Here is a 144,179-nt window from a genome sequence, read left to right on the forward strand (position 1 = left end):
CTAGGGGAATTGAAGAAGACCGTTGGAACCGGTTTGAGTTGGACGTGGTCAGACGTGATTGTGCTGTCTGTGAATAAAGTACTCAGGAGGAATTCAACAATTGTATATCATCTTGTCAGTTGAGGGACACTTCCATTTGGTGATGAGCGATGGAGCAGACACCTCAAAACGACTCTAGGGTGAGAACGCACAAGTCTGGAGGTTAACGCACGGACGAAGGTGCGGCGTTGGTGTGCATCGGAGGCTCAGCAACTTGTGAATTGATATGGCAAGTTCTGGTATTGTCACCACTATGGAGCCGATTCCGATCCGGGTCGGAAAGCACTCCGACCGAGCCGGATCCGGAGTGTTTTCCGACCGAGCCGGAGTCCTGCAGTCCGACCGAGCGAGTACGATGCGGCCGTATGCTGCCAGACTCGGTTCGGTCGGACTCCCATAGCAGTCAATGGAAGCCGGTCGTACGACGCGTACATGCGCTCCCATTGACTGAATGGGTACGTCTCGCGCAAGGGCGTCCCCTACAGTGGGTACGCGTTGGTACCATCCGCACCATACATGCCTGTGTTGGGGGGACCCTTGGGTCTCCCCATGTGTCCGAGTCGTAGGGCTGCGGGTGAGAGGGGTCCGACGCGGACCCCCAAAGGCAACCACCCGGACCTTTTGCGAGCCGGACACTCCGGCTCGCACAGGCTGTCCGACGCGTGCATCGTACTGGCTCGGTTGTAAATCGCATCCATTGCACGCCACGGTTAGCTTACGACCGAGACGTATGGAGCGGTTCGGACCCGGAAACGACTCGGTCAGTAAATTTCACGTAGCTCGCATCGTACTTGCTCGTTCGTACAGTCGGCCGGATAACACGCTCGTAGTTTTTCCAGCCGGATCGCGTTCGGTGCCCTTCCGACCCGGATCGGAATCGGCCCCTTTACAGACTGTGGGAGTTCACCATATCATGAGGTGCAGTCCTAGTGGAAGTCCAACGTGAGTTTAAGCATTGCGTGATCCCAAAGATCGCAATAAGGAGGTCCAAGCATGCACTCATCACGAGTGGTTAATGAGCATACTGACACATGTACAAAAAGTGATTTTAGTACATGCTCATTCTGAGTGACTAATGAGCTAACTTATGCACTTACAAAATTGAAAGGCAGCTGTCAGCTATAAAGCGCACATAGTTTTAAAGGCTGTATTGCAAATATGAGAGACTACCTGGTAGTATATGTGGAGTGCTGAACCATTGCGAAAGGCACCAGTGTCAGATTACTAGTGACACAGGCAACGGGGTGAATTTCCATTCAACGCTTTCACTGACAGTTTCGCTTCATGTTCATAGGGGCGTGAAAGTATTAGCACTTGCACTTTTGATTCGGTGCGGCATTCAACAGAGGATTTGGCACATGAAGAGGCAGTTCTCTTGATCAGCGCTTGCCAGAAGATAGTGAGTAGTCAGTCGCATCCTATTGATGTACTATAGGAAAAGGTAAAAATGGTTTGGCCGTCAAGATCACCTTAAAAAAAAAACATTTGATATCTGCCAAATTCATTGATACATATATATATCAGTGACTGTAACTAAGCATGCAGAATGTTACTGCACCACCGGTTTTCCTGCCTTCGCTTGATGAACCCATTCTGAAGTTGAACAAATGGAAGAAGTGTAATCAAGGTGAACTAAACTAGGGTGATGCCAGTTGGTGGAAATTATGGCATAAATTGTCTGTGGACAAATGGTTCCTGATGAGAGGAACAAGATTAGTACCCCCTAAAGCTTTACGTCCCTAAATCTTACAGTTGACACATGAGCGTCACATGGGGATAGTGAAGACCAAAGGGAGACTTTGGAAGGATGTTTGGTGAGCAGCACTGGACAATGATGTAGAAGACATGGTTCGGGAGTGTGTTGAGTGAGTGAAATTAGGACCAGTAACATTACTATGGTGTGCAGAGATTTGCCCTCATATCCATGGGAGGAGGTGGCCATGGACATTTTGGGCCCGGTAAGGGGTGAACATGTAAGGCCATATGTGTTAGTACTTATGGATTTGTATTCAAGATGGGTAGAGGTATCACATCTGCAAGATACATCTTCCTTTGCAGTGATAAGAGTTTTGGAAAACATATTCAAGAGAGAGAGTTATACTCATTACTTGCTCATCGATAATGGGGTTCAATTTTGCTCTTGGGAGAAGAAATCTTATTTGAGAGACTGTAGAATATGAAACAGCTTTGTCTCACCCACAAACCAATGGTGTAATTGAAATGGTGATTAAAATGCTGAAAGAGGGGATTCAATTGGCCAGAGCAAATGGCATTGTTTGGAAAGGGGAATTATCTTGGAGGGTAGCAGTATATCGCTTGTCACCTCATTCTACCACAGACAAATCACCCTTTGAGCTGTTTAAAGCCAAAGCTCCTAACACTAAGGTGTGTCCAGGTTGGATGCTATGGGACAACAGTTCTGTGAACAATGGTGTGGGAGAGTGGAGAAGACAATAAATAGGTTTACAAAAAAGAAGAAAGGAGTATTTTGATACATGGAAGAATGAGAAAGAGGAGTTGGTCCGTGTTAGATCTGGGAGTCTCTAGTTGGCAGGGTAGGTACCACTGTCCAAGTAGGGACCCTTGCTTCTAGTCAGGGAAAGGGGGATACACTATTAAGATAACCCCTGCTCACCCTCTAGGTAGCTTGGCCTGAGCAGTCTAGGCTATCAAAGGCAATGTGTAAAGTATTTGTACCAACACTCACAGTAACACAGTGAAAACAGCACAGATTTACTCCACACCAGTTTTAGAAAAATAATGTATCTTTACTAAAAACTTCACAAGACCAAATACTACAGACAAACCAACATATAATTCAAAAAGGTTACTTTAAAGATAGTTCAGAGTTTGCAGAAAGTACTCCAGGATGTAAAAGTCAGTGTCCTGCACAATGCGACTCTCAACGCACAAAATGCGACACTTTCGTGCCCAACAGTACCTGTAGTTGCGATAAGGTTCCCAAAAGCTATAACAAGGAAGCTTACAAAGGCGATGCGATACTCCTGAGATCCTGGGGAGGCTTTGCAGCAGCCCTGCTTCACGCAGCAGAGGTGGATGCGCCGGCTCCGATCTGTAAGGGGAGGATGCGATGACTTTGGCCTTCGTTGCGTAGGTTTCTTAGGGGAAGCTTCACGCACAGGTTCGATGCGACACTCTTCGATGTGGTGCGATGCGTGGCGCAGTGTTGCCTTCCGGCGCCGCAACTCTCGATGCGCCACGGAACGGGACTCTGCGTCGACGCACGCAGCGACTGGAGACTTTCACGCACCGGCAGTGGTGCGGCTCGCAAACTGGTTCTGCGACGACCCTCGCAATGTCAGGAATCTTCACGCTTCGGGACGATGCTCGACGCACTCGGCGATGCGGGGACCCTGCGTGTTGCGATGGTGCCGCGATGAAATTTTCCACGCACTCTCGTTCTTGCGACACGCAATCGGATGATGCGTTGGGTACCAGTTGTTTCTTTTTCACGCTTCTGCTTCCCAGCTCCCAGACACAGCAAAACGACCTCCTGAGGCCCCAAGACTGGGCAAGCACTCCAAGGCAGGTCAGAACTCTCTCAGCAGAGTTCCAGGGGAGCTGGTGGTGAAGTCCTTTTGTTCCTGGGACTTCTTAACAGGGAGCCAGCTCTTCTCAGGCCCTTGGAGATCAGAATCAAAAGAAGGGGACACAGCAAAGTCCTTCCCCTCTCCTTGGCAGCAAAGCAAAACAGCAAGCAGGCAGTCTTCTCCTCTTCAGTCCTTTTCAGCTTTCTCTTTGGCAGAGGTTTCTTCTTAGTTCCAAAGTGATCTAAAGTTTAGGTGTCTGGGGTCCTCTTCTTATACCCCTCCAAGCCTTTGTCTCTCTTTGTTCCAGTGGGGGGATTCCCCTGCTCAAACCGGTTCCTGGGTGTGCTCTGCCCTGGAGCACCTGGTTCCTTTCAGAGTGAGGGGCAGGGTCGTTAGACGCTCAGCAGGAGGTGGAGCCTTCTTTGTGCCAGCAGAGGCAGAGTCCTCAGCCTGGCCAGCAGGGGGTGGAGCCAGCTTTGTGTTGGCAGGGGCAGCCCTATTCAAACCCAGGGACTCAAACCCAGGGACTACTCCTCCCACCCATCTAAAGCAGATCTCCCCATTCACCCTGCTGCTGACTCATCCAGGCTCCTGGAGCCACCTAGCCCATCACATGACACCCTTCAGCCAACCAGCACACAGGCACACAGGAAGGTTAAACAGGAGAATAGCTACTTTCTAAAAAGTGCTATTCTCACACAGTGAATTTAAAAACCATCTTGCTAAAAAGATGTATAATTAAATTCTGAACACAGAGATACCAAACTTGGATTTTCTATCTTGCCCTTATGGGAAGATAGGCATGTAAACAGCCTTCCCCATTCTATCCTATGGGCAAGATAGCCTCTCAGCAGTGAAAAACGAAAATGGCTGTAAATCACTACCAGGGCATGTTACACACCTCAGTACATGCCCTACCTTTCAGATACACTGCACCCAGCCCAGGGGGGTACCTAGGGCCACCATAGGGATGCCTGACATGTACAGAAAGGGAAGGATAAGGCCTGGTCAGTGGGTGCACTGGCCAGGTCGACATGGCAGTCCTGGACTGCACATAGGCACTGCAAGCAGGCCTAAGACATCATTTTAGCGCTACTCCTGTGGGTGGCACAATCAGTGCTGCAGCCCACTAGTAGCATTTGAATCACCAGCCCTGGCACATGCAGTGCACTTTACTAGGGGCTAACTGGTGAAACAAATATACCAATCATGGATAACCAATCAATATCACAATTTATACAGAGAGCATATGCACTTTAGCACTGATCAGCAGTGGTAAAGTGCTCAGAGTCCTATTGCCAACAACCACAGGTCAGAAAAAATAAAGGAGGAAGAAGCAAAAAGTTTGGGGATAACCCTGCAAAAAGGGCCGTTTCCAACAGTCCGAATGGGTGATGTTGTAAAAATAAGAGCACCCAAAGGATGTGCTGAGGGGAATTAAAGTTGCAAGGAAATTGCAGGTTGTTAAGCTTTTCAAAAACTCAGTACAAACTCAGGATGGCAGAATCTGAAATAAAAGTGTATAAAGGGGTATTGCTGCATAATGTTACTGTAGCAGACATAAGAAGAAACAACAGGAACAGAGACAAGACTCAGTCAAAAGGGACAGTTAATTTTTAAACCCTTCTTGGCAATGGTATTCAGGAGAAAGAGTGAATGTGTAACCAAGGAACAATACTATCTGAAAGATTTTGTGGAGAAATAATCTTTTTTTTTAATATTGGCATAGATGTACATGATTCACTGGGTTGAAATGTATATCACTGTTTTTGTTCTTTGTATATTTGTTTTTAGTTTGTTATTTTTTTATATGCATTACAAGAGCCAATGTTAGAAATGGTTTTGTATAATTTTTAACATGTTTTTATTCAGAAGGGAGGTATTTTGAGATATGATTTATTTGTTCAGACAAAATGTATTCTTGCTGTGTGTGTTAGTGTGGGGAGGGAGAAGTGTGGCATAGCAGGCATGGGGGATGACATATAATGTGTCAGAATGCTATGAAGTAATGAGTGCTGGATTCTAGGAGAAATGAAGAAGACTATTTGAATGAGTTTGAGTTGGACATGGCTGGTGTGTCTGTGAATAAAGTACCTAGGAGTAATTCAACAATTGTGTAGTGTCTTCTCTGTTGAGGGACAGCACAGCAGCCTGCCTCTAGAAGATCACCAACCACAAACACACATTTATGGCTGGCTCCTACTGAATCTACAGCTCTGAGAGGAACCTGCTGATACTGTCCTACTTGCGGTGCTGAGATTGAAATATGCACTGAGAGCAGCAACTGCACTGTTAGAACTGGCATATCTTGGCATGGATACCCGTGACTTTTTGCCTCTACCTCCTTTGTTTTAGATGCCTTGGCTACTTTGCCACTGCTGATCAGTGTCAAAGTGCAAGTGTTCCCTATGTTAAGTACAATGGTAATTGGTTGGCCATGATTGGTATGTTTGCCTTACTAGTAAAGTCCCTAGTGATGTGCACTGTATGTGCAAGGGCTAGTAATGCAGAGGCACGAAGAGAAGGGAACTCAGGTCTTCATTGTAGGGCCTGCTCGCAGAGTGCTAAGTTAGCATGTTGTCCTGACAAGTGTAACTACTTGTCAGGCCTTACTTTCCCTTTTACGTACACCGTAGGCACCCCTGTGGTAGGTCCCGGGTAACCCCTGGGCAGGGTGCAGTGTAAGTAAAAGGCAGGACATATACTGAGGTGTGTGTTATGTCCTGACAGTGAAAAACACTCCATTTCATTTTTCACTGGTGAAAGGCCATTCTGCCCATAGGACAGAATGGGGGAGGCTGGGTATTGTGTTTGTTAGCCTAGTTTCTTATAAGTTTAAAATGGAGAGGTGAAGTTTAGTATGTATGAACTCACAGTATCATAACACATGTTTCTATGACAGTGGTTTTGTCAATGTGTTCAGAAGCCACTCTTTTAGAAAGTGGCTGTGTTCTGTGTTCTGTGCTTTAAGCATTTATGTGTGTCTCTTCTGAATGTGGATTGACTGTCTGGATCTGATAGGTGTGAGGAGCTGGGAGAGGTCTTGACCCAGGGAGGGGTTGAGATGGCACTAGGCTGCCCTGCATCTGGAGAGTAGTGGAAGGAGAAGCCCGGGAGGGGAAAAGGCCTGGGCTGGTGCTATAAACCAATTGACCCATCTCCTGATGAGTGATTAAGGATCCAGACCCCCAGTATTGAAGGGAGAAAGGTGACACTGGGAGGGAGACACCCAGAACTGATTTAGGCAGGGGTCAGGGAACCCTGAGCACAACGAACTTCAAAGACATTTAGGAGTATAACTATGAGAGCTGAGGCCCCTGAACGTTGGAATAGAAATGAATTGAGACTGAAAAGGCTTAGACCCATTTCATGGTAAAGAGGAAGCTCTGCTAAGGAAGGAATAACTGAAGAGACTGCTGGGAAGGACCAATCCTTGCTTCGTGATCTGGGGCTGGTATGCAGTTTGCTGTTTCAACCAAGGAAGAGGCTGTTGGGACTGTGCTGTGTGCGCTGGGTCCCCCTGCTTGAAGAAGACTGTGCTTTGTGCTGTGTCTTGTAACCCCAAGGGCCCGAGGTGAGCTGGCTCCCTGTTTGGAAACACAGGAACATAAAAGTTTCCGGAGAAGTTTCAATCAACGCGGTGGGCTCGTGTTGTGGCAGTTTGAGACCCTTGGAAGGTGTGCCCTGTAATCTTGGACACACAGATGGAATAGTGAGTCTCGGACGCGCTGGGTGCGTGTCGTGGCGCTCCGCAGGCATTGGTGAAGAGCACCTGGTTAGCGTGTGCATTGGTGGTGGAGTGGGACTCGGACACGCAGGGTGCGTGTGGTGGTGCACCACAGGCGCTGGTGAGGAGCGCCTGGTTGGCGCGTGCATCGAAGGAGAAGTGAGTCTCGGACGCGCAGGGTGTGTGTTGGGGTGCACCGGAGGTGCTGGTGAGGAGCGCCGGGTCATGCACCAGAGGAGAAGTGAGGCTCGGACACGGTCAGCGTGTCGAAGTGCGGCCACAGGCGTTGGTGAAGAGTGCTTGGATATCGGATCACCGGAGTTGGAGTAAGTCTCAGTGAAGCAGTGTGCATGCTTGGCGCAACCTGGGACTGTAGAGATGATCGGTAGATCATCGTGTGCACCGGAAGAAAGTGAGTCTCTGCAGCGCAGTGTGCGTGTCTTAGTGCCAAATGAGACCGCGGGAAGGAGTGCCTGGTGAACGTGCACTCGGAGTCAACGTAAGGACTCATCAGCGTTGTGTGGGTGGCTTCGTGCCCGAAGAGACCCAGAGGGTGCTGTGGTGAACGTGCTCCCAGAGCAACGCAGTCTTAGGGGCGTGGGGTACGAGTGCCCTGTGGCCGCCTGAGACCTTCCTAACAGTCGTGGCCTGGACCGGCAGCCCCGGAGAAGCTGAGCTGCCAGGTCGAGCCTCTGAGGCCCAGTGAGGAAGTTATACATGGCAGGCCCAGTCCATTGAAGGAGGAGAGGAGAGTGGGGTCACGCCCCCAGGTAAGGTGGAACACTGCCTGGGCGGGGTACAGGCTTGGATGGACACTCTCTTGGCCTCTCAAACCTTCTGGCGACGTGAACCTTTGCTTCGGCTCAGGGTGAAGCCCGTACTGACCAAAGGAGTGGCAGTACTGGGGCCAGAGTGAGAAGCTGTGATTTAGGTCATCGTTGATCCATGTGGGGGCAGCTGTTATGGAAGAGGCTGACTTTTGTAATACACTTTGCCAATATTGCTGCTAACGAACTGCGGAACTGTCTTATAATGCCCAACAGTATGTCAGCATAACGATTGTAGCGCTACGCATAGCATTATTTCTCCCTTGCAAAGTACATGATTGTAGCTACCCATAGCATTATTCCTTAAGTGCAAAGTACATGATTGTAGTGGGGAGCATTGCAGTAGTTCTTCATTGCAAAGTGCATGATTGGGGTGTGACGCATTGCATTATTCCGTCATTGCGCAGTACATGTTGGTAGCTGTACGCATTGCATTATTTCTCCTATTGCAAGGTACCGGGGTGTATCGTTATTCATTGAATTATTTCTCCTTTGCTCAGCACAGGAATGTATCGTTACGCATGCACTATTGTCTGTCCATTAAAACGTGTGTGATTCTAGCATTATGACCAGCATAGCATTTTAAAAGCGGCGGTTGGGATTTGAACCTACCAGTCAGCCGGGACAAATATTACCCTGTATTAGATGTTGATTCTTGCATTGTGTGGTCTGATCATATATGTTTTTATATCAAGTTTATACTCGTTTCATCAAACTTGTGTGGAGTCCGTTTGTGGTGTTACCAGTTGGCTGCTGTGGGCATGGATGCACATACTATACACTCGTGCCTTGGAGATAGGCCTGCCTGCTCGTGCCAAGTTACTAAGGGGGTGAGCAGAGCTATCTCAAACGGTGTGCTTACTTGGCCTAACATTGAGTGTGGAGTCCCGTGTCACGCATTTTGTGACAGTATTGCGGACCTGGGACTCCGGCTTCCAACATGCACCATGCACCCTATGCCCTGTAAGACTCTACACTGGCACTTTGTCCCTACACGGCTGCTGCCACACTGTTTCCTGCAGCCTGATCCCCCAACTCGCTGGTTCTAGCTGTTAGTAAATGCAGGACAACTGAAAATTCCACGGGATCATACGTTCTGTATCAGTAATGTCCCCTTTTAGGCCTGGTCTCAGGAAGCCTTTGCTGCATGAGGCCCTTATGTCATCAATTCTTCAAACAAGCACAATGAGACATACAGAGAGAGTATAGCCATTCTATACATAATCCTTAAAAAGAGCGGTGTATAATACAACCTACCATCCAATAACAAATTATACCATCACTGCAATTTATAAATTCAAAAACGAATTATTCTAATACACAGTTTCTAAAAAAGGGTTCCTGGGAATTTCCTAAGGAAACATGGAGCTGAGTATCACAGAAGTGTGTTGTAACATCCCTGGAGAATGAATTAATCTAATGTTTTAATCAAGAATTGGGTGAGTGGAAACATGTGAAGTAGAAATGTGAAAATTGAAAATATGCTATGGAATTATAAAACCACACATCACGACCGAAGAGTCACTAATGCAAAAATGGTCTTTACCCAAAATGATAACATGAGTTTATTTCTAAGCTGAAAAAGTAAAACACCAGGTCAAAGGTCATCACCAACTGTCTCTTATGGAGCACTGGTTGAGGGGGGTGTGAAACCCTTCTCAAACAGAAAACACAATTACTGTCAGGGTGAAGACACAAGCAAACTGCAAATTGACCTACTGCACACCAATATGAAGAGTTTCAGTACCTCAATGTGAGATATTGGGTTGGTGGTTGAGGGAGGTATGATCCCTTCTCAAACAACAGCCACAATCCTTGCCAGGGTGAACCACAAACAGTCAGTGAATTAACCAGTGCTGGTAGCTTGGCACCAAAGCAGTCATGCTTAATTTAGAGGCAATGTGTAAAGTATTTATGCAGCACATCAAACAAGAATAAAGTGAAATACCACACAAGAAAAATCCCATAGCAGTTTAGAAAAATGGAGTAGAATATAATAAATTAGTTGAGAGGAAAACAACAAAAATCCAAATAGTAAAACCAAAGATATGAAATGTTAAAGATTTTGGTAAAATAGTGTATAAAAGCACAAAGTGCCCACTGTGGTTATCTGGTCGCACTGGCCTGGGACAAAGTCCCAATTGCAGGTCGACTGCAATGTCTCACAGGTCGGATATGGTGACCCAGTTAGGCTCACTGAACAAAGTACCTTAAATCCTGGTTGCATAGCCTTGCGAGATCCCTCGTGCAGGATGCATCACGCATCGGTAGTTCCATTGGGTTGCGTACTTCGATGTGAGATCCTGCATCATGAATACTTTGGGCAGCAGCGATTTTAAGGAACTGCGGGGCTGCGATGCAAGGTCCTACATCCAGAATGCATCATGCAGCAGTGGTTCCAAAGAGCTGTGGGGTCTTGCATCGAGGATGAGTCACATAGCGGCAGTTAGGATGCAGGGCTGCTAGGCGATGCAAGGCACTGGGCTGGTTCTGCTTGGACCACAGTTGGGCTCGCAAAGTACCTTCAGGCTCATTTCCATGGGTCCAGGACTGGGGTGACATCACTTGGAGAGCAAAACTCACAGCAGACAGAGTCCAAAGGGTATATTTACAAGGGAAGTGGTGAAGCGCAGCGTTAGCCTTCTTGACTTAACGCCATGCTCCACCACTTTGGGAACACAGGGCTGCACTGTATTTACAACAATACAGTGCAGCCCTGCGTTTCCCCCCTGCGCTGGTGCTAATATCAGCTGCCTAGCGCCAACCCAGGTACCTTTGCACAATAGTGCAAGGGTGCCTACATTGTGGGGAATGATTGTATATGTGCAGGAATGTGTCTCTTCCAGCACATAAATAATCTTAAATGGTGATTTGTAACTTCTATGCGTGCTACTTTGTGCAGCACACTGAGAAGTTGAAACTCGTCATTTTTAAAATTATTGGTTATGTGCAGGAAGGTGACCCTTCCTGAACATAAACAATCATGCATGGCGTTTTGCTGTTTTATGTGTGCTGCACAATGCAGGACATAAAAATAACAAAAACAAAGAGAAATAAAGCATTTCTCCACATTGCGTCTTGTTAAGACCAGCTTTTCCCTGATTTTAATTTTGGCGCTGATTCATATTCACGCCACTCTTGTAAATATGGGGCAGTGTCCAAATCAATGGATGTTGCTGCAGAACGCCCACTGCAACACTCACTGCCCGCCCCTATCATGCTAAGTATAGTGTGAAAGGGTGCCTTATTTACAAGGCAGCGTTAAACCACATTAAGTGGCTAAACACTGCCTTGTAAATAAGTCAAGCCTGTATCGCCACAGGAACGTCATAAAAAGTATGTTCCTGTGGCGATAGAGGCTTGCAAATATGCCCCTAAGTGCTGGATTCAATGTGGTTGGAGCCTTTTCTATCCCTGAGGCTCTGATCAGGAGGCCAACCAACCAGCCCTTATGGTCACTCTGGGTTCAAGATGCTCGTCCAGTCCTTCTTACTTAGGCAGCAGGGCAGAAAGGCATTTGAGTAGCAGTCCTTCTTGCAGAGCAGCACAGCAGTTCTTCTGAGTCTTCCACAAATCCAGAGGTGTATTGGAGAGTTGAGTCTGAGGGTCCAATATTTCTACCTGGAGTACATTTTGAGGTATGAGAAGGTTCTGGAAGTTACCACCCCCAGCTTGTCTGGGGTCGCAAAAGACTAGTGTCAAACCCTTTGTGAGTGAGCTCAGGAAGAGCTTTTCGATGTGCAAGTGTGGTAGGTGACTGCTCCTCCACTCATCAATTCAAAGATGGCCCATCCTGCGAACACCCATTCCTCCTTTCTCTCATTGTCTGGGAGCAACTGGCAGCTACACCTCATCATGTGACCCAGGATACAGGCTGCAGGCACCAAGGGGCAGATTTATGTTTCCTGGCGCATCCCTGCAAATCAGCAGGGATGCGCCAGGAAAGATGCGTCACGCAAGTTTACCCTTGCGCCACCACAGATGCGCTGCATTTACAATGCAGCGCATCGTGGCGCAAGGATAAACAGATGCATGACGCATCTGATGACGTAAGGGCGGCGCATTCCTGGAGTCGTGTCGCAAGCACGACACAACTCCAGCAATGTTTAGGGGCTGCCCATACCTAACATGCTGCGTCATGCCTTACGCCTGCTTCAAGCAGGCGCAGGGTTTTGACACAGCAACGCCGGAAAAGTGACACTGCGTCACTTTTCCGAGGCTTTTTCCGATGGAACGCCCACCCTGCATACATTAAACCTGACGCAGGTTTAATGTGGAGCAGGGCTTTACACCGTGACGCATCTCCATAGATGCGTCACGATGTAAATAGGGTGCAGGGTTTACTCCGCCGCTGTGTCACAAAAGTGACGCAACAGCAGCGTAAACGTGGCGCAAGTCTAACATAAATCTGCCCCCAAATCATTAGGACAAGAAAATTCCAACTTACTAACAGTCTAAAGTATGCAATAAAGTGATGGATTGAATGCTTGAATTAATCTCAGCCACTGGTAATTATTCAGGTCACAATCCATTGTTATTTTGCACACCATGTCACCTCAGCTGGGACCCAGCTATATGCAAATCAGTCTTGACCCTGCCCCAATCAGTACAGTCCAGCCTGAACTGCAAGCCAGGTCCTCCCTGAAATGGAACAAAAGCAACCCAGCACTGGTTTCTACCTAGTTATAGGCTCATTAACTGGATACAGCTTAGTTCCAGTGACACAGTATGCAAGGGATCCAAGTCTGGGCATGCCTGTCCCATTTAGTATGCAATAAAGCGATGGGTGGAATGCTTGAATTGATCTCAGCCACTGGTAGTTATTTGAAGGCGCATCCCAATCCATAATTATTTTGCTCACCATGTCACCTCAGTTTGGACCAATTCTATATGCAAATCAATCTTAGCCCTGCCACAAGTGACCAATCCAGCCCGAACTGCCAAACCAGGTCTTCCCTGAACCAGAACACAAGTAATCCAGGACCAGTTTCACCCTAGCTATGGGCTCTTCACCCATGTACAGCTTGGTTTCAGTGACACAGTGTAAACAGGACCCATGTCTGGGCATACCCGTCCCACTTAGGGCGACACACTAAAGTATGCAATAAAGTGATGGTAGAAATGCTTGAATTATTCTCAGATGCTGGTAATTACTCGGGCCGCATCCCAATCAATTATTATTTTGCACAGCAAGTCACTTCAGCTTGGACCAGGCTATATACAAATCAAGGGTGAAACTGGTTCTGAGTTGCTTGTGTTACGGTTCAGGGAGGAACTGGCTTTTTCAATTTGGGCTGAACTGTTTCCAATGGAGCAGGCTCATAACTGATTTGCATACAGCTGAGTCCAAACTGATGCACTTACCTGGCAGGGGAGACACCGGTTCACGTGGCTGAGCTCTCCTAGGTACCCAAGGAAGAGGTTCCAGCTGTTTCAGCAGTTGCAGATTTTCTCTTCAGCATGAGATCGGGAGATCCTTCCAGAAGGGATTTTTATGAGGACGAAGGTTACTCGAGTTCACCAAAATGCTGTGAGGTTCTTGGCCAATGAAGACATCAAGATGGATGGATTGATGTTCAGCCGGTTGATTCCTCCAAAGGACTTGGATTCAGACCAGATCAAATTGACTACCTTTGTACCTGTTTGGTTATCCTTAGGCAAAGTCTTTGATGTAATTTTCACCGCATTTGCTTTGTTTGAACAATGCTTCAAGCGCTTTAAAAACAAATGATTCTGCATCTCTGAAATGTTTTGCCATAATCGCCTTAACTCAGCCTCAGAAGAGACGGGTGAATGTCTCCATATTAAATGAATATTCTCAGCGCGCTGACATAATTACCTGGCTAAATCAGTTTTGCATTGTTTAACATGGGGCCATGGTGAAAGACTGCCTACTTAAAAGCCTTAGTCACTTTAAAAAGAGGTCCAGCCACTGAGGACCTAAGGCATATACCATGTGCTATCAGACTAGGAGAAGCCGAAGGCACTGTTTTCTATGTGGATCAGGCAAAAAGATGAAGAGACCCAAAAAGATATAGAAAATGAAATTTGGAGGAGCATTTGGCTAAAGATTGTACTGCGCCTTTCTACACAAAGTGTAGAAATACCGGCCATGAAGCAGAGGACTGTATGGCTGAGAAAATGTGCAATCTTTCTGGCTCAACTGAACTTGAGTTTAAAAAGTGCCCCTCTTCCTATAAAATTAAAGCTGCACAGATGGAGGAACGTTTTCCTCCTACCAAAGTAGAGGGAGGTCAAGGGATTATGTTGAGGTGAAAGAGGAAGAATTAATCAGACTTGGTTTGAAAGAGGAGCGATTTGATTTCCAAAATGGTTTATCGCTGTCTGATAGAAAGGTGGATATTACTCCGGAACAAGAACCTCAGGAAAATAAACTCCCTTTGTGGAGAGAAAGCAAGCAAGTGTTGTGAATGAGGCTGGAGCAAATATGGAATCCAATGAGGCAGCTTCACCAGGTGCTCCTGATCAAACAATCACGGCTCCCAAACCTGATTTGGATTTGGCTGTTCAATCACAGCAAACACTTTCCAAGGCCACTCGGGAGAGTGTTGAAAAACACCAACTATGGTCAGCTGAAAGAAATGAAGTAATCAATGCTGAAGGCACCTCCCTATTTTCCAGCACAGGTGCAGCCAATGAAATATCCAAAATGCAACTTGACCCACATTATGACCTGTGGCTAAAATACACTGATAAGGATGACAGTTTGTGTGCTACTCCAAATATATTTTGTACTTAAGCTAACAAACAGTATAAACAGTTACATCTGATACTGTGAATGCCATTGTTAACCAGAAAAAAGTGTCTACCCTTTTCTCAAAAGACTCTTGTACTGAGATAGACTATGCCTGTAAAGCCCTGGAACAGTGTTCTTTCTCTGACACTGTCTGGAATGGTCATTGAATGGGGCAAGGATGACAATATCATTGAGGAAGAGATTGAGGCAGCCATGAACATTTCAACCTCATTAAAAGGAAGGAGAAAGAGGGTGAACACACTGAAGAAACTGGGTTTTAAGACCGATGACTCTAGAGACTTGTGTGCACAAGATGAAAGAGGTACATTTCAGGAGGGAAAACTCTGTGATAAAGAGGAAGACCAAGTAAAGGAAATAGAAAATTGGACTAGAAGTAATCTTATGACAGTCTGTTTTATTGGAATGTTTCTTGATGCTTCTTTTATGAAGTATTAATGTTAGGTGCTTGGGAAATGATGGTAAATGTTCAGCAGTTTTTTCTTTTTCGAAACAACAAAACTTTGATTTCATTTGTCTACATTAATCTGCTATTCCAGAACTTTCAAGGGTCAGAAGATTGCAGCAAATGTGAAACTGTGGCTCTTCAATCCAGTTAGGTTGCAATTCTGACAGAATGCAGGAATACGCATTTTAATTTGCAGTTCAGACTTTTCCAATTCAAAGGGAGACTGCTATCTGTGGATGGTATATGGTTTGGGCATGAAATTCGCCTCAATAATGTCCATTGCCCTACCTCACTATCATGCAGGGACAATGTTTTGAGCTTACTACCACAACTCATTTTATGCAAAAGGAATATTTTGGGGGAGGTGATTTTAACTGTTTACTGGATGTTAAAGATAGGCATCTTCTTCTACAGTGTACCTTGACAGTAGTTTCAAATCACTGCCGAATATCATTGCTCACTCTCATTAACTTGATGCTTACAAAGTGTTACACCCTAATGATCCAGGATACACTTGGATCCAATTCTACCACAAAGTTCCACATTGATTTTATCTTTGCACGTCCATCAGAAGAGATAGTTTCAGTGACACTCACTTCAGTATTCTTTTCAGACCACAACCTCATTAAAGTTGGGGCGTCCATGGCTGAGATACCTCTTAGAGTTAAAGGACTTTGGAAACTAAATATTAATTGCCTCAAAAACAAGGCCACCTTTGGAAAGTTGAGATATCATTGCCAGATTTGGCAATCCCTAAAAACTATTTTTCCCTCAGTAAGTGAGTGGTAGGAGGACATTAAGATAGGTCATTCTTTATTCATGAGGAAATCAGGGTGGCTAGAAAAAGAAGATGCAGAATTAACTATTAAAGATCCAGCACCAGAATGTGTCTATGCTTTTAGAGTATGGGTTTCATGTACAAGCTGATATAATATTGTGCAAGCAGAGAATATCACCATTGTACAATACTTTTACTAAAGGTTTGATTCTCCGCAGTAGGGGTCAATTCTTTGAGGAAAATGAGACTTGCTCTTGATTCTTCTTTCTGAAAGTGAAAGCTGGTCGGAAAATTACAGATGCCATGTTGGACTCACAGGGTATACAAGCTTACCACTACTGAACGTATCAAAGAATGTGTGCATAGCTTAAATAAAGTGATTTATAGCCGTGAAGAATCAGACATTGTGACTGTGAATTATTTATTGCAACATTTGCAGTTGTTCTTGTCTGAAGAAGACAAGGAAGATCTTGAAAGGGATTTTCTAATTGAAGACACAGAAAGAGCTATAGAAAGCCTTCTCAAGGGGAGAGCACCTGGTTCTGCTTACCTGTAGAATTCTATACTACCTTTCGAAATGCAGTAGGTTCTAATTTACTTGAAATATTTAAGAATTCAATGGGGGAAGGATTGCTCCCAAATTCCTGTAAAGGGATATTCATAAAGTGTATCAATAAAAGTAAGGTGACAGAATTTATTTTAAAAGCTGGCGTCCAATTAGTCTTCCTAATGAAGACTTTAAAAAATCTTGCTAAAACTTTGTTCCTTCAATTGAGGCCTCTTCGTTTCCAAAGTCATCGAATCAGAACAAACATGTGGCGTACTAGGGCACAAAATCTCTGACAATTTATGTTTAATTAGAAATGTGCTATCATATTTGAAAGACCATGGTTAATCTCGGTGTTTACTCAACTTAGACCAGGAAAAGGCATTTGATAGGTTGAACTTCTCTTTTATGTTCAAGGTTTTACAGCAATAAACTTTGGCTCAAAATTCAGATCTTGAATTACTTTATTGTAATCAAATTATTACAGCAAGGTCATGGTCAATGACACATTACCTGACAGTAAGGCACGGGTGATCTTTGTACCCCCTCTTGTTTAGTTTGGCCATCAAACCATTTATTGCTTCTCTGAGGGCTAATAAGCTGATTAAAAAAGGATTCCTGTCCCAGGAGAAATGGGGTGTTCTGTCACAATTCTGCTTATGTGGATGATATATCCATTTTTTGTTCAGACAACATTTAAATTCAGCAGGTTTTGTGGTATTGCATAAGGTTTTACTTTACATCCTTTTCACGAATTAACCTGGCAAAAGGTGAGTGTTTGTATGTTAACTGGAAAGAAGACAAGATAGATTGGGCTTTCAAGTATCAAAGTTCTAGATCTGGTTTTTAGGGAGAGAGGTGGTTTGCAGAGCTGGTCAAAAAGCATGTCTAAGGCCAAGCAAAAGAATGCACTTTGGGTTCTGAGGCCACTCACTATGACCGGTAAAATTCATGATGCAAAGTCAGAATTTCTATCAAGCATTCTGTGTGTTGCTGTGGTTTTTCTCATCCCCCAAAACCTTCTGGTACTAATACAAAGGTGTTTTTTTTTTTTTTTTTTTGAAACCGTTTATTACAAAACTCAAAAAATATACAAAGATGGGCCTACAACCTTCCGGCCGGCCGCTAGCAGACAAAAGGAGCATATGATACACATTGTAGAGCGTGTGTTGCGGCTGAGGAAGATGCACAGGAGTTAGCAGTGTTGATAGCCACACCATCCGGACCTCACTGTACGGTTTCATTTTAAACTGAAAGAACAACCAGAAAAACAAACCCACAAGGCAATCCACAATCAGAAATAGCAGCATGTGCTCCCCTGAGAGGGGGACCCTGCCAGTCCATAGGAGTATCAAGAAGGGGAAGAGATCAGGACTAGGGCTGGGTAAACTCAATGCCTGGAACAAGGAAGATGAATCGGCTAAGGGGATGGGGCAGGCGACGGATCGGGCAATAACGGCGGAGCACAGATTCCCCCGCGGTAGGCGTTCCAGGGGCCCCATACTTTCACCCATGTCCCAGGCTTACCTCTCGCTACATACACCACCTTTTCCCGAAACATGCACCAATCCATATGTTCCTTCCAGGCCGAGACAGTCGGGGACCTCTGGGATCCCCACAGTTGAGCAATATCACGCTTGGCCACCATATATCCCAGAGTCACCCACCACGTCTGTGGCGCCGAGTAGTCGGTAGGCTCCCACACATTCAACAGGCATCTCCTCGCTTCGGGTAGCAGCACCACATGCGTAACCACACGCAGGACCTCATGCACACCACGCCAGAATCGCTCCACCTCCGGGCATTCCCACAATATATGCAGAAAGGTCCCCAAAGCGCCACACCCACGCTTACACAACCCGTCCACAGCATAGCCCATACGCAGGAGCCTTGGCCCCGTCATGTAGACTCTATGGAGTATCTTGAGCTGGACGAAGCGAAGGCGGGCTGGTATGGCCACCTCTTTCGGGGAGGCCACCGCAGAGGTCCAGTCCTCGTCGTCCAGCTCCAGTCCATCGGCAACCCAAGCCTCACGAAGGGCAGTCAGCAATCCCGAGCGGTCATTGATCAGTTTTTTGTAGATCAGTGAGATCGTGCTGTCCGGAACGTGTCCATCCAGCACTCTATCCTCCAGGGGGGAATACTCCGGGATGGATGCAACGTCCGGGAAGACGGAGCCCAGTGCATGACGGATCTGCAAATACCGAAAGTACTCCCTGTCATGCAACTGGAATTCCGCCTGCAGCATCTCGAACATTTTAAATCCTCCCCTCGTCCAGAGATCCCTCACTTTGCTGATGCCTATCATGTCCCACTTCTCGAAGCCCTTCGAGGTCCACAGGGAGCCCAACTGCTCGGACGCGTATAGTGGTGATGCCCGGGTCAGACGGTCCTTCCACCCCATCGCCACATTAGCCGCGTGCCACACTCGCACCATGACACGCGTGGGGCCGGTCAGCCGAGCGTCGGGCGCGCTGGAGTAGAGCGCTCGATTATAGTCCCCACCCGGGAGTAGCATCTTATCCATTTCGAATGCCGGGTTTAAGGCGGGCCCGTACAGGCCGTGGTTAATCGCAGCCAGCTGGGAGGCCCAATAGTACCGTTTTATATCCGGGAGGGCAATCCCTCCGTCATACCATGGGAGCGTCAGCTTCGCCAGGGCGATACGCGGCCTCCCGTCCCAGAACAGGCGGCGCTGCAAACTCTCCACCTCACGGAAGTAGCGCGCTGGGACGAGGTCCATAGTATTCTGCAAAGCGTACAAGAAACGCGGCAGAGACATCATCTTAAACAATGCCGCCCGGCCGAGCGGCGAAAGCGGCAAGCGCCGCCAGCGCGTGACATCTTCCTTCAGGCGCTGGAGGGGGGGAAGCAAGTTCCGATCATACCGGGCCTCCGGGTCCAGAGTAATGAAGACACCCAAGTACCGAAATCCCTGCGGGGCGATCTGGATCGGACAGCCCCGCGGGAGAATAGGAGCCTCCCCAGAGAGAACATACACGCACGATTTAGCCCAGTTGATGACAAGGCCGGAGTTACGACCAAATGAATGCAAAACATCAACCAGTACTATCAGTGATTTACGAGGGGAAGCTAGGTACAAGAAGATGTCATCAGCGTATAGGGATACGCGGTCCTCATACTCGGGGGTCCAACGGAGACCACGGATGGAAGGCTCCCACCGCAGCCACTCCGCCAGGGGCTTCAAGGCAAGCGCAAAAAGGAGCGGCGATAAGGGGCAGCCCTGCCGCGTGCCCCGGCCCAGCTCGAACGGAGCTGATACTCTACCGTTCACCACCACCTGCGCCAATGGGCCCGAATACAGCAATTTGACCCAACTGATGAACCCTGCGCCAAAGCCAAACTTCGCAAGCATCGCCCAGATGTATGGCCATTCAAGCGTGTCAAACGCCATGGTGGCGTCCAAGGACGCCAAAATGGCCGGCTCCCGTATGTACTGAACACGTGCGAGCACCCCATGCAAACGCCGCAAGTTAAGGGCCGTGTTACGATGGGGAATAAAGCCGGACTGATCCTGGTGCACCAGGTCGCCCACCACGCCGACCAGCCGATTGGCCAGGACCTTGGCGAGAATTTTGGGCTCCGCGTTCAGTAGCGAAATGGGCCGATAGGATGTAACCCGGTCCCGAGGTCTCCCCTCCTTGTGGATAACCACGATTGTAGCCAGACGCTGGTCAAGCGGGAGGGAGCCCACCGAGTGAGCCTCCAGGAACATCGATCGGAGATGTGGTGCCAGCGTATCCGGTCGCAACTTGTACAACTCGATGGGGAGACCATTAGGACCCATGGCCTTGCCGGAAGCGACCGAACGTATGGCGAGGGCGATTTCGTCGGGGGTTGGAGCGGCGTCCAACGACAGTCTGTCCTCCTCCGAAAGGGAAGGCAGCGCGATATCCCTGAGCAGGGCACGGGAATCCTCTTCAGAGCAGGAAGACACCGGGGAATACACCCCCACGGAAATAATCCGCGAAGCAGGAGACAATTTCTTCCGGCTCAGTAACACACACACCGTCCGTTTTCTCAATCAGCGGGACTACACGACTCGCTCTCTCCTTTTTGTCCAGCCACGCAATCAATTTACCAGCCTTATCACCCACATCATACAGTCTCCCCTGTTGCTCTCTACTGAGGCCCCTGGCCGCCTCCGTGACGAGGGCCCTATAGTCCGCTTGCTTGAGTTGGAGAACATGTAATGCGGCATCCGTCACCCCACGTTCTAGACTACTCTCCAACTCGGCTATCTCAGCTTCCACCCGGGTCACCTCCTCCATCTCGCACCTCCGGGTGTGGGAAATAAGGAACAGGGCCTCTCCTCGTAATACTGTCTTGAATGCCTCCCACAGTGAGACAGCCGAAGGCACGGACCCCACATTCTCGTCAAAATAGCGCTGGAGGGATTTAATCAATTCAGCGCGAATGGCGGGGTCGCGCAAGTACCAGGGATTGATCGGGACCACCCTACCCTCACCCCTCGGAAAAAGATCCAGGTGTAACAGGAGCGGGGAATGGTCCGAGATACCCCGTGCCAAATGGCGCACCTCCCCCACCCTCCCAACATAGGCCGCCGGGACCAGGACATAATCCAGTCGTGAGAGACTACCATGGGCCCCCGAATGAAAGGTATACTGTAGCTGCGTGGGATGTTTTAAACGCCAGCAATCCACCAATCCCAAAGTGTCCAATAGGCCAGATAGCCACGCTTGGGCCCGGGGGAGGTCCCTAGGGGGGTGACGATCCACAGTCCCAGAAACCACCGCATTGAAATCCCCCCCCACCACCAGAATCCCCCCCGGAAGGCCAAGGAGGAGGCGCCCCAGGTCCGCAAAGGTAGTCGACTGCAGCCCCGGCGGGACGTATACTGACACAAAAACGACCACTTTGCCCTCCATCCTTCCCACCAAGACCGTGTAACGTCCCCTGTCGTCATGGAGCACCTCATCAATCTCCAATGGGAGCGAGTTCTTAACCATTATGCCCACACCCCTTGAGCCAGACGTGAAGCCCGAATGGGCCACTAGGCGATAGCCACGCCGATTCATGGCGCAGAAGGAGTTGCCAATGAGGTGTGTCTCCTGCAGAAAAACTACATCGGGCGAGATTCGCTTCAAGAACTGCAGGACCACACCACGTTTGATCCTGTCCCCCAGTCCATTCACGTTCCAGGACAACAAAGTTAGTTCCCTACCCCCCATCATAGACAGAAGCCACCATTTGTCCCCCCGAGAGCACTATAGAGCTAACACAATGATACCTTTGCCTTGTGGTAAAAACGAACAACACCCCCCCATCCCTGCCCACCCGCCCCAACAAAACTCCCCCCTCCCTGCACCCCTGCATGAGCCCGAACAGCCCCCCCAACGTGCAGTGTGCCTGTCGCCCCATATATATAGTGAAAACTAGCTAAACCCCCTAGAGGAGGAAGGAGAACCCCCAGTAGACCCCACACAACCTCCATAGGATGGGAAATTATACAGACAGACGCTTAATCGAGAGTGGCATCATTTTTGTCCAGAGTGAAGCCCAATATTACCCCCTCAGTCCCGATCCAGTGTGCCGTCTCCCCCCGCCGCCCCCCCCACCCCCTCGATCACGATCCCCAGACAGAGTGTCCAGCCAGTCTCCGGCCGCTTCGGGACGATCAAAAAAGTGTGTGCGACCCTCTACCTCCACTCGCAGCTTGGCTGGAAAGAGCATAGCGTATTTAAGGTTCAGGTCCCGAAGACGGCGCTTGACGCCTAGGAAGCTCAGTCTCTGCTTCTGGACCGCTGGGGTGAAATCAGGGTAAAAGTTCACCTCCATATTGTCAAGCTTAACCGGCCCATGCAGTCTGGATGCTTGCAGGATAGCGTCTCTGTCCCGAAAGTTGAAAATCCGGGCAATGAGAGGTCGCGGAGGGGCTCCGACCTTCGGCCTTCCCCCGGGAACCCTGTGGGCCCGCTCCACCGCGAAGAATTTACTCAGCCCCCGTGGCTGGAGATGGGTAGCGATCAGGTCCTCCACAAATAGGTCCGCCGCCGCTTCCTCCCGTCCCTCGGGCACCCCGATGATGCGGATGTTGTTCCTCCGGGCCCGACTCTCGGAGTCCTCCAGGCACCGATCCATAAGTGCGCTCGCCTGACTAAGCCGGCGCACCTCTGTTTGTAGTGCCGCCACCTCGATAGTAAGGCCCGATGCGGTGTGGGCCAAAGAATCAACTCGGTCGTTGGTCTTGGAAAGATCGGCCCTCACCAGGCCAACATCCACGAGGACCGAGTCGATCTTCTGTGCCAGTGTGTCGAACCGCTGGCCCACCGAGGCCTTCATCTCGGCAATGGCGCCCATGACATCCCGCAGAGTCAGATCCGTGGGCAGGTCCGGGGCGTCAGGAGGGCCCTCAGGGGACTTGTGCGGTCCGCCGGGAGATCCCTTCTGGAGGGTATAGTGGTCCATACTGTTGGCCTGATGGGTGGTGCCACGCCGGGTCGACTTGGTCTTAGCCCGGTCTCCATCTTGTTTCGTGGCCATGGCCACCAGTCCCCCGGTCGCACCAGCCACGTCGTGAAGGGCAGGCAATCAGGGCCACAAGCTCCGGGGGGGGCCACCCCAGATCGGCGGGGTGGGTCACAGCCGGCGGGCAGGCCGAGTCTCCCAGCGAGACCACACCAGCACAAATAGCCACGCGATCCAACCCTGCAGAGACGGAAAGGGGGTGCGAAAGCGAAAGTGCAGGGTACGCGACTCGCCAGGCCCGGCCCGCCGCTGTTGTTCACTTTGTCACTGGATCACCCCTCAGCGCAAATCCGGGGTCTGGCGAGGAGAAGGCCGCAGACTTCAATCGGCGCTCACTCCGGCGTCCGAGGTCCGATTTGACAACGGGAAACGGGTGCCACCTCAGCTCAGGCTCACCAACATATTCCCCTCATCCGAGACAGGATAAATTCAGGATAGTCGTAGGAGGTTGCGGAGGTCCTCGGGAGCCTCGCACCTACGCGGCCATCTTGGTTGCGCGCTAGGCTCCTCCTCTCCAAAGGTGGGTTTTTGAGTTCATTTGGGGAGGGAAGCAAGAACAACTTAGTGTTAAAGGAAACAGAACACATAGCGCTAAATTAAACAAAACATGAACTGCAGCAACCAGCTGCCACTTGTGCGATGTTCCTGTATTCTTGTGGTAGCCATTATTGCTACAAATGACTTCAAATTGCGCGAGTGGGAGTAATCACAGAAGCCTTTCCATGATGTCTCTTGTATAAAGTGCTCAGTAAACTGCCCTCTCTAAAACTGAGAAATAGGTCTGCTGATACTAAAGACTCACAAAACATTGCACACTACTACTACTGCAGTAGTACTATGCCCATTATCAGGGCATGCTCGGTGGGCACCTCTAGGTTACATTTGGTCTGGACCTTGTATTCCCACGGACCAGTCCTAGGCTTCTACAAAGGTCAGAATGATATCCTAAGTCAACAATTGTCCCATGGCACTCATTCAAAATTTGAGACCTCTCAGTTATTTTGAGGAATCTACAACCTAATTTCAAATGTAAACACTCATCACTTAATGTAAATTGAGAACAGGAAACACAGGACTACTTGTAGTTTCTGTCAATACATATTGTAAACAAATTCATATGCAATGATGTGGAAAAATGTGATTATAATGCAGATGATGCAGTGCTCAAATATAAAATATAAATTTACAACTTATTTGCCACAGGACACTGTATAGATCCCTGTAGAGTTTTGCAGAATTTATAATCAATCAGTCAATCAAACTGGACTTCTAAAGCACAGCTAATGACCCATGAGGGTACCCCTACACTGAGTAACCTGATGCTAGAGAGGGTTCATTTGAACAGTCAGATCTTGAGTCCTTTCCTGAATTCCAGCAGAGTGGATGTGGTCTAGAGGGGAAGTGGGAGGTCGTTCCAGGACTTTGCAGCAAGATAGGAGAAAGAGCGTCCTCCACTGTTGCTGTGGCAGATGTGGGGGCTGTGAGCGAGAGAGAGGGAAGCAGAGCGCAGGTGTTTGGAGGGTAGGTGGATGTTCAGGCGGTGGTTGATGTTTGCTGGTACTTGTTTGTGTAGGGCTTTGTAGGTGTGGATCACCATCTTGAACTGACATCTTTTCTGAATGGGGAGCCAGTGGACCTTCTTGAGGTGGGGGGTGATCTGGATCCACTTTGGGACATCTAGGATGAGCCCGGCCACTGAATTTTGTATGCATAATAGTTCTTATTAGGGTGGTGTAAGTTGATCCACAGTCCCTAATATATCACTTCAATACATTAACCAAGAGGAAAGGGTTGTCAACATTACGACAATGTCTAAGAGCTAGGGGCTCTTCAGGACAAAGAAATCCGACTTCTGCACCACAATGGTGTGAGTCCCAGTGTAAGGCAAGTACTCCATTACAATGTGTCAACTACCCACAAATTCAGGTGAAGTGCCCGCGCCATGTGTGTAAATGCCCAATAAAGACAAGTCACCTTTGTTCCTTAATTGTATCCTCTGTGGTTCCTACCATAATTGGTACAGTTGGAGGGTAAAGGGAAGAGGCTCTTGAACCCTCAGCCATATCTGGAAAGAAATGTAATTAGTGCCGTTGGAGCATATAGTGAAGAGGCTCTTTAACCCTCAGTCATATCTGGAAAGAGTTCCATCCGCAAGCGGTTAATACATCTAGTGCCGCCTACGCTGAGTACTACAGGTCAGTATGATGGCAGTGCCAAAGAAAACACCAGGATACCAGCTTGATATGCAGTCAGTCACTCAGGACTGGTGTACATGCCATTTTACCATGTAAAGCACATTGCCTGTCCCACAGATAGCATTTTGATTGCTCAATTAAGGCTGTGTAGGTTTTGCTTACACATTTAGCTGTCTGTCATTGATAGACGAATAGTATGTAATGTAATGTAATGTAAAACGGAATTGAAGAGCGCTCTGTTACTCTGTTTCCTGGTGCTAATAATAAGAACCAAAGGATTAAAAAGCCAAGTGACTAACTGGGGAATAGCTGAGGTTTTTATGCTTTTGGAAGGGGGAACAAATTGTTGATACAATCCCTCACTGCCATGACTGAAAAAGCTCTGCTAGGCAGGAAAGACCAGGGTATCCTAGGGACGACCAGAAGGTGTGTTTCCAAACATTTTAACTTTCTAGCCGATCAGAAGGGGTGACCTCCTTCTCGGATTCCCTCACTACCACCCTAGCAACAGTGCTTCTCATTTCTCCATAGCCCCTCTCTCAACTACATTTCATTTGCTTTAAAGCGCTGATACAAGCTGCCTTTACTATTCCTCTCAGCTATCCATATAAAATACAGATTTGTTCTTTGCAGCAGGCATAATAACTATCTACGCTACTTTATGGTGAGTCAAAATGGACACTGGACAAAACTCTGATCTCTCTCTCCGTAGAAGGAACATTAATCGCAATAGTTGTCATTTTTATTAATGCCTGAAAGATGGAAGCACAAGGAACTCTTCAGCAGATGCTTTTAAATCATACTTTGTTGCTAAAAACAGGGCCCCCCCTTTCCGGTATGCGCCCAGTGCAGCCGCACCAGTCGTACTGCCCTAAAACCAGCCCTTAGTGTATGCATATAGGCCTCTTTAAAATGGCAACAAAAAACATGGCCTTTGATATTTACATTGAAACATAGATGAGTTTGGTTCTACCATAAAATTGGGAAATCTTTTTTCCTGAGTTTCTGACCTTGAACTCCAAGGCATACTGCTCTACGATTTAGTCAATTGAACCTCCTTTTTCAAAGATGACTGGACGTGGTAAAGCAAAACTATTCAGCATGGATGTAATGTGAGGCCAGATTTTGTATGCACCCTCTGTTGTATTGTATTGTATTTCAGCATGTTTAATGTGCATCCATACCTCTTGTTGAGGTCCCAACCTAATTTGCAGGATTCTACTTCTAAGGTGTATGGATTGAAGAAGAGTATTGGCAGGGGTGGTGTCCATTAGTGTGAGTATTACTGTTGTAAATGGTGCCCAGAGAGTGTGCTCCACAATTGATTCTGTTGGGTTTAGGCACATTTTACACATGCGTGGATAGTATACAAATTTGAGGATAGATTTGCAGGCTGCATGTACAAAACAGCAAGGGTTGTTACCTTAAAGGGACTAAGTCTTGATTGTGGGAAAAGGCAGGATTTTGTAGACCTTCTGAGAAGTAAAGGACTGTAGATGGACCTGACTTTCTTTGGCAGTTTATTACTTAATTTGCATGTCTCTACTGAGGAAGAACCATCTCTTATTCTGGCTTTATGGTAAAAAGGACCTTTCAGCAGTGGTGCCATTCCCAATCTGAGGTTTCTGCTTTGGTAGTAAAGTCTAAGTTTCAATTAAAGGAAGGTAGGGCCCAGTCCACTGATCACCCGATGTGCAATGCAAAGAGCACTGATGAATATTCTTCTGGCCAATGGTAACTAGTGTAATGCTTTGAGAGGATGTATAGTGTAGTCGTGTCTGTTGAGGTGAAGTTCTTCCCTAGCTGCTTTCGTCTGGATTATTTGAAAATTGGAAATTGGCTTGCTAGTGAGTACGGTGTAGAGTCTGTTTGCATATCCAGTCTTGAAATCACTAGTTCCAGCAATGCCTGTATCCTAAGTGAGATCCCTAAGTATAGGTAGTTGTGTCATACAATTCTCATCATGAAAAATGAGTCTCTTCTTACTATGTTAATGCCAGATTGGAGGAAGAGGTTTGAGTCATAAACTACATCAAGGTTTTTTACTTCCACAAGTTGCTGCCCTATTTCCAGGGGCCAAAAGTATACTGAGTTATATTTTTGCCAGAATACACATGTGAATATTTCTGTTTTTGAGGAGTTGTGCTTGAGATAGTTATCTAGCATCCGTTGTTCCACATCAAAAGGCACTCACCCAGTCTTGATGTCATGCCTGTGAGAGCTGTTTAGGTTTTTTAGTGACCTGGGTTCGATCTGGTTAGTTTTACAGGTGAGGTTGAAAGAGTGCACCCTTTCAAGATGAGAGGCTATGTAAACACTGAAGAATGGTCATGTGTTAATAAATCCCCTGGGGACACCTATTGAACTGATGTACGGTGATAAACTGTAAGGTGTAACAAGGCAACCTGGGGTCTGTCTTTATCAAATGACTTTATTCAGTTGAGGTTTGTAACCTGCATTCCAGAGTCATAGAGGCTTTGAGCTAGTAGAATATGATCAACTGTGTTGCAGATTGATGACATTCCAGGAGCAGTAGATAAGCAACCCCATTTTTGTTGACTGTGTTTAAGGTCATCCAAAAACGAGATTGGCATTGATTCCTGATCTGAATCCATCTTGTCTATCGGACAGTAGATTATTTTGCTTAAAGGAGGTAGGTATCTGTTCAAAGCTTGCCGTTTCAATAAGCTTGCCAAGAAGGGAGCTTTAGCTATGTGTTGGTAAAGTCCCTGCTTGTTTAGAATGGGGTTTAATATATATGTTGTTTTAAAGTTTCTTGGAAATTCACCAGCTAATAGGTAAGACTTGATGATCATTCTCATTGGTACAGCAGCAGAGGACTCAAGTAGGATTGATTGGAAGATGTTTGGCCCCAACAATCCACTAGAGGACAAATCCATGTTTGTAGCTTGAATTCAGTTAGAGATTTCACTTTGTGTTAGAAGGTTGAATGAGTTCCCTATCCATTGAGGGTTCAGAATAACTCGATTTGGTGTGGGAGACTGCTGCTTGTATGTAGAGTTCAAAGATAGCTGCTTTCTTGATGATAACATTTTGCTGATTTAAGGAAGAATTGAGTACAAGCCAGCTTGACAAAATATGAGGGTCTTCATTTTTTGTGTCAGAACTGTGGTGAGCTGCATGTTTAAGTGTGCATAAAACCATACCTGGTAAGTATGATGTGTGAATTAGGTTAGTGATGTAATAAATCAGGTATGGCATGGAAGGAATTCATTTGAACAGGATTCAACATGTTTGTCGGCATCTTTGATAATTTAGTGTAGAATTTCCTCATGTGCTGCTCATATTTTACTACACTACAAACTGGTAAATTTGAACATTTAGTTTCTTTATTATGATGTAAACATAAATAATAATTTCTCTATTAATCTAAAGTACCCGAACCTACCCACCAATCTTGCAGTGATAGTTCACTATTTCTTAAAGAAAGTGGTGAGAAATCTGCAGTACAAAAAGGAGTTGAGGTAATTATTTTAAAGACCGAACACCGAATAGAATGTTTCTGTGATATTCAGGGTCATTTGCATAATCTCTGTTTCTCTTTTATTAGTTAGTTTATTTCTCTATTCACACATGTCCTGCCCTTTTTTGGTTTGCTAAATGTTCTGGATGTGGATTAATCAACAATATTTGATTAAATATTTCTACAGTTATCTGCTGGTTCAGTGATGGTAGCTAGGAGAGAGATGGAAGCTAAAACCCCCAAGAAAGCATAGGTAACCTTTCAAAATGTCTTTGTAAATTGAGCTCCACTGCTTGTCACCAGCACTGTTGAAGCTCAGGGTATCCAAGCATATTTTTCCTGCAACAGAAGTGCATTTATTAGGTCCAAAGTCAGGGAGACAAAAAAATTATTGAATCGCCGAATACCATTGGTGCTCGAGTAGATCTATGGAGCAATTCAAGGGCACTGTGTGGGCACTGCATGCTAAAGTTCTAGTGTTGGAGACTGAGGAAACTGCAATTTGCAGTCCCTGGGGAACCTGGTGTGTTCTGATTCTCTGTAAACTAATTTCTAACAATTGTACAAACTCATTAATAAAGTAGTTCTGACTATTGGCTGCCAATGTTAATGGTCAGGACTATATAGCGCTTTAGCACAATCTGAATAGGCTTGATACGGATGCTTTGTAACATTAGACACATTTTTCTTTTTGCAATGCAACTCTAGGCACATAAAGGATTTCAGGGGTGATACCCCGAAACCGTTCCCAGAATGCTTGTTTACCAGTCCAGGGAGGACCTGGCATGGCAGTTTTGGCTGGACTGTTCCCATGGGGAGAAGGGTCAATACTGATTTGCAGATGGTTGGGTCCAAACTAGGGTGGAATGGTGAGCAAAAAATCTATGGAATTTAACCCAGATCTGTGATTGGGGGTGAATGTTTGACAATATTCAGCATTCTGTCCATCATCTACGTATTGCCACATAAAGTATTTACCTTTGGTAGAGAAACTCTCCCTTTTCAGGCCAAGACTATAAAGTTTCTCAATCATGGCACTCTGAATGGTTTGGTGAATGTTCTGAGGTGTAATAGCATCTGAAAACTAATGGCAGGAGTAACCAGCTCCTCCTGAGAGGTTTCACCGCATTTTCCATCTTGACTTTCTTGTGATTGTGATAATTATGTGATCATATAATTAAAGACTACACAGAGAATGCAGCCAAATTATTTAAGTAGACTTCACTCAACACACTTACAATATGCTGACTACAGTGACGGAGTTGCACCTGAAGAAAACAAATACATTATGCGGTTTGTTTTTAGTAAAATGAAGGAGATTGGATATTATTATACACCAGCAATTTACATCAAAGATTAGCTGGAGTTGTAAACAGTACTGAAAAGTTCATGATAATTGCAGAAATAAACCACTGCCACCTAGAGACTACATATCCTGGAAGCAGAGCAAGGTGATGAGCCATCTCAAAATAATACACATAACACATCGACGCAGGAGATGCATCCGCGTCAGACGAGTGTTTGCAAGAAATAGACCTACATCCTGCTAAAGACTTATCAAGTCTGAAGGGGAAGCAAATGTAGGACAAGAACATTACTCAAGACCCTGAAGCTTAGCAACTAGGAAATTTTGAGTGCCAAAAACTAGCCTTCTTGAGCATGATGCATCAACAGAATACAGGTTATGTGCCAAAATAGTCCAAGTGGGAGAAAAGCATAAACATCAATCACAGGTATAAGAAGAAGTGTGGGGGAGGCATAATGTATATACTATGGAAATTAATTAATTCACACACCCACACCCTTCCGAGTCCATAGGTGTTTTAGGTGCAAACTGCATAGACTAGGAGGAGAGACTGACAGTACTAGTAGGACAAGTGAGGGTACCGCATCTATCTGTTGGTGTGTTACACCAATTGCAGATTCCAATAAAAAACTGGCTGCGGCCCTGCAGCAGATAAACAGTGCAAAGTAAAAGAGTAAACCCCCTCACAAAATATTTACATCATATGTCAACTATAAATAATTGATTCCCCTAACAAATAAACTAGGATGAAAAAAAACACAACACCTGACCCACCCCTCTTCCTAACCCCAACCAATGTCTAGCAGTAAGTCCAATTGTCCATAAATTAAAAAATCAAAATGTCCATAAAAAAAAACAAGTTTTCCGAAACGCCAAATTCTCACCCAACAAAAAAAAGATTAAAAAGGAGCAAGGGTCAAGACGGAGGTATAGCAACGGGCTTGCCGGACCTTCCTCTCCAGGGTGTTTAACCGCTCCTCAATCCTGGCTTCTAGGCGCGCCATCCAAAGGAGCTTGCAACACTGGAATGTCTTGCATGAATAACAGGGGTGGTCAGCACCATTTGAAATCCGGCTGGCGACAGCCAGACCATAGCGATGTACCACTTGGGGGGCCTGGCTGGGGTAGAGGGCATGTGAGGAGGATGCAGCTGCTGCCTCCTCCTCCTTCTCCGCCAGAACCACCAGTCGCCGATATTCATCCCAGATGGCCTCCAGCGTCCGTTGCCGGGCCTTGGTTGCTAACTCCTGCCTGGTGGGTTGTTTTGGTTGGGAAGGAGTAGCTATATCAAGAAAGAAAAAAAGACAATTGTAACCAATACTCTTAGCAAAACAGTAACTCAAAATTATACACATAAAATTATAGTGTAGTGGCACAGTTGCACTAGCAAGCAAAGTACATACCATTTGTGGTATCCTCTCACTTCCTCAGCCGCTAACATTTGTGTTAGTTTCAGGCATTACTAGGCACTATGGAGTAGACAAGTCTTCTTCTTCTCTCTCTTGTTTAGCTAAAGTAACCTTGTAGGCATTCCAGCTCAGTCAGCTTGGCCCTAGACAGACATACTTGTGTCACAGTCGCAGATGCAGACTCACGTTACTTTACTACTGTCTTCACGTGGGGCAGCTGTACTACACAATTATCTATTTTTCTATTATGGCCATACTTTGTTAAATCAATGGCAACTGCTCAATTTCACCTTCACCCTGACTCCTACAACAAGGCAGATGATATCTGATTACCAATATGAATGATGATATACGGGATGATGTGAGGTGCTACTATTGTTTGATTGTGTAACCATGCAGCCGATAGGCTACCCATGGCTGACACGATCAAAATGACATAGGTAGGGAGCCGGAGTGGGCCTCGGAGTCGGAGGGAGTAAATTGATAATGGGTTGGTATGTGTACATACATACCTAATATATATGTTGTGCTTGCAAACTTCTGTGAGTCAAGAGAGTATTCTAAAATACAACCTGGATTCAAAAACCTTGAAAACAAGCATTGGCATAGCCAATAGGTCTAGCCTTTGGGACCTTATAAGTGTTTAGCCATGCAACAGTTGATGTTGTTGCACCAAGGATATTGTGCTGCATAACTAAATACTTATAAGGTCCCAAAAGCGAGACCTATTGGCTATGCCAATGCTTTTTGTTTGTGCGACTTAAAGTTGTTGCATGGGAGTGCTGTTCAACTGCTCGGAAATATTTCTGCAGTTAGTTTTTGGTTCTGGCGTGCTGCGGCATGGCCATGTATGAAAGATAAAGGGAGAGGCAGAGACTGGCGCTTGAGAGAGAGGCAGTGACGGTCAGTGGAAGAGAGAGAGAGGAAAAGCAGACAAGAGGCAGAGACAGGCACAGTGTGAAAGTCAGAGAAACTGGGGCACAGAGAGAGGCCGAAGCAAGTTGTGGAAAAGCTAGAGATGCAGAGTCAGTGGAAAAGATAGAGACAGACAGCAGAAAAGACAAACAGGTAAAGATAGAAAGAGGCCCTGGAAAACAGAGAGAGGCAGAGACTGAGGCTTGTGGAGAGATGGACCGACCTTTGAAAAAAGCAGCAACAGAAACAATTCCCGTGTTTTTCCACGTGTCCACTTAGGGTGTAAGAACGCCTTCTTCCTGTTTCAATGACATGGCGTCAGACTAGAATGTAAGCAGGCAGGCCTCTTCATGTTGACAAAACACAGGACACTCGCATTGGTGTTCCGCACCGTCCAAAGTAATTGCCCTTCTATGTGCGATGGGGAAAAGCGCCAGACATTTCTAATCTTTCTAAAAAACCAAGGAATGTTCTAGAAATTTGTGCTTTACTTTAATGACGCATTTTAGCAAGACCAAGTTCACAAGGGCCCACTCTACAAAGAGCCATATATTTCATCCTTGCCGGAGTTGTGTGTGCTTAAGTGTTTGCATATGTCCCCTTTGGTGGCACTTTTACAATTCGTTATGCCTGAGAAGGTATGCATAAAACGTGCAGAGAAGCCCCCTCCAGGCCCTCGCCATACTGAAGACATTACAGTGCCATGATGCGTTGTTGCGTGTTTGGCACAAAGTAAACACAAACAGAATTCGCACGTTTGAGGTTCCCGTGCCTCACAATATATATCTGGCTGCCGTCTCACTTCCTTCTAGTGGATCTGCCTCCCAAGTGCGTGTGGTATTAAAAAAATTGCACCGGTGTACAAATGTGACTTGGAAAATATTCTATTACGACAAGGGACACTTGGTTCTTTTTACATGGTTCACACAAACCCAGGCCAGATTTTGTTGCTTTCACATGAAGTTTTGTTCCAGACCTCCTGTAAACATCACTACAAACCCGCTTTCCTGCAGTGGCTGCTTTTTGCAAAAGAGGCCGCTTCATCTGACAGCATTAAACATAAACTGAAATGCTGCCTTTTTCACAGACATCCGGGCCTAAAGTGATTAAGAGTTGCACTGTCGCTTCCAGTTAGAACAATGCCCACAAAAAACCTTAGTACCGACCAGCCTCAAACCCCAAACCACGGGGTACAAGGAGAAAACGAGTAGTCGTGTCCCCTAGGAGGGGAAAACGGCACCTCTAACAATACAAAACAGTATCAAAATATAAGTAATTAGCGTGATACGTATAATGCTGCTATATTTGCAACTGGGTGCTATATGAGCCTCTAACACCTACTACCCAAAGGTGTCACATGCACATCAAATCAATCCTGTACATAAACATAAAAGAGAAATAGAAGCTGTTTGCAGCACAACCACAAATTGAAGTTGAATCCGACCGAATCAGGTTCTGTAATAAGTGAGTATAATCCCTTAATAAGGTATTAGAGATTCTTGGCAGAATGAAAACAATAAAGAAACGTCAATTGGGTATAATTAATCACATGTGATCCATCAATGACGTTTTCTTGTACTTTTATTATGGTCCAAGCACGTTTTAAAACGTTCCCAGCACACGATTAGCCGACACGTGTTTCGTCTGGTCAATAGACTTTTTCAATGCTGGAATAACAGAATAATATAAGAAATAGTAACCCGACCTTAGAAGTGAATTTGTTATATTAAAAAGAGATAATATGAACAGAAATAAGAATATGGAAAGAGTGAGTAGCACAACTCATAATTATTGTGACAATGAAAGAAAACTGTGAATAAACCTGTACCCTTAGGAATATAAGAACATAAGTCTCAATACCCACCAGCTCATGGGAATAATGAAGAGTTAACGGTGGACAATAGTAAGCAGACAGTCCATCACTGCAACACATCAGTATGCGGTAGATTCCATAATCCAAAGTAAGCATAGATATCCGAATAATTGAAGCAAAACTATAGGTGGATCAAAAAATAAAGACAACAACCAGTAAATAAACTGATAATGAAAAATTATAAATTTCTGACTAAAATATGCTCCCCAAGTAATTCGAACATAACAAAGGAATAAAGTATTAAATTCCTAAAAGATGACTTTGTCCAAAATTCCTTATACATAGGTATAATCTAAGCAATAATAAGAAAAAAGCAGGAATAAAAAGAATAGAGTGGTTTCAGAAACAGCTACGATGTATATCTAATAAAGCCACACTTAAAAAGGACAACTATCACATAATCAATGATACCTATTAAATGTTTTAAGACATCTACAATAATATAGAAAATGCCCAAATGCAAGAACCGCTAAAAAACGCTGTCCTTTAATATGTATAGCGAGTCTGCTAGGTGAGAACATACTATATGTAAGCATAGCAGTAGAATCATACAATATACCAAACTAACGTGATAAATACACATTGTTACACTAATAATGATTACTATCCTCGATATGAACTCACCTAGGTAAACACACTATCAACAGCACTGTTCCTTCAGAAATCAATATACGTCGCTCCAAAATCCAATTATGAAAGACCCCGAGTAAGGGCTGAAATGGTGTAAATATAATCATAAGATAAATAGGACAAAGGTCAGAACAAAAACGTTACGCAAATAGAGAAAGTGTGAATCAAGTGTGATCAATACACTCACCTAATATTACGCTCCAAAAGTAATTTATAAGCAGACAACAGAAAATAGCTCCACTTAGAGAACGTAAACTCGGCGAAGCTGTAATACGCTGGTCTTAGTTGAGGTAAATGACAAGGACCAGTGCACGATGCAACTATGATATGTTGCAATCTAAAATGAAAAGTAATATCAATTACAAACTAAAATTATAGCCCAAACAACACCTGTCACTAGCTTTTGCAAAAGGGGCCGCTTCATCTGACAGCATTAAACATAAACTGAAATGCAAACTTTTTCACAGACATCCGGGCCTAAAGTAATTAAGAGTTGCACTGTCGCTTCCAGTTAGAACAATGCCCACGAAAAACCTTAGTACCAACCAGGCTCAAACCCCAAAACATGGGGTGACAGAATCCGGACAACAAATATAAGGTCTGTAAAATAAAATAACAAGCGTGCACAGTAAAAAAAAAGAGTTTGCCGAGAGGCAGCAGGGGGAGGGGAGATAGGAGGGGGACTGTGCCTGTTTCCCTTGCGTTTCCCTTGCGGGAGGGAGCAGGGGCACCATATGTTTGCAAGTTAATTACTAACATATGGTGTCAAAGCTCGCAAAAAATGCCCACGTTGCCATTGAAAGCAATGCAACATGTGCACGTTTTTAGGGCGAAAAGCGAATCGATTACAAAAGGTCTTTTTCCTTTTTCGCATTGCCTAGGCGAGACCTAAAAACCTATCCTTGTTTTCAATTTATCATTGCATTGCTCTTCTAGCATTATTTTTATTTTTTTATTCTAATCTTCACCCTTGGCTTTGCTACTCTGTCACAGTTTATTTTTCTTTTACATTCTCTTCATCCAGTCTCCACCTATGCTATGATTGAAGACCATCCAGGCATCCATCCATTCAAAGTAAATATGGCTATCATTCTTCTTAATCTCCACAAACCTTTCACCATACATTTGTCATTTATTTTAACCACCACCCATGTGTCCTTGCTTGCCTTTGAGTTTGACCATTAAACCCCCAGAGGATTCCTTTCACCCATACAGTTTCACCCACCCAGGCAGGCATCTTTTCTTTCACCTTTCACTCATCCTTCAACCACTCATACATCCAATCAGCCACCTATGCAACCCGGCCCCCTTCCTTCATCCACGCATCCCTCTCTGCCAGTCACATATTGCATGTCACCCGTCCTTCCTCCTTCCATTCTTCTTTCCCTTTTCGTTCAACCCATCCATCAAGGTCGTCTGATTCTTAGTCTTCCTCATAAAACTTTCCCAGCTGAGTTGAAGTCAGATAGAAGAGGCTATTAGTTACTCAACTCCCACCGCTAATGCTATTGCTAATGCTAAGTAAAGGGTATCTTTTTGAACCGTTGTTCACAAAAACTTAGCCTCTCTCAACAGTCCAGTGTACACCCTTGCAGTGAATGTATTGTAAGGAATATAACTTACCACCGCCTGCCACTGCTGCTGGCTCATCCCATTTAGCTGCCGCATCTGCTGCTCCCTCCTTACTGGCGTCGACTTCGCCGCTGGCCTCAGCACTGGTGGCCAGTTCGCCTAGAAAAAACACTGCACATTTTTTAGATTTCATACACGCCTCCCCATATTTATTTGTTTTCACTAGCAAGATTGAAAATACAATACATACATACACCACACACATCACTAGTACAAATCGGGTACTAGAGTAGAAAGTAGACAACCCAAAGGACTGGAATCAGTGGCTAGAGCTATTGGTGAATCTGAGTTTTTAAAAAGAAAAAGAGTGGCCAACTTCGTGGCCAATCGGACATGAGGTCTCTCGAGTCCTCTCTCTTAGTTGGAAAATATAATGGTGCCCTCCTCATACTTCCTTCCAGCCATGGTGCACGGTAATCATTTGTTCACCATCAACTGCTGCTAATAATAGTACTAGGCCTAGACGAGAAAAAAGAAAATACACCACTTTGAGGTGTCCTACATGACCATCATTTTATTTGCTGATTGAGCATGAGACAGAAAGTAAATGAAAGCCTTCTAATCTCAACAAACTTGCATAGAAGACCTTAGTTGGGCATGCAATCTGCACAGCAGAGTAGTAGTACTAGTAGTAGTAAGGACCAATGTGTTCTCTGAGTCTTACAGTAGTACCACCACTAGGCAGTCCGCAAAATTTAAGGAGAGAGGGAAAGCTGACTGAAAATCCAAAATAAAACAAGCTACAGCCAGACTAATAGTACAGAGTCAGAGGCAGTTAGATTTGATATAACAAAAAACCAGACACTAGAAATATAAATAACTAAGTTGGTAGGTAATGCAGGGATAACAAGAATTTAGAAACAGACAGATCGAAGAAGATTTAGTTAAAAATAGAATTAGTAAACAGAAATAATAGTTAGAAAAAATATGGTGCAGTAAACGTTAGGGAACTATATATTAATACTAACAACAGGAGTATTTACTGGGGCCAGCAGAGCCATCTGCAGAGGAGCGATCCTGGGAGGCACCTCCAGCTCCCGCCTCGGCAGACCGCACTTTATTCTTGCCCCTGGATGCTGATCATGTAAGACATCATTAAAGAGACAAACATTGATTGTTGTGATATAAAGATAAAAAAATCACCACAAAAAAGGTTTTTGACAGGAAATGGCAATTGCAATAAAATTGACCTTTCTAATCAGATCGACTAGTAGTAGACTAGTTTCGTGGTCGCGGACTGTCCTGTCTCTTCCACAGTTTCATTCCGATTCCAGAATCCTAAACCTTAGTACCACCTAGCCCACCTATTCCAAAGACTTTGGAATGAATTGCCCTAAAATTATATTTGCTTCTTCTTATCTCCGATCTCATTCGCAATCATAAACCACCTTCGACGGGCCAATTCACTAAGTCTGCATTTATTTTAGTCTTCAAAAATGCATAGATGGACGCATGCATATTGCATACACCAAATTGTTGGTTGGTTGCCGAGTTGCTATGTTATTCACTCACTAACAAACCACAAAAGGTTCTACTAAGGAGTCAGCAGCACGTGGGAGGAGAATGCGTCACACAGACCGCTAAAAAATTGCCAACTAATACTGAGTAACTAATTAACTACCTACCACTATTGTAGTGACAGGATAAAGGAAAGGAGTCTCTCTAGTCTGTATTACCTAACATAAGTTCTCTAACCTCTCTTACATAATCAGCCCAAGCAAGCGCAAAGTTGAAAACAAGTAAGATTAGTAGCGCCGAGAACCTGTCTAGAAAAATAACAATCACAATGTGTATTTTTAAACATAACTTACCTGCATGTAAGCAGCAGAAGCATTCTAGCTATTTGGGAAAAAAATATTATTCACAATACCACAGAACAGAACACACAATAGTAATATAATTAGCTACTCACCAAGCCCCACGACCTCAACAACTAGCAGGTCCAGCAGGTCCTGCACCTGGTCCAGGATGTCGGACCACTGGTGCGTCAGTTGGTTATGTGTGTACCGGACCTCAGAGCAGTGAAACACTGCCCGGCGCACCCTCACCCACCGGCAGTGATGCACATGTATCCCATACCCAGAACCAGGCCTGCCGCCAGGGTTAAGGGTAGGTGGCACTGCACACAAAAAACGAGTGCAGCCACCTCCACCTCAGAAAATAAGGCCCGAGGCTGTACTCCTTCCAGGCGCTGCCTTCCGCTGCTCCTCCTGCTTCCCCAGGAACTGGATGAAGCACTCTTCGTAGTCTTGGCCATGGTTCAGGGTGGCAGAAAAGAAAATGCAGGAGTAAAAAATTAAGTCAGGAGAAAAAGAAGGGAAGTAAAAAAAAAAGCAAGTAATAGAAAAACAGTACAAAAGGCAGTAAAACACACAAAAAGTAGAAAAAAACGCAAAACATACACATTTGGGAAGAGAGGGAAAGATATTAAATAAGAAAGATCAGAAAAAAGTTTTAGGGACAAAGGATTGGAAAGATTTAGGGAGGAAAAACAGGCCACAGAACCATAACCAGACAAGAAAAACAAGATGCTCGTGCCCATGTGCGACCGCCTGGTGAAGTTTGTGCGATAATTCCCCCGAACACGCAATTTGCATTGCCGAACATCAGAAACGTCTCGCGAGCATGCAGAACAAGCAACTCCCCATGCTTGCGGAACTCTGCGCAGCGCTGCAGAGTTTGTTTACCGATTCGCGGAGTTCCGCGTAGCACAACTACACGAACTCCCTCTCGGGGTTAGTCTAAAGACCATAGTTCACCCAGCCCTCGTTTTTTTATTCTGTCCTCTTGGTATTTTTTATAATTACCCTTTAATTTCAGACCATATCAAGCTGACTAGCAAGCCCTCTGCTGCAGATCTCTGCTTATGACAGTATTTAAAAGTGCTCCAGGGCTAGCCAAGGTCTGTCTTGAGTGAATGAATGAATGAATGACGGATACTTCTATAGTGCAGCTACTTGTCAGAGTGTCCTGGCACTATGTTAGGCCTTGAAAAGAGGAACAAGAACTCAGCGAGAAGTCCAGCCTGACTTGAGCAGGTGATGCTGAACTTTGCAGCTAGAAATCTTTTTTGTAGGTTTTTAATATGATTTTATGCTATAAACTGGCATCTGCGCCCATCATCATTTCACATCCTTATGAGAGAGAGGGTATCAATCTGGCTTTAATTACTACAGCCAGTGCTTGGAGATTGTGACCCCCCTAGAGTTTTTGCCAAAGCTAAAAATGAAAAATTTAGGGCTAAATACTTTTCCCTGATAGCTTCCTTTTTTGGATCAAACGAAGCCCTTGAGTTTATCTTGACACCTAGGTAGACGTATGTTGATGTCTTTTCTATTATAGCTCTGTTAAAAAACCATTTGCTTTGATTTAAAATACAGTGATTTAAAGAGATTACTTTCGTTTTCTTAAGATTAATCTCCAAACCATTGTCAACTGCATATATTGCCAAGCAATTAATTGATCTATGCAGACCTACCCTGGAGTTGCGAAGCAGAAGCAGGTCATCTGTGTACAAGATGTTCGACAGCCTGATGCCACCAAGGGACGGGCATGTGATACCAACTCATCCAATGCCGAGATGTATAGATTAAATAGGAGGGGCACAAGTTTGCACCCCTGCTTTAGACCAATCCTCACTTCTCTGGACACATGGGTGCCATCACTGATCTTGACCCAGGTATCAGTATAATGCAACCTAATCACCTTTAGTAGGTTATACAGGATTCCCCATTGCTGGAGCTTTGGCCATAACTTTTCATGTGGAATGCTGTCGAACGCTGTCTTAGAAATCCACAAAACATGGCATGCCAGTGGCCTTTGCTCTACTGAGGTTTAGTCCTACTGCCATGAGGTTGGTTAGCTTAACTTTCTTCCATGTGAACCATGTCTGGTTAGGCCCATGCCTTTAGATCCTGAAGCAGTAATGACGAGAAGTACTTGAGGTCTATATCCAATAATACTATTAAACAGTAGTTGCTTGTGAAGAGCGGCTCCTCCTTTAAAGATTGGATGGATGATTTAACCTTTCCAGCTTCCCAGCATAGACCCATCTGCCAAAATGGTATTAAACATGCTGGCTAAATAATTTTCCCACTGCAAGGTGTACTCTTTAAAGACAGCTTGAAGGATTCCATTTGAGCTGGGAGCACAGTGGGAACGAGATTTCACGATAATTTTGGCTATTGCTGCAGCCACACACCCTATGGGCTCGGTGGGGGTATTTGCCTTGTGAATCTCCTGAGGCCATACAAGAGCAGCCACATTATGCGATGCGTACTTCCTGAGAGATGTGACTTTAGGTACTTTACCCAGCCTTCCTCGCTTATATTTGCATTGCAAGCTGCCCTTAGGCCTTTGTCGATATCATTAATAAGCTTCCAAAATGTTTTTGTACCTTTTAGCTTATGAATGGCTAAAATATTTTGAAAGGGAGTGTTTTGTTTGTCCCTTCCAAATACTGATTTGGTACCCTATGTATCAATGTTTTGTGATCAAAAGTTTGAAAAATTACCATCTCTCAGAGTAGGTTGGTAAGGTATTTTTAAAAGGGAAGGGGTCCATTTGTTAGAAAAATGTTTGTTTGGAAGTAGGTAGTTTAAGAAAAACTGTCCGCATTTAAAAGTTTACTTTATTTAAAGGCTATCATAGACAAGGTGGTCTGCTGCCCCTAGCAGAAAACCATCCCAGTGATGACCATAATCCGAGTAGGTCTCAATTTGTGACCTATCTCATTAATTTTCATGAACCCCATTCTGAATCAGAAATGTACAAATCAAACTAATAGTACATCGGTTGATTCGGAAAATTCTTTTTTGGTTGCAAAAATACAAATCGCTAATTGGGACCAGTTGTTTTGTGATCAGTTGTTTGTATATCTGGACCTTGTTTGTGATGGGAATAACCATCCTTAGTGAATAGTCAACTTGTCAAATCTAAATCTGGTAACTAAGCATGTGCAGGTAAGTACTATGCCATGATATCAATAAAGAGTCCAAATAGGAGTAAGGGGGGATTCCTGGGCATGAGAAACTGATCCTATAAGCATTCCATAAATTCACAATCCCCCCCCACTTTTAATGAAATGTCACAATGTCATCAGTGATGTCATTTGAGATGTCATGAGTGATGTCATGAGTGATGTAATATGTGACGTCATCAGCAGTGCATTGCGGGCGCGCGAGTTATAGTTATTTGAACTAACTATAACGGTGGAATTTCAATGGTCCGGCTAACTATAACACCCCTGAAACCTATGTTTTTTTCTGTGACTTTCTAAGGTTTTTTATATGCTAATTCCTAACTATAACTTGCCTGAAACCTATGGTTTTATAAGTGAATTTCAAAGGTTTTTTAAATGCTAATTTCTAACTTTAATGTAACTGAAACCTATGGTTTTTTAAGTGAATTTAAAATCTTTTTTAAATGCTAGTTTCTAACTATGCCTACAGAGGTAGGACATGTGAAGAAAGAAGAAAAAACACAGAGAGAAGAAAAAGAAATGCAGAAAGAAGCAACAGAAGTCCTCAAAGACGAAGAAAAGTGCAGGAAGAAGGAAAACGTGCAGAAAGAACAAACAGAGGAGCAGAAAGAGTCTTTGTTGCAAAATCATCCTGTACCCTCAACTTTTTCAGATGGGTACTGGTGGTAACTGACTCTGACTAACCAGTCCTAGAGCCAGTGCTATGCTAAAAGACACTTAGAATACAGTTAAAACACCTACATACACTAGGGGACACTATGCGTTGGGGTACCCCTGTTATTAGCATGACCTCCTCTGTTAGCCCCTAGTATATAATAGGGCAGGGGGATTAAAACTACCTCTTAAAACGCGCCACAGGGCGCGTTTGCACACTGGTGAAGGGAGAGGGGGCTGAGCTGACGTGTGCAAACACGCCCTGTGGCCGTTTTAATTTGGGGGATAAAGTCCCCTTTAATCCTGAGTGTCCCTTGGGTACAACTAGCCCATCAGGTATCTCTAGTTAGCACCACAGAGCTGCGTTGCCGAGAAAATGGGCATGGCCTGGACCACCTCTCTGCAACGCAGCACAGTGGCGCTTACTGGAAGCACCTGGTGGACTAGTTGGCCCCCATGGGCCCTCAGGATTGAAGGGAAATTATTTCCTCAACTTAAAATGCGCTATAGGGCGTGTTTGCACACGTCACCTCAGGCCCCGTCCCCTCCCTTCCCCACTGTGTAAACACACCCTGTGGCCGTTTTAAGTTGGGAGATTAACTCCCCTTGAATCCTGAGGGTCCCTAGGGGCAAATTAGCCCACTAGGTACGTCCAGTAAGCACCATTGCAGAAAGGTGTAAAAAGGGGCACAGCCTGCACCACCTCTCTGCAATGCAGCGCAGTGGCGCTTACTGGAAGCACCTGGTGGGCTAGTTGGCCCCCAGGGTCCCTCAGGATTGAAGGGGAATTATTTCCCTAACTTAAAACGCGCCACAGGGTGTGTTTGCACACGTCACCTCAGGCCCCACCCCCTCCCTTCACCACTGTGTAAAAGCGCCCTGTGGCCGTTCTAAGTTGTGAGATTAAGTCCCCTTGAATCCTAAGAGTCCCTAGGGTCAAACTAGCCCACTAGGTACCTCCAGTAAGCGCCACAGAGCTGGGTTCTAGAGAGGTGTAAAAAGGGGCGTGGCCTCTGAACACCTGTCTGCAACGCAGCTCCCTGGCGCATACTGGAGATACCTGTTGGGCTAGTTGGCCCTCAGGGACCCTCAGTATTAAAAGATAGTTAATCCCCCAACTTAAAACGCGCCACGGGGCGCATTTGCACAGTGGTGAAGGAAGGGGGCGTGGCCTGAAGTGACATGTTTGCAAACACACCCTGTGGCGCGAATTAAGTTGAGGAATTAATTCCTCCTCAATCCTGAGGGTCCCTCGGGGCCAACTAGCCCACCAGGTACCTCCAGTATGTGCCAGAGAGCTGCGTTGCAGAGAGGTGTTCAGAGGCCACGCCCCTTTTTACAACACTCTGCAACGCAGCTCCGTGGCGCTTACTGGAGGTACCTGGTGGGCTAGTGTGCCCCCGGGGACCCTCAGGATTGAAGAGGAATGAATTCCCCAATTTAAACCACGCCACAGGATGTGTTTGTACACATGTCAACTCAGGCCCCGCCCCCTCCCTTCACCACTGTGCAAACGCGCCCAGTGTTGCGTTTTAAGTTGGGAGATTAACTCCCCTTGAATACTGAGGGTCCCTGGGGTGCAACCAGCCCACCAGCTACCTCCATTAAGCGCCACAGGGCTGCGTTGCAGAGAGGTGTAAAAAGGGGCGTGGCCTCAGAACACCTCTCTGCAACACAGCCCCCTGATGCATACTGGAAGTTTCTGGTGGGCTCGTTGGCCCCCAGGGACCCCCCAATACTCAAGGGGAATTCGTTCCCCATCTGCAAACGCACCAGGGGGCGCGTTTGCAGAGTTCTCAAAGGAGGCGGCGTGGCCTCCGACGCGATGCCTGTCTTTTTTTTTTTTAAGAAGGGGGGCTGTGTGGCCCCCCTTCTTTTCCAAATATTCTTGGCCCTGGGGACCCCATCCCCCAGGGCCTGCCCCCACTTTTTATTTTTTTTTATTTTGGGAATGGGGCTGCATGGCCCCCCTCCCTAGGCCAAAATCTGCCCCGGGGACCCCATCCCCCGGGGCATGGCCATATTGTTTATTATTTTTTTTTGGAGGGGGGCTACCTTGCCCCTCTCCTTAGACCATTTATGGCCCCGGGGACCCCATCCCCCGGGGCTGGCCTTTGTTCTTTTTTTATTTTGGGGAGGGGGACCGCGTGGCCCCCCTCCTGGGCCACTTGTAGCCCCGGGACCCCATCCCCCAGTGCTGGCGCTCTCCGTTGGGGACCGTGGGGGTCCCCAATCCCCCCAAGGTCCCGCCGGCTCCCCGCATCCTTCGGGAGCCGGCATTGCTTTTCCACATGGGGAGCTGCTAAGATGCAGCTCCCTGTGTGGAAAAGCAATTTGGTTTGAATTTTGAAAAAGACAGCAGGTTTTCCTGCTCTCTCTTTCAAACTTCAAATCAAGTTTGCTATGGCAGGGCAGGAGCCGCGAGGCTCCCGCCCTGCCATAGCAAACTACAGTGTCCCGGGTGTGGGCACTCCGGGACACTGCAGGAGCCGGCCCTGGGGGGCGGCGGTCCCCAGGGCCATGACAAGGCTCCAGGAGGGGGGCTGCGCAGCCCCCCTCCCACAATCTACAAAGCCTCGGGGGTGGTGGTCCCCAGGGCTGGGGGGGGCCATGAGCCTCTGCCAATCTTTTCTTAACGCCCCGGGGGGTGGCAGTCCTTGGGGCCTGGGGGGGCCTTTGAGCCCCTATCCATATTTTTAAAAAGCCCCGGTGGTGGCGTTCCCCGGGGCTTACATAAAACAATATTGCCCCCGGGATTTGGCCACCCCAGGGGCTAATTACCAAGGAGCCCTCGCTTCGTTTTTTTTTTATCGGCAGGATCCGTGTTTTTATTTCTGCTTTCTGGAGGCACAAGATGGCTGCCAAGACTTCCTAGTTTGGAGTGTTGACAGCCAATTAGCATACAGCTCGACATCGGGAGGGTGCGCGGATCCTGCGCGGCCATAGATATATATATGATTTTACATTTGATTTTCTCAGCAACTACTGAATGGATTTACACCATTTAAATAAAAGGCACGACTCTGAACCAAGGGCTACGTTTTTGCCAAATTTGGTGTAATTGCATTCAGCAGTTCTGGCTGTAGCTGCGACTAAAAGTTCCTATGGAAAATTGCATGGGGAAAACACGTTTTGGGACCCCCCTTTTTGCTCGGCCCCCGCTTGACGAATCACCCCGAGACTTTCAGGATAGGAGCGGACCGGAGCGCCCCATCGGTTTTGAAAATTTTGCGAAGATTCGTCAACCGGCGCCAAGGTTATTGGGAATAGAATGTTGCGAATTTCCTATGGAGGACAGGTTCTAACTATAACTAGTGGGTAATATATATATATATATATATATATATATATATATATCATAGACTGCTCGCTCTATAACTCCATACCACTCCGCTGGAACAAAGCGAGATAGGACCCAAATAGGTGCTTGATAGATTTTATTCACAAGCCACTCTCCACCATGACGCGTTTCGGCAGCTTCTCTGCCTTGATCACATGACAGCGCTAACACGGGAGACATTCATTTTTAAAGTGCTAGTGCAAGGTCACATGGTACACTCAATACAATCAACATAGAAAACATACTGTAAAATTACAAGTGTGTAATTTAAAAGAAAGACATCAGGAATTGCTTATTTACTCGCTAAATGCCACTCATTATAACAGGACCTGATTGTCATGACTGTTGTTGATATAATGTTTCAATATTTATATACCCAACATGTCACTTCAAAGGTTAAAATAATGGCCTAAATGCCAAAAGCCTTTGTGTTTTCCGTTTGTTGACTGATTGTTTTGCATAGGACCTTTGTGATAAAAAATGATTAAACCCGTGTATCCAATAAATATTAAAAAAGAAAATTTTAAGAAATTAGCAAGAGAACCGGTGTTAAAATTTTCGTAAAGTGCAAGTGCTTAAAAGGTAATAAAATAGTGTGCGCGGTGGATTGGTTATTAATATATAACCTTCCAGTATGTGCAAATGTAATAACTACAAGGATGCTATCTAGTGTCACAGACAAAATGTATGAGCTATAAGTTCTAAAGAAATATATATCGCCGACTGAAATCACCTATATGCCATATGCTCAATTAGAATATTGACTTTTACCTCATGGACTGACAAATATATGCTGTGGGGGCTTAGATAATTACCGGACATTCCTAGCTCTAGTAGACCTTTAGAAATAATAGTATAAAATGTTTTAAATACATAAATATATAAATATAAATATAAATAAATTCTTAAAACATCCACATATAATATCTATAAAAACCTCCCCTAAAAAAGTAGGTAAAATACCAACATTGTAACATATCATTATTGTCTGTGCAAAGATAAATTAATTAAAAGATCTCAAATCATAAGACAATTGAACAATTTATGATGAAAGAAGAGTTACGATTCATAAAGTGATAGTGAGATGTGACAAGCATACAATATAAAATATGTTAAAAGAAGAATTTTTGTACTTAGATGTTGGTATATACAATCTTAAAATATTCTTCCACATAAATATCCAATCCTAGCATATCACACCATCATCCCACTGAATTCTATTCATCCCTGGCAGTAATTAGGAAATAAAGGAAAGGAACCTGATGCCATTTATGCAGTTGATAAAAGTATGTCTAGTCAAGGTATGTATACAGATCCTCGCTAGTATTAAGACCTCCTGGATTCTTGGTGTCTAGCTCTAAAATGTAGCGTGTTTCAAGGCGCCTAAGTTTTTGTTCCCGATCTCCCCCTCTGTCTAGTGGAGGTATCGTATCAATGACATAATACTGAAGATGTTTTAAATTGTTGTCATGTTGTGTCTTGAAATGCCTTGCTACAGGGTAGGTTGGGTCGCTGTTGGTAATGGCTCTAATGTGCTGTAATATGCGCTTGTGTACTTGTAACTTGGTGCTACCTATATACAATAAGTTACACGAGCACTGTAACCCATATATAGCAAAGTCAGTGCGACAGGTCAAGTGATGTTTGATTTCCCGGGTCGTACCATTGAACGCTGTCTGGTAAGTGGTTCTATTTGAAGCATAGTTACAAGCTTTACAGACAGAGCATTTGAAAAAACCTTTCCTAGCCACCAGCCAACCCACTTTCTTACTTTCCTCAGGGTTTTTCCTTACTAGAGCCTTTGCCATTGTGGCCGCTCTTCTGTATGTAAAGGCAGGTTGTTTAGGCAAAAATGTACCAATTATAGGGTCATCATGAACTATTGGCCAATTCCTTCTTATTATAGTTCTTATCTGTTGTTCCTGCTTGGAATATGTAAGGATAAGTCTAGTGGGCTCAACTAGAGTTTCTCCCTTGTCCTTTCTCTTTGTTACATTATTTATAAGCTCATGTCTAGCGAGCCTTTTTGATTTGTCAATCGCACTCTGGATGGATGCATTTGTATAACCCCTGTCAAGGAATCGCTGTCTGCATTCTTGCTGTTTATTGTTACAGTCCCCATCCTCACTACATATTCTGCGAATTCGAAGCATTTCCCCATACGGAATGCTGTATATCAAGTGTGGAGGATGTGCACTCGAAGCATGTAACAGAGTGTTGCCTGCCGTTTCCTTACGATGCAGTGAAGTGTTCATGCAATTGTTCACTATGTTGACCTGAACATCTAGGAAGGTTATACTAGTGTTGCTTATGTTGGAAGTGAACTGTAAATTTACATCATTGATATTTAACGATTTGACAAATTTAATGGCTTTATCCTGGGTTCCCTGCCATATAATGAATAGGTCATCTATATAGCGTAACCAGCATACGATGTTGTCTTTGTATGTCTCTTCATACGTTTTCATGAGGACCAGCTCCTCCCACCAGCCCATGAAAAGACAAGCGTAGCTGGGGGAAAAACTGGCCCCCATAGCAACGCCTTGAATTTGCTGGAACATTTGATGTTTGAACATAAAGTAATTGTTCTCTAAACAGAAACCCAACATGTTCATTATCAACTTGTTATGCTGTGCATAGTATAATGGTCTATTTGCCAAAAAATAGTCAACTGCCCTTAGACCATCCTGGTTCTTGATGCACGTATATAGTGAGGATACATCCAAGGCCAGGAGAAAATATCCTTCTTGCCATCTGATCTTGTCAATTTTCCTGATGAAATCCCCAGTGTCCTGCACAAATGATTTCAATTCTTTCACATGTTCTTGGAGGAAAAAATCAATATAGCGTGACATGTGCTCTAATGGTCCATTGATGGCAGCGATTATTGGTCTCCCGGGGGGCTTGTGAATGTTTTTATGAACTTTAGGAATAAAGTACATAGATGGAGTTTTTGGGTGTTCTGTTTTTAAATATTTAAACTCTTCCATACTCAAAAGCCCCACACTCTTCCAGGCCAATAACTTAGAATGGAATTGATTTATCATGGCTTTATACCTTAGTACAGTACTTCTACGGTAACATTGCACATCATTCAGTTGCAAGTAGGCTTCTTCCATATAATCATTCATTGGCCATAGTACAATGTTCCCCCCTTTGTCGGAGTTTCTGATGACTATTTTGTTTTCTTTGTTTAATTTTGTCATCAATTGGTTATATTGTCTTTCATGATTAGTTACTTTCCTTTTTTGTTTGTTGATTTTGATGTTAAGTTTCTTAATTTGTGCCACGACCTGTTCATTGAAGACATCGATGGAATCACGCGGCATGATGGGCATAAATTTAGACTTCACCTTGAAAGGAGTAATCGGTTTCGTGTTCACATTGATTTCCAACAATTGATCTTTGGTACCTGGTTCGAAAAGCAGGCTTTGACTTGATCTGTTTGTAGATGAGTCAGATTCATTCGCCAATTCTTGTAGGTTTCTCAGGGCCTCTAAGTCTGCCACTAGTAGTTCACAGGTGTCACTTGTGTTTGTCATCATATCCGTACTTTCAACTCTAGACCGTGATTTTAATTCATGGAACTTTTTAAGTTTTAGCTTACGGATAAATTTGTAGACATCTACACGAGTTGTTGGATAATCAAAGTCAGACTGAGGACAGTATGATAATCCCAATGACAGTAACTGTTTTTCGGCTTGGGTCAGATCGATATTAGCCAAGTTGATTATTGTTTTGGCCGTCGATGTCGTTGAAGGAGGATTATTTACTGTCTGTTTCTCCATCCTCCTCGTCGTCCTCTCCCCCTGTTCGAATGCTTGTTGTAAGTTGCGTTTCCTTGCTTTTCTCCTTTGTCTTCTAGACGTTGTTCGTCGTTTTTTGCCGGTTGATTACGCGGCCTCAATGTTTCCCGTCTACTTCTTCTCATGTAGTCTAGTTCCTCCCCCAAGGTAGGTTTGATGGCATTTGAATGTGTTCGGTTTGGTCTTCCTTCAGCTTCTGATTCGCTCTCCACAGCTGAGCTTAAATCTGAAGTTGTATCATCTTGGATATTGGGTGCTGGGGCGGTTTTGTGCAGTTGTCCATGTTCGCCTGCCGCCTTTGATCTGTATACATCAAATTTACGTGAGAAAGTGAAGATCTGTCCACTCGCATAGTCATCCTTGTCCCTTTGGAACTTGAACGCTTTGCGTTGTTTAATTTTATCTTCCTCTTTGGCCAACCTATTGATCATTTCCTCGTGTAATTTTGTTTGTTGAGGATCCCCTAATCCTTTTATTTCTGATTCCAGGGCGTCTATTTTGAGTTGTAATGCCTCACGGTCTATGATAGCATATTTTACCAGTACTTGGACCAATTTCCTTGATGATTCCAGATTTATTTCCGCCCACTCGGCCATCATTAAGGGGTTTGGTGTATCGTAGCTAGGGGCTATCATGATGCGCAACCCCCTCGGTATTCTGCCCACATCCAGATATCCCTGCAGGGATTTTGATTCCCACCATTTTGATTGTTCTTGTCGCATAAGCTTCTCCAGTATGCGATATTTTTCTTTTAATCCTTGTTCATGGATTGTTTCCTTATTTGTCCCTCTGATTATTTGGGACTGTGATGTAGAGGGTGTGTCTGAAAACATCCCTTCTGCAGCCGATTCTCTGCTGCGTAGCGCTGCGGTGGACATAGTGCGCTTGTAAAGAGTAATCCTATGATGTGACCCGTAATGGAACCTGCCCTCTTAGGATTTTGGTCAGGAGCCAGTTCCCCGGGTGCACGCCTCCCCACCTGTGCTCAATCACAACGCGGTTCCGTACCTGCTTTGTTGGCAGCTCAAAACGCCGTCACCTCCTCGCTGGATTGTGATCCACTCGAGACCTCCGGTTCGGCGTTGTTCCGCTCGTATCAGGTAGAATTCAAACCACTTGTTGTTCCACAGGGGGCTCCGTGTTTCCGCTACCGGACTCACTGCAGTTGCTTCCGGGTTACCGTCCTCCTCGAGGCCTCGGGGATGGTCAGCTGACCCAGAAGCTTCTAACTTTGCCGTCCACGGAGCCAACTCAAAGGGAGGGGGTCCCGAACACCGGGGAAAGTCAAAGCCGGCGAAAATATCATAGACTGCTCGCTCTATAACTCCATACCACTCCGCTGGAACAAAGCGAGATAGGACCCAAATAGGTGCTTGATAGATTTTATTCACAAGCCACTCTCCACCATGACGCGTTTCGGCAGCTTCTCTGCCTTGATCACATGACAGCGCTAACACGGGAGACATTCATTTTTAAAGTGCTAGTGCAAGGTCACATGATACACTCAATACAATCAACATAGAAAACATACTGTAAAATTACAAGTGTGTAATTTAAAAGAAAGACATCAGGAATTGCTTATTTACTCGCTAAATGCCACTCATTATAACAGGACCTGATTGTCATGACTGTTGTTGATATAATGTTTCAATATTTATATACCCAACATGTCACTTCAAAGGTTAAAATAATGGCCTAACCATTGTTCACAATTGCCACCTCTTCTCATTTTGGCTACCTGATCAAATACAAAGTATACAAGATCATTGATATTTCCCCCATGTACTTCATTTATCCTGAAAACTGCCCTGTTCTAAGCCTGAAGTCCCTTGCCGCTGCTCCTGCTGCATATCCCAAGCGCTCAGATTTCCTCCCGAGGGTGATTCGAGCGCTATACAAGACAATAAATCAAATCAAATCAAATCATGAGCCTCGCCACAGGGTAACTCTTATCATTGTTTTTTACTGCCCTCACATTTTGCAGTATTCTCATGTGCACCATATGTATGGTGCTACCCACATATGCCTTCGGGCAAGTGCACTGTAATATGTATACTACATAGTCACTTTTACAACTCAAATAGCTCCTTATAGTCCATGGACTTTACATTAGAGGTGATATAACCTGTTTCGTATTATGCCTGATCTTGCATGCCTTACATTTTGAGCATTTGTAAAACCCAGGACTGGCTCTCAGTCATACTGTAGCAGTCCCTACTTCTGGGCTATTGCTTACCAGATCTTGCCTCATGGATCTGGCTTTCCTGATGGTGATTAGTGGCCTACGGGGATCACACTATTGAGTATCGGGTCCCTTTTCACAAGTTGCCAATGTCTACTCAGGCAGTCTCTCACACTGTCATGGGAGGCATTGTAACCAGTGATCATGCGTATCTCATTCTTTGTTCTCTTATCCACCCTAATTTTCTCTTTTGGGTACAATAGCGTTGTTCTCCTAATCTTACTCACTTTTGTTAGTGCTTGGTTCAATACTTGGGGATTGTAGCCTCTCTGTGGGAATTTGTTGGTAAGATCCTTTTGTGCTTCTTCCAGAGTTGATGTTTCACTACAATTTCTCTTAATTCTGAGGTGTTCTGCATACGGGATGCTGTTCTTTAGTTTCATAGGGTGGGAGGTCCTAGCATGTAATATGAGGTTCCCACCCGTTGGCTTTCTATAGGTACGCTTATGCAGTGTGTTACCATTTACATAGATTTCTAGGTCCAGAAAACACACCTGTGTACCATTGATTGTGTTAGTGAATGTCAAATTCAAAGAATTATTGTTTAATTGCAGTACAAACGTCCCTGGGGCCTTCCCACACTAGGAAGAGATCATCAATAAATCTCGTCCATAAAATTATATTGTTCGTCCATTCCTCGGCATACTGTACCCGGAGCACCTGCTCCTCCCACCAGACCATATGCAAATTATCATAGCTGTGGCGAAGCAGGTGCCCATGGCAGTCCCTCTCACTTGCTTGTACGTGTAGTACCATACATGAAGAAATTGTTCTCCTGGCATAACCTTCCCATCTCAACCAGCATTTATAAATGTTGATATAATTATATAGATTCTTTGTTCAAATTATATCCCATTGCTCTCAACTCATCCCCATGTGAGATGTGTGTATATAACGATGAGCCATCAAGAAGTAATTAGGAGAAATGTTTGCCTCCACAAGATGTTCTAAATTTTTCTCAGGAAGTCCCTTGTATATTGTATGTAGGCCGGGAGTTCTTTAACAAATTCCTGTAAGAAATGGTCAAGGAATTTGGATGTTGGTTCAAATAAGCTACCTATAGCTGAAATAATAGGTCTTCCAGGGGGGACCTCTGCATTCTTATGTATTTTTGGAACGAGGTACAGTATAGGTGTTACTGGGTTATCTACCTTCAGATATAGATATTTTTCCTGCGAGACCATGCCTAAACCTCTCCACCTGGCTAGGTCTTTATGGTATTTGTTCTCTACCTCTAACAGGTTGCTATTGGGTACTTTTTGATAGCATCTAATATCTCTTAACTGAAGCCTTGTCTCTTCTTTGTACATATTAAGAGGCCAAGAACCACATTACCCCCTTATCAGATTGACGGACTACTATGTCCTTCCTGCTTTTGATCTTTTGAACAACTGAGGCACATTTTTTATCATGTTAGTTATTCCCCCTCATAAATCCTTCACTTGATAAAATGGACAGTGCTTTCAGATCTTTCACTACTAACTCAGTGAACTCATCAATCGAGTCTTTTGGTAGGCTGGGGAAAAAAGTGGATTTGGGTTTGAATGGTGTTTTGATTCTATTATAAATGTCCAAGCCCAACATTTCAGCAGTGTCTCCTACAGATTCAGGTAGACCCATTTCCTCACATTCCCTCTCCAACGGATTTGGTTCATGCAGCAGGCTTAAATCCCCCACTTCAAGATTAGAGGCCTCTCCCGAGTTCAGTTTGTTTTCCGTACGTCTTTCTGATCTATTGTAAAAGTATTTTTTCAATTTTAAGTTTCTGACAAATTTGAAAAACTCTATGTGAGTCTGACTGTGGCTGAAGTTGGTTCTTGTGCATAAAGACAATCCCAATGAGAGTAAGTTCTTTTCCTCATCCGAGAGTTCCAAATTAGTCAGGTTGAATATGGTGGCAGGGTTGCTGTTCACCTCTGTTGACATGGTTCCTTAACTTTGGCACCCAAGCGTAGTTCCATACACTCCCCTTTGTTTCTTGCGTTTCCTTGTGCTTTTTTACCGTCCATTGGGGTCTCTGCTTGAAGTTCAGAGTCCTGTCTAAACGTAAAGAACACAATCGTCAATAACTGAGGGGGCTTCCTGTGGTCCCTTGTTCTTACTTGAACTCCCTGCTCCGTCTTCTGAGTCCGTATCAGGTTCTGAGCTCATATTAGAGCTAGCCTCTAGATTGAATTCAAGAGGTATATGACGTTCGCCAACTCTTTTGTCCTGTTCTATATTGCTTGAAAACCTCTGCCGGTGTATGTTGTCGAATCGTCGGGCAACAGTGTATATCTGACCTCTCTCATAATCCAAACTGTCCATGGTGAAATTCGTGGCTTTTCTCTCCCTGATAGTTTGTTCAGGCTTTTTTAATTTGACTTCCAACTCTTTTTCAAATTTCGTTAGATCATCCGATTTAGCCAATTTGCTTATTTCTGTTTCTAGGTTTTTAATTTACTCCAAGATCCTATCACAGTCTCGTTCGGCATACTTCACCAAAATACTCATCATATTTTGCAAAGAGTCAGCACTGTTTACAGCCCACTCCTGTAACATTTCGGAATCCGTATTTTCGAAGGTGGGGGCTATTAATACTCTTAAGCCCCTCGGGACTCTCCCCACTTCTAGGTATTTTTCCAAAGATCTAACTTCCCAACATTTAGAGACTTCAGCTCATTTTAACTTCTCAAGCATTTGCATTTGTGTCTGTAGATTAAATTCCGGAATTGAGGCCCCCTGTCCTCTATTATGGCTGGTCGTGTTTGCTGCTTTTTCATCAAATACGGCATTTGCCGCCTCTTCCCTCTCCTTTAACCAGTTATCCATACTACTCCACTGAAATGCTCATTCTCTAATCTCAGCTTTCAAAACACCACGATAATTTGGGTGTGGTGTAAAACCCACCAAAATGGGCCATGTGGCACTGTCGACCGATAAAGGGCCTAAACGGACCACTGTAACAGGGTGAGGTAGGGCGCCATTAAAGCAGATCGTGTGTTCTCAAGCTGATAACGGAATTTCCAGTGACCGATATGGTCTGTAGTCCCGGGGAATCCCGGCATGCTCATATTCATGAAAGAAATGATCATTTCCATCCACCGCTGGGAACTTAACGCAAGAATAAAAAACCTCGAAGCAAAAATCTGCGTTTGCTTCAACCACGAAGTTAATGGTTGCCTCCGCAACTGGAACTCCATGTTGCGTCAAATAAGCAGTCAGTGCTGCGCGATTATGAGCAGCAATGGCCATTATCCATCAAAAGATGAAAATACTGAAAACGGTAGCACAACACTGGGTTTCAAAGAAACAAAACCAAAACCTTTTAGAATCCATGCTTGAAAAACCTATATTCACAAATATAGGAGGTAAATCCCTCGCACCACGGATGTCTCCAGTAATTGGTGAGAGAGTATTATGGACAAGCACAAGTGCTACACAGGGACCTTGTGAACAAGTACCAGGCCAAACGTTGAGGGCGCCATGTTGCAGGGATTCTGCTCATACACAGAACTATGCGCAGGATTATGGGACCTCTGTGTATAGGGGCTAAGCCTTCCTACCGCCTTAGTACCCATGAGCCCAGGACCGACTAGCTTTAGTGTCTCACTCACTCTCCTACTCACAAATAGAGAAACTAATGATTAGACACCCCAGAACAAAACATTCCCGGATCTGTGAGGAATCGTGGTAACAAGACACACCTTTTAGCTCACATTCTTGTACTTGTCCACAATAAGATCTGACAGAAACACGAAATTAGTTGAAAATATTTATTTTAACTAACAAGCTCTAAAATGCAGGATACAAGCCACCACCAGCAGTAAAATGCATAATATCAATACAGTTAGCATTGCAGCAAGGCCATATATCATAAAGAGAGATATCATTTTATAAAGAGAGTGGATAAAGGACTATAAGGACCAACCCCCTCACCTTGGTAAGCAGAAGTATTATTATATAATGGAAGATCTCTGGGCTTTGTCAGCAGACCCCAAACCTTAGGACACAGATTGTAGTTCTACATCACAGGTGCATGTTGCTCTTCTCCCTGGAAAGGTCACTCTCCAAGGGTGTCTCACCTAGACATGCATCCCCATAATATCAAAGTACGATTCACCAGCAAGAACAGCTGCATTGGTATATTTTGTCTAAGTGCTAGGGCCTGACCAGAACAGAATAACAAGAGGCAGTATTTATCGACCTTGCTCACTATGTTCAGACTAAACTCCAGGAATAGGCAAAGAACGAACAGAGCAGAGAGTTCTCATGTGAAAGGCATAAACAGAGTTGTGCAAAAATAAAGACATGCAGTGTCGTGTGTAAAAGCAGCATCATGGCTACTGGGCTCATGCTAACTTAAAGATGTTGACAATGTCTCTAGTAACCACGTGACAGAACCAATGTTATATTGTCAAAATGTCTTTTTTGCGAAATATATGACCTGGCATAAGAAATAAACATTACTGAAATAAATATGAGGAGAAATGATGAATGGAGACCACATGTAGCCAACAAATATGAACTAAGTAAGAATGCATGGCGAATGAAGGAATTTCTCTTAGACTTATAGAAAAAGTATCCCCACCGTCATTCCACTGAACTGGGTCAAACCCTGTAATTCTGCCCTGATCTACAATACTGACACCTGCCTGACACAAGAGAAAAAAGATTCAATGTTTCCACTCCTGATTTAGGAGACAGAGAAAAAGAGTCTATTTGCCTGCCTTAATTGTGATAGTCTATCCCACCAGACACAGATAAAAACTACAACTGATCACTCCTGATTTAGGCGAGGCAGCAAAAAGACTCAACCTGGGATGTATATAAAAGAAGAGACTCCATTTAGTTATTCTTGCCTTAGAGACAGAGTACAATACTATTAGCCTGGGCTGCACCTGCCTTAACATACATAATAAAAACCTCTATCCCTGCCTCCTCTACAGACACAGAAGAAATAATACTGCTATCCTTAGAATCCTGACCTCGCCTACACAATTTGAAAACTCTAAGGCCCAGACAAATTAATGAATAAATTGCCATCCCGACCCTAACAACAAGAAGTCCCCCACTCATACTCATTATATCATCTCCAGTAGCATCACTTACATTACGTAACAACAAGCTCCAGCTTAGGAACACATACTCTCCCCTCACCCCTCACCCCTCTCCTCCCACACTCACCTGGATAAAACCTGCACAACCAGCTACCCATCACATTCCACACCTCCCTTCATTATCATGCCCTTGAACCACGCTTCAGTTGCTCCTTCTAAGCCAACCCAAACCAAGCACAAAACCTACCTCCCTTCTGGGCTCTATCCCCCCTAGCTCAGAGCTCAATCTCAACAATTCCAAGAGTTATCAACCTGATGATCGGCGCAGGCTTAAAAAGGGACACTTTCATGAAGACTAGCAGTACAATGGCAACTGACCTAGTCAGATCCTTCCACAATGTCCAAACCATAGAAACCTGGATCCAATAAGAATCAAAGGACATCCTTACCAATACCTAATCAATTTTATGTAGGAATAAAAGACCTCAGAGCAATATTAAACTTCAGTCAACAGGAGCACGCCAACACTCACCAGAAATTACATTGAGTACCTGCTAAGAATCTATAGCTCAGCACAGAAAAATGTAATGCTCTTTCCCATCCATACTGTTGTGAACAAGCAGAGAGCTTCTCATCCCAAGTGGGGTAAAGAACTCAACATCAACAATCTTATTGAAGTTGAAAGCATCCCGTCTCCCAAGACCAATAACTCATCCCTAAAATGCAAAAAAGCAATAAACACATGAAAGCCATTTTGAAACCAGATAGGTATTCATAAAATCAGAAACAAATTATGCAAAGAATCAGACCAACAAAAGTATTTAAAATTCTGAAATAATCTAAAATGTTGTCTCTGAAAGACACCTGGGGCCTTATTACACTCAGTGCTCCGGGGGCGCAACAAGGGGTTGTGCCCGTTTTGCAAGCCCTCATGGCACTTTGGTGTTACAGAAGCGTCCACAGACGCTTGTGCGGCTCCTTCGGTAATACTGAAGGTGCTGGCACACTTTCTCAACGGTCTCTCATTTGCTTGGGGGCGTGCCAGATGCAAATGAGGGAATCCCTTTGCCTTTGCGCCCGTGCCTTATTACAGATTCGGGGGGCAGAGGCATAGAAGCTGTCACGAGGTGCACTGACAGGGCACCACCTAAAACGTGGTGCTCTGTCAGTGTGTCCCCTGATAGCAGCACTTTGTAGGGGGGACCCCCAGACATCCCCTTGCAGTTGGGTTCAGTCACGCACTGCACCCGCCTGCAAGGGGTTCTCTAACCCCTTCTAAAAGTGAAGGTGGGTTGCCGCCTGCAGAGTGAAACACGAAGCGGCTGCTCTAAAGTTGTTTCGTATTTCACTTGAATGTGCTGCCACTAGGGCAGCTCGCACGATTTTGCAGCTGCCCTAGGGGCAGTGAATTCTATATAATAGTGCTCACTTTCTCTGTTTGTGCTTGGTGCACCTGTTTTAAGGTGCCCCTGCTCGTTACATGCTTTTTTATCAGTGCAGCACAAAGTACCTTCTAAAGGGCAGGCAAGGCCGACGTTTTAGGAACATGTGATGCGTCCACTCATTGACACATAATCATTTCAAGTGTGAGTGTGTGTTGATTGGATGTCATATTTTCTAAACCTTGTAATATTGCATATTATTCCATCAAAGCTTCACTTTCCTTATCTGGGAAGTGGGCACCTTAAGCAGCTTTCCTTTCAACAATTTTCAAAAAGTAACATCTGTGGCCCTATCTTGTTTTGTGGTAGACTCTTCTATGATTCTTTTGATATTACCCCTTTAGCATCTTTTTCTCCCTATAAGACGCAATATTTTAAAGATAATTTAATTTTGCTCTGCCGTTGCATTGGCAAGGTTTACCATCACCTTTAGAAATCCCATTTTCAATACCCCTAATTTCAATCACAATCTGCTATATTTAGTTATCTCTTTGTTTGTAAGTCAACCCACTTGCACCACACATCCAACATTATTATTAATCTTACCATGTTCAGATATGTTCTACTATCCATCTTCTAGGTGCTTGGTCTTAACTGGACAGATGAAGGACACATTTGAAGGCAAAAACACGGGCTGAATTACATGCCCATACACACATGTTTCACGCCAAACGCTGCACGTATTTTTGGGTGTTACATTTGTAAAAGAAAAAAAAGTCTCAGACTTCAGCATGAAAATGAATATTTCAATGCCGAAGTCAGGCTATTCTATGAACAATATACAAAAATGTCAAGGAAAATGTTGCCACAAAATGGGTTAGAGACACAATTCCAAGCTATGTGCACACATCTGTGGACAGGATGTAATCCGGCCCACATAAAGGGTGAAAGCTTGTGAAGACAGAGCTGCAAACAATTGCACAATGGTGTGTTTTTTCACAAGCTCTACAGTATCAACAGTTGGCTCGCTGCAGGCGTTTTAAAACCTGTCAGTGCAAAGAGGAGGATGTGGTTCCTTCCTCACCTTTCATCGCATTGAGGGGGTGGCCCTCGCGAGTCACTTGCACCGTTGAGCGCAGTGAGCGCTATTTACATGCCAATGTAAGCGAGGCCTTCTCGCAACCACGGATCTGCACTTATGAGAAGAGGACTAAATAAAAAATACTCCACTCATAACTCAACGAACACTAGAGCTTTCATTTTTACACATGCAGCAACAAAATAAATAGATGTTAAACGTGACCAAACTTTAGAGATGAACACGTCAGCTCTGTACATTGAAAGTCACTGCGTTACCGTTCAGTGTACATCACGTTGGGCGGATGGCTGCCTTCAGCTTTGATGGGCATTCACCTAAAATGTTCAATGCTTTTGTATTTCTGAGACAAACTCCCCGAGAGGGAGTTTGTTTCTGAAAAACAAAACACTAATGACCCCCAGATCTTGGGAGTTTTCTCCAAGGGTTTGTGGGTCATTATGTTTTTTCCTCTTTCTCACCACCAGAGTTTGCCTGGCGATAATGGACAGAAAAAAAGACATTTCACCGTCCAGGATGTATGTCGTTACAACGCACACTTTTACAACGCATGCTTTTACAACGCATTTTTTACAACGCAACATCCACTACAACGCATTCCATTACATCGCAGGACACTACAACGCATTTTTAAAAACTACCTTTACAACGCATTCCATTACAACGCATACTACCTTTACAACGCATACCATTACAACGCATAACATTACATTGCATTTAATTGCATTTGGATAGTGTAGGGGTAAAATTTACTATTCTAACTCAGGGGGTGCAACAGTAGGGTAAGTGTTGGATAGTGTAGGGGTAAAAATTACTATTCTAACTCCAGGGGGTGCAACAGTAGGGTAAGTGTTGGATAGTATAGGGGTAAAAAATACTATTCTAACTCCAGGGGGTGCAACAGTAGGGTAAGTGTTGGATAGTATAGGGGTAAAAATTACTATTCTAACTCCAGGGGGTGCAACAGTAGGGTAAGTGTTGGATAGTGTAGGGGTAAAAATTACTATTCTAACTCCAGGGGGTGCAACAGTAGGGCAAGTGTTGGATAGTGTAGGGGTAAAAATTACTATTCTAACTCCGGGGGGTGCAACAGTAGGGTAAGTGTTGGATAGTGTAGGGGTAAAAATTACTATTCTAACTCCAGGGGGTGCAACAGTAGGGTAAGTGTTGGATAGTATAGGGGTAAAAATTACTATTCTAACTCCAGGGGGTGCAACAGTAGGGTAAGTGTTGGATAGTGTAGGGGTAAAAATTACTATTCTAACTCCAGGGGGTGCAACAGTAGGGTAAGTGTTGGATAGTGTAGGGGTAAAAATTATTATTCTAACTCCAGGGGGTGCAACAGTAGGGTAAGTGTTGGATAGTGTAGGGGTAAAAATTACTATTCTAACTCCAGGGGGTGCAACAGTAGGGTAAGTGTTGGATAGTGTAGAGGTAAAAATTACTATTCTAACTCCAGGGGGTGCAACAGTAGGGTAAGTGTTGGATAGTGTAGGGGTAAAAATTACTATTCTAACTCCAGGGGGTGCAACAGTAGGGTAAGTGTTGGATAGTGTAGGGGTTTTAATGTAATATTATGCGTTGTAATAGTATGCGTTGTAAAGGTAGTATGCGTTGTAATGGAATGCGTTGTAAAGGTAGTTTTTAAAAATGCGTTGTAGTGTCCTGCGATGTAATGGAATGCGTTGTAGTGGATGTTGCATTGTAAAAAATGCGTTGTAAGTGTAGTGCGTTGTAAAAGTCGCGTTGTAAAGGTTGTATACCCACCGTCCACCTTAAATAGGGCGTGTGATGTAATGTTCTTCCTCTAAGGGTCCTAGAGTCAATGGGGGCTCCTCGATGAAATACTAAAGTTCCAGCCTGTTCCTACATAACTGCCCGGCATATCAAGCACGCTTCTGACCTTTAAAAGGTAAGATAAGTTCCTCTGACAATGGGAAGCTAGACTCAATGACGACGGGACCCAAAGCCAGTCCATGCATAAAGATGGGCTGTCTCATAAAAACATCTGTACAGGGCATCAATAGATACGTTTTCAATGGCTCTAATGGTGAATATATTAAAACTGGAACATGATTCTAGCGAGCTAAAGTGCATAACATATTATCTTAAACTTGATAAAGGAGTATAGCTAGTAGGGAGGTTCTATCATTCTAAAAAAGTAAGATTGTTATCGGAAATAAATCCTGGCTATAAAACCAAGAGTCAGGTTTAGGTTGCGTTGTGATACAAATAGCAGAGCTTGGACCTTTTGCTGCTCTTGAGGGGAGACGACCTTGAATTTGCATCTCGAAAGAAGGTACACCCAAGAATTCACGGCGTCAGAAATTGGTCAGTTTAATTCCAGGAGAAGAACACACTTTTGCAATGTGAAACTATTCATTATCGACCACAAAGCGATTATAATTTAGACAATGTTATCGAGGATACATACATGTCAATGCATTTAAACTGTTGAATAACATGTTATTACTTGGTTTCGGCAGCCTCAGTTGAAGCAGCCTTTGACACCACCTCATTTATTGGTGGCTCTGCAAAGCGCCATTTGATGGCTGTAAAGCAAGGATCCTGGATATTCCTGTAGGAATGTTTTGTATCATATTCCTTTTCCTACAATCAGTAGTTGTACCAAAATAACCAATTGATGTGTTATTTTGTTCAACACATGCACATATATAAATTACTTTACCTATAAGTGACGTCAATCGAATAATGCGACAGGATTGGCTGAAGTTTTCAGCATGGAATGCTAGACCGTGCAACATGTACGCGGCACCACTCGCGTTTGAAAAACGGCTCTGGAGAACAGTAAAGTGTATTCCATGTTCACGACAGGCTGCTTTTGGATCCAAGACATGAAGCCTTCCAACGTTATGTAACACATTTGAGATTTTTCAAAAGTCTGACTTTCCTCCGAAATAACTGCAGGATTGAGAACAATGGATGTGATAGTGATGTGAACAATAATTTGTGTAAATAGTGAAACAAAAATGAAAGAAGAAAGGAATCATTTTATCAGCCCCGTTTAAATTATATTGCGCTATTTAAGGTGTTTGTTCTCTGCTGCAGCCAAAACTCCTTCCCCTAGCCCCTCATTCCTCTGATTATCCTACATCTTCCCAGTATTTGTGCTCCACTGTCCCTTCATCTTGTTACTACTTTGGTACCAAATGCTTAGCAATGGAATAACGTAGGGGCTTATTATCAAGAAACGACGTTAAAATTATCGCCGCTTTATCGGCAGAAAACTGCCGCTAAAACACCGATAATGGGCCTGATAATATGCTCTATGGAATTCCAATTGAAGCCCATGTTAGATGTGAAGGACATCTAACATGGGCTTCAATTGGAATTCCATAGAGCATATTATCAAGCCCATTATCCCCGTTTTAGCGGCAGTTTTCTGCCGCTAAAGCGGCAATAATTTTATCGTATGTCTTTATAGTATGCCCCTCTGTAATTTATCATTGTAATTTTCCCATATAGCTTAATTCACTGATGGTCAGTCTTTTACTCTAGCATAATTTTCATTTATTCCGCATATGATATAACAAACACATGTATAGTGATTATTGTAATGGCTGGCAGTGGGTATAACTTGCGTAATTCCATGTAGCGTAATCTCGTAGAATTATCTAAGAATTCCATGAGATTATGCAGAATTACGCAAGAAGAGTAAATCTGTTTTTAGTGCTATTTCCTACAACAAAAATGCCCCCTCACGTCCAAAATGGATGCGATGATGCATTTTGCACTAAGGAATAGTGCTAAATATAACAGAACATGAATAGCTCTCTAAATTATCTCGTGGGGGAGAATATTTCCCCAATTTACTCCTGGAATTTAGTGCTATTCTCCTAGCACAAAATGCATCCTCACATTCAAAATGGACACGAGGATGCATTTTGCACTAAGAAATAGCGCTAAATGCACAAATAAATATTTTCCCTCCCAAATTACGCCAGCACAAGTGATCGCATAGTTATCAGTAATTTCACGTCAAAGAGTAACTCAGAATTACCTAGAATACTCCAACTACTCCAGCATAATTGAAAATCCACCCATCCCTAATTATGAGACATACTCTTATGACAATTAATCCTTTTGAAACTTCAGAAGGTAGAGTAATCTAAAATTGTGCGACCACTACAGTAAAATGATTTGGCACAATAGACAGTTTATATAGTGTGGTCTGAAATCTCAGTATTTGGGAATCAGTACTTAGAAAGCTAGTAGCTACTTTGAGCTGAATTTAAAAAAAAGGATGATAAACGCAAATTCAGGGCAATGAAATGTGGTGAGAGGTGGTGGAAATATTTGAAAGTGAGTAAAGGAGCAATCAAGATGAAAGAAAACCAGCACTATGGTGTGGAGAAGGAGAGAGATGAGAGGCTGGATCAGGGTTGTATCTCCCTTCTGGATAAGCTGAAAAGTAACCAATGGGAGGTCATCTAGTACTTATTGGAATAAAGATAGCTAGAAATATCTAACAAAGCAGTCGTGGTGGATTGAGTGGGGTGTAACCAGATTGCAAATGTAGGAGATGAGTGGGATTTCAAAAAAACAGATATATCACTGTGTAGAATGCGCTTGGCAAGCAAATGAGATGACAAATGAGGTTGCGGTTGATGTGTGGCTTTTGACAACTTGTAGTATGGCAGCATGCTTTCAATAAATACTCAAATTTGTAGAGCAGGACTTATCACCCACGAGGGTATTCAGGCACTGTCCATAGGCAAAGGCAGATTAAGTGATTTGCCTAGAATCACAGGATGTTGAGCCGATGCTGAGACTTGAACCTGGATCCCCAGCTCCAAAGTCAGCAGCTCTGGCTGATACACCACCTCCTTTCTGTTGGAAATGGCCCTTTTTGCAGGGTTTCCTCAAACTTTTTGCCTTCTTTCTCCTATTTTTCTGACGTTCTTTTTGTTGGATCTAGGACTCTGAGTACTTTATCACTGCTAACCAGTGATAAAATGCACGTGCTTCTACCTTAAAACACGATGACATTGGCACATACCTGATTGGCATATTTAGTTTGCTATAAATCACTTGTAAAGGGGTATCCCATATACCCAGGGCGTCTACTCGAAATGCTACTAGTTGGCCTGCAGTACTGGTTGTACCAGACACCCAAGTATCCTTTCAAACCTGTCTCCAGCCTGCCATTGCAAGGACTGAGTTTGAGGTAAACTGCCACTTTGCATTGGCATTTAACACCTCTTCCCATGCCTGAAGATCCCGTTTTAGTACACATCACTCACCCCGAAGGTAGGCCCTAAGTGACCCTGAGGGCAGTTTAACTAAAAGGCAGGACATGCACTTTTATGTTTTGAATGTGTCCTGGCAGTGAGAAGCAGCTAAATTCATTTATCACTGCTGTGAGGCCTACTCCTTCCATAGGCCATCATTGGGAATTCCCATATATACCTTTAAATGGTAATTCCTGATCAGAAAGGAGTAGCTTTGACATGTTTGGAATGGTTGGAATGATAAATCATCTTCACTGGAATTCATCACTACTATTTTAGAAATATCACTTTTAGAAAGTGGATATTTCTTTGCTCTTTACTTAGCTCTGTGCGCCTGCAACCTGTCTCCTACCCACTTCTGGCCAGGGTGACAACCACACATTGTGCATACTCTCTACACAGCCACCTCAAAAGAAAGGCTGGGTTTGACATGTGTTACATCTGCATTCATCTACATACTGATAGCTTTCCTGGGCTGACAGAGGGAGAGGTGGGTCACACTTTCGTCTGAATAGGCTGTGTCCTGCTCTCACACAAAGGGCTGTTTTACCCCCTACTGGTAGTCTGGAGCCAGGACTGGGCAGAAAGGGATCCTTGTGCACTTCTGATGGCTCTTTTGAAGTCACCCCTACATCAAGGGCACTTTGGGGTATAGGTATGAGGGCTCTGGCACTATCAAAACAGTACACTACTGGACCTGAATGATGCCCTGCTGGAGTAAAGGTTGCTGCACCAGAAGGATTGCCACTTTGCTGTGCCTGACTGTTCCCAGGAACTGCTGTCCTGCTTTACTGAGCTATCCTACTGCCTGCTGATATTTTCCCTGCCAGGAGAGAACTACTACATCTCCAGAGTAACTCCAAGCTCTTGTTGGTTTGACCCCTGTTCTTTCATGAGGTCCCAGGAACACAAAAGAGCTCGCCACAGTGAGATCTACATCTTCTGCCTTAAACTACAATGCTGCCTGAGTGCCGTGGGCTCAGCACGCTGTGGGTGTTGCAGTGAAGACTTTGTGATTCCAGCATCTCCCCCTGTTAGAACAAAAGACAAGCAGTCCATGTTGTTGGAGCATGTCTGGGGCTGAAATACTGCACCACACGCTGCAGGAGGCATCCAAGCCCAACCCCTCACACCATTTGACACACCGGGTACTGTCTTTAGCAGAGTCACCCATTGATAGCAAGTTTCATGCTCCTTCTGCTGCACGCCTGCAGGGGAAGCCCAGTGTCATGCTCCTTCCACCAACTCAGCACATCCGAATTCCCAACCTCCACATAAGTCCAACACCGAGCCCCAGAGTCAGTGTGGGACACTGACCCTCAACCCTTGAGGTAAAAGGAGTGGTGGGGGCCTAGAAAGGCATTGTGCTGCAGCGGAGGATATTGTCATACTTAACTTACCACGGGCCCGAGCGGTCCTAAGATTGCCACGCTGAGACCCACACAGCGGCTTGCCTGTTCATTTCAAAATTACCTAAACCAGTTCCAGGCTGGCCCAGCATCTTTGTCCTACGTGCCTCGCAGTCAGGAGAGATGTAATTCCCGCTTCCCGCTTTCTACACCTCATCCCCAGCTGGGCCTTATTTCACGTAGATCGGCTTCTGAGACAAAGGCTCATATGTTTTTAAAATGTGCTCTTTCGCTAACAAGCTTTCGCTTATGATTTAAGCAGCACTGCTTCCACATTCAACCCTTTAAAATGGGCATTGCAGATTTATTGACTGGATTCTTCACACTTTTGGATCTAATACTGTTTTGACCTGATTTAATTACAAAATTGAATAACTCTTGATCTAATTATTGGATTTTTGTCGCTTTGGTCTTATTTTAGCCATATAAAGGTTTATTATTTTTCTAAGCCTATGTAGAGTCTTTTTGTGGTATGTTCATTGTGTTACTGTGTGTGTGTGTTGCACAAATGCTTTACACATTACCTCTGATGATAAGCCTGACTACTCAGTGCCGAGCAACCAGAGGGTGAGCACAGGGTATCTTTGGTGTGTAACTTACTTGCCATGACTAGAGTGGTGGGTTCTGCCTGGCTTAGGTGCATACCCTAGCCAACCAGAAACCCAATTTCTAACACTTCCCTAAAGAGCCATATTAAGAACCAAAGCAAGACGAAAGGTGAGAAGCATCATGAGATTTGGTAAAGAGAGAAGGAGTGAGGGAAGGCTTGATATCAGAGAGCGCAGCAATTGACTGGGTGTGTTTAAGGACAGAAAGAAACTCAGACTCAGAGACTGGGCAAATGGTATGTTAAATTGCAGTGTACACGCAGATAAGATTTTCAATGAATATGTTTATTGTACTGAAATTGTGGAAGTATTCAGAACATTTAGCCTCTTAATTATTGCTGATCTCTCCATGTAGCATTTTAGGATCTTTTGTGTCACGGTCTCTACGACCACCCACACAAGTGAGGTACCAATTTTATCAGAACACTTACAGGAATTCTGGGTGGAAGAAAGCTTGTGGCTCCCAACAGATTCTAGAACTTGCCATCACAGAAATTAGGAAAATGTGTTTCTTAGTCAATCTTTGATGTTTGCATGGGATTCTGTTTAGAACAACTTGGTGAGAACAATGCAAGTCACCCCATCCTAGATTCCTTTAAGTGTCTAGTTTTCTAAAATCTACAGGTCTGCGAGATTTCCCTAAGTGCTGGCTGAGTTAGGGCCAAAAATCCACAGCTATCCACTTTGCAAAAAAGAGTTGTAGTTCACTGGAAAATGTCCATTTTGCGTTTTGGGCAGTTTCCTGTCACAGGCACTAGGTCTACCCACACAAGTGAAGTATCATTTTTACTGAAAGACATGTGGGAGTATAGAAAAGTAGAATAGTTATCATTGCCAATTACAATGTGTGGCTTTTGTGCCTACCAGATATAAGCCAGTGTGTAAGAAAGAAGACACTGCACTTGATACCCATTTTCCACTCTAAATATATCACCATATGAATTGGTCAATACACAGTACACAATGAAAAACCATTGTACAGTGCAGCTCAGTTGTTGGCTGTAGGTACCTCGTGTTCTTGGAAAACCTACAGACCAAGACAATAACACTAAGGCCTGAGCCCAACTGATTCTAAAGATTATTAAATAATTGCCCCTTAAAAGGGTACCCAGAACAACAATTAAGTTAAAAATAAAAAGTGCAAGTGCTCACTGAAATGGTAAGGAAAAGATCAGACGCGTCACAACCTGCTTTAAGTGGCTGCTCACGGCTCTGCGCATGCCTTGTTGGCCAGGAACTAGACTGCCAAGAAGTCCATCCTGTGCAAAAAGCGGGCACCACGCTAAGAGTAGCTAAACAACTTTAGATAAAAGTGCAGACCAAGACAATAATGCTCAAGCCTAAGTCCGGCATTTTATAAAGTTATTATTAAAATATGCCCCTAGAACAACAATCAATTAAAAGAGAAAAAGTGTAAGTGCTCACTAAAATTGTAAGCTTCAGATCGATGAGCACGGCAACGTGTGTTTAGAGTTCTGAAGTGCTGTGAAATGTCTTCAGAATAATATGGCATTTTACATTTATAACACTTAAATCAGATTGGCTTTGTACTTAGACGGTTACTAAATCATATGAAATGAGAAGCCCATCCTTCGTATTTATCAATAATGGTGCAGGTAGGAGAAATGAGATGACAAATGAGGAAACATATTGGAGGGTACATAGGAGTCGATGTAGGGCTTTTGAGAACTTGTAGCTTGACAACATGCCTTAAAGAGCCACATTAAGAACCACAGGGAGGGGAAAGGTGAGAAGCATCATGAGATGAGGAAAGAGAGTAGGATTGATGGAAGGCTTGATATCAGAGAGTGAAGTGACTTTCAGAACTAAGCCTCCAAATTCCACCAAGTTCCCCCTTTGACCTTCTCTTACATTCATGAGCAAAGAGAAGTTATGTGTGGCTTAAATTGTTGTCTTCATAGTCCATCACAGAGACAATAACAGACATTAGGTATGCGCATTAGAAGAAAGTGCCTATGGAAAAGGCGAAGGGCATAAGCAAGGGACCAGATATCTAATAGCCTTGTTCTTGGTGGTTTTCTTTTCCTTCCTTTCTACGTGGAAGTTGTTATCTCAGCCACACATGGCAGTATGCAAAGCTCCTATAGCAACAGTCATTATGAGATGATGGGGCTATGGAAAGAGTGCGGGTAACATCAATTCCTCTTCTTTCTCTACCAAATTGTCTCATTCTTTCAACTTAGTGCTGCAAAAGAAGAGGTGGGGTAAAAGGTCCAACTCCTTCAGCGTCTTCTGCTGTCACTACAGTCTCATTGTGAGGACTGGGAGGAGACTACTAAAACATCCTATACCTTTCAGTGGCCACCACCTGTCTCTATCCCACCCCTTAGAGCCCCCCGGATTAGATGTGGTCAGAGGCTATAGATCATGGTATTGTAAAGTCAATTAAACTTTATAGCTGTGTATAAAACCTGGTGCAATTTCACTGTTTTCGATCTCGCTTGCAACATTTCAGTTTGCTGATAGGTATTATCTATAGCATAAGACAATGAACAGTGTAATATTATCAGCATTTTGTCGGGTATTTATGTTGTGTCATAGTTAGTAATATTAGTTTAGAAATGAAAAAGTAATCATCCAGCTAACTGTATGTTATTGCGGGCAGCGTTTCGCAATAAAGCAGGGGTCTCTCCAGTTGAAGACATCACAGAAGTGATGATTGCTTCCCCGGAAAAGCTCAGTCCCCCATCTTTAAAGTATCCACCAATAATCACTTGAGAAGAATACAATGACAGAAACTGAGGAAGAGGATAGCTACCATCCTTATACCATCCAAAGCCACAACACAAAAGGGATATTCACATGTCAGACTTGATGCTTTGTCCACATCCATTATCTTCTTTAAGACTAAAGGTTTGATCAGATTCATCGCGGTCAATATTTGAAAAGATCTCCTCAACACTTGATGATGATTAATCAATCCATGATTATTTTAAAAAAATGCCTGCTAACCACTTTCGGGAATTCAAAACATGTTCCAGCAGGTTCCATGTGAGGCCAATCCACCCACTGGACTAGAGGTCTACTTCAGGAACAAATTTGTGAATTCAAGCTTTTGCCAGTAGTAAGCATTTCCACCTGTGTAATTGTACATGCTGTGCATTTACACTAACTAAATTGACATAGCCTTTCTGTAAATGCACATTTATGTATTTTTTTTCCTGGGGGAAATGTGTATGGCCATACACTTGTAATTTCTCCTACACTACTACCAATGTTGCGGGTGCACCCTTCCCACCAAGTCTTAGTCTTGTTTGTGCACTCAGTTGTCAGGTCTCAAGCTTAATATAATGCTTGAATCAGAAGGACCTTATTGGCAGACCATTTCACTACTAGGGTAGAGTAGAGTGATCACAAACAGAATGTTCACATAGTAAACATTTGCCTGGCAACGCTTAGCAAGTTGTACTCAACATTTCGCTCCCATTAAGTTTGTTACCTGGTCCTGAATTCTTGCAACTTATAGTTTTCTTTCCCTTTTTTACGTTGGATCTAAGCTTCTTAGTCAGTCTTTGTGTCTGTGTTGAGTTTTATTTTGGTGCTTTTTCAATTGGCTCTTCCATTAAAGTTTTTCAATCTGTGGGGTTCCTTGGGTTCCATGCTGTATCCTGGTGGATAAGCCGCTCGTTACAGATTAACATCACCAGGAGACTGATGATTCATTTCTACCTACTGATCTTTTCTAATGACAATATGAAATATTACATTTTTTATAATTCCTAAACAAATGATTTTCATTTGTCTTAGGTTCTGTGATGCTTTTCATCTAACAGACGAGGCTGACAGGTATGTCGAAAACAAAGGTGAATCCAGTTTCTCTCTCTGTCTTTACTACTTCCTCATTCTATACGAGGTAACAGGAAGGCCAGGACTAAAGATAGGTACACTCTGTAGTAAATGAGTTGCATCAGTATTATTCATATCTCAATCTGCAAAACGTTTTACCCACTTGACCATGCGCGTCTCACCTTCTTCCACTGGGTCATTACCACCTTATTATTTACGTTTTCATTAACACTCTTGATGCATCAAAATAGCTAGTTATGTAATTTTTATCCACAAAACAAGTTTTTTTGTATTAAAGATTATTTTCTTATAGTGGTATTAATTTCTTGTCCATAGAATTTTCAAATGAGAACATGGCATAGATGCATATGTAATAAATGCATTGTGTGACACGAGGCTGTGTCTTCATGCATTGCTATAAATCCTCATATTTTTCTATATATTTCAGCGCTTTCTCCTTGTTGCTCTCAAAAAGCTATTACGATGTGCATGCATTTGTATATCACTGCATTTGATGCAAAACTACTCTTGAACTGGAAATAGTCACCATTAACTTGCATGGTTTAGTATGGTGTATGGTATCCACAGGGACGTTTTAAGGATTTTGGGGGCCCTGGGCCAAATGTATTTTTGGGGCCCCTGTTCAGAACTGCTTTGATTTTATGATCCAGTTTCAGCTATTTCATGCCCTCTTTGCTCAAATCCTAAATGTGTGTACATTTGATATTCAGGGATAGTGATGTGTGTTTTCAATATTGTACCACAGCAGCAGCTCAATAATATTACTGCAAATATTCTCTGTCACACCCTCCCATTTCTCGTATGTGAGGTCCTGCATTGATCTAATAGAAACTTTTTAAATGGATTTTGATTGAAACATAAACACATTTTGTCTGCAAAATGTCTGTAGTAGCCTCTCCCACATTACAAATAAATGATAGAAAAAAGCTCTTTACAACAATTTGTTAAAAAATTATTCAAGGTCATCAGTGCAAGACTTGGAAGAACAGACCAGGCTCTATCAGGGGGCCCTTGAAATGCTGGGGCCCTGGGCCAGAGCCCACTTTGCCCATGCCTTAAAACGTGTCTGGGTATCCAGTGGCGGCAGTCACCGAGTAGCACGGATGGGGCATGGGTGGGGGAAGGGATAGTAAAATAAATAAAAAGGCTATTTACCTTGCTGTCGGACTGCCTCCTCGCCTCGCCTCCGTCCTCTTCTGTTCCTGCTTGAAGCAGGAAGCAAACCCGGATCCCCTAAGCCAATCACAACCTTGCACTGCAGCGCCATGTGATTGCTCTGAGCGCCATGGTCCTGGGAACAGGGAGCCTGTGCATGTTCCTCTCTAAGCTGTGTATTACAGCCTGATGGGGAACATGCAACGTGCGCATGACTGTTTGGCCAGCCAAAAAGACGGTCTTCCAAACCGCCATGCACACTTTAGTGCCTCAACCACTCCTCCCCTGCCGGCTTCGACAACAGCCAAGCCCACGCCCAACCTTCCCCACCCCCCTCCACCCCATTCCTAAACCTGCCTGACAACAGAAAAATAAAATTATAATAAAATAGTTTTATTATCATTTTATTTTTACTTTTTCCACTGCTCAAAATGCAGAGGAGCCGCCGCTGTGGTAAACACAAAATATATGGATTTCATATTTTTTCTCTGTTTATTTTCCAACACCATCTTGAATTTTGCAAACATTTCCTGTCATCAGCTAATTTATAAATATATAAACACTTCTGATTAGGCTTTATACACAATATTTAAAATTTTTAGGTGGATTCAAAAATGTGTAAGTTAAAACAAAATATTCATATATCTTAAAAATGATGTTCAAACCTTGTCAGTTCATTGTAGATATTTAGTATAATAGGATCTTTAGCTTTTCTCCACACCAGCTCACATACACAAAAATTTTAAAAAACAATTACAAGGAAACTTTACACAGGTCGTATTGAATAATTGCAAGTTTTATAACCAAATACTTTTTTTCGTCCTTAATCCCCAACTCCTCACTCATGTTTAATCCCCTAGGCTCTATTGTGTTCAGCCCCGTTGTGCATCTGGATTCTAATCAGTGTAAGGCAGGTTCTCTTTAGCCTCCTCTTACAGTAGGTGCTACACAATCCATAGCACAATGTTTCAAACCTCCCCTTTCACCATTGTGTACTTCATGAAAGTAGCAAGTCTTTTGCTCTGAAATGTTTTAAAATTATTTTCTGTAGAGGGAACATTGTGCTTCGTACATACTGGTTTTGATAGGGGCACGTCAGAACATACTTCATAATTAGTTCTACATGTCAAATACCTAATTATTCTTTTTGTTCTTATTGATGGTGATACCACATAGTCTCTACAGGATATTCTGGATTTACATCTTTACATTTTGTACATTTTACAAACACATTCCTGTTGTCTCAGACATCTTTTCCTCTCTTTTCTCGTGCTTAATTTATCTTTTAAGAACTTAGATCTTTTGTATGTTATACTTGGCTGCTTCATGATCTTCCGGCCAATCACTGGATCCAATCTTAAATTTCCCTAATGTCTCCTAAGGATGTTACGTATCTGGGGGCGTGGCCTGCTGATCTGCGAAATGGCCGCTCTCTGAGCGAGCTCAGCCTGCCAAGAACTAATCCTGAACTTATACGTGTGCCTGGAGAGCTGCTACCGCGCTGAACACATCCCTAAGAACATCCCGAAACGCGGTGACCTGCATGAACTAACATGTGTCCCTGCATTCGGCTCCTGAGCCGAGAGCTGTGCCCAATCGGGGAGGGGGCCTGGCCGTGCACACTCGTTCCACTGGTGTGCGAGTGGGCTGCTCTGAAAATCGAGCCCGCGGTGCTCCATGTGGTGTAGGTCGCACTCGGAGCCGGAGAAGACTGGCCGCTTCCGTGACAAGGAAGTCAGGAGTTGAGCACCGGAGCTATGGAGGTGAGGTGCGAGCCCGCTTGTGAACATCGGACTACGCTGCTTTGGTCCCAGCTGTGCGGTGCAGAGTTGGTGAGGCGGTGCTGCGGTGCGGGAGGAGGCAGCGCCGACCTAGAATCTGGGAGTGTGGGCGGCGGGTCTCCTGTCTCGTAGAGAAGACCCTCAGGGCAGTGCTGTAGCCCCAGACTGCCCGAGGCACGGGTAGAGACATTGTTTAACGTGACCCAGGGGCTGGCTGGGCAGATTGAAGCTGGGCGCGAGACCTGAGCACCATTTTGTGTCCCTGTGGCGATGAGCGCAACGGCCCTGTAGACAATACTGCTCTGTGTGCGCTGTGGTGTCCGGAGTCAGAGGGCACCATAGGACTGGTGCGAGAGTGCGGGCCACATAAATAAGACAAATTGTGGGCCCAGCCTGGAGTCTGCTGGAAAGTGTGATTTACCCACGGGGGTTGCTCGCTATCTGAGGTCCAAACTCGACCCAACCTACGTATCAGAAACATACGTTTTGAGGGGGTAGGTTCCCCTAAATGGCTCTGTATGCAGAAGTTGTGCGCTGGCCCCTATTAGTCGACTGCTTGAAGGTGGAAGAGCCGTCAGAGCACGGGATTGGAAGTGGACCCACTTTGCGTGTACTGCCCGTGTTGCATCCAGCCAGAAGGCCCTGAAAGGAACGCAAGCAGCAGCTGAGCAAGCCATGGGTAAACAAGACGCAAAGCAGCCGAAGCTGACTTTTGACCAGAGGAGAACCACGAGACTCACGGAGTCAGATCCAGAAGCGGGCACGGAGAGGCCTCCGGATTCACAGACGGAAGACCGAGGGAAGGATCTAGGCACCCTAATGCTCAAGATGAGATCAAGCCTGCGGAATATCGATACCAAGCTAGACGTGTTGGCTACTCAACTGGATGCCATCAAAACGCAGGTGGGATCGCACGAGACCAGGCTGGATGTGCTAGTAAACAAGGCCTCAGACTTCCACGAGTTCCAAGTTGAAACCAAGGAACAGCTCTTACATATGGACAAAGTGTTAGGCATCATCCGTGCCAAGAATGAGGATTTGGAGGCAAGGTCACGCCGCAATAACCTGCTGATCACAGGCATACCGGAGCCAACAGCAATTGCCAAGATGGAGACCTACATAGCTGACCTACTCCGTGAGCTCTTTGACACACATCTATCTGCGGTATTCGCAGTAGAGAGAGCGCATCATGCCTTGGATCCCAAACCCCCAGTCGGAGCCACGCCCAGACCCATCCTGGCCAGGATCTTGAACTACCAGGACCGCAATCTTATCCTGCGCTAGCCCGGAAGAAGGGAACTGTTACACACAAAGGCAATCAGATCTCATTCTTTCCAGACTTTACGCCAGCGGTGTAGTCGGCGAGGCGTGAGTTCCTGCCTGCTAAACGCCTCCTGCTGCAGGCTCAAATTCCCTATTCACTTTTATACCCTGCCAAGCTTAAAGTCACTCACGAGGGAACTGCACATTTCTTCACAGATGCCAAGTCCACCCTAAAATTTGCTAAACACATTGGCGGTAAGAAGTCCAAACAAGGTTCCAATTCTGCAGACTGAGCCGAGGCCAGGCTGAGTGACAATGATTGAGGTGACTCCAGCCAGGCTACATCCCTCGCTTGAACTGCTACGCACTGTGACGTGGGGCGTGAGATCTCTACAGTGCTGGGCAGGGATTTTTTCACAATAGTTGTGTCCCACTTCCCTCTAGACTAGGAGTTGATGTTACTTAAAAGGCTTGCGAGTTAGATGTGGTTGGGTACACAGCAGGGTGGTTTGTGCTGGAGCCTGCAAGTCTCATATTTTTTGGGGATGTACAAACTGTCTATGCTCCTGTACCACGAGTTACGAAGGGCTGATATCATTCAAATTCATTGTGTAACTGGCACAGCTCTCTGCAGTTCTCTTGGCCACCCTGTATTAGCATGGGAGTACGCTGTTGGTACTACCCCTCTATGGAAGAACTCCCTATTGTTGTCTCCTTCTTTAAGATGTTGGGGGCTGATTTTCTACAACCTGATTGGGGGGTTGGAGTGGGAGGTGGGTTGGGGGGGTTCATTGCATGTTTTTAGGCAGTAAATTGCTATACAGTTCAACAGACTGCAACTGGGTGCCACTGTATATGATGCGGTGCTTCGATCCTACTGTACTTTTACACTATAATATGTTAGTCATCATATGACCATTTTGAATTTCTTAACGTGGAACATCCGAGGGCTGAATGATGGCACGTGGACGCATGTTACAGGAAACGCATCTAAATGTTGTACCTTCTCCCAGGCTGAAGCATAGTAGATGGGGTTCGGTGTACTCATCCATCTATTCAAATTACTCTCGAGGGGTTGACGTGTTGATCAGACGGGGTCTTGACTGGAGGGAAAGGGAACTATACTCTGACTCAGAGGGTTGATTCATCATTCTCAAGGGCACTCTGGGTGGGATCCCAGTTGTGTTATTCGCAATATATGGCCCAAATGTCGACTCTCGTATCTTTTTCCAAGATATATAGGCCAGAGTCAAGGCGACGAACTGTGACACCATTATCTGGGGTGGGGACTTTAATGCAATATTAAATGACGAATTGGATAGGAAAGGGACGGAAACTTGGTGGACATTTGGAGATGTAGTCACCTAATGACCAAAGAGGGGACATGTATATCTGAGCACCATAGAGTGTGGTCAAGATTGGATTTTTGGTTGGTGTCATTGGATGTGGCTAACTGGACTAGTGAGGTCTCACATCTTTCCAGATCCCTGTCGGACCAGGCGCCTTGCCTTTTGCGATTAGCGCTTTCCAAATCAGTTCCACGTCTATTTACTTGGCAGTTACCACCGAATGCCTTCTTAGATGAGGCCTTTAAGGAAGAAATCAGAGAAGATATTACTGACTGTTTTATCCTTAACACCGGCTCGGTTGACACTGAGGCCTCTTTATGGGAGACGTTCAAGACGGTTGTTAGGGGCAAATGCATCGCCCGGCAGGCTGGGGTGTTGAAGGCAATTCGAGGCACGCTGGCATCCCTAGAAAACCAGATCAAAGAGCTGGAAATACGGTTTTACTTCTCAAATGATCCCCAGACACTGTACCTCTTGAAAGAGAAGCTGCTTGACTTTGAGGAGGAGGCGCAGCGCAAAGTTATATTTTTGGGGAAATACACTCTGGCCATGAGTTACGGGGAGGGTGACCGACTGGGGAGGGCTCTGGCAGCAATGATTTGTGCCCCATGATCCACCGCTTATATAACTAAGGTGCGAGGTACACAGCGGACTGTTATTAGAGGCCAGACAGGAATTTTAGATGAATTTTCCCACTTTTACTCTGAATTATACACTGCTACACAGGAGTCGAGTCCAGAGGGCCTGTTACCCTTTCTTGATTCACTGGAACTGCTTTGGTTGATTCAGAGACATAGGAATTATCTAGACTTCCCCTTCACGGTGGAGGGCGTCACTCAGGTAATCAAGAGCTTACCGCTGGATAAGGCTCCCGGGTCTGATGGTCTGACCACCGCCTTCTACAAGACATATGTAGAGGATTTGGCGCTGCACTTAATAGCGCTCTACGAGGAGGCCCAAGCTTCGGACATTTTGCCGCCGTCCATGTGTGAAGCAATAATAATAACCTTGCTGAAAGCCGGGAAGCCAGAAAACGAATTGGACTCAAATAGACCGTTGTCAATAATAAACGTGGATATGAAAATGTTGGCGAAGCTGATCGCAAATCGGTTGCAGCCCCTGCTCCCCTTGGTCGTCCGCCCGGACCAATCGGGATTTATCCTAGGGAGCTCTACTTCCCACAATCTCAGGACCTTGTTTTCAGTACTGCATTATCTTCATCCGGACTTGCAAGCTGCTGCTGTCTTCCTCGACGCTACAAAAGCGTTCGATACGCTTGAATGGACATATCTATTTGCCATCATGGGCCGCATGGGGTTCCGTCCGCTGTTTATAAATTTGATTTGTCTGCTCTACACGGCCAACGGCTCGGATTCGAGTGAACGGGCTCATGTCAGCACGATTTGGTATGTCGCGAGGTAGAAGGCAGGGATGCCCACTGTCCCCACTGCTCTTCGCTATAGCGATGGAGCCATTGGCAGCACGTATTAGGCAACATCACACCGCCAGGGGGATTGGGTTTAGCACATGGAGCCTTTTAATTTCATTATAAGCTGACAATGTCACATTGTACGTGATTGACCCAGGGTCACACCTAGATCCATTACTTCGGGAATTTATTCAATTTGGTGGTCTCTCTGGCATCTCCATTAACTGGGCTAAATCAGTTATTTTTCCCTTAACAGATGCCACTATACTGGCCCCCTCCGAGTTCCTTCTAAAATGGGCGGACGAACCTGTGAAGTATCTGGGCATATGGCTCAGTTGGAAAATACAAGAAATATGGGACATGAATTACGAACATGCCATAACATGGCTGGAAGAAAAAGTCACAGGGTGGGCCAAGCTCCCGCTCTCTCTAGCCGGTCAAATAGCACTAGTCAAGATGGTGGTACTGCTGAAATTCCTTTATTTATTCGCCAACATTCCCTTTCCTCTCACGCAAGCCTTTTCCAAATCTCTCAGATCCCTGCTGGTCTCGCTGGTCTGGGCGGGCTGACAGATGCGTGTTTCGTGGGACCTACTGACGCTTCCGTCACGTCAGGGCGGCCTGGAAGCTCCAGATATACAATTGTATGCATGGAGCGCTCAGGCTCAGTTTCTCATCACTGGGTACACGACTCCCTTTCAACCCCACGTGGCTGTAGAAACAGATGTTGCGGCGCCTGTCCCTCTACAAGTAGCTTTATATCAGACTTACAAGCGCCCCAGGGATGGCATAGACACGGTGGAGACCTTGCGGTGGGCGTGGAATGAGTTAAGGAAAAGAGCCGGCACTCCTATACTGTATGCCCTGTCCATACCCCTGGCGCACAACCCTATGCTACCAAACATAGGCGAAGGCATAAGTAAGGTCATATAACATAAGATGAGCTTACAAACTTTTGCAGACCTTTATCCCAATGAGAAATTTCGTCTGCCCCCGGTCCCTGTAGAAGGGCAAACAGTGCCAATTTCCGATCTCTTTGTATATTACAAACTTCGGGCCGCATGTTGGTCTTTACATGACACTTTCCCGAGCCCACCGCCAACCCTGCTTGCATTAGAGAACGTGCTTAAATCAGCTACCTCGCGCAGACTAATCACACGGATCTATAATCACATGCAAACCTCTGCCCCTCTGACACGGCCATGGGCATTTCAGGCATGGAATGAAGAAGTTCAAATTCCGCTCACGGAGGACCAGTGGGCCTATTGTTGTTGTCAGCTCACGGCTCTGTCCCCTAACTATAAACTTTGTTTAATACACTAAGTTCTTACACAGATTTTGTAGGACACCGGCAGGTCTGCACCGCATGGGACTGAAAGATGATGACATCTGTTGGAGATGTGGTTTCACTCCAGCAACCTTCTTACTATCATAATTTCTTGTTCTTTCTCAAAAGATTCTAATGTGTTGCACTTAGCCCTCAATAACTCCCCATATGGTATCCTGGTATGCTCTCTTTAAGGGGTAGAGGCTACACGTTTCGATAATGAAGTAAGCTGTTGCCCACTGTCTTCTTCCTATGCAGAGAAGTCACAATCATGTTATCCACCTCTTACAATTTTGTATCCAAGTATTTCACTGCTGCAGTACTGATTTCACCCATCAAGATTATGTTCAGTTCATTATAATTTAGAATTTTTCTAAATTCACAAGTCCTTCCCTAGACCCTTTTCACATCAGGAAGAGGTCATTTATCTACGTCAACCATAATACCATATTTTCTATGAAGGGAGATTTTCTTTTATATGTACTAATACTTATTCAGAAGTGGGGTCTCCCAGTGTACTGCCTGATATGACATTAATTATATCATATATTCTAGTTTTTTTTTACATATTTGGGCAAGTACATTTAAGTAAAACACTGAAAATATGGAACATGGGGTACAGGGGCGGATGTAGGACTTATGGAGTGGGCATGAAGGAAGGTGGAAGTGTATAGGGAGGAGTACTAGGATATAGTTAGGTGTACAAGGCTATCAGTAGAGGTAGAAATGCTAGGTTATATGTTGTGGTAGGAGTATCAGAATACTAAGGCACAAGGGCAGGGGTAGAGGTTAAAGGTTTTTACATAGGCATCAAGTTAACAAGGCTTTGTGAAGTTGCAGAGGCACAAACAAATAGGTTGTGGTGGATGCAGAAGGGTATAAAGAGGGCCAATGATAGGAAGGTATGGCTAGAGTCATTAAGATATATGTAGGGGCGGATGTACAAGGAGGGGTATATATTACTTAGATACAAGGGTACAGGAGCAGAGGTAGAGGTAATAGGGTGCAGGTATCTGTACCCTACTGAACTCTTAACTGTTGTAAAGACAATGTGACACAGATAGGAGAGAGGGAGAAGTGCTTACTTTGGAGTATATAATCGTAGAAATAATGAGATAGATGTACTCTCTATAGAAAAAGGTACTAAGGTGTAGATTGGGGTGACGGTATGGAGCATATGTACTGAGGTATACGAAGGGGTAAGGTTACCAGGGCAGATATACTCATGACGAACTAGGAATATAAGCTTCAGCAGGGATTGAGGGCAGGGGGGAAATAAAAAAAAAACTCTTGTGATACAAGGTGAGACAAGATGGTCTTTGTATAGGTAGAGTAGTGCCGCGAGGAGGAGGTTTGAGTTATGTTCCCCACACACAAGAAAAAAATAGATAGACTAGAAGAAGGAAGGAGGTGATATGAGTGGTTCTCCCCATGAAAGGCTAAAAGGTAGCTGAGTGATTTAGGAAATAAAAGAGTTTTTTGTTGACATAAAGGGTGTTTACCAGAGTGGGTTCAACATTCTGTTAAAGCCAGTCAATTGAAAAAAAAATATTGAGATGTTTTGTAGTCCTGCTGGCATAAACTGCACCTCTGTGAATATCATATGTCATAAGAAGCTTCGTGGTTACATGGGAGTGAACATCAGCAGGTCACTTGACATGTAGAAGTGGGCGATCGAGTGGTCGGACCAGGAAATGTTGGAGGAGTGGCAGTACTTGATTCTGTGGCTGGCTAAAAATATGGAGTCCAGTGTGTGTTGGGCAATGTGTATGGGGATGGTGACTAGTTGTGTGAGGCCGAGGGTGCCCATACTTTCAAGGAGATTGGTGGTGTTGGCTTCGTTAGGGTCATCGAGGGGAAAGTTGAGGTCCCTAAGGAAGATGAAGTCTTTTGAGTTTATGGCCGCAGAAGGCAAGGCAAGGTCCTGGTAGTATGTAGGCTAGAGTGCCTCTGCCAGTTGTTTTGCCATCGGTGTGGATTTGAAAATTGAGGTGTTCCATGATGGGGGTGGTACTGTCAGTGGTGACTGTGCAGCTGAGGGATTCTTTGTGGATGATGGCTATTCAACATCCGTGTTGGCTGATGCGGACCTGGTGTATTATCTTGTATCCTTTTGGAGTGGCGATGTAGGGTGCTGATGAAGGGTTGATCCAGATTTTGGTGAGTAAGACGACATCTGGTGTGAGGGATGTGATGATGTCCCAGATCTCGATGACATGTTTGTGGAGTGTGTTGATCAACAGGAATGGAGCTGTCCTGCAGTGGTGACGGAGGGCGTGGGCTCTTGAGAGGGGGATTCTATGTTTCAATGGAAGGGGCGGTGGAAGTAGGAAAAAGGTCCTGCGGTTGATCGTGGAGAAGTGTGGGTGCAGTTGTTGTTGCGAGGTCTGGAGTTGAGGGCTAGGAGTTCATGCTGGTCTAGCCGTGGGTTGGCAGGGGGCCAAGGGTCCCTGCACCATCCAGGCATGGACAGGCAGAGACGGACTTGTCTTTGGCGCGCCTGTTCTGCGGTGTCCATTAATTAGGTTCCTGGGAGTGAGAAGGGAGCTGGGCGGGGTCGGCGGGAGGGGGGAAGTTGGAGGGAGAGAGATTCAGACGGGAATAAGGTGATGCGAGGAAAAACAGAGGTTACAAGGAAAAAAGCAGGAAAATTGAAAAATTATTTAAGAAATGGAAAAACAAGAAAAAAAACACGATAATGGTAGTTTTGCTTGGTATGACTTTAAAAAAACACAACGCCTTATATATGCTAAAAAAATAACATAACATATTTCTCAATCGATCTGTATGGGTAACTGCTTGTTCTGTGATTGGTGTGTACGGATGCCTTGGGTTACTGTGAATGGGTGTTGTTAGTCTGATTGTCTTTTTGTGTGGATGGAAATAGTTATAATGGTCTGTGTGTACCTGGATTTCTGTCTGCACATTTGCTTTTTTTGTGTGACTACTTTGAATGTGTGCTTGCATTTGTACATGCACTATGAAAACGTTAAACTTATTGCATCTGTCAATGCTTGTTTCCCAGTTATTCCATTTCAATACAGAGGTAAAGAAAGGTCAGTGGAAATGAAAAATACACGGAAGCAGGAAAGAATAACAAATTATTCAAATCCAGAAGGAGTGTATGTACCTGTCAAAGACAGCAGTAAAGTGATAAATGTGGTATGATGCAAGGGTAGTACGCAGAAGTGAAATACAAGAAAAATATGCGGCTAAATAAAGAAACGTCTGCAACCACGTGGTTATTCTTTCTGCTCAGTCGGTGTTGCTTTGATGTGTTACAGGACTGATCCTAATAATGAATCAGGTGAAAAAACAGAACTAGTTACTTGTTGAATTAAATCAAGATATGAAGGTGAACACGAGAACATACAAGGCACAGTTCAAAATAATACCTGAAGACAGGTGCTTCTGCTACTTGCCCTGAGAGGTTTAGTGCAGTTAAAACCAGATAATTCCCTCCTTTCAAACATTAGACGATCAGCATCTTTATGTAGATTTATGTATGATTTGTATCTTAATAAAGACGATTAATCCATCATGTCATTTGTGTTAATTAAACTAGTTTTAAAGGCATAATCAGTATTGAGAACATTCAGTATAGAAATATGGAGCTAAGCTAAATGAAGTTTTTTCTTTGGGGGACACCGGCAGCGCTATGGCAACGACAATACTAGTATCTGTTTAGACAAAAATGATGACTTGGGGCATCGCCATATCACCTCCCTTCCAACCTAGAGCCACTGCAGCCTCCTTAAAACATTATCCCACTGACATGCAGTAAGCTTCAGGTCCGTTCCAAAAGGTGAAATAAGATTTAGGGTGTGCACCTAATGGTGGTTCAAGACTACTGCAAAACGCCGAAAAATGTACTTTTTAACAGTGTGAGGACATTTCTGGAGATTGCTACGTTCCTCCCCTTTTACTGTCCAGTCTCCTAGAAACGTCCCGCTTGATCTAGTAGAAAGATTCTCATTATCTCTCCAGCACCCCACATGCCCTCCCACTGACTCTGCCTTGCCTGGGTATTTCAGGAAATATGCAGCCATGAAACTACTCTCTAGTGCGCCCTTGCATCATGCTAATTTTAAACGGTGATCTTCAAGCTGTTTCCTGCTTCCTTTTAACTGCATTTTATTCCCTTTAACAATATATTATTTGCATATTATTGTGAAGTTAATGTCAGGCCAAGGGACTGTAAGCGCCTACAGAGCGAAGCTAATGCTGATTTTATGCACAGAATATAAAATATTTTGTCCCCAATCCCCCCAAGCCCCTTTGTTTACAACCCCCACCCCGATTACCTTCTCCAGTGGTAGTAACTCTGGCACATGCTAAAGTCAACTCATACTACGCTCTGAATTATGAATGCAGCATAACATAGCAGCCAAATCCTCCTTACAGCAAAATAGGATGTATAGGAAGCATGATCCAACAGAATTTCTTTCCACATTATCCCTTCGAAAAGATATTCACTCATGTCCCTTGTTCTTGCTCTGTATTACTAAAAGTATTTTACTCATACTTTAGCAAAGACGTTCCCATATCTCCCTTGTGAGCCTGAGCATTTTAGCATGTTTATTGTCCTTGTCTTGATCACTCTCTGGGGCTTGTCACAAGGAACCTCCAGCCACAGTTAAAGGTCTTACCTAGGGATCTCCTCCCTTCTGGTTGATTCTATCCCAACTTCCTGTAGAGGAAAAGAGGTGCCGCAGCCAGGATTTGTCACATAATCTATCATCTGCTGCATTATTTGCAAATTTTAACCCCAAAAATGTTTTTAGCTCAAATGGATCAAAAGTTACTAAAAATGCATCAACACATTTTGCTGTGCAGAGGAACGCACTTTGCACAGGTTAATTCTTCACCTTTCAGTTGCATATTGCTGCATTTGGATGTTAACATAGTACTAATGCTGTGAAATCTTTGTTAAAATCTGTCAATATGACAAAATAATGACCTGCTACTATTACAAAATGTGCCACATTATGCAGCATAATTTTAATTTCTTGCCACGTAATTTAATAAGCTCTGCCACATAATTTGGTCCACCGTTGCAAAGTAATTCCAGTGGCCCTGAATATGGGAGACTGCATGCATTTGTGCTTGCTGCCGGCAATCTTTGTAGTAATAACAGGAAAAATTAACAGAAAAAACAACCCACCAGATAATAGAATTGGCCCATACGCAACCAAAAAAAGCCCACAGTCTGATCTGCCAGACCAGCCGATCTTGCACTCTCAGATTGGCCTTTAGGCCAGTCTGGCCATACTAAGAGAAGTTTCTGATATGTCTTCATGAAGCACTGGCATTTGGCAAGAGATCGGAATGACGACAGAGATTGCAGTCTGTGTGGTTCAGAGTGAGAGGGATGCTTTAGTAGAGGTCAGCCTTTTGTCTCTTTCCTGATGACTGTTCAGTGTGACTTTGGGCCTCTATTATGGGAACTCCAGCCTAGAGACTATCCAGCTGTAAGGAACATGACTTTGCACACAGTCTGTGTCTGCAGAACAGTCTGGGGAAGGCCCTAGAAAGGATCACCCCAAACTGACTCTGAAAGGGCAGACATTGAAAACATATCATCTGTCTGCTTTAACTGTATACCATGGGAGCCACTGACCCACTTCTTGTTCCAGTTCCAAATTGTCTTTGACCAAGGAAGGCCTGCTGAGGGCATCCAATACCTGCCTTCACTGAAGGACTTCAAGTGGAAAAGTCAACTGCCCTATTTTTTTGCGGCCTTCCCAGATCTGGGGCCACTTTTGTAGCCAGCTAGCCTTCTCTCAGAAGCAGAAGAGATTGGAGATGTATATTTCCGGTAATTCACTGGTGGCCAAAAGGACAAAGAGACCTACATTGTGGCATGACTGCCCAAACGGGACTGCACTGAACCATGTGCAACCAGCAATGAACTGGGGTATCTGCACCTGATTGATCCTTGATTCTTAGTACGCAACACCTTTCAGCCCTAGCAGGATGCCTGCCTAGATTCATGAGTAGAGACACTCAAGAGGAAGGGGAATGGAAGGCAAAAGTCAGGGCCTAGAAGTCCAGGAGCCCGCGTTATTATTGTACATGCTGCTATTTACTTTGTGATATTCCATTTCAAGAGTGTGTTTTGAAGTACTTTTCTTATCCATGCAAAGCACTCGGTTGGACATTCAGTTATTACACTGCTAGTTTGTTGTTGAGTTCTGTCTTTACACACCTGCACACTACCACCCCAAGAAGTCTATAACTGCTCACCACCACTACCACTGACAGTCAAGTGCAGAAGGGGTTGTACTTGACCGAGTTTGCAGAGCAAAAGTATGACAGACTCAGTAACTTCAGAGACAAAGGACTGCAGCAGTGAGGCTGAGGCCCAGTAACCCCTGGTTGCCCTGTGGCCCACCAGGCGGCGTCTAACAAGCTGTCACCCGTGCATCAGGTTTCATCTATAGCTCCCAAGAGGCAGATTGTTTTCTGGCCACTACACTTGTCAGGCACTCACTGATCCCAGCTTGGAAGTGGAGAAGGACCATAGCTGTCCAGATGGGCGATTGGGACACCACAAGGAAAAAGAGGTCATGGACAGTAATGGACAAAATGAAGTGAACAAGGCCAGAACTAGGGGTGGGCGGAATTTGCGAAAGTGACTTTCGCAAATTATCGCGAAAATGTAAAAAATCTCCGCAAACACACCGAAATATCGCGAAGATGCAGAAGTTTTTTTCCCGCCCGTTCGCGGTATTTTCTGCGTGGTCGCGGCTCGCCAACTTACCCATGCGGTTGCTCGCGGGCGCGGCCATCTTGTTTTCACTCTTCCCGCGGTGCATGATCGCGAGAAGAAAGACGTGATCGCGCGGCCAATGACATTACTGCGGGCGCGAACTGTCGCGAGACAGCGCAAATGGCTACCAACAATCCAACATCTCGTGGAGAACGCGACCGGATCGGGAAAACTTGTCGGCGAACGCGGGGATTCAGGTAAGGCGATCGCGCGCGCTCGAGAATGTATTATTTTACAGAGCGAGCAAGAAACAAATTATCGCTAAGCTGCGGAATGCGGAAATTTTGACATTTTCGCGCTCTCCGCGGAACGCGAAAATGTCAAATTATCGCAATTTCCACGAACGGAACGGAAATTTAGCCCAGGCCTAGCCAGAACTCAACTGACATTAATTGGATGAGAGGCCTCTCAATAAGCAGACAGTAAGCAGCAGGCAGCCAGTAATATTTTCCTGTTACCTCTTTCTTTCCTTTTTCCCTTTGGGTTTTAACCTTCCCCTTTGTCAAGTTGGGCTCATATTTCTGTTGTATGAATGCATTGACAATTGGCTGTCACTAAGAGAATATTTATATAGGTTTGAAAGAGAGATCTCACTGGTACTGCAGCCCTTCCCAAAACCAAAGAAGAACAGGGGACGGATTAAACACTGAGATCTAGAGAAACCAAATATTTAGCAACCAAGAAGTAAAAAGAAACCAAAGAAGAAAATGTCCAAATTGAACTTTTTCTTTTTTTTTAACTTTTCTATATGTTAACACTTATGGCTCAGGACGTTAAACTCGCAGCTGTCTCCAGGAACTTGGGGAAGAAACTCCACTCAATCAAAGAGCAAAGAAGAAAGCAGAAGAGACATGATTAACAATCTGGATTCCGACCATTTTTTATTCACTGCGATTTCCTTGTTAGCTGTCACAGATCTCATCAGATGTTCTCTAGATGCAAATCTACCATCTATGCTCCTGCTGCTGGACTTGTTAGCAGCATTCAATACCATGTCCCATTCCAGGATGCTACAAAGGTTACAGAAGATTGGTATACATGGGACAGCATTACAATGGTTCAGGGATTTCTTAAACAACATAACACAAACTATCAATTTGGACACATATAAATCTTGTACCAAGTTGCTGGATGAGGTGTTCCCTCAGGGCTCTGGTCTTACTCCTACGCTTTTTAATATATATGTTGCTCCCTTCGCCAAGACTGTCAAAGCCTTTGGTATTGAAATACTGTCCTATGCTGATGATACGCAGCTAATAATCTCCTTTGACAAAGATCTGGGCAAAGCAAAAGACAGCTTCTCAGATGGCATGAAAGCTATTGCAGCCTGGATGTCAGAGAATTGTCTAAAGTTGAACACTGGCAAAATGGAGCTTATATTGTTCGGTAAGGCCCAACAGATTTGGGCCCTTGTTTGATGGCCCCCTGAACTAGGTATGGATCTGACTTCTAAACAGGTAATTAAGAACTTGGGAGTCCGCTTAGATCAATCTCTTATTATGAAAGAGCAAGCCCTCTCTATTACAGGCACCTGCTTATATATGACGCTCCTTTTGAGAAGAGTCTTTCCTTTTCTCCCACTCTCTCTGAGGAAAACTTTGATGCAGGCCCTTGTAATTAGCTGCATGGTTTACGGAAATGCCTTATTGGCTTCGGCTAATGAAACACTTCTCTCCAAGTAGCTGGTTTTCAGAACACAGCGACCTGCCTCATCTGTAACCAGCCGGCTGGTGCACCTTCCTCTCCTCTTCATGCTCACTTCATTAGCTGTCAGCTTGAAAAATAATTCTTTTTAAAATGTGTTGCCTCACTCACAAATCTCTGAGGGGGAATGGTCCTAGCTATCTAGCTACTAAACTGATGCATTATTGTCCTGTAAGACCTTTACAATCCAATTGCAAGGCTTTACTTACTATTCCCCGGGTCAGAAAGTCTCAAACTGGGGGCAGGCCTTTCTTCTTCCTTGCCCCTTCCTATTGGAATGAGCTGCCATTGTATGTCTGCATGTGTACCAACCATGCCAAATTTAGGAAACTATTGAAAACAGCATTGTTCTAATTTGTAACTTTAAAAGACCCGTTATCCGCAACCTGTTTGTGCCGAAACGCCCCTCTCGGGGTGATTTGTGCACATAAAATAGAATCTGTATTTCTGGAGATCCTAAAGACTTACTTATAGTGTCCAAAAGAAAGCACTTGCACTCAAACATCTCTATCATCAAAAAGGATTTGTTCCATGAATTTATTCAAATACTGACAATTCAAATCAGACATTTTCATAATGTTCTTATTACAGGTCATTGCATATCCAGGTGATCAAATATGCTTTTAAAGGGCTTGATTGAGGTAGTTAGTGCCCAGTTTTGGGAATTTATATTTGGACATGCCCTAATATCACCTTGTTTATTAAACAAATAAAAATAATACCCTACCATCCTCCACAAATTAATATACCACTTCCTCTCTAAAAGGACTACCTCATAACTTTATATTTGTAGCTTTATATTGCCTGGAATTGCTAGACCTCATTACCTTGAACTACCTTGAATGACTGTTCATGACTGAAACGTGTCTGACAAATGCCCCCAACCAGTAATGGGCACACTCATCCCATCAGAATACACTTCCACCTATCTTGATCCACGAAGCAGATATTGATTCCATGGTTCTGAAAATCAAAAAATTCCTGGCCATTCAGTATTTATCTTTGGTAATAAAGAGGGCTGAACCTAAATCCCCCACACTTGGCTTCACGTACCAACCCTTGGCACACATAACAAATGGTTGCGGAGAACTAATTGAATTTATCACCAATAGAGCAATCTCTTTTGATAATAAGATGAGTGATTTAACTTGCACCAGATAGATGTAAAAGGCCATGATGTTGTACAACTTGTCTCATGTCTTCTCAACAATGCACTCATACAGCTATCTTCTGCACCATACATGCAAAAGGCTCCATTCAACATCTCCTTATGGTTACTGTCTGGATAATTACAACTGAGCCTCTGATCCCTGTAGGGCAGTCTGACCACTGTCCCATACATTCCACACACCCAACATTCAAACTCATAAGTTAAGGACAGCTTAGAGAATCCAAAGAAGGGTCAGATATATCAATATTATTTACCACATCACTGCAGTACAGAACCGCCTACTAATGTGTTCCTCATCATTAAGTATATGAGATCACTGAGCCGTAGTCAGAGACTTTCAATAACCTCCCACCCCTAACATTACAAATACTAAACTGTGAAAGATCAGCCCAATGATACATCAAGTCCCTAAAGAAAGAAAGGAATGACTCAGAAAAGTGAAATGCACGTGGCTTCTAAAATCATCTTTAGAGAATTTACATACAACAAAATAGGACAGGTAATAAACACATACAAATATTTTTAAGGCCATCTTGTCAGATTGGAGATTAATTTAGAAACCAATGATCCAAGCCTACTAAACCTTTAGTGTGACCCTTTTAAATAATCCAGATGACAGATGTAAATCATTTTCAAAATTTGGTGAACAAAGGGAGAAAATATTATACTTTTAATTCATAAACCAGCTGAGAATCATATCAGCTTTGGAAAGTTCCAACATGTTCATCTTTCGGATACATCACACAAATGAAGTATTAAAGCCCCCCACCAAAATCAAGACTTCTTCTAATTTTTTAGAACTCATTAATAGCTTAATCCTCAAGGTTATCAGCCTGTCTGTAACACCTTAGTGGACCAACTTAATCAATAGTTCTCTAGCTAAATAAAAGCTCGTAGATTACGAAAAAAATTAACATTTCACTCCACTGGCAAAGGATGTCACACCACCAGTAAAGAAGACTAGTGCCGAAACCAATGAGTTGAATCATTTTCATCTGATGTTCCACCTTCATGTTTTACTGAAAATGTTGGAAGGCTGATGGCGACCCACAGCAAATGATTTATTGTTGACAGTGGCCATCACGATGGGAGTCAGTCAGGTTTCTGGCCAAGAAACAGCAAGGAGTCTGCTGGCCTTCAAATAGTCAATAGAGGTCTGTGCAAGGAGCCTCTCATAGGTCAATATATTTCCCATTCTATTCATTCGATATGGCTATCTCTTGGAAACACAAACAAATGTCCTACACCTTGTATGCTGTTGATCAACTGCTTTGAATAGAAATTTTCTCCTTGAATGACTTGTTACACCTTAGACTGTCAGTGACATCCTATCATGGATGACACACCATCAAATGTAACCCCATTAAAAATGTGTTTCTCCTAATTGCTCCTACCAAACTGCTTCACATCCATACAAGACTGGCTCAAAACTATGTCAGTGCTAGACTGCAAGTTGATATGGTAAAATAACTTAAACCACCCTGTCCACATTATTTTGCTAATCAAAGGTGCAATATAAAAGACTTCAGGCGAGTAATATAGCCCCCGGAATTATTGGGATTAGACTGCTGAACCTCCTTGCTTAGAGAAATACTGACGATCCACCCTCCTCACTCAACACTACTTTACATGCTGCTCTGTGGCTAGCCCCAGGAGCAAGTAAATATGACCACTCCTATCCAGATCTTATCTCTAGTGGCTCCCAGCAAGAAGCTTTCAATGCCAGTGCTTCAACCTATCTGGCACCCTAAAAGGCCTTCCAAGGTGGCCAACAATCGTTCTGCTTGGACTCAATTCTACTGCACACCTCAGTATTAAAGAAAATACACTAAAACAATCCTTCTCCAGAAGTGCCTACAGGGCCACAAACTCAATTCTATTATCCAGCAGGATACTCTCATCATATGAATCTTTCAAGGTGGAACTAAAAAACAGAATTTTCCAATGGCATTTGCACCAGTCAAGGACACGCTGAATTGAATTCTGAATGAGATTCTAGCATCTCCAATTTATATTTGCTCATAACTTTGGTTGCATTGGTTTATGTTATATTATTTTGTTTACCTCCTTTAGGATTGCCTCTCTATGTCTCCATTGTATTACCTCTTCTTAGTGACGGAAGGCCATTCTGCCACTGGACTGAAGGCTAGGCAGTGGTTACATTTGAGCCAGTGGGTGCCAGTGGGCCCCATTGGCACTCTTCTATGGGGTCCGAGATTCTTTCTATCCCTCCCATAGAGAGCAGCCCTTCTGATTCGCTAAACCAGTTTCTTCTAGTCTGTCATCCTCCTATTCTAACAGACTTGACCCCCAAAGCCTGCCAAAGTCCAGGCCCTTCTTTGTATGGAACGCAGGTCGCATGTGATGATGATGTCACATCATAATCTGCGTGCCAACAACCTCTGAATAACAGTGCACTTCTGTACCAGCCCCTTTTGTGCTGCTTCATCTACTACAGTCAGACTGGAGCTATGTTATGTTCTGTTGTGTTCTGTTGGTTGTTTTATACCGTGCATAACATTACCCATAGGGTCTCTCCGCGTTAGCCCGAAGAGATCAATCAAGTGCTAGCCCGCCCGATCTGTTAACGTTTTGGGAGAAAAGTCAGTTTTTTATGGCCTTGCTAAATGCAAGGAGAGCAGGTATAAGACAAAGTCAAAGTGGAATGAGGTCTACAATTTTTAAGAAAGACCCGCAAATGAGCGGCCATGAGATCAGAATATTTAAAAATGAGGGCATACCTGCACGTTGCCTAAGATGACTCACATGAGGAAATGTTGGACTTCTTGCAATTTCCTTATTGGGTAACCGAGAAGTTCCAAATAGAGAGCACTGCAGTTGTCCAATATTGATACAATGAAAGTCTGAACAGTCATATGGCTTACAAAAGAAAGAAATACCACACTCTTAACCAGCTGCCTCGAGGACAAATCCCTCCAAGTCAGAACAGGGTGCTGGGTGGCAGCGGTCCAGCTATTTGCCCCTGCTATGTTACCGCTTTCTGCAGGGCCTCTGTAATGAGGCCTGTGTGGGACATGTTTTTGTGCCGTGTGTGGTAGTCTGAGTGGTGCTACTTACAGGCACGTTCTAGGATTCCATGCCTTAAAAATATTGTTACAAAAAGTATAATTAATCAAGAGCTTTGAATGAAAAATCCATGAAACAATGATGGTTCATATCAAAAAGGTTGACTATTCAATGAATTTTATTGACATACATGCTATTTTGCTAACTAATTGAAGAACCTGTCTTATTATTGTTGGCTTACCCTGGAGAGTTTTTATATTTTCTTTAAAAACTATTTTGTATCTGTTTGCAAAATCTTTATGACATATAAGTATTAAAGTTTAAATAGTTGCATACTTTTTGGCACCCCATCACTTTAAAAATGATCTAACGTACTGAAGTACGACAGAAAAAATATCATCCTGTTTAAATTTAAACCCGTGCTTTTCTTCTCATGGTGTGGTGGACCAAAGCTGAGGCTAACACCCACCCACTTTAAATCTTGAGCAGGCTCCTCAGTCACAAGGATTGCCCTTGGATCATCCGTGAAGGCATCCTGGTGCATACACACAGGAGAGAGGGAATGAGGGGGCACTCTGCTGGCAATGATTTGAAGCAATCAACTGAGCAATTCACTGCTCAAGAACACATTTGGTATGATGTTGATGGGTCAAGGGGTGTTTTACTATTAATATAATCACAGTTATCTGGTTATTTTAGCTGCAATTCTCTGTACACCACTTTAGCAGTAATATTTCAAGAAAAGAGTCCTATTAAACCAGGGTTAGGTGCACACTGAAACAATAGTCCTTTCTTTGTCTAAGGGGCTTCTCAGTATTAAAAGCTGTCGCTTTCTTATTAAAGGTATAGCAGCAAATTGACAATAGATAAAAATACATGCATGTGGGTCTTGTACATCACAAATATGTAGTCTATGACAGCTTGAAAGCAGAGCTTAATTAGAGGTTTCTAATTCTGAAGTCAAATATTATATGCACAGGATAGTAGTTTCCAGCGTGAAAAGCTTTTTGCTGGGCTTTCTGCTTCACAGAAAAAGTGGTTTCTAAATCTGTCATTATCGTAGGAATATTCCTCACACTTCCTTGTACTTTCCAGCCTCTCAGAAAGTGACACATAGTTGCCAAGGTGATAAAACAAATACTTTTCCTTATCCGAGTGGAGTTATCGAGGTTTAAGAATGGATAAGACACTGGCATCCGAGTATGAATCAGGCCTGAAAAGTATGTGGAAGAGGAATATAAAATTACAGAAATAGGATGGCTGGATGGATGGGTGGACAGATGGATTGATCTGAAAACTGATTTAAAAAAATAAAGATACCGAATGTATTGTCAGAAAGGCAGGTGAGGGAATGGACTGACTAATCGAAACAACAGACAGAACGACAGATAGACAAGGCTAACAATAGATCAGTGCTTAATTTGTGCCGGTGCCTTCCGGTGCTCAGCACCGGCAATTACTGTCACTTAATTGCCAGCACCGGGGCTTATGACTGTCTGTCACATGGCAGTGGTGTCTGCCAATTTAGGTACGAGCACAACAACTTCTGTTTATTATTTCAATTTAAATTTCCAATTATTAGTATTTGCCTCCAAATCCATTCTTATAGCTTTGGGGGCCTGCAATAGTATGAATTGTCACAATTTTAAGTGTGTCATGATCAGTAGTTTGTTGGTGCTGTCTTTGGCAGCGCTGTTAGGGGCAACGGATGGTTCAATCTCTTGTGTCCTCCTGTCAAGGGCCTCGGCACTAAGCTTTTTACAAATTAAGCACTGCAATAGACATAGTGTTAGCCTTGTCTATTGATAGCAAAGCCATTCATCTTTTGAGGCTTATAAATTGTATTATGGGCCTGGTTTAAAGTTCGGTAGTGACTGAAAATTCTTCAATTGTTTGGAACAAATATACAGAGGAAAATTCACCAGCAGAATTGTACCCAGCCCCACTTACACTTCAAAGGGCTTTGCCTACAACACACACAAAGGAAAATGACAACAGGCCTGCCTTGTCTTATATCACCCCAAATAGTTCGAAGCCTTGACCAGGGGAAGTGGAGGAACTTTCCAGACCCAGTTGTTGGGGTAGGAAAGGGAGTCCCCCCACACAGAGTCTGGCCCCAGTATATATACTGGACCTCCAACACCACTCATAGGACACTCCTGGTTGTGAGGAAGATGTAGAAGAAGGACTGTCCTGCTGCTAGATGACTGTCCTGCTGCTTGAAAGGCTGCCTTGCTGTCTGAGAAGGAAAATTGGACCCTCTTGCCTTCTTTTTCGCCTACCCCAAGGAATTCCAAGGGACAAATACCTTACCTCCTGTTTGAGCTACTGGGACACAACAAGCTTTAAAAATCTCCCTGGAACGACCCAGCTGATGTGCTGCAACTGGACCTCCCTGGACCTGCAACTGGTCCTTCCTGAGACCTGCTGCTAGCCTCTGCTGGAGTAAGTATTGATCCCCAAAGAGGTGCCCCCCAGGTTTCGGATCCTTGGCTGGCATAAGTAAGAGATCCTTCAAAGGAGAGGTGAAAATCCTCAAGTTTGTGCTTCTTGCAACAGTGAATGGGCAGATTTGTGAAAACACTCTGCTGGCCTCAATGGCCCCCAGTGCAAAACTCCAGTGAATCCTGCTTTTTCCCCCGACAACAACTGATTTAGCGACCAGCAACGTGAGACCTGCCCTTCGCTCTACAGCAATGACAGCCTACAACAACCGACAACAAGAAGCTACAGCCATTGCTCCGGAGATGGGGACCTGCTTGCTGCTTTGGTTCCCCCACACTCGTCGCACGAAGGTCACTAGCAAATTTTATGATCTAGGGCTGATAATGGCCAAGAGGGACTTGACTCTGCACTGGAAATCCCGGGGGGGACCCAACTTCCTGCGCTGGAGATCAGCACTGGCGCGTTGGGCGGGGGCTGAGGGCACGCTCAGGGTGCAACTGGCCCTCCGGCGAGATGACGAAAAAGCGCTAGCGACGGCCCGGGCATGGGAAGCGTTGGTGGTAGAACTCCAGGGGTTGATGTCCGAGTCGGGGGAGGAGGGGAGTGGATCTGATGGGGAAGTGGTAGTGGGGAGTAGTCGAGGCGAGACGGCGGGCCCTGACCGCCTACACTTTGGGCTGGGCTAGCGGGAAGGTCCTGTTGGTTTAGGGAGAGGCTGGGCCCCTGTATTGCATTGACCAGGGGGAGGGGACACATCGAGAGTGGGACCGGGGTAGAAGATGGGGGCACACTGACAGAGGGAGGGGGAGGGGGGGGAAGGGACCGGGTGGGAAGGTTGAGCGGAGATGCTGGTATATGTGGGGTATTTCCTGAATGGGCGGGGATTGAGAGTTGATTGTTGTATTGATGTGTTGGAAAACAATAAAAAATGTTTCAACAAAAAAAAACAAGAAGCTACAGCAACAACTGCCCTCAATGCCTGACTGGCTCTTCACACTGCAACCATGACTATCTGCAACACCTGACCTGCCCTTCGCACCATAGCAATGACCGTCTGCAATGCTTAGCCTCCTCCTTGTGGCCTCCTCCAACTCAAAAGGAACTCCTTGCACCAGAACTGAGAAGGTAACTTTCCAGCGGAACAAACCTGGCCCCTGTGTCCGACCTATACTCCATCATGGTCGGCCTGAACTTGCGACTTTCCCCCGGTCTAGCATGACCAGATGACTGCAAGTGGAACATCATGCTTTTAGGCATGAATTTCACTTAACATTTCAAATTGATTATATCCAGTTCTACTGACTGGATTTTTGTAATTCTGGTTTCATTTATTTATTAAAATGTACTCCATTTATCTAAATTGGTTTGGGATTTTTATTTTGTTGCGTGTTCTCTTTATTACTGCTCCTGTGCTGGATAAACACTTTACACATTACCTCTAATTTAAGCTTTTGTGGCTAGCTACCAGAGGGACAAGGACAGGTTAATTTAGTGTATTTTGTGGTTCACCCCAACAAGGACAGTGGTTGTTGCCTTTCTGAACAAACACTCCAGGGGGATATTCTCAAGAACGTGTGATAACTACTGCGAACATAGTTAATGCAACCCTTCACGTCGCAGTCTATCGCGGGAAAATAACTCCGTGGTAACGTGGTATTCACAAGCCGACGGTACCATGTGATAGGCTCACAAGACCGCGTCAAATGTCCACAATAAAGTCAACGCGATGCCGCAAAAATGCAAAACACGAACGCAAAAGAATCTGCGATGGCGCCAATCGCGATACAAAAATCAGTGAAAACCAGTGACAGGCCTACAATTCCCACGCATCATGCAGGAAAATGCACCATAAAAGCAACAAAAAAAACACACCAACACCAAAAGAAACTGCGTAGCACCATGGATGCCCCCGGACTTAGTGCCGAGGGCAATGAGAACCCCACAAGCCCCACAGACCACCAGCAAGGAACAACAATGTCAGGGAAGGCAAAGGAGAAGAGGAAGAAGAAGACGGGTGCAGTCCGCAGGAAAACCAGATCAGCGCCACGGAGGTGACAGAACACTACCATCAACTGAACGTCAATATGACAAACATGAATGCAGTCGGAGTGTTGAGGAGCCCGATGGAGGAGGACAAGAGGCGCTGGCATGATGTGAAAGCCAAACCAAGCACAAACCCGCTGCCAACAGGAAGGCAGCAACGGCGACTGGAGGTGGGAGTCTAGCACCACAGGAGGAGCAGGAACAAATGGAGGCCACAGTCATCAGTGTGGGACTTAAATGAACTAAGATCAAAAGAAAGCAACGTGTTCCTGAAGCCAACCACCACTGGGGAAAATCCAGGCGTCCCAGCAAGGCCTGTCTGGATTCCAAAGCTCGGGGATCTAGTCAGAGAGAAGATCGCGGACAAGAAGGAATTTGGGCCTTCTTACAGACAACCGGTACCTGTCCTAGCAATCCACGGATCAAGAACAGTACTTCTGCCGCCCCATGCTGGAAAAAAGGAGAAAAGATTTGTGTCCATCAACCTCATCAAACCACACTATGTGGCCGATACTAAGCAGTAGGCGATGTGGACTCCGACCAAGTAGCAGACGCACTCCTCTAGCTACTATCCAAGAGGTTCAAACTGAAAGACTTATAACCATTAGTTATAAGTAAGAAATGAAGGACTAAGCAACAATGCTATGGAACTCATTCCTCTTGAAACCCAAATAACAGTTCGTCCTGATACACCTGTCTACACCAATGTAGCAAGTAATCAACTGGCTCCAGCGATTTCAACGAATCCTGATGCAATTTCAACCATTGACAGAACTGCCTCTGGCTATTTCATTAACTTTTATATGTTTTCTGAGGATCTAAGCGACCCTGAAACGACACCAGCCAAAAGAACTTTCATAGAACAAGCACAAGACTTCTTTCATCACGTGAAAAAGACTTATCTGGTTTCATCATGGATTGAACTATGGATTATTTCTGGAATATTTTTCTTTCTGCTTTGGCTAGCTTTAGTAATGACTCTGAGCATGCTGATAAATGGAAGATATATTAATTTGGACACAGGAAGTAAAAATGTGAACTTACTTTTGATACCACACATATCATCCCACTGTGAAGCAAGAGACTTGTCAGCAGTGAACATCACATCCGTGCCTATACGAGATGGTATAGTGTGGGACAAAACAGATTATGATATATTCGGTCCGTCGGAACTTTTGAAGATTCCACACTTATTTAAAATTTCATTAAGTGACTTTATTACCTCCAGTACCTATTCTGATGATTGGGACTTTGAGACTGTTAATAACATGATGTCTGATCTAGAAAGGTCTGCTGCATACTCTAACCATGAATACTTAGAGGGTTCAACAGACTATGAACAGCTTTTTTGTTACAATGACAATGGTCATCATTTCTTGCATAAATCTGCAACACCTAGAAATGTATTTATGTATAACCAATGGGAACATTGTCCTACACCACCAAGGGGTAGCTCAAAAACGTTTGAAAAGAAGTTTCCTTATTTTTCAGGGTACAATACATCCAATCCAGAAACGTTTTACTTTATGTGAACAAAACAGGAGCAAAAAATATGTTAACTAATACGAAACAGATTTATTCTGCAGCCTTTATTGCCCAACTGTCTAGACAGGGTTTCGACTTTTGGAAAGACACAATTGACACAAAATCTGTATGGGGTACAAAAGATTGGCAAGTACAGGGGATAGAAGCTTTGTTTAGAGCCTGCATCATCCCACAGCAGATAATGTTTTTGAACGACACTGTCCAACAAACGTCTTGCCATGGGGTTGCAAATATCAAAGACATGAACACACCGTCCATACCTACACCTGCAAGTAATAGCACTACACAGGGGATGGTCGACGTACATACTATTTTACAAAACAACAGATCAGATTCCGAATGGAAAAAATGGTTGCTCTGGCCCACAGACACAAAAATCTGTCAAGAAAGATTCCTGGACAAGATACAAGGTCTAACAATCAATAGGCCAGACCCACGCTTTGTTCAAAGACAGCATCCAGGGGTAGTAACAACATACAGTGTAGAAAAATTATGCCTTGATTGGCTACAGACATCTACACTAGAGGATGTGAAACAGCACTTATCTTTACTTAAAGAAGACGCAAACCTTGGGGAATTCTTGCTAGGTCCAAGAAAGCTGCGTCAAAAATGTTTCATATATGCCGGCATCTATGCTGCTTATAATGAAATATGGAAGGTTACCCAAGCAGTAAGAATACAAGAAATTGATCATAATAATTTAGAGAAATCTCTCGCTGTGGTCGACAATGGGTTAACGACTCTTTCATCCAGGATATATTCATTGGGCAACATTGTATCCTCTGCTATAGACATTGTGGAACAAGATTTGGTCCAGCTGCGTCAAGGCCAGTCTCAACTACTTTCTATTCTGTTATTAGGCTGGACGCTACAAAACTTGCGTGCACGCTATGTGCCTTGGCGTTTCATCAACACGTCTTCTCTGTTTTTACATTACAATCTCACTGATAAACAGATCGAACTGGCACAAAGGGGAGCAAAGTATACAGTGCTGAGCATTGAAATACTGGAAAAATGTCCATTTACGGTAGCAGAAAAAACAGCTACAGAATGGATCGTACATGGCAAAATAACTCTGCCTGTTACAACTTTCCATTTTCAGTATTGCCTTAAACACATGCCAGTAGGCAAATATGAAAGGTTGGGTAAAGAATACATCAGGACATCCTGGGATTTACCTTACACACACAGATGTTGGAGTAGGGGGCGTGAAGTGTTTATTAGCGGTACACACTGTGAAAATGCACTGAGCGGTTCACTCATATGTCGGGATATTAGTTTACACAGGGCCTGTAGCGGTTCCACTGCAAATGTATCCTGCCACCTGCAAGGTTCACGGCTGCTGTGATTAATCCAACGTTTGGCAACTTTCAAATGGTAGTTACCTCATGTTGAATGATCAGAGCTGTTCTGGCAAGTTGCCCGGTTTCTAGTAACTGTTACTTCCAGGGTCACTTGCTGAATGCAAGTCTTGTTCCCCCAAATAGACACAGCCAGGGAGTCGCTTTTATGGCCTTCACTGAACATCTCTTCTATACGAATTGAGACTTTAAGCAGAATAAAAGCCATTCTTTTACAACAAACCGTGCCTTTGACCTCGGCCAAAGAAACCTGTGATCTACAAGTCGCAAGGACTTCGGCTGAGATACAGGCTCTGTTAAGGACAAATTGCCCTACATATTTCACAGTAATGTTGGGATGTATCTTAAACATGTCTGATACGAGCGGTATTGTGCATGTATTTAAGACCGTATGTTCGGGACTGTTAACATCTTTTCAGGCAGTCCTCAGAATCATTCCAAACTTCATGCACTCGGTGTTTGGTGGTCTGCCGCTAATTCTAGCAATCATCGCTGGAATCCTATTTTTATTCCTACTGCTGCGCTATGGCAAGCCAATCCACCAGCGTCACTCCCTGTGGCTTGCAGAATGCTCTCCTGGAAAGGAAGTGTCGTGAGCACATAGTACAACTATTGGGTTTACCTAATCTACGAGAACTAACTACCACATGGTTTCTGTCGTTCAGACCAATCTGGCAAGATTGCATCTTACCTGTTCTACGCTGTCTGCTTTGCGGTGAAGAATGCATGCTAGACTTCTGTCTAGCACTCCCATCAGTCATGCCATTGGATATCGATACTGTGCTGGACCCGATAATAGCCCATGCTCTGTGTTATCCCCAGAGGCTACAGATCCTGTGGACGGCATTCATTGAGATCTCACAGACGCAACATGCTACTGCTGAGGTACGAGATGGATCAACAGGCACACAGGTAACATCGGCAATGAACACTGCTACTGACGATTCATCACATCTATGTGCAGTTAATCTTCTAAACAAGGAAATCGACCTATCACCAACAACGGTAGACGACTTTTTGTCTACCGGATTAGAGGATTTCATGTTTTCTCCAGCATCTGGACTATGCCAGCTCGCTTTTGGTAGGGGCCAATATGGCGGAGACTACCCGCCTTCAACGAGTGCAGAACGCCGCGGCTAGAGCCATCGTAGGCCTACCCCGGAGGAGCTCTGTTTCAGGCGTCTTGAGATCCTTGCACTGGCTCCCCATCAAATCACGCATCCAGTTCAAGGTGTTGTGTCTGGCGTTTAAGATCTTGAGGGGAGTAGGTCCGCCAATTCTTGCTGACCTCCTGTCGTGGTATGTTCCTTCCCGCGCTTTGAGATCGGGAAGCCAAGCGCTCGCGTTGGTCCCCCGCTACAGGTTGTGTCGGGCTGGTGGTCGCTCTTCTAGGGTGAGGGCGGCTGAACTCTGGAATTCCCTCCCAGTGGACTTGCGGCTTCGGACTGACCTCTTGGCCTTTCGCAAGGCTTTGAAAACGTTTCTTTTTAATTAGATCTTTTATCGGTGTTGTGTTTTCTGCTTTCTGTTGCACTTTGCCTGCCATGCGCCAGGACGCCCCTTAGCTGGGGCAGCTGTGCGCAATACAAAAGTGCATAACATAACATAACATAACATAACATCTTCAAAACACTTTTGATTTGGCTCACAGTGTACCATATAATCTATGAATTCGGCCTTCTTTTTTTTTTCCAAACAAAATACAAAATTTGGCTACGATCACTTTTGTGAATATTGACTTTTTTCTTTTATGGCTAAAAACTCTGCATACAGTAGAACTATTCATAGAGAACAGACTTCTTTGAAACACTTCCAGGGACACATTGTCTCCTTTTCTTTGCATTTATGTAATCATGACATAAAATGGCTCCAAACTATTTTTTTCCTTTCTGTAAAACTGGACCATTTCATTACGTATGTGTATATATTTCTGTTCATTCACTTAGCATTCACTGTAAATATATGCTTAGGATGAAACATTGCTTTAATATGTACAGCACCTTTGCATTTTATGTCTATCAAAGTTTTAACAAACACTTTTTTTAGTATGCTTTTACAAATGTTTTTAGTGAACATGTGATACTCAATTTAATGTGTTTAGCATGTTTAGCATTTAGCAATATCAATCATTCGTCAATGGAGTTGGTGTTGTGTTTCGATTTAGATACCCGTACATAGGTTTCCCTGAATCATGTCCTTATATAGGAACAATTCGCATTGCCCTTACTTAGGCATAGAATCCCAGTCCATATTTAGGCATTAGCCATGCAATTCAAATACAGGCATGGTCACCTACATACGTCCATCCCACATCACAACGAGTTCTTAGAAACCAGACCCTTAAGCCGTCGGGACTTTCCCTAGCTAGGATCATTGATTTCGCCAAGAACTCATCTATTATGCATGAACTACTATTCCTTAGGGGTTCATCCATGACTTCTTCCTCTGCCTGACTTTACGTCAATGCTAGCATTCATAAGCACCTTCCAGGTATAAATATACCTTCCCTTACCATGGCAAACCATGGCACGGCTCGGCACGACTTGACTGCATGGTTCCCCACTGCAAGTTCAGCAGAGACCATATCCCGGCCTGATGCACTGACCAGACGCTGTCATCCCTGCTCACAGAGAATCCAGCTTCCAGTGTTCTGACTCCCTTCGCGGGGTGTTAGAGTTTGAGACGCGGAAAGAGATTCCCACCTCTCTCATTCTAAAGGTATGGAGCTGACTAGAACCTAGAGAGACTCTTGGCATACAAACTTAGTATATACCATACTATAGAAAACAGCACCTACTTTTACCTCGCACTACATTTAGGTTCGGTACACTGGGGTAGAACTATTTAGAAGCATCAGACGAGTATTCACTTTTTTAGCCTGTGTTATTTATGTATGTATATATGAATATATCTCATGCCTAAAAGACAATGCTATTGCAGTATTATTTCTTCGTACTGATTACGCTGTGCGTATTATATCTTGCTTACTGTCTAATGATTGTAACAGCTCAAATCTCTTACATGAGAAACAAGACTGTTCAATAAATCCTTTTATTGAAACACCCATCTATCTATTTCTGTGTAACTCTGGAGAAACTAAGCATGCACGATTGACTGAGTGAAACTGTTATCTATTGTTTCCGCTATTCTGAGACGCATTCCGATTCTAAGGGAAACAAAGTTGTCATGTTTATGCGGTTGTCAGAAACTAATCCCCTCTTGTTTATTCGAGAAGTTTCTAGTGACCTCTGAGTTAGCTGGCACACAAAGTAATTACGTTTAATGTACTCGATAGGAGCATACTGACCTTAGTCCTATGCAAAAACTATAGTGTATATTATTACAATGCGCAGAGCTTATAAGGGAAATAGGAACTACACTACAATAGTAACCTGACACAACATCAACAGGGACTGGGGGGACGGGGTGACGGCACAATGGCACACATGCACAACGACGTGTAGCACACCGCACACCCACAATGACCCTGGATCATGTCTCTCATCCCCGTGGCACACTGCAGCATACACACATAGCAATCACAGCACATTCCACGACAATGCGATACAAAGTGCAACACCGACACTGCAGAACAGAGGACACAACTGGGTCTGCCCATGCGCAGAAACAGGCCAAATACATCTAACATAGTAGGAAACTGTGAGATGGAAATGTACATGTGCAAATTCACATCCATCATGTAGTCCACATGTCAACTGTCCCGCCTCAAATTGCAGCACCTCCCAAACAGTCACAATGTACATTGTCATACAGTCTGTATGTAAACAAGAACAATGCACCAATATACATGTCAACACAATGTCAACATGCACCTCCCCTTCACATTGCAGAGGGAAAAACAACACCTCTAGCAGAGCAGACCAGACAACTCATCAGTGATGCTGGAGAGGACCACCACACCTCCGACACCGACGCACTACAACAGCCCATGGACATCTTGGGCAACCCACCCCCCCAGGAGCAGGGCAGTCAAGCTACATAGAGGAGACCTCAGGCCCTGCACACAACACACAGCAAAAAGCATCTGCCACCACGGCTGGCTCACAACACGCCACCGAGGCACACATCGCATTCCAATGCCTGGTGTCAGAATGCCAAAGGGAGGTGGCAGAACAGGTGTGGGTGGGGTCAAAGCTCTAGCCGAACTAGATCACAAACGTGGGTGTCTCAGTCCCATCAGGGACCACCTACACCCCACAAATGAGACCCACACCACGACTGAGACACATGCATTTGCACATGTCCTGTAATGAACCACGCCCAGAGCCCCGGAATTAAAATTCACACACCCCCGCCGGACCTCCGCACGACGGCACAGTCCACTCCCCTTACATATAGAGTGGGTGACGACAAAGCTACATGTCCAAGGTCCTACCTGCTGCCAGTGGGGACATGGTTGCGGCCACTGTACACAGCACAATGTAATGTTGTAGGGCCCAGGGCCCTCATGCATACATTATGACCACACAGACACATGCAGATAGTTTGTGGGACTGGCTACGGGTAAGTGCGTCCGGCCCCTTTATTGGCAGGGTCACATGTACAGTGATGCCTGTGCTGGATGTGTGTGGGGTGAGTGTAAGCCAGCCTGCAATGAGTGGTTGGTGCTGGCAAAAACTACAACAGTGAATACCATCAAAACGGAAACAGAAAACACCAGCATTACAGAGACAACTGCGGAGCATCATGGTGGTAGCTGGAGCAAGTTCAGAGATCACCCAATGAGCAAACAGAAGTGTCCATTAGCCGTGGTGCACTGAGTCGGTGGCACCTGTAGTGCTGATCAGGATATCAGGCAGATGATGGCATCCACGACAGGTGTGAGACACTCTGATAGTCTGGCAGTAAGACATTTTCGACTCTTGCAGTTGGCGTTTGAAGGTGGTCCTGGCGGGGGAGACGTGTGCCTCCTGCGGTGATGCGATGTCCGGGCCGGTCAGGACTCGATTTGACATGTGAGCCCTGTTGAACCGCAGTTGATGCTGGAGGGAGCGGACAGCGCAGGGCCACAGACACATGATATCGATGACCCAAGGCCATCGTCTCAGAGGCCATCTAATATCTCAGCAGACAGGGTCCCTGACTCTAGCTGCACAGAGTTAGTGGCCCCGGATGCACTGCGGCCGGCACAGGCACACCACCACGGGACGGTGACTTGCGGTGCAGTGAGATAGGGCCACGCAAGCTAAGCGGGTCCTTATCGATGTCCGAGGTGAATGTGGCGGAGAGTTGCGGGGACAGTGGAAGGTGTCCTCTAGGGCATGATGCAGAGGGTAGAAGCCGTCCGGAAGCGGCAAATGGAGTGGAATGCTACTGCTTCGTTTTTGCCACCAGTATCACCGACAAGATGATGACGACACCCCCCAGTCCATAGACTCAGTTGCCACCAAAGTTCAACCAGAAAGTGTCCAGGGATGTCGGGGAACAGACTTAGTGGCACCGGAGCTGAAAGGGGATGCAGTTTGCGATGAGGTCTGAACAATGATATAAAATCTGCCATGAATAAACGAAGATTGAGTTCTGAAAGTGTGACCTACTTGGCCGCAGTGTAGGCCCGAGGCAGAGGTCAGCGCGGGACAACCGCTGTTCAGCGAGCTCCATCTGGAACTTTAACACACGACGTTGAAATGGCATGTGGGGGTGACTTGTGGGTGACTTTTGGTTGACGGAGGTAGGAGCACCAGAGCCGAGCGGGTGTTCAGTCAGCGACAATGCCGTGTCCTGCATGGTACGGACTGGATTGGATTGGTGTGAGGCCTGCTGGACTGCAGTGTAGGCTGAAGGCATAGTCATCAAGGGCCCACAGACACGTGTGGTTAGGATGCTATGCACAGACTTGGTGTCACCACATTGAAGGGAGTATAGTGACATAAAATCAGCCATAATTAATGTTCTCTGCCATAGTGTAATCAAGACTCACAAATGTGTGACCTACTAGTCCGCTGTGTATGCCGGTGAAGTACGTTAACAAGAAAGGAGTACTGCGGAACTATGTCGCGGAGGCCGTGATGGTCTGAGGAGGCTGCCAGGGTCGCGGCACTCAGGCTTGGAGCTCGCACCAGCACGTGGTGGGCCCTCTTCGACACACGCTGGTGTCTGCAGGTGTGCATTGAGGCCTGGGTGTGCAGGGCTGGGCAGGACTGGTTCGGGGGCCAGTGGCCCAGGGTGCAGCAGGCGCACAGGATCGCAGGCAACACTGCTCACGGCGACGGCCTCGTGGTGGGGTGAAGAGCGCCGCCCTGGCAGAGATGTTGGGCATTCCGGAAGAGAACCACGTCCAGAGCTACATACTTTTTATTCACACCCCTACACTGGCCTGGCGTACGCCGGGTCAGCCCACTCCGCTCACGCTTACAGGGGGGGACGTAACAAGCTACATTTCTGGGACCTTCCCCACCAGCTGTGGTGACATGGTTGCGTCCACTGTCCATTACACTCCAGACACCAACGGTGTATGTCGACATGGATATGAGTATGGTCTGCATACTGCAGTCTGGCCATCACATCCACGCCACACTTGGCATTGTATACATTCTCATTCATCTGCCACTTGCCTCCTTTGCACATGCCTGGTCCCCACCTCTTCCCACAATCTGCTATTGTGTGGCTGAGGTGCCATGCCGTTGATGGCTTCTGTGCATGGCTGGCCCAGGTTGCCACAGTAAGTTGTGCTGTCGTGTCTGGTGGGTGGGCATGTTGTTTGGCATGTTGTATGTGAGTTTGTGACGTGTGCATTCCCAGTGTTGTGAGTTGCATGATTGTGGAGTTGAGGTGTGTGGTGTGTTCATTTGGTACTTGCCAACGAGCAGTGCATTTCCGTAGGTGCCAGGCTGGAAGCGCTGGTTGATGATGGACTGTTGGAAGATGTAAGAATCATGCACACTGCCTGGGTGGTTGGCGTCGAGGTTGGTGGACATTCCCCGTTGGTCCACTGTTGCCTGCACATTGATGGAATATGTGTGCTTTAGGTTGCGGTTATTGTGTGAAGTGTTGCCAGGGTGCACAAGTAGGACATGTGTGTAGTCAATTGCCCCCTAACACGTGGAGGAAGCCAGCTGTGGCGTAGACACCTTGCTTGGTCTCCAGCTGTTCCTGCGCAGTGGGGGGGAATTATAGGTAGTGTGGTACCAAGCTGATGATGGCATCCAAGAAAGTTGTGGGGAACTTGGATTGGGCTGGCTGTGAGACTCCTCCGACTCTGGTACTTGTTGGTTGGAAGGTACCAGAAGCCAACATGTGCAGTACGGCCAGCAGCTTTTTCTGAGGTGGGATGTTGGTTGTCCATTTTGTTGGTGCCGTCTGCCTGTGGGCAGTGGTGGTCAGGATGCATGGGATGGTTGTCGTTTTGAGCCTGTGGTGGTCACTGACATTCTCTGGTGTTGGGTCTGTGAGACTGGTGCCTTTTCTGAAGGTCCGCTGTCTTTGTCTGCACTGCCTCTGTGGTGGTCCGGGAGGGTCCGGAGGGGTGGCGGTCTTGGTGGCTGCCGTAGGTGTTTTGGGCCTGTTGGGACTCCGAGCTGCATGATCAATGGCTCCATTGCATCTGTTGGTCTTCAGGTGTGGCTGTGGTCTGGGCTCCCTTTTCTGGTGCCGGTTGTCGTCCGATTTTGCACCTGGTCAGAGCAGGTGTTAATTTCCTGCTGCTAACGCACCTTATCACATGTTTTGTGATCTTATCGCCGATCTGGCTGGTCGTTGACAATGTTGAGGTGTGGTATTGTTGCGGCTTTTTGCTCGGTTACGCCTACTCTGCATCTCATTAGCGATAGTTGGTCATCTGTGGCGATGTTTTTTGAGGATGCTATTGCAGAAAAACTGGTGATATCGGCTGTTTGCGCCAGCTTGTGAATGGTGCGATGAATTTTTTGCGACTTTGGCTGCGCTAAAGTCCCGATAACTCGGCGATAGATCCTTGAGAATATGCCCCCCAATTTCTTACATTCTCCATCCTGGGTTCTTCTTGAGCTTATCTAATCTTTCTGCACACCTACAGCTCACGCCTCTTTTATTTTACCCAGTGTTTTGTTTACTTACCTGCCCTTTTGCTTTTGTAAAAGATGATAAACCATGTTTCAGCAATGTTATAAATTCAAATCTCAAGAAAAAACAAAAAAATAGACACACGTTTCCTGAGCTCAGACTTTATTATGTACTTTTATTAACGTATATGGTATACCTTAATTCCTAAAGCCAACATGACTATTAATAATAGGCTAGCTATCTATATGTAAGTCTCTAAGACATCATCTAGGAGACACACTGAGGTTCATCTGAACTTCTTAGCTCCAATCATTTTAACACACTGGAAACATTTTACCCCAGTGTGTGCCACGCACATGACGATAACCATGCCACCTCCCTTGGGAGTATTCTTAACTTGGGGAACTTCCTCATTCGGCGTTTTCATTTTCTCGCCCTAATCCTCCATTTGCCACAACCATTTAATAACTTTTAGCTTTTCCTGGAAATGCCATTACCGTCAGAGTGTTTTGTATTATTTTAAACAAATCCGATTAAGGCATCCGGGCAGTGTACCTGTTCCGAGTGACGAGTTTGAACTGGAAACAGGAATGTTTTGATGTTTTTTGAAAATTGAAAAAAAATTGAATTTAATTCGCCTTTGGAAAAATGAAGGAAGAATTGCACATTTTGCACCTTGTACAGAAAACAGCCTGCTCAAAAACGCAGAAAGTCATTGCATTTAAGGCACTTCCAATAGATGTTTCCCACATGAGCCTAGGTCATTAATGGGGTTTTAAAGCTAAAGAATCTTTTTCAGATTTTATACGAGTGTATCTAGTTTTATGAGCCTTAAATACTAATCTGAAGAAAACAAAAACGCGAAGGGTAAAATTCTTAAATTGATCACAGTCTAAGTAGGACAAAACCACTATGCGGTGTCTTTTGTTCGTGTTTGGAGGGAGCCTGAATTTACAGTTCAGACTCGTCCGTTCCTATTGGAGGAGGACCACGGGTGATTTGCATATGACTAGTCCCTCTTCACAGTGGCACTGAGATCGAAAAGTGATGGTCTGTAATGCGGCCTGAACAATCACCATTGTTAAGTTTTATTCAAGCATTCCTTAAATTTTTTTTGTTTGTTGCAGTCCATATTATTCCACGTGCACAGGTACCAAGGATGCCTTTTGAACAGGGAAATCAACTGGACGTCAGTAGGAGTGCCGGACTCAGCTCCTCATGCTGCAAAGTTTAGTAAAACTTCGAGTTTTTAAAAAATATTCTTATGGGTTAACCAATCAAAAGAAAACTGAAATAATCACATTCTGAGCCCACCATAAGTCTAGATGTTATGATTCTACGGGCTTCTAAATGAAAATATCGATCCTCAAATTCTGCCTAAAAGAAGTGAATTGAGACTAGGAGTATTTCTACATTTCCTACAGGTATTATGGTTTAATTTTCAGTTGGAATACAGCGGTAGAATTTTGTTCTGCGTTTTTATGACGATAAAGAGATGTTAATTGTTTAGGTTCTAACTAAGCCTTATTCAAATTTCTGAAAATACGAATTTATGGCCTATAAATCTCAATCTGGGAAAGTTTACTTATTCTCCTGCTGGCCATCAACCTAGCATATAATAGTTTATATAAATATATATGGATATTCCTATTTTTAAGATAATAAATGATGATTCATAAAAAGGTAAATCTTTATAAAAAGAGATGTAATTGTGGCTTTTTACTCTTTGCCCACCACTATGGATGACATTTTTGATACATTTATATAAATGACTAGAAGATACAGAATGCAATTATACTCATACTGCAAAGAAAAGATCACACGGTAGCAAAACCCCAAGGGCTTTATGGCTCGCTTCAAATATTATATTTACCAAGGGCTGTATAGTTTGCAATTTTTGCAGGAAGTGAAAAATATTAACTTCCAAGAGCGAGCTTTCTAACAGATGCCCTTCAAATACTGTTTCACTTGAAATATTTTTGAAAGCTTTTAAAAAACATGCAACATAGATGTATTCATCTGTTGAAAAGTGTAATTCCAAGCATTAAAAGATAGCACTGAGCCACCCTGCCTTCCGGAATCCAAAAACCTTTTTTATATAGCGATAAAAACACCAAATACACAGATTCATTTTATATTTGCTTTATTTGGAAAGGATATGGGACCTGACTGTTCAAAGATTTTGATCAATTCCGTGTCTATGGAGAAATTTCTTTATACACAAGAGCCATGATAATTTATTTTCTCCTTTGCAACCAACCTCTTGATCTATATGTTTATGTAACTTAAGTTACTTCGGGCATATCATCAAGGGCATTATCGCCGCTTTAGCGGTACTTTTTTCCGTTAAACGGCGATAATTTTAACGCCCTATCAACAAGGCGGCGCTAACATGCATTAGCGCATGTTAGCTGCCGAATTCCCAACGCCTGGCATCTCAGCGATAAACATCGCTAATGAGATGCAAAGTCGGCGTGGCTGGGGAAACTACATGGGAAATTATCGCTAAGGCAGCTTCGCCATATCAGCAAAGAGCCTTTGCGATAATAATCATTGCGTTAACTATGCCTTAACGCAGGAATTTAACGTCTGTTAAATTCCTGACTAAGGCATACCTAACATGGGAGGTGGATTATGGTGATATGACCACAGGGTTGTATCACCAAGGCTATCGCCGTTTTGAGTGCAACATTGTTGGTTTTCCAGCGACGTTGCTCCATTTCCCTGGATATCGCTGGAATATTATTGCCCTGGAGTAACGCGTTGTTAATAACGCGCTAACCGGGCGATAAATTCCAGCGATAGATATAAAAGCGCTAAGTGCGCTTTGCGATATTTATCGCCGTCTGATGCTGTTATGCCCCTTTGTTTTTGAGTTGAATTTTATAATTTGCCAGTAGAACATGTGCAATCCTATTTCTCCTCTCCTGCTCTCTATGGCGATGCACCAGGGGGAGGGCCCTGGGTGCGCTCTGACACTCACGCGCAGCGCAGTTTGAAGCCTGCAGTGGCGCAGCCACGCCTTTAGCGTTGAAACACCTTTCACTACAGCGATAAAGACACTCAGCCCACAGCTTGATCTCATTTGCTGTATTTTGGAAAGGATGGGATTGTATCAGGGCCGGACTGGGAACCCAAAGCAGCCATGGCAATATTCTCTGACCAGCCCATGAAGAACTGCCTGGCCCCGGGAGGCTGGAAATGCTTGCCCGCTGCTTTTGTTACTGGTCACTGATAATGCAGAACCACTGCAAAACCGGCCCGCAGTGATAAAACCGGCCCACACCAGTACAAATTCAGCACCCACCCTTCCAGGCTCCCGGGGAAACGCCCTATGCCTGGTACGGCAAGTCCGGTCCTAGATTGTATCCTTTCTTAGGATATTCAAAACCTTTATTTGCTTGTAAATTCAGGTTAACCAGCGTGAGCTCGGTTTGGCTTTTGCTATTTTTTTTCCACTTTTATACGGGGGCGCAGCTACCAGTCGTGCTGCTGGAGCAATGCACTGGGGCCCAGAGGTGGGAGGGGGCCCAACTACAGCAGACCCTTGAGCCCTTAGAAGACACTGAAATAAACGAGCATTAAAGAAATCTTCACAATTTGTTTTTATCTTGTAACATTTGCTGTGCCTTCAATGACATAGGTCAAATGTCCCTCTAGTTTTCTGATAAGATGCTGCTTATTCTATTAATATGGAGACTGGTGTTTACTTTTCTTTGCTTATTGCAAAGTGTGTAGATTTTGTAAAGTGAACAATGTGAAAATCTTTCTGTTGTGAAATAAAAGTCTTTAGGATAACATTTTCGTCTTACATGCAACACAGTTTAAATACCTGTAAATGAACTGCAAAATTTTTTTTAAATAAATAAATAGGAGAGCACAACTAAAAACCTCCTTTTCCTAACTCTTACCTGTGATAAAAAAAAGGATTTTAATAGGGTCAAACATTATCGTTTGTATGTTACATAGTTGTGTCAATAACATTTTGGTGCCGATTCCGATCCGGTAAAACCTGGGTACGAATGGTCGTACGGAGCGTTTTTTCCGTCCGACTCGTACCCGGGAAAAACAGCTTAAAAACTCGCAAGTACGATGTGCACAGAAATACCATTTCCGTACGAGTCGTAAAAAACACCGACCGGCAAAAAAATACATACAAATCTGAATCTGGACAGCGCATACGCGACGTCCGGATGGAGTCAGGCAGCTTTATACGGACCAGCAAGTACGATTCGTGCCGACGTCACTCCGCACGCAGCATTTTTTACGGGAGCCAAAAACTGCCGGGAAATTGAGGAAGACGCGAAGAAGGAGCCCCGGTACGCGACGGACAGCGATGGACCCCAACCTACGCGTCATCCTGGCCCTCATAGCCTACCACCTCATGTACAGAAACCGACGCAGACGCCGCAGAAGGTCAGAACAACCCCCAGGGGCAAAGGGGGGGGTGTGCAAGGGGCAGGAAACATAACCCACACCCCACAAATTACTAATACATCCTGCACATTAATTACCTCCATGGTCTGGTCACTTCGGGGGGCATGTCCACCAATCCCACGTCCCGCCACAACGGAAGTGGATGTGGACGCTTACCAGAGCATGGGTACGGCCCGTACCACCATTGTAGTGGTGATGTAGGGTTACGCGTGTACGGACTGTACCCACGCTCCCCAGAGCGTGGGTATGGCCCGTACCACGCGTACCCCTACGTCACCACCACAATGGTGGTATGGCCCGTACCCACGGCCCCAGAGCGTGGGTACGGCCCGTACCACGCGTAGCCCTACATCCCCGCCACAATGGTCGTACGGCCCGTACCCACGCTCTCCAGAGCGTGGGTACGGGCCGTACCACGCGTACCCTTACATCACCGCCACAATGGTGGACGGCCCGTACCCACGCTCTCCAGAGCGTGGGTACGGGCCGTAACACGCATACCCCTACGTCACCGCCACAATGGTGGTACGGCCCGTACCCACGCCCCCAGAGCATGGGTACAGGCTGTACCACCATTGCAGTGGTGACATAGGGGTACGCTTGGTACGGCCCATACCCACGCTCTGGGGAGCATGGGTACGGGCCGTACCACCATTGTAGTGGTGATGTAGGGGTAGGCGTGGTACGGACCGTACCCACGCCCCCAGAGCATGTGTACGGCCCGTACCACCATTGCAGTGGTGATGTAGGGGTACGCGTGTACGGCCCGTACCCACGTCCCCAGAGCGTGGGTACGGGCCATACACGCGTACCCCTACAGCCCCAATACATGATGGATACAAGGCGTACACACGCCACGGATGTAGGTGTACAGATTGGTGCAGCACATCAGCTGTAAATTGGGGGTGGTGCATGAAAAGGACAGCAGTGTACCACAGCAAGGGCGCAGGTGGGTGGGTGGGTGCAGAGGACCCCCAGCAGTGCCCAGACATATGAGGGGTGGGTGCAGAGGACCCCCAGCAGTGCCCAGACATATGAGGGGTGTGTGCCTATCACTCCCAGCAGTGCCCAGACATATGAGGGGTGTGTGCCTATCACTCCCAGCAGTACCCAGACATATGAGGGGTGGGTGCAGAGGACCCCCAGCAGTGCCCAGACATATGAGGGGTGTGTGCCTATCACTCCCAGCAGTGCCCAGACATATGAGGGGTGGGTGCCCATCACCCCCAGCAGTGCCCAGACATATGAGGGGTGTGTGCCTATCACTCCCAGCAGTGCCCAGACATATGAGGGATGGGTGCCTATCACTCCCAGCAGTGCCCAGACATATGAGGGGTGGGTGCAGAGGACCCCCAGCAGTGCCCAGACATATGAGGGGTGTGTGCTTATCACTCCCAGCAGTGCCCAGACATATGAGGGTGGGTGCCCATCACCCCCAGCAGTGCCCAGACATATGAGGGGTGTGTGCCTATCACTCCCAGCAGTGCCCAGACATATGAGGGGTGGGTGCAGAGGACCCCCAGCAGTGCCGAGACATATGAGGGTGTGTGCCTATCACTCCCAGCAGTGCCCAGACATATGAGGGGTGGGTGCAGAGGACTCCCAGCAGTGGACAGAGACATGGGGGGTGTACATCATTATCAGATGACCACAGCTCCATGGGTGAATGTACGTAACCCTAACTTAGGACAATGAGGATAGTGCCATAACAACACATCACTGACAGCATTGTCCCACTCCCAGGAGGAAGGAGGTCTTACCCCCACTGCATGACACACCACATGTAGGTGTGAGGACAAATAACACATGCATACCCACCTCTGGCAGATGCAGCACAGTACACACACTGAGATCATGCCACAAGACTGTATAGTCATGTCACTGCCTAACAAACTAAGAGAGCCAAAGAGAACACACACTGTCACACACATCCCAGGACTGATAGGAATGTTCAGGTGCTGGGCTAGCCACCAAGATGTTGTCTGTCATGGAAGGAATAGTGTGGAGTTCCCACAGATACAATGCCCACAATTGTGAGTCAGGTGTTCAAATACCCAGCAGAACAAGTACCATATGTGTATTAGGCTGGGATTACACACATGCATTGTGCGGAAAAGGGACCATTTATCCATGAAGGCATGGCAAAATACTCTATACACAAGTACAGTGAGTACCAAGGATGGCACAGATGATGCAGCCGGACACATTGCTGAGCAGGCATGCCCAGAGTTGAAGGGATCCATCACCAACAAAGGACATGTAGACACAGGGCAACACAACAATTGTGCAACGCTCTGCAGGGGAGATGTCAGGTGCCACAGAGGAAGGAACACCCCTTGGGACAATGTCTCCAAACACAAAGAGCATACACGACAAAGAATCTTTGCTGAGATCGCGTGATGGCACGCAGATACCAGGTTCCACCCCATGAGCAGCAGACCACAACATTTCCCTGAAACATAACACATGCCCACAACCCCAACTCCTGTAGCATCAGCATCAACATCAATACCTGAAATGCAAGACTTTTCCAAAGAAAAAGAAAATGCTTTATTCAGCATCAAAATAATAATGTGTAAACGAGACTATTCACAAAGGCCAATGGCCAGTCCATATCAGCAGTTCTTGGGGGGGGACACATGGCCATGCGTCTCCCCTAGCTTGCCTGCACATCACAAGAGTGTTTCGTCGACTGGAGGGGGGGGCATCATGTGGGGAAGCACCAGGCACCGCAGGGACAGGAGGGGGAAGGGTAGGTGTTGTGGGTGCAGGGACGGACGACTCCACCACAGGGGGTGGGGCAGCGCCAAATGTGGAGGCGAGGTCAGCGCTGCACACTTCTGCCAGTTCTTCAAGCGTCTCCCCTGCACCCGGAGAAACAACAGTCCCCAAGGAGGGGGGGGTCGGAGGGATGGGTTGCAGCGCTACTGGGGGAGGTGGTGGATGGGCTGGGGGACTTAACTCCCCTACCCGTGGAGTGCTGTGACCGTTTGCGTCCATGTGAACTAGTGGGGCTGAGGCCCAGCCCAGCAAAGTACGCCTCCTTCTCCGAATCTGGGGCAGGGGAGCCAAGGGGAGTGACATCGGAGGGACTGGGGAGTTAGTCATGTGGATGAGGACTGTGGCTGCGTGCCTGCCTGTGTGCCCCAGACCCAGTGGGTGTGCCTCCTACCCCCTGAGTGTGCGTGTCAGGAGGTGTGCGCTTGCCCTTATGTGGTGGAGTGCTGCTTGTGTCTGGTGCGTGCGTGTGTGTGGATGTCTGGGTGTGCTTGGGACAGGCATGGGTGTTGGACTTGTGGATGGGCCAGGGGTAGGGGGGAGGCAGCGCTGCAGGTGACTCGCTACTGCCGTCAGTGACGAGTCCAGGGACCTCAGCAACATCCGTTGGTCAGACATCGCTGATGACATGCCCTCCATGTACGACACCATCTGGGTCAGCAGTCTGGTGTGGCCATGGAGGACAGTCAGGATTGATGTCTGCCCAACTTGCAACTGCCGCTGAATGTCCACAGACTCGGCAGTGAGGGCAGCAGGGGGGACAGGGGCAGGGGGTGCGGTGCCTGGCACGAAGGAGACACAGTGTGGCCTAGCACGGACAGAAGGGACCCGAGCAAGTGGGAGGGCGGTGATGGGAATGGAGGGGGCGGCGAGAAATGTACTGCTGCTTTCAGCTCTGAGAGCAGCCTCCGCCCCCTCTGGGAGCTCAGCCTCGGACCCGTCTGCCTCGTAGTCTGTGTTGGTACTGGGCAGGTCCTCCGCCTCACTCCCCTCACCCTCCGTGCCACTAGATTCCACCGACTCCACAGCAGTGGTGGCACCACTGCTCGATCCCTCCTCCACGTCCGTGCCGGTGTCTCCCTCGGTGTCCTCCGATGATGCTGTGAGCAAGGTGAAGAGACAGGAAAAAATCAGTCACCTGTATACATCTGACACATGAGTCCAAACAAAATAGGCAACAGTGCATATCAGGAAAGGCATCATGAGTAACATCTAGGATACTCCCCACATATGTAAGCCCTGCACTCCCCAGTTGGTTGACGCACCATGCCACTTGCAAACAATGAAAATTGGGACACAACAGCAAATAACTTGAATTCACAAGATCATGAGAAGCTTGTGTCTGGGATCAGTTGAGCACAGCAAGACTATGAAGGCATGCCACCTCTTGTCCACTGGGAAACAAACAGTATTGTCGCTAGGGTGGGCGGAATTTGCGAAATTCACTTTCGCAAATTATCGCAAAAATGTTAAAAATCTCCGCAAACACGCGGAAATATCGCGAAGATGCGGAAGTTTTTTTCCCGCCCGTTCGCGGTATTATCTGCGTGGTCGCGGCTCGCCAACTTACCCATGTGGTTGCTCGCGGGCGCGGCCATCTTGTTTTCACTTGTCTCGCGGTGCATGATCGCGAGAAGAAAGACATGATCGCGCGACGCATGACGTTACTGCGGGCGAGACAGCGCAAATGGCTACCAACAATCCAACATCTCGTGGAGAACGCGACCGGATCGGGAAAACTTGTCGCCGAACGCGGGGATTCAGGTAAGGCGATTGCGCGCACGCGAGAATGTATTATTTTACAGCGCGAGCAAGAAACAAATTATCGCTAAGCTGCGGAATGCGGAAATTTTGACATTTTCGCGCTTTCCGCGAAAATGCAAAATTATCGCAATTTCCGCGAACGTAACGAAATTTTGGCCCAGGCCTAATTGTCGCACCCAAGGCCAAATACCACATGCCAATGCAGAAGGTGTCCCCACACTCAGAGACCTGTGAGTACTTTTGACACCCCAAAGAAATACATTGTGACTCCTGGAGAATCACAACCCTTTACAAAATGGACATGTCTAGCATGTGTGAATGTGGCACTCTGTGAACACAACACACATGTGTCTGTATAGCAGAAGTCATACAAGGAGGTGCACACCAAACTACATGTACACAGTCATTGTCTGAGCTGCCAGACTCCTTCAAATCAGCCACTGTTAGGCAGAAATGGCGTAGCAGTAAGTACATATACATGGCACCAGGGTGGCTGGATGACTTGACACTCGTAATTTGGTATCAGCAACAACCAAGGACTAACCCAAATGCTAGCACACTGTGGGAACATGTATATGTATGAACTCCAAACAAGTGTTGTCCAAACTGTGCATTACTTTAAAATGTGCCAGCGTGTCCCTGGAAAGTGTAAATGTGGTGTCTTGTGCACTTCCCTGGGAGACATCTGTCATGCAGGCACATCATTGTCCTTCACAACCAAACAACAAGGTCAAGCATATGAAACATTGAGACATGTTGACAGGTGTAGTGAGTGCCAATGGACATTTTCCCAGAGGAACAACTTGAATAATGTCATTTGTCACATGGCTATCCGTCACCTGATCACACAGTTGGCTACACATATGACCTACTGACTGTCATCTGGAGTGGCACACATGTCCACACCCAGGACAATGCATAAACTAATGGGCCTGCAATTGTTTAGCAAAAAAGCCTAGCTGTACTGTGGGTCCCCCTCATGGCAAGCCAGAATGTACCCACAGATGTCAGCACACAAAGTCACAACTGTGTAGCATCTGAACCACACACAGGTGCCAAAAATGTCCAAGCAGGATACATGATTGCCAAGAACTGACACAGGCAATGAAGCACCAACAGCAAGCACTGGCCAACATCACGGGGGCACTGCACGATGACTTTCTGTACTGCGAATCATCACACACAAGTCAGAACTGGCAATGAAACATCAGGGTTGAACATGTACGCCCTTCCCACGCACACCCACCCATACTTGAGTCAATGTGACTGATACCAATCAAGAAGTGAGAGCTCTTATTCAGGGTTACAATAACTGTGCTTGAAAACTAGCTTCATTAACACGACATCACCTTGTAGGGCTGGCAAAACATATTGGTCACAAACAAACATCAACAGATTGTTGTGAATAGCCACACAGGCACTGTCCAGTGTGAGTATGCACAAGCAAACTGCTGTATCCCTGTCCAGTGGGCAAATGTATCACACATGTGAAAACTACTACCTAGGCCAGGGAACAATGCCACAGAGGCAGAGCCATAATGAACCCACAGTGAATGTGCACAGTGTTGGATGACACACATGAGTAGGAGGGCAGGCTGTGACAGGGGACTGTAGTGTGCACACTGCTCCATGGTCCTGGAATGAGCTCACTGTTACAGGAGCAACCATCCCGGCACTATGCATATATCCCACTCATGCACATCATGTCTGAGGCCACAACATCGGTAATGCATGCAGCAAGTCTGTTCATTTGAAACCTCACACTCCTATGTTGGGACTCAGCATCAGTGGCAACAAATATGCACCTCCTAATGACTGTACAGGACAGGGCACAGGCAGACCACCCCCACACATGATGCTGAAAGCAGTGTGCACCTTGATAAACTGGCAGCCTAGATGACCATGTGCAATAGTGATCACACACAGACCAGGTAACACAAGTCAAGGAGGGGAAGGGAGGAAGAACAGCACAGGTTGACTGTGGGGGAACAGGATATGCACTGCACATATATACCCTGGCAGTGTCTCCAGGCGACTGAGCAGCAACAAAAGCTGGCAACATAACAAACACACATGTACCTACCCCCTTCCTGCTGCTGTAACACCTGTATCCGCCTATCCAGGTCAGGGAAGACCACCGGCAGGACACGGCGCATCTGGTGGGTCAGGCGCTGGCGCCCGCCATGATTGCGAGGAGCCTCCTCCTTCAGCATGACCCGGGCGATCCTCCGGGTCCAGCACCGGATGTCCTGCCATCTCTTCCTCACTTGTGGCAGGCGCCGACTGCGACCCTCCGCCGATTGCACGGCCTTGACGGCGTCTTTCCAGATCTCCCCCTTGTGGTAGGGGGGATACCTGTGTGGATGACAAAGTGGGACAACATCACTACACCTGCACCATGTCACAGAGACACACAGTTGAACATCTTAGATTTGTAGAACAGGGCATAGTATGCTGGCAAGTAATAGCACCTTAGTCATAGGGACTTTTTCCACTGGGGACGCAGCAATGCACTACATGGCATAGTAAGTACACAGGTGGCATGAGGGGTGCGAACCAAGCCCGGATCATGGCACACACTGTGCACCCTGTGCACACTGTGCATCCCGACAGCAAAGCAAAGCAGTCCCATGCGCCAGGCCACTGACGAAACATCAGCAGAGTACACAGACACACACAGGCACACATCAATCACTTGCCATTGGCAACAGCGGATGCAAACCTCACTCTGCACATGTGCAACTTGCCAGGGGGGGGTCACAGGTGTGGGGCTAGCTCAGCAAGTCAGACACACAGCACGGCTTACTTCACACATCAGATGGATTGAGCAGTTGCCTCCTCCATGCAGCTGTGGTGCAACACTCCACATAGACACTCATCCACATGACAAGAAACATTCACACACATCAATGTCCAGGGGGCGTACACATCATTTGGACACCCTCACCACTCTCACCACAGCTCCACTCAACTCTCACACACATCTGTGGGTGCAGACACCTGTCACACCGGGGTGACCACTGAATCACCGCAGGACAATAGAACAAGAATGCCCAAGAGGATTTGACTGGTGGAATGTGCCATGCACTATGCAGTGAATGTCACAGTAAGCACAATGCAAGTGAGGAGTGCACACATGAACTACATCAAGCCCTGCATGAAAAAAACATAAGCCATCCCCCCCCCCAGGACCCACTCCACCCAACATTGCATGTCTGTCACAGCTGGCCACAATGCCAGAAGTGACAGACACAATAAAGGTGCACAGGCAAAGGTACTGGAGTCAGCACTCACCTGCTCCCCTGGTCGACCATACAGCATGGGGTACTGTGGGAGGATCACATCCAGCAGGGCCTCGTTCTCCTCCTGAGTGAAAGGCTGGGCCCTCTCCACAGTCCTTGACATGGTGCCAGAGGGAGACAATACAGCAGCAGTGGTATCGACTGACATGTTGTGCAGGCAAGTGCCCTCTCATGGGTTCTGCCTGCCTTATATCTGCCTTGCTGGCCTATTTCATATACAGGAGTACAGAGTGATTGGTCAGACTCATTTGCATCCTACGTTTCCTCCAATCCCTTTAAACATACACCAGTGACAGTCTTTGCATCTTTCGATTTTGCAGCATCATGTCAAGTCAACAACCACTTTGCAACATTGTTAAACGTGACCAACTGATTTTTCCAGATCACATGGTGTAAAATTTTGAACTTGAAACTCGGTATCCCTGACAACCAGCATGCATTTAGGCCCTAATACTTGTCCCTCATGTGTCCCCATTGTAAATCTTAAATCCCCACACAGGTACGGCGCTTTTCACACGTACCCCTAGGGCACCATCACTACACTGATACGGGCCGTACTCACGTGTGTACGGACCGTATCACTAGGGCCTACGGTACCCCCAACGAAAGTGAACGGCACGTACTCACGCATGTACGGCCCGTACACGCGTGAGTACGTGCCTATCACTATGGTTGGGGGTACTGTAGGGCCTAGTGATACGGCACATACTCACACGTGTACGGGCCGTACACGTGTGAGTACGTGCCTATCACTATCGTTGGGGGTACCGTAGGGCCTATTGATACGGCACGTACTCACGCGTGTACGGGCCGTACACGCGTGAGTACGTGCCGTATCACTAGGCCCTACGGTACCCCCAACCATAGTGAAAGGCACGTACTCACGCGTGTACGGCCCGTACACGCTCGAGTACGGGCCCTACACACGCCCTCAGAGCGTGTGTACTGCGTTTCACTGCTTACACTGGTGATAGGAGGCGCACACGAAAGGAATGGAGGTGTCAGACTCGCACAAGGCTGTACATCAAGTCATTGTCAGTGCAGTCCTTCATGTGCAGGGCCTAGGTGTGTCAGGCATTGATGTGGCACATGTCTCCTCATGTTGTGGCACAATAGATGTGTGATGAGCTGTTTACACATGTCATGTGTGATGGGGCACTACGTGGCACACTTCCCCTTCACACTTTGCACATGTGTGCATGTGCGACACACGTGTCAAGCACTGCATCACTGGTATGGCACAGTCAGCAACACCCGCAACTGTCCCCTGATGGCAGGTACACGGATACTTACACCTCACATGTGACTCCCAGTGTGCCACGATGTGACTATGTCATGTGTGTGTCATGTGTTCCCATGAGCTTTCCGTTGGTGTTCCGTCAACTCCATCTGCTGTTGCAGCATCCAACATGTGTATGTGTGCATTTGTGCATGACACACATATACGCACACCATGCCACATGTGGACTCACACGTTACATGTGTCATGATGGTTCGAAGATGACTTCCTGACATGAGGCACTGTCTGCGTTGTCTCAATGTCTGTGACATCAGTTTTTGACATGGACCCCTTAATGGAAATGTGTGTCATCTGTCCATTTCCAGATAACATGTGACCTGTGTGGCTAGACTCCTGCCAGCTGTCTGTATGAGATGACATCCTTCAAATGCTGATATGTGGATGTCTGTCACTCATGTAATGTGTCTGGCTTGTCACTTACACTGGCCAACAGCTATTTCATGGCATGTCACGTCAACATTGCCATGCAACTCTTGTTGCTGGCTCTTCGTAGGAGTTGAACATGTGCTCACCTCAGTGACATTGGTGTGGTAATGTACTCACGCTTCGTTATTCCTTCCAAATCTCTGCAGGGCACCGCCTCTCCCCATACAAATGCCAGACCTGGATGCCATGCGTGAACATGACTGCATACGCAGATACAGATTCTTGCAAGAGTTGATAGAGGACTTGACCCGCCGGCATGCACCACACCTCCAACCACAACACAGGTATCCTACAGCTCTGACCCCCAAGGTGAAGGTGATGGCAGCCCTACATTTTTTTGCCACCGGCACGTTTCAATTGACCATAGCTGATGTCGGTGGCATGTCTCAGACTATGTTCAGCCGTGTCCTGCATGATGTTATAGAAGCCATGTTGTTGCACCTGGATGAATTCATCCATTTTCCCACTCATGAGCAGTTGACAGGTGTCAAGGGTGAGTTCTATGCCCTGGGAGGGATGCCTCATGTAATTGGGGCCATTGATGGGACACATGTGGCTTTGGTACCACCACAGGCACAGGAGGTAGCCTTCCGTAACCGTAAACATTACCACTCCATTAATGCCCTTGTGGTGTGTCTTGCTAACATGCTGATTTCCCATGTCTGTGCACGTTTTCCAGGGTCCGCACACGATGCATACATCATGAGGCATAGCAGGGTGCCAGAAATGATGCTGCAGCTGCACGCGGAACAAGCATGTCTTGTTGGTGGGTATACTCTGTTAGTCCTGTGTTCAGCGCTATCTTTGTATCTTACGGCATTTCCTGACCCACTTCTTCACATGATGTTTCCATGTAGGGGACTCTGGCTATCCCATCATGCCATGGCTGATGACGCCTCTCCGCAACCCCAGAACAGCCGCAGAACACCGGTACAACGACACCCATGGGCAGACGAGGCGCGTGATTGAGAGGACGTTTGGACTCCTGAAGAGCAGATTCCGGTGCCTCCACAAGACCGGCGGCGCCCTCCCATATGCCCCGGTGAAGGTCTGCAAAATCTTCATTGTGTGCTGCATGCTGCACAACATGGCAGTGGAGAAGGCCGTGCCACTCATCCTTGATCCGGATGAGCAGGATCATCCACCCGTGGAGGATGAAGGGCTCGGGCAAGGGGCAAGTGAGGATGAGGATGAGGATGAGGACATCCAGAGTCAGCTTATCCGCAACTTCTTCTCATGATGGTGAGTCCCTGTGTCTGAGTGTGCACGCTTTGAGCCTTGTGTGGCATGTGTTGCAATGAGTGTGTCGAGCTGACTGTGTGCTAAGTGACTTTGAGGTGTGTTCTGATGTGTCATTCAAGTGATGATGTCATTCCACACATATTAGCTGGGACACTAAATTTGTTAAGGACATGGTGTCAACATCATTCCTGTAGAGTACATGTACATGTCTGCGGATTACTAGCTCTTCGCTGACTTGTTGTGTGTCTGTCCTCCCCAGGTTCTTGCGGCTGTCGTCTGCTCATTTCATCATTGCCCTCCTGCTATTCCTCATGAGTATTGCAACGTGTGCTGGATCAGAGTTACCTGCACAGACATGGTGACAAGTCATTTGGAGTAAGGAGTGCAGCAAGGCATTTTGTGGGTGGTACGTGTTTGTGATATGTGGGGACTGCTCCTGTGCATGTTGTGTTACCATGCATACATGTCGACTCACCATGGGCCACATGACGTGTTGCATGGCTCCCATGAATTGATGGTCACCCTTCCTGACAGTCATCTGTAATGGTGTGTGGATTCTGATGAAGGCATCAATGTGTGTATGACGGCTCCAAGGAACATACGGGATGCTAATGGTGGACATAGTGTGGGACATCCCCATATGAGGCTCAATGCAGCAAGGGGTGGTAGGCTCAACCCCTTCACTTGTGTGCCAGTTCAGTAGGATTTACACATCTGTGTGTTGAAGGGGGTGTCCAGTGTAGGTCACACATGGTTCCAAATGACCTGTGAGTCTGTTCCAATTGATGCATTTCCCTTAGTGTGCGGCTGAGTAATAAAGGTGTTTGTCACACTCCAAGGTGCCTCATCTCTGTCAATGCAGGTCTCTTGCCACTTTGCATGCGGCATATCTGGCATAGTTGTGGAAGATTATGCATAGGAGTCGATGTGTAGTTTAGCAACATGCATGCAGTTGCTCATGGGTTAGGCTCCCTATTGGGCATGAAGTACATGGTCGTGTACGTTTTTTGGCATGTTGGTCCGCACAATGGGCCACCAACAGCTGCTGAGGGTGTGTCTCCTGTGCGCAGGTCGGCCTTCAGTTTCCTGATCCGGTGTCATGCTTCTTTGGTGATTGTGCATGCATTGTCTCTGGGTGTGCCATGTGACACTGGACACTCCTTACTTTACACACGCGCCTGTTGCAGTTGTCCTTCTGACATCCTAGTCTATGTGTGCAAATTCAGTCATTTTGCAAGATGATGCCGCCTGCTGCTGCGGCCCCTGCAGAAAGGGCCAACAGAGTATCCAGATTTGGCAACACACACGCCTCCAGGATGCTCCTCACTTCCTCCCTCCACCCTTCATTTTGCTGTCCTCAGCTTGTCTATGCCACTGTTGCCGCCATGCGGTGCCAAAGGCTGGACCATAAGCACATGCAAGGTGCACATTGCACCACCATCCTGTCCTTGCATTACCCACATCACACTACAGTCTGATGTATCAGCCGCATTCCGAGCTATGTCCATCCGCACATCTAACGCCTGCTGTCAGACATACCCTGGGCACACACACAACACCTTTGCATGCTGAGTGTGCAACTCCAACTGCCTACACTGCGCTGCCCCACCTTCCAGGCCCTGTCTCTCCAACCAGGTCACGTCCCTAATACTCCCCACCGGCTCTGTAGCCGAGCAAGGGCATGGGAGTGGCACTCAAGGCTTCAGCATGTAGTATGGTGTCATCGTCTGGGACATGGCACAGGTATCATCTCTTAGCATGTCAATCTACAGAGTGTCCAGGACCCCCCTCTCCACCATCACATGCGCACAGCACCTCATCATCAGCTCGTATGCCATTGACAGCCAGGTGCTCCTCACCCTCAACAAAGACACAGACATTGGCAGTTCCATCATTCACGTATGCATGAGATCTATTGATGGATGGCTGCACACGAGCCACCTGAGGCTAGACTTGTACAGGACTGAGGTGATCATCTGAGGATTGATTGTCCCCTTCCAGCTGTGTCAAGTGCCTGTGTCCCACCCGCAAGAGCCCTGCACAAGCACCCAGTACCACACACACAAGATGGTGTGCATCATGTTTGGCTCGCTCACATATGCCATGCTAGTCCACAGCATCTGTACCTCATGCTGCAACGCCCTCTGCATTATGCACATGATCCACTCTAAGAAAAGACAGACCATCCCCCAGGTCCATGACAACATCCGTGTCAAATACTGCCCTGCCCTCTACGGAGCAAGTACATCCACACTCCCAGGAAACTGGTCCACTTCCAGGGGGCATCTGTACACCTCAGATTCAACACCCTGTGCCCCAGCCACCTCACCGTCCACCATGGATAGCTGCAATGGATCACTGTCTGCTGCAGGGTGACCTCCACACTCCCCACCCACACTCAGGAGGCAGTCCACAACCCCGACCCCAACCAATGTCTGTCGTCCTAGTTCCCGTTGGGCTATCTCCGTGCATCCAACCTTGCCCTGGCCACCGTTCTTCACATCCACCGTACTCCAGCATACAGGACATTGTTCTCCCACCTGGCCACACCTACCTGGGACTCCCTCGCCGGGAACCTCCACATGAGCCATGACCTCTACGCCTTGATGATGATCTCCCAAATAGGTCTGTCCGCACAGTTTAGCAAGCCCCCCCTCAGCAGCCAGAGGCCATCACAGGTGAGTGTTGTGCTCCATGCCTACATTGAATGATACCTTGTGACCCATGTGTGTCCTGTACCAGACTCTAATCCCAGGGTATGGATCGCTGGAGTTGGTTCAACACTCAGCCATAGTTTGACATTTCCACACATATGTCGTTGAATAATGCAAAATGACAGGAACGACTCATGTCCAAAGAGAAATATTTATTTACGGTGGGGTAAGTGGTTTGGTAGATACAATTGGGTGCTGTACCGGGGGAATAGAATCCAAAGTTCACAGGGGGAGATGGTATCCTTGGCATTGGAAGTCATCAGAGTCCAGACCACAGTGTTGGTCATCATTGGTCAGACTGTGACCAGCAAGTCCATGTGGCAGAGAATGTCATTGGATGAGGTGCTGCTGTTGCGCCGGAGGGCCGGAGGGCCAGGTGCCAGGCCAGGTGACCTAGGAGATGGGGATGGTCCACTGACTCTCACGGTCTTTTCCGTGGACGACCCACCTTCCTCCGGGGACCCTCAGATGCAGGCCTTGACGATGCTGGGGACGCTGGGGATTCAGATGAATCCTCCTCCTCCTCCCTCCCTGTGTCTGGTGCTGGTCTACGCCTGGTGGCACAGGGAGGGTTTGCCAGGCTTTGGGCGATCTGACGGAGTGATTGGCTCACGTCCCTGTGCACCGCCAGGAGCTCAGCCAGTCTTGCCTCCATCCGTCCTTGGTGTTGTTGATGACTGGCACGATGCTCGACCTGCAGGTTCTTAATGTCATCGAGGGTCCCCTGCATCTCGGAGAGTCTTGACACTACCTGGTTGATGCCTCTGGTGTCACGCCGGTATGAGTCCAGGATGTTGCGTATGTGTGACATACCGGGGTCCTGAGCTGGCTGGTCAGGTTTGCGCCTCCGCCTGCCTCCACTCCCACAACCCAGGCCCACTTGAGCCTGGCCTGCCCTTGTGGGCACATCGGGTCTACTGGACCCCTGAGGGATGGCATTTGCAGGGTTGCCTGCCTCCTCCTGAGTGCCCGGAGAACCTTGTCCCTCCTGGTCAGACTGGCTCTGTTGTTCAGTGTGAGCAGGGCTCCTGGGTGTGTCCTGGGATGTGTCAGGAATGGGGGTGGTGGTTGGCACAGATGTACCTGATGCAGGTGCTGCAGGGGCTTGGGCACCAGAGGGTCCAGGTTGGTCGGGGTCATCCAAGGAGTGGTGAGAGTCGTCGCTGCCGGTGGGATCGTCTTCACGCGGTGCCTGGGACTGTGATTCTTCCCCCCCAGTGTTGGGGGGAGATCGACAACGTTGCCCTGTGTGTGAGAGAGAGACAATGTTAATGGTGTTTCATGCGACATCTATGTTTCATACATATTCAAGTTGACACATTTCCTCCAGGTAGTTGGTTGTGCCTAGCATTCCTCTCAATGTCCACTTGGGGATGGGTATGTTGCGGGGGACAGATTGGGATGTTCTCCTGAGTGTTTGACCTGTAGATTGTTTGCTCTGATGCTTATTTGGCTCTGGATCGGTCTTGTTGTGTCACATGTCCATTGTGGGAGTGTGTAAATCTGTTGCCTGCCCCGGGTGTGTGTGCTTGTGTTAGGGGCGGGGGTTGTGACCGGGCCTGCTGTTGTGTGTAGTGTGAGTTGTCATTGGGTCTCCCAGGTGATGTGTCTGTCCCCTCATGGTGCATGCTGGCATGACAGTGAGTGTGAGTGCCTGTGCTAGATACCTGTGCTTGTGGAGTTGGTGTTTGAGTGTACAGTGGTCCCAGGAGGGCCTTGTGCTGCATACAGCAGGGCCAAGTGTCATCTACCTTGTCAGTACTTTGCCAGTCCCTGTGCATTGTGCATGGTTATGTACCTATGCCATATGGGCTGAGGGCATTGGTGGCTGCATCTCATTTTCACAATGTGTTGTGTGGGGCCCACACTCTCAGCCTCCCGGACATCCAGTCTTGTGTTTGTGGTTGTTGTAGGCTTGGACATGGCCTTGTCTTGATTTGTGAAGGGTGCATGGTGACGTTAGTGGCATCAGCGTGGTTTTTGAGTGTGGTTGTTTGCGGTGAGTGGTTGGGGGAAGTTAGGTGCATTTGGTGTGTATGTGGTGTGGACCCCATTGCCCCCATGTTACGTAAGTTGTTTGTGTACTCACCAGACTCTGCGACTCCTTCGACTCCGTGTACTCCCACCGGCGGTAGCAGGGCCATCACCTTCTCCTCCCAGGGATGGTAGTATACGGGTCTGCGGGGCGGCCCACCTCCAGTGATGTTAGTCTGGGCATATTCTTCATTCATTTTCCTTTTGACCGCCCTGCGCAGATCGTACCACCTGGCTTGGCACTCATGCCTGGTCCTTCGGATGGGCGCAACAGCATTCACCTTGTCGACAATCCTCTGCCACATGGCAGATTTTGCAGATCTGCTGGTCTGTCTGACCAATGTTCCAAACAGCTGTGGCTCGACTCTGATGACTTTGTTGACAAGGAGGTCCAGCTCCGCCGTTGTGAACTTTGGATTCTTGTCTGTGGGCATGGTGTGGAGTGTGGGTGTGGATGGTTGTGGGTGTGTGAGTGTGAATGTGACGGTGTGTGTGTGAATGTGAAGAGGGGGATGTTTGTGGAGGAGGTTGTGTGAAGGTGTGTGAGTGAAGGTGTAGTGGAGGTATGAGTGATGTGGATTAGTTTCTCAGTGGAGTTGTTTGTCAGTGGGGTCTGGCAGCAGTGGGTCTGTTGCAAAGGCTCATGGGTTGTGTGTGTGGGCCCTTTTTATTGGTCCATTTTTGGGTGTGGCTGTGTTTGAATTTTGGTGGGTGTGTTATAAGTGGTGGTTGTGATTTGGGGCCTCTGTTTGCCTGTTTGGATGTGCCAGGTCAGTCATTGGGATGTATTTTGTCATGTAGACGTGTTTTGTGGTGTTGTGCGAGTCAAATTGACCCTCCTTGTGCTGTTTTACAGTGTTCTCGTTCTGTAAGAGTCATTTTCGCGTAGGTACGATCCATACATACGCGATGCTTCTTGAGGGTGCTGGGGTACGGTGTTGGAGTGCGGCGCGTACATGCGGTGGGGGTTCGTTGCGTACAGGTGCGGCCCTGGGGTACGGCGCGTACATGCGGAGGTACGGCACATACATGGGGGAAGGCGCCTACATGGGGGGAGAGGGGCGCATACATGCGGTGGGGGTATGGTGCATACAGGTGCGGCCCTGGGTTACGGCGCGTACATGCGGGGGTACGGCGCGTACATGGGGGGTAAGGCGCGTACATGCGGTGGGGGTACGGTGCGTACACGTGCGGCCCTGGGGTATGGCGCGTACATGCGGAGGTATGGTGCGTACATGGGGGTAAGGCGTGTACATGCGGTGGGGGTACGGTGCGTACACGTGCGGCCCTGGGGTACGGCACGTACATGCGGAGGTACGGCGCGTACATGAGGGGGTAAGGCGCGTACATGCGGTGGGGGTACGGTGTGCACACGTGCGGCCCTGGTGTACGGCGCGTACATGCGGAGGTACGGTGCGTACATGCGGGGGTGATGCGTCTACAGGGAGGGGTACGGCGCGTACATGGGGGGGTACGGCGCGTACAGGTGCGGGGCTGGGGTACAGTGCGGACAGGGGGGTAAGGCGAGTACATGGGGGGGTACGGCGCGTACATGGGGGTTACGGCGCGTACAGTTGCGGGGCTGGGGTACAGTGCAGACAGGGTGGTGTATGGTGCTTACATATTTGGGGGTGGGGGGGGCTGTACGGCTCGTACACGGGCATGAGTTTACCTGTGTACATGTGTGCTCCTGCGTTGGCTCTGTACGGGCCTTTTTACGTGCGATTGTGTATTCGGACGGACGGTCGGGATCGTACTTGCGCGCTCGGACTTGTGTTTTACGATTTGCACGTAAAAATGTCCGGATCACTTTCGTACACTTTTCCTGACGATATTCGGACGTGAACACTTTCCGACGCACTCTCGTAGACTTTTCCCGACGCTATTCGTAGTTATTTTTCACGGACGACTCGTACTTGGCCGAATGTACGGTGCTTCTACGACTCGTACGGAAAAAAATACGGATACGGGTCGTACGCAAATTATTTTTACCGGATCGGAATCGGCACCTTTATGTCTTTGTCAATGTAGTGGTCATTTCAATGGAAAATGTGCTAGTTGTGAATGACTGTGGTTACCACTCCATGCTTTAGTAATATATTTGTGACAGTGTGCTCTTAAATGCAACACCAGCTACATACACCCTTACCACTCTCCTGCGGAATGGGCGAGGTTCATTTGCAACACTTGTTGTTTGTATGATGCTTGGATTTTTCAGAATCCCTAAGAGTTTAGTGATGTAACATTGATGGCAGCGTCACCAGTCAGAACATTGTTCCAGCACTACCTACCAGGGCCACAGGAGCTCTTAAAGCACTAGGAGCTTGCTATTAGCTCTGTCTGATTCCTTCAACTGCAGGAGTTAGGCTTCAAGCAACAGAATCTACGGAAGTACCTGCGGGGGCACTGCAAAGGGCTCATTACATGCACACTGAATGGCTAAGCAGTGCGCATGCTCATTTTGTAAATGTAGAGTGTGCAATTCGGCACTGGCTACCTGATGCCAGCAGAGGTCAAAGAGGTAGTGATGCCCATATAACAGGATGTGATGTGTTCAAAGAGTGTCACAATCAATTTATTTATAACTCCTGTTTCCCACCTCACATTTGTGTGATTTTAATCACTGGATTCCACTCTTTCTACCTAAAGAGATTTTGTAATATTTATTTCTGAATTGTAAAGTTTTTGTAGTATCTCTGTTAATGTACCAGGTTAAATTTTCACAGAGGAAGAGCTAACTGCTTGTGCCAAGTTATTTAGGTTAAGCGTGGCTTTCTCCACAGAAGCCTGATTAATTCTCGGATAGTTTTTGCTTTGTCAGAACTTAGCAGCAGCTTATATGAAGACTTCCTCACTCATAGTTAACAATATGGTGTTCTTAAAGAACTTTTATAAAGTTATCAAGGATAGAAAATAATTTACGTTCACCACCCTTATCCACCAATCTCCTCCAAATAGTTTACCACTATTGAGTGCAAATGACTCTATGCTAAGACCTTGCACATTGCTAAGCATGCCCAAAACTAGCAACAACACTAAAAGTGATAGCCACATTCTTGCCTGCAGCCCTTTGAGATAAAATAAGCTTTATATTTCTGTGAGAAACTATTCTAATCTTAACAAATTAAATACCATGCTCAAATCACTATTTTTCTCAAACAAAATATTTTGTATATCAGGCCTCAATCAAGACCAGGTCCTACAACAAGGGCTTCAGGTGTAGTGATCTGTGCCTGTCTTTGTGACTTAGAATGCTTATGGTAACTGTGCCTCTCTTTTTGGACACCTGGGTGTACCTACCATGTAAAAGAAATTGTAGATTCACACCTTGTAAGTGCCCCTACCACCAAAGTCGAGTTTGCACTTTATTTACTTTTTAAAAACAGTCTTGGCAGGCATGACTGCCTTTAAAATGACCTCAAGCACTCAGCACTGCACACATGCATGTGCAGAAAGGGCTGCTGGCCTCTAAACCGTCATGCCCTATTATATTCTAGGGACTTATAGGTAGTTTTGATCCCCTACCATATTATCTAACATGGACTTATCATGTCAATGGTAAGTGCACCCTAATACATGGTGTACCCTAACACGTGTTTTTTCAACTGTGTTTTCACCATAGAAATGGTCCTGGGCCTGGTTAGACAGAGCCCAGGGACAGTCAGTTACCACCAATACAAGTCAGCAAAAAATGGGGGTGCCCAGGGCCCGCAAGATGACTTTGCAACAGTCCGGATTTACTCTCTTCATATGAGAGTGACAGCTTGGTGGTTACTGTTTCTGTGCCTTGACCCATAAGAAGAAATGTTAAAATGAATGGGGATGAAGATAGATGGGATCTTTGTGGTCATAAGGCGGATGATTGGATCACCACATCTGTAAATCCCATGGATGATCAAAATGTCTGATATGCCTCTGCTCTTATAGTTTTACTTTGTTCATAGGATATTGCTGGGATTGACAATTAATATTGGGTGGGGAGGATGTACAAAATGTTCTAATTACATGTTCTAGAATTTGAGTACAGGAATCTTGGAAATTGTCTAATTTCATTTTAATCATGTTATTACTGAAGAAACATGTCTGCTTTCAGCAGCTTTTAATACTGAATGATGATATGACTCCAGCAGTCCTCAAATGCCTGTCTTTATTAAATACTAATTTAAATGACATTGCATTATTAAATGGAAGATACCCTCAGGTGTTTCTGATAATTACTGGAAACTTTAATGCCAACCTCTTTTATAGGATTGCTCATCCTACGCATCCTTTGCTCAGTTGAATATGACTATGATATTCCACAAGTACTGTTTCAAGCAGTGCTGGGTACATTTGTGTATTCAATTTTGTTAATTCACCGCGTAAATCAGAGATGCGGAAGAATTGTCCTGCACATTCCATTGATTTTTCTCATGGACAAAGCAAAACTTTAGATTAAACCTTCATTCTTATAACTCATTTTGGGGGGGGGAAATACATGGAAAACTCGATATTTACCGGGATCACATCTCTAGTATCATAGTATCAATTTTGTGTGGAGTATTTTATGACAGAAGATTTTAGGGGCATATTATCAAGCACGACGTTAACATTATCGCTGCTTGCGGCGATAATGGACTTCATAATATACCGCAGAGAATTCCAACAGAAGCCCATGTTGACACCAGAACATGGGCTTCTATGGGAATTCTCAAGGGCATATTAGCAAGCCCATTATCTCCGCTTTAGCGGCAGTTTTCTGCCGCTAAATGGACCATGATTGATGGCTGTTTCCCCAGAATGAGAAGGAGAGGAGTTAGCCTAACGGCTAGGGCGGTCGACGTCAAATCTGGGGAACTGGGTTCGAGTCTCGGCAATGACGCTGAACATCCTGTGATTCTGGGCAAATCACTTAATCTCCCCGTGACTAACAAAAATGAATGTGTGTCCTCATGTAACGTAACTGGTGCTATGTAAAGCGCTCTGATACCCGTTTCGGGTCAAGTTTGCGCTATATAAAACTCTGTAAAAAAAAGAACCTCAGTTTTCTCACCAAACTGCTTGCAACATCTGTGATCCATCCATTCTGCTCATCTAAGCAGTCAGGATCTAAAGCTGGCCGCAGAAGTACCATCATCCTGCATCAAGGTGATAATGAGTGGTGTCTCATAGAAGTATGACATGATCATAAAGTCATGATGCTCAGTCATATCAGCAAGGGGGTGCAGATACAGGTTAAATAACGCCAGACTCAATGCTGAGCCATGGGGCTCCCCCTGCTGCACCGAAAAAACCTCAGATGAGCATGGAATATTATCTATAACACAGGTTGGCTGACAACACTAGCTTTATGGAGTGCAAAAAAATAATAATTTGAATAATTTACAAATAAATGTGTCTAAAACCAAGAATATGTCATTCTGATTTTTTAATCCTTCCTTCACCTGGACAATTGATTCCAAAATCATTAAGCATGTGGTTAATTACATATGTGTGGGTGCAGTTATAAATAGTAAGTTTAACTGGATTCTCCATGCTAAACGGCTGATTTCTAGGACCAAGCACATAGTTAATGCTGTTAAGCACTTCACTATTAAAGCAGTGCAATTTGTGCTGTTTTTAGTGTATTAAAATGTAAATTGGTTCCTACATTATTATAGCCTCCTGGGGAGAAGTGATTATTCACCCACAATCAGTCCCACTAGACACCGTCAATGTTTTGATTGTTGTGTTTTTGTTGGGGGGAGCAAACCCCCGGAATGGTCCTGTGTTCCCTGTCTCCCTGGGTCCCATTTGTCTTTCTGCACCCAGGGGGATAGATGCAGATGTTCACCACCAATCTGCCACCCCTGGAGGTAGCAGAGCGCTTACTTAACATGAGGAATATATATATATTTTGTTGTAGAAAAACATATGATGTGTGAGTGGACCCCCATGGATTTGGGACTGTCCTCCAGCCCTAAATCCCCAACTGTATTTTTGCCCTACAGGTGGGACATAGCCCAATTTCCATGGCAAGTAAGAGGAAATGTTCATTCTTTTGGCCGCAGTTTGGAAATGAGGAGTGGTAGAGTAGAAGTTAATCCAAATTACCTCCTACTTGCCATGGTGAATTGTTGTACTATTTGAGACCATGCTGTGCCAACCCAATGTAAAAATTGTTCTAAAATCATGCATGTTCCTCACATTTTTGGATAGAAAAGTTCCAGAATCGGTGAATTACATATTCTCTACTCCCCAGTGTTCACCTACTTTTCCTGGAAAAAACAGTACACCTCGTGTGTGGCTGACCCTAAGACCTGCAACACAAAAGGCCGTCAAACCAAACATGGAGAAATCAGCAAAAGGGGTAGCGGCGGAATTTGGGCCTGGGTTTGGTCGGCCACCCAGGGAAACCTACTAATCCCAGACATTTCTGAAAACTAGATACCTGGAGATGTCTAGCATGAAGTCCCTCACATGGATCCCACAATAGTTTCTTACCCACAATGTCCTGTAAACCTCTGCCTAAAATTGCACATTACCCTTGCCATTTCTGTGATGTTAACTTCCAGAGTCTGCAGGGATCCACAAAATTCCTTCCATCCAACATTCCCCCATGTATCCTGATAAAAAACAGATCCCACCTGTGTGGCTGGACCTAGGGCCCGTGACAGGAACAGATCAAACGAGGGTCAATGGGAGCACTACAAATATTTAAATATATTTAGATAAATAACTGGCAAACCTCCAGCTTCCCCCACAACCCTCAGCAGTATCTCTCACTCCTTTCCAAAATATAGTAGAGCCTGCCAAGCTCCCCCACTGTTATTGGTAATGTCATTTCATGTCCTGTCCAAATGCATTTTATCACCCAATAACTTGCATCCTTCCACCATCTCTCAGCGCTCTGTACACCCCCAACCTAAGTACCATGCTCGCTGCTCACAAAAAGTGAGCAGGGAGCTGGTGCTGTGCTATTTACAGCTCTCTGTTTTACCTGTGTCACCATAGATTGAAAGTCTTTTGTCATTTGTGGATCAGTAAACTGCTTAAAACGCCTGGTTATAGCAAGTATGATAAAAGGATGACCTGGGGTAAGTCGATTTCTGTGCAAATCACTCTGTGAACACATACAAATGTGTTTGCCAATAGCACTAGTTAGCTCCTCCTAGCCAAAATTGCAAAGCAACTTGTTGGACTTTGCACTCCCTGCAGGGTCATCCCCAAACTTTTTGTCTTTTCCCTCCTCTATTCTGGACCAGTTTCTGTTGGCTTTTAGGACTCTGAGGACTTTACCACTGCTAACCAGTGCTAAAGTGCCTGTGCTCTCTCTTTTAAACATGGCAAAACTGGCTTACACCCAATTGGCACATTTGATTTACTTGTAAGTCCCTATTAAAGTGGTACTACATGTACAGAGTCCTGTAAATTAAATGCTACTCATGGGCCTGCAGCACTCATTGTGCCATCCACCTGTGTGTGTCATTTAAAATGCTATTTTGACCTGGCAAAATAAACCTTTTGCCTGTCAAAACCTTCAATTTTAATGCAAATAAGCCACCCATAGGGTAGACCATAAACAGCCCATAGGGCAGGGTGCAGTGTATTTAAAATGTTGGATATGTACTTTTAACTTTAACATGTCCAGGTAGCAAAAACTCTTACATTAAATTTTCACTACTGCAAGGCCTATCTCTTCCACAGGGTAACATTGGGTTTACCTTATTATATTTAATAAACTATACCTTTCAGTTGTGAGCAGGTAAAAATATTGAGTTTGGCTTCTGAAGAATTGTAATTTAAAACCCTCTTTAATGGTAAAGTTGGATTTTTAAGTGGCAATTCTGAAATGGCATTTTGAGAAAGTTGGCATTTTCTAACTCTTTGGTGCCTGCAGCCTGCTCCTGGGTCACATCACTAGGAGAGGTTGGCAGATGACCTCTGTGTACTCCTAGCAGACAGCATCACATTAGAGGGCCCGGTGTTGGCAGAATGGCAGGATGGGCGACCTCTGGCAAGATGGGGGGCTGAGTTGTCACCTACCACATTTGCACTAAAAAGGCACTTGCTCAGCTCACACACAAAGTACTTCACACTAGTTTATTCTGGCCCCAGATAGAGTGGGACCAGACCAGGGAGGAAATTCCAGACACCTCTGTAGGGGGAAACTCCAGAAGCTTTTCCCACTTCAAAGTAGTCATCAGGTGTATATCCGTACACTCCTACACCTGTGGGTATTACAGATGAAGGACACACTGCTGTCCTGCTGGTTGAGAAGCAAAACTGGACCTGGTCCCTTCACCCCAGGCTGAGTGATTCCAAGTGTCAGCTGACTGACATTTCTCAGCTACAGGAATATAACAAGTTCCAGAGGTAAGCTGCTACTGGAGGAGCGGAAAGACCACAAACATTCCTTCATATATAAATTCCTTGCGGTTAACCCTCAGATACCTTTAGTCACCTGTGAATTGCATAGAGCCAGGACCTGAGCCCTCGCACGGAAGACGATTGGAGACAGTCTGTGGAAAATGAGGGTGACTGGTTCACATTATTGCCTACGCTGTAATGCATAGAGCTGCGAGAGGCTTGCTCCATTGTGGGAGGATGTCCTTACCTGTTTGGTAGAAGTGCTCAGTTGGAGTCTCCCAAGGGACCCGAAATATGCATTACTACCTATCACAAACATAAACTGTGACACATACAAGAGGGCTCTTCTGTGGCTTGACTTGGTTGCAGCTAAGTGGAACATCACTAAAGCCTGGAAGGATACCAAGGTCCGTTCATTGGAGGGATGAGGAAGGGACTTGATCATTCTTTAAGCATTGAACAACCTATTTGCTTTGCTATAGGGTGCTCCTAGAAACACAGCAAGATTTTGAGAGACTGTGGCAATTTCTGGGGACTCACGTCCATAAACGGCCATGGCTGTTGTAAAACACACTATATACTTTTGATACCCGGGTGGTCTACTAACCCATTGGGGCTTTAAGCAGAAGATACTTCGAATTCTTGTGTCATAATTCTGGGTGCAGGTGACAAAGCTACAACACAAGAAACAACATTTTATTCATCACTTAGAATGGAACACTTGATTGTAAACCATTGTTTTTTTGGCTAACCCTATAAATGCTAATAAAAAGTTATATAGGAAAAACAGTACACCTGAGCAAGGCAAAGGTTCATAAATCCAGTGGAATTCAGGGCTGTCTCAAGGATTTATAAGGGCCTTGGCACAGAAATACTTTGGGCCCCATCTATTCAGAATATATATGGTTGCCCTTACATTCTGTCTTCCTATTGTGAGGGTGGGAGACGGCAGCATTTCTGATGGTAGAGACACCACCAGCTCCTCCACTGGGATCATCCCTTTTGGATTCAGACAGTGCTGTAAATGGTGAAATCAGCCGGCAAATGTAGGCATTCCAGTACAACCCCATTTAGGCAGACCCTCATCCATGCAAGGCCACCATGGCTGGGACACCCAGTTCATGACAAGTTTCCCACATAAGCTCATATTGAAAAAAAACATTGAAGGTACATTTCTACACATTATGGCAGAAACATCCTGATACAGCCTGTGCTTCAAGTAATTGGTGGCATAGATTTTGTATCCAAGATTTCTCCCACCATAGCGGCATAAGCTGCCTAGTAGGAACAACAGAGTTCACTTCACCAAAGTGAGAAATTATACAGATTCTGCATTGCAAGTGATACGGTGATTGTATGACAAACATACATGCATAATGGTCGGCCATTCTTAATAGAAGTGTTTCAGACGTAGGCTGGATGCCATAGGATTCCAGCTCCCTCCTTTCAGCAAGGCATTTTAAAATTAATTCGTTCTGGTTGATGTGAATGTCAAGGCTCTGTCTTTAGTAAAGAGAAGCTACACAAACCATACAGATGTAAGCCTTAGAACACAGATCAACCTCTCAAGTTACAACAATGTAAATAATGCTTAAGGTTCACATATGAAAGGCATACCTCTGGATATCCATATTGGACAGGCTCAGGTTGTAATAACTCACATTACAGACATTGTATATGGTCCAGCCTTCAGAGTGGTCGCACACAAGAGGAGTAAGTATGTATCTCAAATACATTTTTTGTTTTTCAATGTATCAATCTGCCTCCGATGGAGTTCTTGCATTGCATTATCCACTCCTTTACATCTCAAAGGTACACTGAATCATGACCCATTACATGTGTTATTCCACTTGCATGCATTTTTTATAGAAAGCAATCCTTTCTTGTGTTATTCACTACACCTGGCGCTATTTACACTTTTTAGCCAGAAACTGTGTTCATACACATAAAGGGAGCTGATTGGAACTCGGATGCCACACTGAGGCCCACTGGAGGGTTAACATTGTTGTGAAACAGACTGCTAAGGCCTCAGTGTCCACTGGAGGATATGAAATGCAACGTTGCACTACCGGTCCCATAATGCTTCAGTTTTGAAAATACTCCCCTGAGAGGAATAATCAATTATCAAATGCATATTATGGGGACTGGATAACTGAGACTGCGCAGAACACAGCCTGTGAAGAAGGGTCATGCTATCCTGAAATGCGTCGGCAGATTGTACAAACTTTGTAATTTAAACATATTGGACACAACTATCAGTATAAAGAACTTGTTTTTGTAGATTCGACACTGTTCCTAGGCTACTCACAGTGATCTTTAACAAGCAGATTGAGTGCATTGAAAACTAAAAAACGGATTCTGCAGCTATTAATCCAAAGCATATAAGACATGTTTTCAGAAAGTTGTTTCAAGACAACATTCTTTTTGTCAATTCACTGATCCCTTCTGTGACAGGACAATTTGCTTGTAAAATATTTATCATTGCAAGTCAAGATAAATGCTCCCGTTCCACTAACGACTGAAGGTACAATTTCGTTTACCCAGCTATGAAATTCAGTGATGGTTTTGTGCCACAGCCATACCATAATCCGTTTTGGTAATCTAAGAAGAAGGTTATGTTCTTCAATGAATGTAGCCATTTGTTTTGACACTGATCTTCCAATCTTTTTGTCTAGAAATGGTTGGTTATTGGCCAGAAGCTAATAAGAGCTTTTGTTTGAAGCCCTCTTTGTTTTAGGGAGTTCTTTTGAGAAGACACCTTTATCGAAAGAGTTGTTGATACCTCTGGTTGGATTAGATGCAGCTGTATTAATGAGGACATTCTTGCATACATGAGCATGACAAGGAGGACTGTCCTGGCATACAAGCGTTTGCAGCCTTGATGAAGTGCTGTGTATTTTTGAGGCTGAAGGTGAGTAACTGTGGTTGTTTTTATGATGTGTTTTCTAGTAACCTGCACAGCACTGCAGGAATTGTGATTGAGCAATGATTGAGCAATGGAGAGAGAAGCAGTGGGTCTAAAACCATTGGGATAGTTGGAAGTAATGCTGGTGTACCTGGCACACAGCATGGGCCTTTGAGGTCTTTGTGCGGCCACGGCATCAGGATGCCCTAAGTTACTGCCACTTCAGGCATTATTGTTAGAGGACCCTTTTTCGTGTGAACTCATCTAGCCAGTCTGTTCTTGTGCTCTTGAGTCCCGTCACCAGCTTTCCCTGTTCAGATCTCCTCTCTCATGGTCAGGTCTTTTGAGTACGGTCTGCCCTTCAGCTGTAGGTCATTTCTCCACGTCATAAGGCAGGTTCCTCTGAAGTAAGGCAGGCATTAGGTATCTTGGCTCCAGGTAGCTCTACCTGCTACCTACTCCTGTGTTTTTCCTCAGAAGAAAGGGAAATGACACATCCATGCTGCTCGCCATATAAAGGCTGAGAAGAGGCCATTGCTGTAGGTGTGCGCTTCATAGACATTGACAATTATTGGAAAGAATGTATATTGAGTTTAATGATTATACATCAGTGATTACATTGAGACTAACCTTGGTAGGAACTGGTGTAGTACCACTACGCGGAGCTCCACAGAGTTGGAAAGAAACTGAGTGGAACTCCGCTCCGCTCCCCTCCACCTTCCCTAATGTAATTATAATTTTTTTAAAAGGCGCTTACTTGCTGTGTCAGCCTCCTTCTTGCCATGGTCTCACTCTCCTTCCTCGTCCTCGCCATCCTCGTTGATGGAAACCCCTATGTTATACGTCTTGCGCATGCGCACGCGCAAGGCGTACAATGTAGGGTAGCAGTCTTCAAACTGTGGGGCACGCCCCCTGGGGGTCACGGATGTGCTCCTAGGGGGGCACAAATGGGTCTGCAATTACATGCAACTGAAGATAGCATGGAAGCGGAAAAGGCTCGTTTCCAGCTATCTTTATTTACATTTAAGGTCATAGGAAAGTGTGAGGACCGTAGTACTGAGTGGCATGGGCAGGTACAAGGAGTGTGGAGAATGGGTTAAAGACATAGCAAAAAAAAGGGAAAAACACAGCATTGTTTTCACTTTCAGGTAACTGCATAATAAAAACACACACACCTCAAAATTAAAATAAATACAAGTTAAACTAATCAAGAGAAATACATTATTTTACCTTTTGAAATCTCGGTTAGCTAATGTGATCACTGCTAATTTCTTTGTGTGTGACCAGAAAGTCACATAATGAAATCCTTAATGGTGCAGGGAGGAATAGTGGCTTGTTTATCTACAGTGCTACGGGGACGAAGTGTGTGATGGAAAGCACTGTGAATGTCATTATTTTAAAGTAGAATGACACAGTATAAAACAGGCTGCTGCAAAATACTGTTTAAGATAAAACAAGTGCTTTATATTATAAAAATATATAGTTTAGTGAAAAGCATTCAGAGTATAAGAGTATATCTAGTGTAAATATTTGATATGTGTCCATTAAAAAGGGTGCACTCTTTTTAATGGACACATATCTTATCTCTCAAAATAAATAAGTATTTGTCACCATTAAGCTCCAAGTGACTATTAACTAAAACCTACACTGGCTCCAAAGCAGCCTTTATATTTGGTGATTAATCAATTGCACACATTTAGATTTCTTTCAGGTAGGGGGCATCCTGGTGAGAAGACATATTTATTCTTTAACAGTTCTCTACTCCTCTCTGTGCTTCACAGGAGTATCCCTCCCCCCGCCTGCATGTTATGTGAGTGGTCACTGGACCCCAGGGGCCTAAATGTATTTTTGTTGTTGTTCTTTTACACAAAGCGGCAGAAAACATGATTTGGGCATCTAGCCTATAAATGATGGCCCTGTTGAGTTGGCAAAGTAGACAGTTTGCTTTGTAGAGCTGTATGCATCATTGGTGCCACAGCTCCTTTAGAGACCCAGGGCCTACTTGCTGTGCCAGTGCTGCCTAGGTCCTCAGAGCAAATGATCAAGGGAAGGGAAAATTGAAGCATAGGAGACAACTTGATTTTGGCATCAGAGAGATGGGGGTGGATGATGAGAGATCAGAGGGAGAGGGATGAGGTGAGATGGGAGCCCATGTTGATACAAAGGTCAGAGGCGACAACAAGTTAGTATCTATGATTATAGAAGCAGGAGTAGTGATCCTTTTGCCCAGGGGTCCATTGCATCACAATTATGAATGTTTTACTATACAAAATGGGCATGAGGGCAGATGGCACCCTTGGTGCAAAAAGGGGGGCAGCATGCAGTAGCTAATTTTTTTCAGAACTAGACTGAGCAGGTTTTGAGATTGAAGTGATGGTCAGACATGGTGGGGAATGAGTGAAAGAAGAAGAAATAGCCAGCTTCTCAGGGCTACTGCCATCATGAGTGCAGCAGGAGGAGTTGCATTGGGGCCCACAGCATCCTTATTATGGAGAGTAGTGGGTTGGTCAATTTTGTTCTTGCTTGCATGCTGTTGCTTTTTTTGTAAGCCCCGCATTTAGTGTGGAGGACAAGCTACTGAAGAGCACACCTAAAATGATCTCATGAGCCCCCCCCTCCGATCATCTCTACCCCTTTCCATATAGTTTTGGAGGGGGGCCCAACATCAAAGGATTTTGCGTAGGCAAAAAAGTTTGAAGACCTCTGATGTAGGGGTTTCCAACGATGAGGATGGCGAGGATGAGGAAGGAGAGTGAACCCATGTCGAGAAGGAAGCAGCCACAGCAGGTGATTGACTTTTTTAAAATTGTAATTACATTAGGGAGGGTGGAGGGCTGACTAACTCTGCTCCTCCACGGATTTGGAGTTTTGCTTGAACTCCGCATTCTCAATGTGTTGCCATCCTGCAGTGTGTAAAGAGGACTTTTAAGGATTTGGTCAGGTGTGGGAATTGTAGTCTAGACCTTCCAGTGATCATCCAGGAGATTCCAGACCTTTGGGTCTGTGTTGTGGACACTTTGAACCTACAATGGTACCTTCAGGAAGCACCTCTTGAAGTTTAAAGAACTTTGGAGAACTTTTGGGGAAAAACTCCATAAGGTGACGGACCCGACTGTGAGAGTCAAGCTGACTTTTTTCAACCGTGACCGGGACAGGATTTCAGGTTTGTGCAGCTGAAAGCTCCAGAGGTTCTGAGTTCCAGGATTTGACCAGGGCCTATCGGAAAGTCAAATCGGCAAACCCTCTCCACATCTGGCCTGCTGTGGAGGGCTGAGTGCCGTTGGAAGAAAAAGCTGAAGTGTGAAGGTTACATTTTGACCGTGGCCTCCCGCTTAATGTATACGACCAGGGCTCCATTGCAGGCAACCTGAGACTTTGAATTTGTCCCAGTCAAGCACGACCAGATGTCCCAGAGTGGCACTATATGTTTTTAAGCACTATAAAGTGGTCAATCTTTAAAAATTCTTATCACCGGTTCCCTACATTGGATTTATTTTGGTTTGGTGTTTATTTGTTCATAAAAATATTTACTATTTTTATAAACTGGTGTAGGAATTTTATTGTGTGTTGTGTCTTACTTATGTGATTTATCTTTTTTTTTTAATGATTATACTCCTGTCTCCTAAGTTAAGCCTGACTGTTCATTGTCAGCTACCAAGGGTTGAGCAAGGGGCTAATTTCTTGTGGTTGGTTTCATGGAGAGTGGGCTTCTTCCAAGCGAATAAAAAACACCATAGACTCTGAAAAGGCATTCATAAAATATTTAAATACTTTCAAAGTGTGTGAGAAAAGCCTAGCATGGCCTTTCCTAGGAGTAGATCCCATTTCTTCAAGCGTCATTGAAACTTACTTCAACTATGCCGCAGTCTGCATTTTTCCTTAGGTGGGCCCCTTATGCCAAGGATTACATACTGTCTGCTAGTGTCAGAATTTTGCCATTGAAACCCCCCTATAAAACAAGTCCAAAGTCTCTTATGACAAGAATACCTCAAATGTCAGTTTCAGCATTCTAGCACGAATGCACACCATATGCTAAGAATTATGTGCAGCATGTCAGAGCCTGCAATCTGCCATGGGTAATACCTCCCATTTGTATGCTGTTAGTGCCCTCATCGATAAGGCAAGAATAACCTCCAGTATGCCAGACTGCCAGCAAACTTGTGAGCACAGCAGACATACACTCACACACAAACATGCACTCATACACATACACTTTCTCTTACAGACACTCATTCATTCACACACACACTCATTCTCATTATATCTGTTGCACTTTTTCATACATGTTTACTCAGTCATACTCACACACAGACACACATCCATGCTGCCGCTCACACTTCCATTAGTCAAATCTGCTTGTATTGCATTAGAAAAGCTTGACCTGCTGCTGTCCCTGCTGTACCTGTCTTACCTTTTAGTGAAGATTAGTAAAAACATTTTCTCCATACACTATTCAGAAATGATAAAATATGTCTTTGTCAGCGCTTGTTCCAAGTATGATGTAAATGAAAAAGTGCACTTCCTTAAATAGCTGTAAAGGTTTTATATTTGTTTTCACATGTGACTCAAGCTACTAACTAATCCACTAAATCCACTAAAAATGACTATCACAGTGTTCAGCTGATCTTATGAAATGCTTGACTCTATGGCAAACGTTTTTTATCCAGTAACACTTTGCATGTTGGGAATTTCAGACCCGACTTACAATGTAAAAAAAGAGAGACCAGTGTGCCTGTGTGAGTTCAAGGTGAGCAGAAAAAGAGACGGGTGGGTTGTGGGAGTGACTGTTGAGCACTTGGTGAGAGGAGTTAGTGCACTGTCAGTGATGTGTCCAACTGAGTTCTGGCCGGCTCATGTGCCTGTGTGCAAGCAGGGTGAGCGGCATGAGTGATGGGTGAATGGAGTGCCTGTGTGAGTGCAAGGTAAGCGATGTGCCTGTGTGACAGCAGGATGAGAGGAGTGAGTATAGGGTGAGGGATGTGTTGAGTTTGGATGTGGGTGAAATTGAGAAGTGTGAAGAATGAGTTTATGGTGAGATATATGCTTGTTTTAGATTGTGTGCAAGGTGAGTAGCGAGACTGCCGGGTGATCAGTATGACAGGTGAGTGGAGTGTTATGTTCGTGCAGAGTTGGCAGTGTGCTCATGTGAGTTCAGAGTAAAAGGAGGGTAAATGTTATGAGTGTGGAGTCAACTGCACGAGTGCATGTTGAGATGTGTAAGTACAGTGTGATCACTGTTAGTGCAGGGTGAGTGATGGGACTGCAGGGCGAGCTGTGAGCGTGACACGCGAGCAGAGTGCCATGTAAGTGCAGGGTGAGTGGTGTGATCGTGTGAGTGCCGGGAAAGAGGAGGGTGATTGGCATGAGTGCATGGTGAGCAGTGTAAGTGCTGTGTGATTGCTTTGAAAGTAGCCTGAGCTTGAAAGCGAAGGGTAAGCAATGAGAATGATGGGTGAGTTGTCTGATTGCATGATGCATTCCCAGATACTCTGAGTAACTCAACATGTTGTCCACGGTTGTCAAGTGGGTTTTCAGATACCATTTTAACTATTGCTATTATGACATCAATCAGGGATGTAGTCCTGGAGAAATAAATGATTTGCGAATCCTGCAACAAACTTTCAGCCTCTTGATATGCCTATTGGATTGCCACCTTTCCAAGAGAAAAATACTGGCCATTTGTTGTTGTTTTAAAACAATACAGGACCCTGAAGTGAAACTAAAGGGGAACAAAATCATATGTATTCATTTGATAATTAATTGTATTGCCCATGTTTCATTATCAGAGCACATTTAAAAGTGCTTTCTGTTTATATTTGCTGCTTGAGGTATTTACAGATAAGGACCAAAAATACAAGCTTTAAATGATTTTGCTTAGTTTTGTGCTGGCCAGGATATCAAAATACCGGTTCGGCGGTAGTAAACCGTCCAGGTGACAACCCTGTATGTCTAACTTTACTTTTTAGGACATGCAATCTCCTACTCTGGCAGCAAACGTTTTTAACATATGAAAGGAATAGGCAGAATGGGGACACAGGGGGTAGTGGTACCAGTGAAAATAACAGAAAGCTTGGTTATCATGTCAATAGTTTTAAAGTCCTGTAAAATGCTCAGAAGAGGCTGAGTTAAGGCACCAGCCATTGCCCATACAGCCCAAAGCAGCTGAAGCTCTGTGTGTGTGTCCTGAAGCTACATCAGTCAGGCTGAGACACACAATGGGAGGGAGGTGAAAAGGCTGTTTAGCACTATGGGCGTTGTGTGTCTGCTCTTGGGTGATTCAGATATGAAACCTG

The sequence above is a fragment of the Triturus cristatus genome, chromosome 2_1 (assembly GCF_964204655.1).
Source record: "Triturus cristatus chromosome 2_1, aTriCri1.1, whole genome shotgun sequence".
Classification (NCBI taxonomy): Eukaryota; Metazoa; Chordata; class Amphibia; order Caudata; family Salamandridae; genus Triturus; species Triturus cristatus.